Here is a 144,179-nt window from a genome sequence, read left to right as displayed (position 1 = left end):
AGAACTGTAGGTACCTACTACTTACGGAATAATTTATTTACATATGGTGCTACTTTACCGCACTAGTGCGCAATACTTGTAGAAACTTTAAAGGGTCATATGTACCTACCTACTGTAAAATATGGTCCAATAGATGCGCTAAGAGACAAGTAAGTGCGTTTTCACATTATCCGATCCGATATCGGATGTCGGACCGATATCCCATACATTACAGGCGCCATCTTGGATTTTTTCTATGGAAATCCTTCCGACATCCGATATCAGATCGGATAATGTGAAAACGGCGTAACTAGTGTCGATTTATTGCCAGCGCTCATTTGGGGTGGTTCACATACTTAATAGGTATTTTTTACTTTAAAGGAAAATAACCATGTACGGAACCCCTTTTCTGAATAAAGGGCGTTTTCCCGAACCTTGCTCATTACAAACAGCATGCCCATCTTAAGCCACAGATTTGTATAAAAACCAATGATCAAAAGAAATCCCGAAGCCTTTGTACCACAAAAAGGTTGTAATGTGACATCCATCGATGACGAATTATCAACTTAACTAACTTTGTACTACCGTTTAAGTATTATGTTTAAACTCAATTCCCAATACATTTAGAGCGACAGTTGATTGCCACAATTGTTAAGATAAATTGGTAAATATTTAAAAAGGGTAGACCCAAATCCAGAGGCGTTAAAAGGTGGTCCCTATTATATAAATATTTATTTGTACAACATTGCAGTGTTGACTTTTTGATAAAGACGTTTGGAGCTTGTTTCGATATTTTTCTGTGAAAATTAGCGAGATTTTAGGGTAGAACGACCCTTAAACTGGGGTAAATTGTCCCTAGTAACTGCTGACTTGGGTTTTAGCGAGATAATTTGAATGTGCATGTGAAGTCATTAAAATGTGGACTTATGGCCAATTTGTTGAGGCCTTATTTTTTACATATCCAAACATTTTAGTTACTTTAGTGTTACTTCCTAGCCTTATATAAATTACTAGAGGCAATGTTGCAATGCTGTGGAACTATGAATTTATACACCTAGTTATAAATTGTTGACTACAGGTAGTTTTTCTATGAAACACTTTTAAATTATTGTTTCTTAAATTATACTGGTTATTTTTCGCGTTGACGACGTTTGAATATGTTAGGTTTTAAGTAGAAATACCTATTACTCGACACTATAGTTACATCAATTTTATTAAAGTCAAACGTCGCGTCGGAAAGAAGGTAAAATCTTCGGAAAGAAGGTTCAAAACGCGAGAACTTAAAATATTATATCACATTAAGTCATGTTAAATAAAAGCGTGTAAAAATGTCCGTCCTCATGATCAATGTTATCGATTACCAAACTGATCCAATAACTAGTCAACGCGTCACGAGATGGCGTAGTGACGTGACAGTGGTGACAGGGACAGTGGTGACAGTGACAGGGTGACTCGGTGACAATGCGGCGCGGAGATCTAATCATTGCTATTGTGGCTGCAGATGTGACTATGGTGTGACCATGGTTTAAATACTTTGAAATTATTATAATTACTTTAAATTCTCCCGTTTCATACACACGAGTATGTATGTATGTGTCGCAGTAAGATAGATAAAGCCGTTATATAGTTATAACCCTAGGGATAAAATTATATGTCGTAACATAGTTAAACCAAAGCGATTTATTGCTATCTTACTAGGAATATAACTATAATACGTTACTAGTTTAGTCAAATAGTTATATGACTGGATTCAGTTTAGTGAAATGATTGTAGACAGGAGTGTGGCGGTGCGGCGGAGGTATAGTTATAACCCTAGGGATATAATTATATGCGTTAAACAAACAAACCACAGTGAAGAATTGTTTAGGGCAAGAATTTGGTAATTATTTCCAATTCAATGTGCTTGTTCTCTCTAAACACATAGACGGATGGACAGAGTCGCGACATAAATAAATAAATAAATAATAAATAAATATTATAGGACATTCTTACACAGATTGACTGAGGCCCACGGTAAGCTCAAGAAGGCTTGTGTTGTGGGTACTCAGAAAACGATATATATAATATATAAATACATACTTATATACATAGAAAACATCCATGACTCAGGAACAAATATCTGTGCTCATCACACAAATAAATGCCCTTACCGGGATTCGAACCCGGGACCGCGGCGTAGCAGGCAGGCTCACTGCCGACTGCGCCAGACCGGTCGTCAATAATTATATTCCTAGTAAGATGGTTATGAATCGCTTTTGATTAGCTATGTTACGGCATATAATTATATCCCTAGGGTTATAACTATACCTCTGCCGCAGCGCCGCACTCCTGCCTACAATCATTTTACTAGACTGAATCCAGTCATATAACTATTTGACTAAACTAGTAACGTATTATAGTTATATTCCTAGTAAGATAGCAATAAATCGCTTTCGTTTAACTATGTTACGACGTATAATTATATTCCTAGGGTTATAACTATATAACGGTTTTATCTATCTTACTGCGACATATGTACCTAATGTCACTTCCGAGTTCCGGGTTGAACGCAATTAGATACAATTATTTTATATTTTCCTCCGATCTGAGCAATCGTGAGCATGCTACACTATGTGACTATGTGTAGCAGATATGATGTATGTCCATCTCTTATATATAGGTACATTTATGGCCTTTGGAATGGCCAATCGGTTCCTGACGTTAAGTCAATTAAATAAGATCGAAGTAGTCAAGGAAAATAACCAAATTCTAACAACTCAAAAATGATGTATCCCTACCCTACCGACAAATTGACGTTGGTCTTCTTTGGAAAAATCGTTAGTGTATATGTAGTTACCTAGGTACAATGCCTTCTATATAACCATTATTATAATACTACTAAACAACTGTTATAACACTCCAGTCCAGACAGTTGTTACTTATATCCTTAAAAGTCTCACCAAATTTCGTAAAGCCTGGTCACCCTACACACGACAATATGCCCCGCCTAATTATCTGTGACGATTTGTAGATACGGCTCAATCCAGCCTAATACAGTTGACATAATGGATGGTCACATGATTTTGAGTTCATTACTTTTCATTTCGATGATAATGACATCATCCATCTATTCAAAAGTGATGGCAATATGAAGGTCTTTTGAAACATTTTTATGTCAGTGGCAAATAAGGGCATGGCTATTGGATATGATCTGCCGTGGTAAGCGTTTATAAAGATGTCACATACGTGTTGCCAGAAATTTTGGCTCAGTGAATAAGTTTAGAAGTTACAACAAAAATTTCTTAAGTATTTAGGTATGCAAGAATCGGAGCAAACAAGCGTTTTTTATGATCACATTCCGATGCGATGGGTGCAAAATGGTGTACCAACGAATTAGTGCGACGACAATTCTAAAAATAAAACTAGGACTGACGGACTGCAATCCCACTGCACCTTATATGAGAACTGCACTAAAGTGCAATTTCGACTTGTTATGTAGTCTAACTAACGATGTATCTAAAGCGATGAGCTATCGATGATAGAAATTCCCCCGGGATGTCCCTTCGGTCCCCCAGGATGTCCCTTCGGGACATCCCGGCGTCAAAAATGTTGTGGATATGATAGAGCAAAGCTCTAAACTCCCAAAAGTCATATATAAAAAAAAAGATGATAGAAACGAACAAATGATAGTCGCTCCCGACTGAAGTCCCGAGCGACTCCCCAAGCCATTTATACTTCATCGCTCGGCGACGAAACGAAGACGAACTACAACTCGCTCTCGCTATCATCTCGTCTCTTTTTAACCCCCGACGCAAAAACGACGGGGTGTTATAAGTTTGACGTGTCTGTCTCTCTGTGGCATCGTAGCTCCCGAACGGATGAACCGATTTAGATTTAGTTTTTTTTGTCTGAAAGCTGAGTTAGTCGGGAGTGCTCTTAGCCATGCTTCATGAAAATCGGTCTACTATAACTACTATGTCGCGGTCGGGGGTTTTTTCAAAATTTTAATTTTGTGGTTAGGTTATTTTTACACAGGAGCGACCATCTTTTGTTCGTTTATATTGCCGATAGCTCATCGCCTACTCGTTTTTGGTGGGACCTGTGCCTAATATGAGAAGTCTAGTCTCAAACAAACTTTTGAGTCCGAACGCAACCTTCAGTTTAAGAAAATATGATAGAGAACGATTTGCAATCTATGTATCCTCTTGCGTTTAAAAACGCAATTACACACTGTGATACTGCAATTGCACGCAATTCTGTGTAACTAAGTCCAGCTTCTGTTACATTTACATCATCATCCTCCTCGCGTTATGCCGGCATTCGCCACGGCTCATGGGAGCTGAACTTCGATTTTTGAGTTTCGCGTTAGACTCTGAGAAAAAGTTATTGAAGACTAGCTTGAGTATTTTATGATTTTCAAATCCATGATTAATTAATTAGGTATAATTAAAAAAACCATACCCGCTCTCCTAGCCAGTCCTATAAATGCAGAAGGCCAAACAATGAGTTTGTCGCTAGGAAAAAGAGCATTTTTAAAAATTATTAATGGCGTGGCTTGCTACTGGACAAAAAAACAATTATTTTCTATTGACCCTCCACTGAGCATCCATTTCAGTGGCAGACATTAGTTTGGAGACCTGTTATTACTCCTAATAGGGAATTGTCAAAACTACCACTCTCGCTTCCTGCCACCTTGGTATCTAATCTAATGTGTGATCGCCATTACAGCCCACACATGATGGGGTTTGCCGTTATTTTTTTTAAATTGACTACATCTGTTAGGACTAGGTCAGATGAACTGCATCATCATCAAAATCATCGAAACTGCAAGCTGACTGCTGGGCAATCGCAACATCAGCACGGCGGCTAGTCATCGCATAGAAATTACGGATTATAATAATTCTTTGTTATAAGAACATAATTCCTAATAAATAAATAAACGAATCTATTTTTGTTAATTTTTAGAGTCAGGCCACAAGATAGTTGGGAAACATTTTGATAGCCCCACTTCTGCAAGTGTTAAGTAACTGTCATGATTTCATCGAACTTTGCAGACGTTTAAAATAACCTTTGTACCGGCAAGACTTTAAAAATCGTTCTCAAACTTATCTTGGATTGATTCTTGTACCAATAACAATCGCTCGTGAACAAGCTTACACAGAACTGTAACTCGAAGAAAATCTCAATTTTATTACTCTTATATCATAATCTCGGAAACTACTAACCCGCCACCCCGAAGTGTCATGTAATGACACCCCAATCTGATGCAACTCACAATAATCATATCCATTCATATTTGGAGCCCTTTCACACTGTACGATATGAGAACAGAAGCAATATCCATGTGTGGGCGTAACGGTGTTCTGCATTTGCTCAAGGGAGCCTAGGGTTCGCTTTGACAACTAATCCCAATAGTTGACGTACCATCTGAGCTAAGCTTCCTAACCGGTAATCTAGGCCTTATAAATAAATAAATATTATAGTGGGTGTCGTAGAAGGCGACTGTGGGATATGGGGTAAATTGTGGCGTAGGCGAGAGGCTGGCAACCTGTCACTCACAATGTCACAGTTTTCGTTTTCTTTCAACCCCTTATTTGCCATGAGTGGCACTGTAACTTTAGCAGTTTCATGTGCTCTGCCTACCCCTATATGGGAAACAGGCGTGATTGTATGTATTGTAGCGTGTCGCTACGATTATTTTCGTATTTTTATTGTCGCTACATCTGTCGTCATTTTTAACCCCCGACGCAAAAACGAAGGGGTGTTATAAGTTTGACGTGTCTGTCTGTCTGTCTGTCTGTCCGTCCGTCCGTCTGTCTGTCTGTCTGTCTGTCTGTCTGTCTGTCTGTTTGTCTGTCTGTGTGTGTGTCTGTCTGTGCCATCGTAGCTCCCGAACGGATGAACCGATTTAGATTTCGTTTTTTTTGTCTGAAAGCTGAGTTAGTCGGGAGTGTTCTTAGCCATGTTTCATAAAGATCGGTCCACTATGTCACGGTCGGGGGTTTTTCAAAATTTTAATTTTGTGGTTATATGGAACTACTTCGGTATGTACGTAGCCGGTTCATATTGTAGTAGTAGTAGTAGTAAAACACTTTATTGTACCAGAAAATAATACAACACACAGGAAAAAGAGCTTATTATAAGTACAAAGGCGAACTTATCTATATCTTATCTTATTGTGTGGACTTTTGGCTGCTGTTGGTTCAGTTGACTACTGTTAGATGGCGCTTATATCAAAATAATGTTATTAACTGTTAATTTTGTACATCAATGCTGGCTGGTAGGAATTTAATATGACTGGCTGGTTAGTATTTACGATGATTTTGAATTTAAATTTTTTTGCAAGGATTCGAGATTCGGAGGAACTTTGTTTTTTGGGGCAGATCGATCGGGGCTCGGATAGCGTGAGCGTGTATTTCCAAAAACCATTTTTTTTCTTGAATTCAGAGCTTTTCTCAGTTGAGCTGAATTCTCAGTTGTATATTTTGACACAAATATCCGTGTAGTCAAGTCTTTAAGTTTCTCCCGTGCTGTGTTTTACTTGGCGTGCGTGAAGTGGGGCAACTGGGACCGTCCGACTACTTCGGCAAGGTCGCATTACTGCTCGACCACCCGCGCGCCGTCACCGCCGGCCTGCCACAAGTGCGTCAAGCTAGACCGGCGGCGCGCCGATACCGCACACCGCCGGCCCGTTCAAGTGCGTCAAGCTCTACCGCGCCAGGTTTGAACGCGTGTTGGTGCTGCATGCTGACATCCAGAAGCGTGGCCCACGTTCCAGCCCGTACTCCGCGTGAATCTGGTGGTAACGTTCCTGTTATATAAGCTGCTGCCATACGCCGGTTCCACATATATCCGTGCCAACCTTTTTATTTCGTTCCGTCCTATTCTAACCGTTCCTGTTCTACTAGCCGAACTGTATCTTTTTTTATTACTAATTTGTGTTTTATTTCTCATAAGTGGTCAAATTGTCCTTTTGTGTATTGTGTAAAATATCTATCTGTCATCCATTATATCCTTTAAATTTTAAATTTGCCAAAAAGGCGCTTTTTGTGGACGGCTCCTAAATTTAGTTGATTTTCACCCATTTCCATTTTTTCATCCACAACCATTAACGCTAAAAACTAAATTGAAAGCCATCTTTTTACTTTATTTCTCTACTCCACAGAGTTAAGCTGGTGGACAGATACATTTTAGCAGTGACAATTATTACTTAATTTTTTTACGAATTTGTGCAAAATTATACGTGTTTTATCAGTGAGCAATGTCCTTCATTTTTTCACTATAGTATGTTGTATAATAATAAAAAAAAAAAAAAAAAAAAAAAAAAAAAAAAATGACGCTGTCAACTACAAACATGTTTTGCTAATCTCTCTTAATTTTTTTTGGATATTTTGTATTTACATGTTGATTTTTGAGTTACTTTTTATGGAAACCAGAACCCAAGTCAGTTCTACATGTGACCAAACTTGTATTGGGTATATTTCATAAAAATTATCGACATGTACGACAAGACAAATATCACGGAATGATCACAAGAAGCAAAACACGCGGACAATCAGCGGTTCTACAAAGCGCACGCCCACCACCCTCGCCCGCCTCGTCCGTCTCCTCGCAACCGCCGTCGAGCGACGAGTTCGCCACCGCGGCCGACACCAGCGAGTCGAGCGACGAGAGCGGGCCGCCGCCGCCGCCGCCACGACCACCAGCGCGACGAGGGCGGCCACCGCTGCCGGCACGCTTGGGGCCTGCGGGACATCCTGCCCCGCCCACGGCTCCCGCTGCCGGTGGTGTAGTGCGCCGCATGAGATGGTCTCAGTTGATGAACGAGAATGTCATGCGAGCGTACTATGGGGCTACAGAGGGGGGAACTAGGCTGTCCGCGTATCGTTCAAGAATGCTGCTTCTGTTTCAGACGCTTGAACCCACCACCACCGTATCGGAGCAGCGACTGTCGGATCAGGTGCGTGTCATTCAGCGGTCAAAGCGGTTGGATGACGCCACACTTGATCGGCTTCGCCAGGAGGCTCTCGCTACTCGCGCGGACCCCGCCTCGGGGCGGGATTTGCCCGCCATGTCGCCGGACCCGGTGCCCGAACCCGACCTGGCACCGGAGGCGCCGCGGGTTGTTTCCGGTAACGACGGCGGGGACTTCGCGAGTCAGAGCGAGAGTGAGCCTGCCAATGAGCAACTGAGGAGGTCTTTGGAAGAGGCGATTACGCAGTATCGCTCCACAAACAACCCTAGGCCACGATTACCACGTCTGCCCATGAATAGACGCAATCTAGCGCTAATAGGAGCCTTAAATGCTTTACTAGATCCATATATGCGAACTAGTAAAGATCTAGATGATACACACTCGATCATGTACTGCGGGGCCATCGCGGCGTGCCGTGTTGCTCGAGTCAAGTTTCCGGACGCTGACCGTGCAACTAGGACCGCCGGAGGTGTCCCTGCATGGCAAGTACGGATCGAGCGTCGTATCAACTCGTTTAGGACTCTCATTGCAAAGCTGATCTGCTTCAGAGGGGGTAATAATCGCCCCCGAGTAATGCGCTTTGTGAACCAGGCGTTCGCGGGGACGGGCATCAGGCCCCGCGACTATTTGGCCAATGTCACAGAGCGCATCGACTTCCTGAAGCAGAAAGTCTATGCATGGGCAAGCCGTATTCGCCGCTACAGAAAGCGTGTGGACCGATTCCAGCAGAATCGTCTTTTTCAAAGCGACCAAAGGAAAGTATACCGAAGGTGGGAGGAAACCGACCCTCGTGTGTCCGACGTGCGGCTGCCGGATGCTACTGCCATGTCTGATTTCTGGCGTAGCATCTGGTCGGTGCCCGTTGAGCACACGGAGGGCGAGTGGATGGCCGTTGTCGAACGTGAGTGCGAGAACATCGAGCCTATGGGGGCTATCACCATCAGCCCCGACGACGTAAGTTGTGCTACCCGTACGGCCCAGAACTGGAAAAGTCCTGGACCGGACGGATTGCACAACTTCTGGCTAAAATGGTTTCGATGCTCGCACTCGCGTTTGGCAACGCAATTTCAACAAGCCCTCGATCTTGGTTCTCTCCCACCTTCCCTAACAACTGGTGTTACTTTCCTGCTCTATAAGTCCGGTAGTACCACGGAAGCAAAAAACTACAGACCCATTACGTGCTTGCCTACACTTTACAAGCTCCTTACATCCATTTTGAGAGCAAAAATTAACGCGCATATTGTCGCTAACAACATTCTGGCTCCCGCTCAAAATGGATGTAGGGTTGGGTCCCGTGGTACTAAAGAGCTCCTCCTCATAGACATGACCATCTGCCAACAAGTTCGGCGGAACAGGGGAGCCATCTCGGCCGCTTGGATTGACTATAAGAAGGCCTATGATTCGGTGCCTCATTCATGGCTGAGAAGGGTATTGGAGCTGTATAAACTTGATGCAGCTTTAATATCCTTCCTGGCTGCATGTGTGAGGCAGTGGACCACAGTCCTTCGTCAACCAGGAGGCAGGGATGACCCCCTGGCCCGCAGGACTTCATAAGGATTGAGCGAGGAATATTCCAGGGTGACAGTTTGAGTCCATTATGGTTCTGCCTAGCTCTGAATCCCCTCAGCACGCTGCTGAAGGATTCTGGGCTAGGTTGCCGGCTTCGGAGAGAGGGTGAAGTCATCTCTCACCTTCTGTACATGGACGATCTCAAACTATTTGCACCGAACGCCCAAGACCTGATGGTGCTATTGAAAACCACAGAAGTTTTCAGTACCGCCATCAGAATGGAGTTTGGTGTCGATGAGTGTGCGGTTATGCATGTACAGCGGGGGGAGGTTGTAAATTCAGAAAATTTACAACTTTCTGAAACGATGTCGTTCAGATCTATCTCTGAATCAGAAACCTATAAGTACCTTGGTATGTCACAGTCGTTGGGTATTGAGGATGTTGGCATTAGACGGTCGGTGAAGGAGCGCTTTTTCAGTCGGCTCACAAAAGTCCTTAACAGTCTTTTGTCAGGAGGCAACAAAGTGCGCGCCTTTAACGCCTGGGTAATGCCTCTACTCACATACTCCTTTGGCATACTACGGTGGACCCAGACTGAGCTGGACGCCCTGGATCGGAGGGTCCGTTCACTGCTTACCACACATCGTATGTTACACCCGCGCTCGTCTGTTATGAGATTGTACATCCCACGGAAGTGCGGAGGTCGAGGCTTCCTAAACGCCAAAGATCTCCACAACCGTGAGGTGTACAATCTCAGGAATTACTTCCTTAACAACGAGTGTGGGATGCATCGTGATGTGGTGGCAGTTGACGGAAACCTCACGCCGCTCTCCTTGGCGAAAGAGAACTGGCGCAAACCTGTGGTACTAAGTACTGCGGACCGCAGGGCGGTATGGGAGAGCAAGCAGCTACACGGGCGGTTCTACAAGGCCCTCACGGGACCCGATGTAGACCTGCTCGCATCGGTGAACTGGTTACGATTCGGGGACCTCTTCGGAGAAACCGAGGGTTTTGCCTGTGCAATTGCGGACGAAGTTATGATGACGAACAACTACCGGAAATATATCCTGAAGGACGGTACGGTCGACATTTGTCGGGCATGCCGCCGTCCCGGAGAGTCACTCAGGCATATCATTTCCGGTTGTTCTCATCTTGCTAACGGCGAGTACCTACACAGACATAATCTCGTAGCCAGGATTATTCACCAGCAACTTGCTCTTCAATACGGCCTTGTGGACCGCGAAGTACCGTACTACAAGTACTTGCCTGCGCCAGTTCTTGAAAATGGTCGTGCCACGCTCTATTGGGATCGATCTATTATCACTGACAGGACTATTGTAGCCAATAAGCCTGACATTGTGATAATAGATCGACCGCAACGCCGGGCCGTGCTCGTTGACATCACCATCCCCCATGATGAGAATCTCGTGAAAGCCGAGAAGGACAAGTCCAGTAAGTACCTAGACTTGGCTCACGAGATAACCGCCATGTGGGATGTTGATTCAACGATCATTGTTCCGATAGTCGTTTCAGCGAACGGTCTCATAGCGAAGAGTCTCGATCAACATCTTAAGAGACTCTCGCTAGGTGGCTGGATCAAGGGCCAGATGCAGAAGGCGGTGATCTTGGACACGGCGCGGATAGTCCGACGGTTCCTCTCTCTGCAGCCCTAACCACCGGCAGCTTGGGCCCTGCCCCGCTGCTGGCGGCACCCTAGGTTAGGTTTTTTATAATGTGTTTATATGTTTTTTATATTGTTTTGTATGTGTTTTTGTATTTTACTTTTATATTCATATTATAAAAAGCTTAACCTAAGAAGCAAAATAAATAAAGAATAAATAATAATAATTAATCCGGTTATCAAATGCACTATTTGTTATTTCTTTTTATCACGCGCCGCTTATGTTGTTTTATCGTTGTCGGGAATCTTGCTAGTATTTTAGATAACATATTTGCCAAGATGACATCCAATCGTACAAACAGCAAAAGAGACGACGGACGTAGTGTCTGTCAAGTTTTCGAGTTGTCAAGATAACGAGGGATTAAATTCTGCAGACAATTACCAGTAAAATAAAAGGAGTGGTACGAATAGGTTCTATATCTTTGTAATCATTATTTTGGACAGTGTAAAAGGTCTCTAAGGCCGGCCACACGCAATGAATGAAACCGACTAAGTATACCAACCTCGTATCTACATAAAATCATTTTTACAAATCTACCAGACACCTATTAAATTAAGGCTATTTTTACAACGAAATTGTATTTGATACGAGTTTTTGAAAGTTTCTTAGTAAAATTGAGATGTGTAAAGCATAATAAGAGTGGTCTTAGCCACTAATAGTAGGATTGCCTTTGGTTTCGTCTGCCGACGTATTTAGTTCCGAGCATCAAGTTAATAATGTTATTAGCGATTGAATTTCAAACCATACAAAAATTACGGTTCACATGGTTACTATAAGAAACTGGCTTGAGAATTTCCTCATACAAATTTCCTTTCCAAGAACCGGGACATTTTGGACTGGGGAACAATCTCAACTACTTATTCGAAGTAAGTATCCTTACTTATTTGTCAAGTCATGATACATGCCTCCTGTCATTAATTTCTTATTCTAAGTTTTCGATAATTCCAAGATATATCGATGCATTTCTGTACAGTAAAGATTGCCGATTGAAAGTCTATAATGTCAATTATGTATATTTATTTTAGACAAGTAACATGAAATGTAACATAAGTAACATATCTGCGCGGAAAGAAAAGTCATAAAAAACTAGTATCTGACTGTTCATTTTCCTCATAGACTAATAAGTTGCTTATTAATATTTTATAACTAACTACCCAACAACCCATTACTCAAATATCCTTCAACCTAGTTTCTCAAACTGTCATTAAAACCAGCTAAGTAGCTACCACAATCCATCATAGAAGTTTTTCAACGGCCACACACACAGGACTGGGGGCCAAATTGAGATGTGTTATAATGACGGGCCGGTGCTTTAATAGACCCGAAAGGGCCTTAATGTGTTATCTAACAATCCCAGGGATAATGCCGAATAGTGAGGTCCAGCAGTGTTCTTGTTGTGGCTGCTGCATTCGATCGAATGTAGTTAATACACTGTTGGTCTGATATTCATATGGTGTACGAAAGCAGCAAAGTTCAGATTCAGATATTATAGTTGTGAGTTGTGACGTATTTCTTTTTCTATTAAAGAGACGGCAAGGATTATTTATATAGGATTAATATACTTCATACTAAGAATCGTACCTCGATTCTTTAGCGCCACCTATTAAATACTATCATAACTACTAAGAAAAAACTATGAAAAATTAAAACACGCAAAATTTTTGGGGAAAATATAATTTTTGCCACTTCCAGGCTGCGAACAGCACCATCTAGTTTTAAGCCTAAAATGTCCAAATATATCAGGGCTATGTCAGTCCAGTATTAAATCGTTCTTGGTGACGCTTATGAAGTTCACCAACTCACCACCCCCTTTGTTCCCAGAGGTATCTAGCAGTCGATTGTGAGTTGTGAGATATCAGTTTCATTGTCACCACGCAGTGCCTCAGGATAACCAGTTTCAGGGTGGTCTTTGACGCAAGTGACGCAACCAAGGTACCTACTTGATACGCAGATTATTATTATAGTTGTGACGTGAAAGAGCTTTGAAAACAATGAAAAATTTTCTGAAAATTCTCGATTTTTAACCGTCGCCTCATATCTCAAGAAGGACGGTTATCAAGTCGTCTGTATGTTTTTTTTTTTTAATGTTTGTTCCTCGATATCTCCGTCGTTCCTGGACCGATTTTGAAAATTTTTTTTTTGATTGAATGTATATGCATACAGATTGGTCCCATTTTTCTCAGAACCCAGTTCTGATGATGGGATCCTGGAGAAATCGAGGGAACTCCTCAAATCTGAAAGGCATACATATGGTGATTTTTGTGTTTTTAAAGGAACAGCATGCATTTAGGTACGGAACAGTGACATTTGGTGCAGTGGAACTGCTGATGATGGCCAGAACGGAACTCTTCAAATCTGAACGGCACGCTTATAGTGACTTTGGTATTTTTATACGAACAGCATGCACTTTCGTCCAGAACAGTGACATTTGGTGCAGTGGAATTTCTGATGATGGTCAGAACCGAACTCCTCAAATCTGAACGGCACGCTTATAGTGACTTTGGTATTTTTATAAGAACATCATCATGCACTTTCGTCCAGAACAGTGACATTTGGTGCAGTGGAACTGCTGATGATGGTCAGAACCGAACTCCTCAAATCTGAACGGCACGCTTATAGTGACTTTGGTATTTTTATAAGAACAGCATGCACTTTCGTCCAGAACAGTGACATTTGGTGCAGTGGAACTGCTGATGATGGCCAGAACCAAACTCCTCAAACCTGAACGGCACACTCATAGTGACTTTGGTATTTTTCTAAGAAAAGCATGCATTTAAGTTCAGAACAGTGACATTTATTTAGTTATGTTTGTTAAGCATATGTTTTGAAGTCAAAGTTTGTCAAGCTTCGATTTCTTATAATATAATCGGATTCATGAGGAATTGAGGAAACTCCTCAAACCTTAACGTTATACGTATATTCATTTGTGTTGCCATCTAATAATTAAAGCATTAAAAGCAGTTTTAAAAAATACTTACACATTTCTACATAATCCAACATTCGCAAGTAGCTTTCACCAGAACCCGAAAGGCGACGGTTTTTTTTTTCTTAAAAATTATTAACCGTCGTCTCATATCTCAAGAAGGACGGTTATCAAGTCGTCTGTATGTTTTTATTTTTATTTTTTTTAATGTTTGTTCCTCGATATCTCCGTCGTTACTGGACCGATTTTGAAAAATTTTTTTTTTGATTGAATGTATATGTATACAGATTGGTCCCATTTTTCTCAGAACCCAGTTCTGATGATGGGATCCTGGAGAAATCGAGGGAACTCCTCGAATCTGAAAGGCATACATATGGTGATTTTTGTGTTTTTAAAGGAACAGCATGCATTTAGGTACGGAACAGTGACATTTGGTGCAGTGGAACTGCTGATGATGGCCAGAACGGAACTCTTCAAATCTGAACGGCACGCTTATAGTGACTTTGGTATTTTTATAAGAACAGCATGCACTTACGTCCAGAACAGTGACATTTGGTGCAGTGGAATTGCTGATGATGGTCAGAACCGAACTCCTCAAATCTGAACGGCACGCTTATAGTGACTTTGGTATTTTTATAAGAACATCATCATGCACTTTCGTCCAGAACAGTGACATTTGGTGCAGTGGAACTGCTGATGATGTCCAGAACCAAACTCCTCAAATCTGAACGGCACGCTTATAGTGACTTTGCCATTTTTATAAGAACAGCATGCGCTTACGTCTAGAACAGTGACATTTGGTACAGTGGAACTGCTGATGATGGTCAGAACCGAACTCCTCAAATCTGAACGGCACGCTTATAGTGACTTTGGTATTTTTATAAGAACAGCATGCACTTACGTCCAGAACAGTGACATTTGGTGCAGTGGAACTGCTGATGATAGTCAGAACCGTACTCCTCAAATCTGAACGGCACACTCATAAGTGACTTTGGTATTTTTGTAAGAAGAGCATGCATTTAAGTTCAGAACAGTGACATTTATTTATTTAGTTATGTTTGTTAAGCATATTGAGTTTTCAAGTCAAAGTTTGTCAAGCTTCGATTTCTTATAATATAATATATCGGATTCATGAGGTATTGAGGAAACTCCTCAAACCTTAATGTTATACGTATATTCATTTGTGTTGCCATCTAATAATTAAAGCATTAAAAGCAGTTTTAAAAAATACCTACACATTTCTACATAATCCAACATTCGCAAGTAACTTTCACCAGAACCCGAAAGGCGACGGTTTTTTTTTCTTAAAAATTATTTTATGAGTATTTATTGCAACTGCCATAACAGGAATGTGTTTAAGCCGTTAATCACATCGCTCACCACGCGGTGCTTCAAGCTGACCAGTTTGAGGGTTATCTTCGATGCAACCTACTTGATACAAGTATTTCTTTAGTTGTGACTTCTGACATTAAAAAGCTAAAAGTTGCTGAATGTCGTGACTCGTAATATGTTTAGTATGAGAGTATCTATTGCAACTGCTATAACAGGAATATGTTTACGTCGTTAATCACGACGCTCACCACGCAGTGCCCCAGGCCAACCAGTTTGAGGGTGATCTTCGATGCAACCTACTTGATGCGCAGATTATTACTATAGTTATGACGTGAAAGACCTAAATTTTTTTGAATATTCTCAATGTTTCAAGTGATGTATCTATTGCAACTGTCTTAAAGGGAATATGTTTATGTTGTCAACCACAATGCTCACCACGCAGTGCCTCGGGCCAACCAGTTTGAGGGTGATCTTCGATGCAACCAACTGATACCTACGCAGATTATTGTTGTGAATGTATGTGACTTCAAAAAGTTACATGAATGAACTATCGTAAAATAAAAGTGAGAATCACTAATACATTTTAAAAGAGAGAATTATGTGCAATGCAAATGTGCAATATGATATAGGTTACCTATAATAGGTAACAACTTTAATATGGAACTCAAAGTCACTTTACACTGCTTAGACTGAAATTTGTGTGAGCCTGCAAAAGCAAAGATTACACAACAAGAAACAATAGAAGATCCATCTCTAATCTCTCTATCTACCGTATTATTAGAAAGAGACTTCCGCTTGTATATGTATATACATATTACAGGTTTTAAAAACCCACAGAGCGCACCCCAAATGACTGACTTAATGCAGTAGGTCCCCTTCTGGTAGCTATTTGTCCTACGCGTAGAACAAATTACCAAAAAGGCCTTATTATAGTTGATTTTGTTCTCAACTTAGGCTCTTTTGTATTTGTGTTATTTTTCCTCACCACCACCTCTCCACCTCAAGCTAATAGAGAGGTGTGGGCTTCAATTCAAATAACAAAAAATGTTTGCCCTAAAATTATGGTTTAAGTTCAAGGTGCGCCGATACGATTTGGGTGTTTTTTGTTATGTTGAATTTATTTCCGGTTCTTCATTTAAAGTTAAAGTAACGTCATATTGGAGAACACCCATGAACTGTTTGAAAAAGTTATAACTGCAGGTAAGCATTATGATTTTTTGGTTATTCACCGTCGCAATTTATATATGCTGTATAATTAAATAGCAAAAATGTATCATCAAATATGTCAGATACTTAGTCAGAGACTTACATTTTTATGTGCAATCGGAAAATTTCTGATATAGGTTTTTTTTTAACTTTAGGAGTCTGTCTTTAGACGGGTATCAGACTTTTTTTGTATCAAATTTTCTTGAAACGATTATAATTGACTGTCATCTTACTGCGACAGTATTTACAATATGCATTATCACTCATTTTATCATGGAAATTGACAACAACGCAGCAACAGGAGATAATTAGACTGAAATGGATATCCCAGTAATCCGAATATCATTAACAAGTTCAGGTATTATTTATATTACTGAGTTTTCGCAAATTAAACAGTTGACCAAAGTCTATAAAACACATGAAAGTTGACCCGCCATATTGAATCATTTGTTTACATTTGATAGCAAGAATGATCAATAAAGTGCTTAATATACTTATAGGTACACAGGGACCTAATTGCTGAAGTGACGATGACGTCAGAAATTTTTCGAAATCGTGAAATTTCCACAAACTGCTTTTTCACATGTTAAAGGTGTCAGGAAACTAGCCAATTCAATTAACAATCGTAATAAAACAAATGACAGAGTTGATCCGCCATTTTGACTCTTTTGTTTACCGTCACACTTGACTTCCCGGGGGTAGGGGTGGAAAATCACTAATTTAGTGATACATATTGGAAGGACCTTAAGCCTTTTGCTTTAGGTCTCCAGTTGATGCAATGGAGTGCATTTATATGTTGCTTTTTAATTTGATTGTGTATTCCCAACTGGTACGAATTATATTGGTGTTTTTGGAGGCGATTAACTTTTTTTTTAATTTAGTGAAAATGTAGAACCTGTTGTTAAGTTTTTAAAAATTAAATGGCCTCAGTCCATTGGTGGGACTATTTTGCCAGTGTCAAGGTGATATAAGCTAATTGTTATTGATTTTGGTACGGTAAGTATGACAGAGTACGGTGAGTTGGCACTTGTAAATTGATAGCTAGATTTTACAAGAGCACATGGACTACCGGACGTTGACGACAAAAAAGGGGCTAAACGCGTTTCGAGATTAATTCTTCATCAGCTTTTCACTATAACATTAGTTTACTGCATAATAAGCTATCGATATTACACTTTAAACAACATTAATGAGCAAAAGAAAGATAAATTATAACACGACACGATACCGCTAAGATGGCGTTCGAACCGGAAGTCACCTGTTGTTATTGACGCACAATTAGGGCTAATGCATATTTTACAGGTAAGTAAGGTAGAAAGAACCCATGGTTACTTCATAGACAAAGTTTAGGTTTCCGTATATTTTCTTAATTCATTCTGTAAGTATGTTTTACTGATAACGACCTAGGTCCTAGAACATAAGTAAAATTTAAATGGTTATTTACATTTTTGTGTTTTTTTTAGTGCGTTTTCAGTCAGGATTTCAAACGCAAAAATCAAAGATGGCGGCTTAAATATATGGAATATCGGTCCTACAGCCGATATCGGATCGGATAATGTGAGAACGCTTTTACGAATCTTGCATAAATTGAACGTTCGAAATAAAGCTAGTTATTAAAACTAGTATCTAGCTCATAGGTAGGTTTTTCTCGCAAATTTTACATTGATGTCAATAATATCATATTAAACAAATCATCATTTTAAAATTTATTTGGAAATTGTACGTATTTGTAAACACAAGGTCATGTTCATGAGCATAACGTGAAAATAGGTAGGTAATTTATGTATTTTCCCACTTAAATATCATCTATTCAGATACGTATCAAATACTCAATTATATAACTCTGTGTCGCAGGTACCTAATCATAATAATTCTAGGTAATGAACTAATGACTTTTAAGTTCATGAAGTAACGTCATACGTCTGTTTATACACTTTACAGTACATATGGTGCTTTTTTCCGGCACTAGTTAGTCCGTAAATTAGTACATTTGGGACCATTGTGCTGTAATGTAAACCGTCGTATGATATACGTACTAAGAGTGAATTACGAATTTAAAACACACCCTTTGGTGTTTTTTTAATTTATCGCCACTCATTTCGAATGTTTTCATTGCTGCATTTTTTGTATGGTAATAAATATAAAAAATAGAAGGAAAATCCCTACTGGTATTCTAGTTTTTTCTTTAGGAAAGACTGAAATCGGTTTTTACTTATTTTTCTTAGACACAAGAAGAAGAACAGGCGAGACGACTAATTAGTCCGTCACTTAAATTATCAAAGAATTTTAGTCACGTATTTTTTCTTTTTTCTCGTAAACGCAAAATGACGACTGTATTACAGTGCGTTGAAGTTTCGCGTGACGTCACGCCTAGGTAGGTACAATTTTTACTTAGAAACTTGTTCAGTATTTTTGGACGATCTAACTGACGGACTAAACAGAATGCCATTTTTTTATGTAGTTGTCATCCCTAATAGTAACTCACATGTGCAGCGCTATTTTATAGTCAAACAACAACTGTTTATTTCAAAACGTGTAATAGATATTTAGACAGAACACATAATATACCCATAGACACACAGGCATTTAGCAACTTAATGCCCCGTGTCATCCCCAACCGGAACCGCCGCCATATTGCGCCATGATTGGCCAATCACGTCGATTTCCGGTCGGCCATGTTATTAACGGACATTACTATTTCAGGGCGATTTGATAATGTAATTTCATGTGTTCGTTATTTGGATATTATGTCGGTGATGCGTGTGTTATTAATGTTATTATTTATTATCTTTACCTTACGACAATTTAGATATAGGTACATTCATAAAATAAACCTCTATCATGCTTTCAAAAACCGCAAATTAGCTATAAGATAATTTTGTTCAGGCAAATGTATATGTCGCAGTAAGATAGATAAAGCCGTTATATAGTTATAACCCTAGGAATATAATTATACGTCGTAACATAGTTAAACGAAAGCGATTAATTGCTATCTTACTAGGAATGTAACTATAATACTAAACTAGTTTAGTCATATAGTTATATGACTGGATCCAGTTTAGTGAAATGATTGTAGGCAGGAGTGCGGCGGTGCGGCGGAGGTATAGTTATAACCCTAGGGATATAATTATATGCCGTAACATAGCTAAACGAAAGCGATTCCTTACCATCTTACTAGGAATATAATTATAATACGTTACTAGTTTAGTTATATAATTATATCACTGGATTAAACTTAGTCTAGGGATATAATTATAATACGTCTCTAGTTAAGTAATATAGTTATACACCGTGTTTCACTTAACACTAAAAACCTGAAATCAGTTTGTTCAGAATCGAGAGTAGAATCGATTGAGCTATATCTTGAAGGGGATAATATTTTTTGTTTAATTTGTATTATTAGTTATTTTTTACGTGCCCATTCTATTGTATTCGTAATGCGACATTGTGTATATCGCATTGCTAGAGGTTGCTTACCTTTTTCAGTATTTAGGGGTATTAATACTGGCTGGTTACTTGGAAGATACTTTTTCCGTTACGAGTTTGACGTTGTTTGTCAGTTTAATCTTAATGTTTATCATAAGTCATAACAAATTGAACTCGTACCTAATTACAACCTTGTCATTTTGAATGTTGGGTTTAAATTTGCTTACCGCGATTAAATTACCGGGATTTCCCGGGAAATCAAGAACCGGGAAATACCGGGAGCATGCCCTAACTGTTACGTTTTAACTAATATAGCTTGGATTCGTTTGTTTAGTAACCAAACCTTGTGTACTATGTTCGGATCGATACAAAATAAACTTTGTTCTAACGTCAGTGACGGTGTTGTTATTCCAAATCGTCCCGCTATACGTATTATAAAACACTGATTTAAACTTTCACGATTTTTACACATATTTAAAATTGCAAACGGGACTTAATACATAGTACCTAATACGCGATTAAGTCCCGTTTGCAATTTTAAATACCGTATTATAATTATATTCCTAGTAAGATGGTTCTGAATCGCTCCCTTATATCCCTAGGGTTATAACTATACCTCCGCCGCACCGCTGCACTCCTGCCTACAATCATTTCACTAAACTGAATCCAGTCATATAACTATATGACTAAACTAGTTTAGTATTATAGTTATATTCCTAGTAAGATAGCAATTAATCGCTTTCGTTTAACTATGTTACGACGTATAATTATATTCCTAGGGTTATAACTATATAACGGCTTTATCTATCTTACTGCGACATATACATATTTAAAAAAAAATATTACTGTGTATAAATGTATGTACCTAAGCGATATTGAGCTACTATATTCGAATAGGTATTGAACATTTCCGAAATGGGTTATGTCGCGCGGGAATAATAATAAACCAAGTTCTCTCACGTTGAAAATAGGCTCTGTGCCCATTATTGGGGCGGGATGAAGGTAGGTATCTATATAAGAAGGAACCTATATTTATTAATTTGTGGAATTGTACCCTACCTCATACATTCTATCTTTACGCGATAGTAACTATCCCAGTGAAATATTGTAGATTTTTATTAAAATAATGAATAGTACGTCGACACAAATAAGTAAGTACCTAGTCATTGTTCATAATATTATGTGTTGTCTAGATTTATTATCTAGACTAAAACAGGCTACTAAATACCCGGTAAAACACCTGTTATTTGATACCATAATCGCCGCAGCTATTCTCACGCATAGGAAGAGGAAACTAGAATACTTCCCAGCCCTAATTACCGCCCACCCTGTATTCCCTGTATTAACATTGCTTACCGAACTCTTAAGGGATCAGTTTATTTGAGAATCTTATACTTTTAAACGAGCAATTCTTGTATATTTATTTATTTATTTATTTATTTATTTATATATATATTTATTTACACTGACGATCTCGGAAACCGCTCTAACGATTTCGCAGAAATTTGTTATGTGGGGGTTTTTGGGGGTGAAAAATCGGTCTAACTTATCCTTAGGTCCCGGAAAACGCGAATTTTCGAGTTTTCATGCGTTTTTCTTCGCGCGCCATCTCGTGTGCAGTAGTTGTACTGTTAAGACAGAATTCTTTCGGTCGATGTAAGTACTATTTGTTGCAAACACTAGATGGCGACACAGGTCAAGGCTAAAACGAATAGAAAATACACTATTTGAGTTTTTGTGGCGAAATGCGCGCCATCTCGTGTGCAGTAGTTGTGTTGTTAAGGCTGAGAATTCTTTCGCTCGATGTAGGTACTATTCATTTTTGAACTAGATGGCGACACATGTCAAGGATACGAAACAGAACCGAGCGAAGCTCGGTTGCCCAGATATTATGATTTATAACCACAAAATTAAAATTTTGAAAAAACCCCCGACCCCGAAATAGTGGATCGATTTTCATAAAACATGGCTAAAAACACTTCCGACTAACTCAGCTTTCAAAAAAAAAAACGAAATTGAAATCGGTTCATCCGTTCGGGAGCTATGATGCCACAGACAGACAGACACGTCAAACTTATAACACCCCGTCGTTTTTGCGTCGGGGGTTAAAAACAGGAATACTTAAAAGTCCAAAGTTAGAACCACCGATTTCTGTAGTGCGAAAACATTGTTACCTACTGGCACAGAATATATAATAGTACAAGTACAGAAGGCTCACTCCTTTGACGTTCACAAAATGCCGCCATTCTAAATTCTTACCTACATTAACAAACGGACCGCACGCGAGCAGCCAACATTGAATTCTATTGCGCCGCCCGAAGGTCGTCACCAGTGAATGGGCCGCGAACTCGCGGCCGCTGGCATGTACTTGTAGCGCGGCGATAGAATTGCGGAGTGCGCCGCCCCTGCTACTGGCTTAAATGATAATGAAATCGGTGACGCTACGTGGCGATTGAAACGCAGTCTGGCTCTTTCTCGCCAATACAGAAGAGATACGGGGATCCCAAATAGGGAGACCTATTAGCTACCATCTAGCTACGAAAGCTAAGCGATTGTAACTTTTGGCTAGGTGCCCAGGCCCCGTAGCCGAATGGCATTTCTGCGACGCGAAACGAAATCGAAACGCCGCAGAAAGTTAGTCTGGCTCTGTCGTGCCAATACGCAAGAGCGATAGAGATACGAGGGTCAAGCCAAAAGAAATTAGATACTCAAAATTTACATACTTTATTCTTTATTACAGCTATCTATTTTTTCGAAGTATTCACCGTGAACACGTATACACTTTTCCGTCCGTCTAAACCACTTAGAAAATACCGATGACCACTCTTCTTTAGACACCTCAGAAATTTCATAATTACTTATACGCAGCCAGGGCGTCTTCTTTGTTCTCAAATCTCTTTCCTTTTAATTTTTGTTTAATTTTAGGAAAAAGGTAAAAATCACAGGGAGCTAGGTCAGGGGAATATGGGGGGTGGGGCAGAATAGTCACGTTTTTTGAGCTGAAGTAGTCAAGTGTTCTAGCGGAAGTGTGCGGGGCAGCGTTGTCGTGGTGCCAGAGCAGGTGCCGGGATCCTGACTTCGGCCGCTTGTCACACCAAGCTGACAGTACTCTTGGGGCACAAACTGTCACATACCATTCTGAATTAACTGTCTTTTGATCTTCTAGCACTATTGTAGCAATATGTCCCGTCTTGCAGAAAAATGAGGCAACCATTTGTTTTTGTGTACTTCGGGTTCGGCGACATTTTGTTGGCGTCGGTTCATCTACAAAACACCATACTGTGGACTGTCGCTTTGTTTCGGGATCGTAGTTATATAGCCATGTTTCGTCACCTGTAAGTATATCATATACGTTTTTTTTCTCGCCTGCGTCGAATTTATCTATCATAAATTTTCACCAATCCATGCGACGGGGTTTCTATAAATCGGTGAGCTTGTGCGGCACCCACCTTGAAAAAAACGCTTATGAAGAGACAGTTTACTATGAATTATAGTTTGCAATGCTGCTGATCCACGTTTGAGCTCTACATATGTAATTCGTCGGTTCGCACGAATATTTTTTTCCACAGCCTGTACATTTTCTTCAGTGACTGCGGTTGGCGGCCGTCCGGTCTTCGTCTCATCTTCAAAGCTCTCCCGTCCTCTTTTAAATTCAGCAAACCAATTAAAAACAGTTGCACGTGAACACGCAGACTCTCCAAAAGTCGAGACTAAAAGTTCAAAACACTCTTGAGGTTTTAAACCTTTTTTAAAGTCATAATATATCATAACACGAAAATCACGTCCAGTAAGCTACAATTGTTGCGGAAAATTCCCTCCAAAATTATTTAGAAAAAAATAATTAAAAAAAGAATCCTAAGAATTTCCAAGTGTTCCATTTTTAAATTTATAAGCAAATAACCTACCTTTACAATGGTGTATAACTGGCCAGTATCGATCAAATGACCATGGAGTATCTAACTTCTTTTGGCATGACCCTCGTAGATATTTGAGCATTTCTTTTTTTTTGCCACTTTTATGAAGTGTGATATTTTTGAAAAAAAATATGCAATTTCTACTCAAAATGACTAGCTTTTTCAATCCTAGTAGTTAAAGAAATTGTCCCATACGATTTTTTCTTATTTTGTTACCATTTTCCGTACATGTTGTATGGGGTAACAAAAGTGGAAAGTAATAAAAATGTATGGAAATTCTGGGACACTTTTTGTCTCCCAGTGAGATTGAAAGTACTCGTGATTCTGAGTACAATTGACCTAAAATTCCCTAAAACTATCAAAATTTTTTTATTGGCAAAAAAAAAAAAGAAATGCTCATTTACGAGCGTTTCGTTTCGTGAGCGTTTGTGCATTCGGCTACGCACACAGGCCACCTACTAATACTCGCCTCCCTATAAGAATATCCCAGTAATCTGTGAGGAATAATTGTGTGGTGTTGTAGATGTAATTATGATCTGTAGTTCCGCTTCCATCTGCGGATTACATTGTTGGAATTATTAGGAATTTCATAGGAATCTTAATGGCATCTTTACTGTACCCGTTTCGGTATTAGGTTTCGAGCTATTACGTGCGTGTTTTTTTTTTATATATAGGACATTCTTACACAGATTGACTGAGGCCCACGGTAAGCTCGAGATGGCTTGTGTTGTGGGTACTCAGACAACGATATATATATAATATATACATAGAAAACATCCATGACTCGGGAACAAATATTTGTGCTCATTACACAAATAAATGCCCTTACCGGGATTCGAACCCGGGACCGCGGCGTAGCAGGCAGGGTTACTACCGACTGCGCCAGACCGGTCGTCAAAACGTGCGTGTGTTTTATAATTAGGTAAATAGGTGTAGGTAATTATATTTTGTTTTTACAACTATTAAACTAAGTAGTCTGTGGTACAACTAAGGTTTGGGACTGCATGGTAGGTAGGTACCTAGCAGCAGCGGCTGGTCCATACAAGCCGATTCCCACCGGCTTGCATAAAATTGGTTACTAGTAAAGATACTTAATGTTAAGGTAGGTTTCTTTTTGCTTTGGTGTTGCTTAGCAAAAATTTTTACCAACCGCCACTGGTACCTAGGTACCTAATTCTGAAATTAATGTTATTTTATCAATATAAATAGTTAAACAACGATCTGTTTAAAAACAACTGTTAGTAAGTAAGTTAGGTACCTATCAGTCGCAGACGTGTCTGCTTGGTGAAATAACTTAACTAAATTTATCATCGATAGCTGGGGCAGGTTAGTTTTTGAGATAGGTATTTAGCAATGTGGCAGGCAGATAGACAGATATTAGACGGACAGAGTTTGACCCTGTCTATGGGCCCTATTTTTTTATGTTTTGAATAGTACCTAGGTATGTAGGTACCTAAGGTAGATAAGGTGAGCTGTCATAAATGTTATTTTGGTAAAATATAGAAAGAGCTAAACAATGCTTTTGGACAGTTATAAAACATGAAATAACATAGATTTCTGATGTCGTGCAAAATTACGATCTGATTGCAAAATGGATTTACCAGTTCTTTTAACTACTAAATAACTGATCAATTAGATCTTAAATGTCTTTCTAGCAGTGAATTCTAAATATACCTACTACCTAACTAGATTCTAGTAGGTATAAAAACCCTTAATACCCAGTAGGTAGGTAAACTAGTTAGTTAAGGTATTTGTATTTTCATTCTTTTTTTCTGTGTAGATATTATTAATTACTTAGGTATAGACTTCGTGATATCCTACCATTATACAATAAAGGTAGAATTATTCAAACCACCTACAGGCCGAGTTGGATGCCTAACTATCCATCCCTAGGTATTCATTAGGTACTATATTCACGCATATCAAAACCACCCTATAGACTTAAAACTATAACAAGCTAATATCACTTTTACCCTCTATTAAATACAGATTATATTCCATAAAAATTTCACACGGATTTATACCATTTTTATTTTGAACTAATCACACTTTTAATATCATGGATATAGAAAATTACAAACTGTAGGTGTTAATTAAACTACGATAGAAAATAATATGCTTCTAACAATACTCCTTTATGCACTAGTGCTTAAAGCAAACTAGAAAGCTCTATAATTGCCACTGTTGATATCGACCGAAGATTGTCGGCAAATTATTTTGATAAGGAGTCCATTTGGACTGTAATTTAAATTTACATATTTGATGTGTTTGAGTGCTTCATTTGATGTTAGGTAGGTAATGTAGGTACTAGGTACTTGGAGTTAGTACCTGTCAAATGAACGAAATTCAAGAATCTGACGACTTAGCCAAGATCACAAATATCACAAATTCACAATCTAATCGCTAATACAACGGGTACTTATCTAAGAAACTGGAATACCTACAGACTTAGGTACCTACCTAAGTAGGCAACTATATAATTTCTGTTGCTTTTCAATTACCTGTGGGCCGATTTTTGAATCTCGCTTACGGGATTTTGTCACTAAAATATCGGTTGAAAACGGTGACTTGCTTATTATTTTCAGTGACAATTTTCTGAATTCGAACGCGAGAGACTCAAAAATCGGCCCGCTGATCCTATTCTGAAACTTTGGATCAATCTACTTGTGAATAATTTATGCCGCACAGTGAGGTACCTACGTAGGTAAATAAGTACTTAGTGCATCTACGTTGCAAATAAGTCTACTGAGGTAGGCAGTTAATTTAATATTGTTGCAATGCAATAAATTATTTAATCGTTAATGTTTATGTCCTTACAGTCTAGGGAACCAATAAAACATTCCGAGTATTATCTGTTTATAGTTGTATTAACGCGACAATTAACCCATAAACAATAAATGAAGGAAAGTGGCAATTTCTCTAGTGACAAACGTCGGCCTTATCGACTTGAATAATGGAGCGAGCAGTTAGACTCGCGTCTTCATCCCGGTAATTAACGAACCCCCCCTCACCCCCACTTTATCCCCCCGCGCGCGCGCCCAACAGAATTAATCACACCATGAATCTCGCCCCCCAATCCTGGGTCGGATTAAAAAGTTTTATTGGAGCCCCGATTGTGACAGCCCGACGCGCCTCGCTCCCGACCCCCGACCAATCACAGCGCGCTCGCCACGAAATACCTTCACGGTATTGGTTGGCGCTTAACGAGCTCCGCCCATTCTCGCCGCCCGGCCCAGGGCTGTCTCAGGCCACGTCAGTTGACCGAGGCGCGTCGACCCGTCAGCCGTATCCCGCGTTACCGGTTGTGATCCGTTGTGCTACAGCGTGTGATGTTGTGAGAATGGAGGAGGAGTCGATGTCGGGACACAGTTGTTCGGAGGACGATATTAGTGTGGGTCGGCCGTCGCCGGCGCCTTCGCGGTCGCCGTCGCCGCACGACTATTTCAGGCCGCTGAAGCGTTTGAAGATGTCCGAGCCTGCTGAGGAGCGTCGCGGGGAGGGAGTGAAGAGTTTCAGTATTTTGGACATTTTGTCGCACAGCCCGCGGACGCCGGCGCGGATAGTGCGGCCGTGGGACGGGGCGGCGGCAGGGTTGGAGCGGTTGCAGCGGTTGCAGCGGCTGGCCGGGGCGGCGTTGCTGGACGGGGAGAGATGGCGACTGGCGGCGCTGGGGCTGCTGCGGCCGCGCGACGCGACGGAGTGCGACTCGGCGTCGGAGCGGTCGTCGTCGGCGTCGGACTGCTGCTCGGAGCCGCGGCGGCCGCACGCGCAGACCGCGCCGCACACGCCGCTCGACGCGCTCTTCCACATGACCAGCAAGACCTTTGAGGCCAACAACCCTGATAATGGAGGTAAGTGCTCTTCACTGATGTCATATATACGATCAATCAAACGTATCTACTTAGCGAGTCAAATTAACTCAGTAAAATCCACTGAGTTGTCCGTCTTTAATCGCATCTTCAATCTTGGCGTCAATTTTTGTAAGTTGAAGTCAACAAGACCATTAAAAATCTGACACTCTCGGCCGGCGTACAAATAGATGAACTTGTTTCTTCTATCTAAATCCTGTGGTGCTCTTTCACATCTTTTTTAAGGTGTTCATGCTAATAAGCCAAATACGAATTAAGCTTTCCCGAAAATCTCCAAAACTTAATACCTACCTCTAATAAGAATCGTTGGGTGTACGTTAGTGTCAGGATTTTTCCTTTTTCGTTTTATTCGCTTTGTTGCAATTGTTTAGGAAAAAGATTTTCCGACAGCTCAAATTTAAATTACTTGCTTACAGGATCATATATTTCTTAGTAGTTTTTTTGCTTGAAACTATATAGAACCAGTCTTACTTTGGCCTCCTATTTCTCTGTCATAATTGAACATTACAATACAAGTGCGAAAAAGAAGAAGTACGAATTTCCTTCACGTGTATCGTACGACGTTTTTCAGTACAGATGGCCCTCCGAAGTTTCGACCTGACAAGAAATTAACCACTTCTCGCACTAGTGCGTAAAAAAAGCACCATCTGTACAGAAAACGTACCTTGACGTAACCTTTTCTTCTATTATATTAGGTACCTACCTACTTAAACTATGGCGGACGACTTGAACACACAAACACACATAGCGTACAACTTACTTAAATACTAATCTTACTATGTTTTATGATACCCTGTTCCCGGCCACTTGAGATTATTTTTATTTTAGTAGGTACCTACAACTTACTATGATTGACGATGTAGCCGGATTCTAAATAGACAGGTTTAAAATAGGTACCTTGTTAAACAAAACGTAGGTACAGTAAAGTACAAAACATGTTCAATTACCTAGTACGTAAGATTAAAACAAAAATTTCCACTAAACAAAAAGTCCGATTATGTACGAGTACCTGTACTGTTACTAGAATACTGTAGGTACCTACTAGACTACTAGAATTTTCGTGTAGTCTAGGACACCGCTTCAAATTTTTGCGCCTTCATGTTATCAAGTTCGTCAATTACACATTGAATTAAAATGTAATAACTTTTTTTTCATTTAAATAAAGTAGTTTAAGTATCACAATTTTTAATTACTACGCTGAGATAAACCTGTTTTGTTTTTTAATAAGTGTAAAATATATATAATTTATGAATTTATAACAGGAAAATCCATGTTATAAATTTAAAAATAAAGTCTAACACAAATTAGTTTGCTTACCATGGAGCTGGACAGACAAGTAAAAATTACTCAAGATTATATTTTGAAGACTTTTAGATCAGAACCATGCCAAAAATTTTACTGAAAAAAAAACATACATACTATGAATCTAATATATAAATAACTCCCTAATTATGATCCTACAAGTACCAGGCAACCATACACGAGCAGTATAAGATTTGTAAATAAAAGTAGGTCCGAAATAGCCCCGAAACAAAACAAATAGCACGGGACCGGCGCTAACCATCAGTCTAAAGAAAAACCAACAAAAATGATGCAAAAACATTAGAAACAAATAATCGTGTAAAAAATTACATCACTATCACGAAAAAACATCTTACCAATACAAATAACTCCCTAATTATGTTTCTACAAGTACCAGGCAACCATACACGAGCAGTATAAGATGTCTAAATAAAAGCCGGTCAGAAATAGCCCCGGAACAAAACAACCAGCACGGGACCGGCGCTACTAATTGCTCTAATTTGGCCCATTCGCGATTAATTGACCCGATCCGATCTACGGCCCGAGACGGAGAGTTATGCTGATTTATATTCATTATTTATTAAATTATTTACATACTTCAGATGCTATTTTATAATATTTATTTCCACCGTCACCTAGGGCGATGCAAAAATCCTGTCAGAAATGTAAAAATAATTTTAATAATTCTTACTTAATGGGAAATTATTTCAATAAACACTTCAGAATGGTATCATATACTTAGGTTGTTCATTTACCTAATACGGGTTATATTTACTTATTACAGCACTTCTCTAAATTTTGTTTTAGTAAACATAAATTTAGAAAAAAAAAATTAAATCTAAATAGGTACCTGCCTACCCAATAATTTTAATTATATATATAATAGGAATATAAGTAAATTTGATATTTTTAGCATTAAAGGTATTTCTACAATGCCCTATTAGTCGCAATACAATATATTAAGATCCTTTCAAACCTAAATGGAATATGTATAAATTGGAAGCATATAAAAAGCTATCTCTACCCAAGTCGAAATGCAATTTTGCCTATTATTTATATTAGTATCTACATAAACCAATTCTGACTAATAAGTAAATACCTATTATTTATGTATAGTAATTCTGCCTATTGCTCATATTATTGAAAGTGAGAAATTCACAAGGTAATACCAGTCTGACAAATATGCAATAACGTAGCTAATAAATATCACTAGTAGAATGCATTTATTGCATGCAAGTAATGTATTGATTTCTAATCGATTCTCATTTCCTCTGCATCGATAACCACAGATTAGTAATGTGTGACTCGAGAGAGTCGTGAGTAATAGATACTCATATTGAATATGGATTTCGCAAAGTAGTGGTAAATGAATGGCTAATATTTATACCTAAGTAACTAAGCAGAAAGTACAGTCTCTACATTTGAGCGAATATAGATAATATTTTATTAATTAAAGGAGGAAATTTGAGATATGTACATATTTCAACCAAACACAACATTATTTTTACATTTTAGTAGCGACCGTCGGCGGCAATATATAGGTGATATAAAAAGTAGTAACACAGAAATAAAGTTTCCTCACCTAAAAAAATAAATTTTTGAAAACGGTATCTTTGTTTCGTGTAAGCATGTAGTACTTACCTATACGAAAATATATATTTTTTTTACAAACATTTCCTTCATTGCTCTCTTGCTGCTACCACTTTCTAACCCACGTTGAAAATTGCAATGAAGATATTATTGATTACCAAACATGAAAAAACTAACACGTTTAATGCTCCGTCCGGAATAGGTGATTACGTCCTGATTACAGGGCGGCAACGTAATTGAAAGATGGCGGTACCCCGAGCGGCAATTTCGGACATTTTTTAATGTCATCGATGTTTATGCGGACGAAATTGTAGTCAATGACTGTCATTATTTGTTGATGAGTGCAAAAACGTGTTTTAATTGTCATATTTGAGTGTGATACCATCAATATTCGATAGTTGATTCTTTGTACTTAATAGAAAATGTGGTTTTAATACTTATATGGAATTATAAAAATACCTGTTTCATAGAATAGTTCGTTAATTTTTAAGAACTGTCATTAACAACACAACTGATAGCTGTAACACCATTAATTTGAGCTTCCGAGTATCCCTCATTGCCGCCCAAATGAAGATAAATTTATACAAAACCAAAAATAATAAGCCCACTAATTCACCCCAAATGCATTTTAAATTAATGGTCATTTAAACTCGTAACGGGCGGCATTCATAAAAATTAACCACTTAATAAAATAACACCAAATCAATGAGCTCAAAGTTACGCACGTCATCCCGAAAAAATAACAATGTTGTACGGGTTGCAAAAAAGGCCTTTGTTGCTCGGACAAAAGAAGACATCACGGGCTGTTCTAAATTAGAGCAATATAAAAGGAAAGGCGTCTATGCCCCATATGCTAGATTAACACGTTAGTCATTTGTCATTGCGCGGTCTGATTGAGGAAGCAATTTCTCGTTCTCTTAACGGAAATAACTTTTTTTAACATCCCTGGACATTAGAGGTGTTTGATAGCATCATTAGCTCGAGAGCAGGATATTTTATATCCCGCTGTGAAACGTGTGAAAACAGGCATTAATTTGTTGTACCTTTTGTATTAGTAAATCAGGAGAAAACTAGTTTTTATGAGGTGACTAAATTTTACATCCGGATCCTTGACTATCTTCTCAAAAATGATTTAAGTTTATGACTAGCCGTAGGTATCCATTTTAATTAATAAATTAAATAAAGCTTCTATTTTTTGTTTTTCTAGTCATTCCCAGTTCACAAAAAAACACTTTCTTGACAAAAAAGAACCAAACTGTCGTCGTAAACGTAGACTCGAGGGACGTAAAGTAAATTTTAAACTTTTTTATCTGCAAAATAGTTTACTAACATACCAAAAGATAATAAATTGAGCGAAAGTACCAAAACAAATTCACCAAAATTGGACTAGCACTCAATAAAATAGATGATCAACTAGCTTGGCCATAAAAAAAGAAAAAAAAACGCAATCAAAGCTCACCTTCGGTGTCGGCGGATTTAATATCTCACAAATATGGCTTAAATTATCTAAAATTATCCCATTTCAAAATGCCACATCATATATTCAACTATGGAACATAAAATCCAAGTTTTAAGATTGAAAATGCATTATCATTTTTTAAATCTTCATCTCAAGTAATTCTAACAATGCAACCTGTGAGGTCCAAATGTTCCTATTCACGCACAAACAATCTCCAACGTAACAAGACCTGTTCATCCGTACAAACATTACCTAACCGTACATTATGTTTACACTGGTACGGCCCGCTGCAACTTGGCTGTGCATTGGAATAATCCTGCAAGGTGTCAGGCTGGTTATATTACCCCTATTATGAAAGGCAAAAAGCACCCGCCATTATGTTATACAGGGTGTATTATACAGGGTGCGATTCGCTGAGTAATTGATTGTAAATGCTGTCGATTTGGAGTTTTATGTTGCTGAATCGATATTAATGCAGTCGAAAAAACCGTTAATAATTGTAACTTTATTGAATCGGAAGTAAATTAATTTTATTGTGTTTTAGAATGAAATTATTGTGTGTAAAAATAGGTACGTTAGGAATAAACTAGGAAAACTGAATTGATAAGTTTTATATGCAGGTATAATGTAGGCTTGTTTGCCTTGGGTATTTCCTATATTTTTACATAGAAATGAATTTCTAAGTATTAATTTATTAATGTCTGTTGCCTACACAGTTCCTAATCGGATAATATTTTGTTTAATGAACAAAATCAAATAAAACCTTTTTTTATTAATAATACTATTGATTACATATTTTGTTTATTTTGTTATATAACCTAGAATAAATAAACAATAGGGGTTATGATATAAAAATTAGACATTTAAAACACCCTGTATACAACATACCACCAGTCTCATAAATGCGCAACCAATAGCCATTTTAATGTCTTATGACTTCAAAATAAACCGCACTTGTGGACATGTGTCCTATAGTTCTGAATGTATATTCCATATCATATTCATAATATTCATGTCAATGACATATTTGTGACTTTCCGTAGCAAGATGGACCTTATTGCTTGCGACAATTTTACCAGGATTCATGTGAATTTCCACATGTTAAACGCTTATTGCTGAGCATAATTATATGCTCATAGGCCTCCCTTCGTTTGCCACTTATCCCGGTCCTGGGCTAAGTCTAGTCTCCAGAGGTGCCTCGCAGTTTTTCGAATGTCGTCTACTGGTTGGGTAGATTATAATTAAATCAATGTTCGTAATTATACGACCGGTCTGGCCTAGCGCGTAGTGACCCTGCCTGCTGCGCCGTGGTCCCGGGTTCGAATCCCGGTAAGGGTATTTATTTGTGTGATGAACGCATATATTTGTTCCTGAGTCATGGATGTTTTCTATGTATTGCAACACAAGCCTTCTTGAGCTTACCGTGGGACTCAGTCAATCTGTGTAAAGATGTCCTATAATATAAAAAAAAAACATTCGAAATTTTATGTAAAATAAATAAAAATAAAATTTGTTTATTTCCAAGAAAATACAGTCAAGTATACAATTACACTGACCTCCACACTTAGGCAGTCTGTGGGCAGAATGCCTGTCCCGTGGATGAGGTGCCTTTTATTATCGATTCACCTTATAGTAAGGTCACAGTATAATAAAGAGTACTATCGTACAGTATGGCCACTCCCGTTCCCCGCTGAAAGTGCCGCCCACCCCATCTCGGTTACCTCACAGTTACCGCTTGTCAAAATCACGAACTGTCGACCTGTCATATTTCACTCATACAAGCATAGTACGCGTTCACCTACACGAGCTAAGACTGTGTGCTAGGAACGCGCCTCTTTCAATATATTTATTTGATCGCCAGTGTCCGAGGTGTGGTAAGGTGTCAAATCAGGATTAAGATTTAGGTCACATTGCGATGAATGACTTCACTGATAGCTAAATAAGTTCCGTATGGTGTCCTTAATACAAATACGTATATAATATGGCGACCACAAAAATTATGGAAGTACTTACATAGTAACTTATGACGTCATTAAAATATCTAACTCTTTGTTAAACTCAAATTCAAACGCTTCAAAACCCAATCAATATTTTTTATTAACTTTTGTTTTACAAGTATTATCTACACCTTTAGTCATTTAGTCATTTATTTATTGCAACCATAGTGTAGTACAGATCTTAACAACTAGGTACATTCAGAGTCATATGGGCCCTGGCAGGGCATTGCAATGTCATACATTATGTTATTGAATTTTACTAATTATACATGCATAGGTATATTTATTAACAGTTCTAGTATTATACATTCAGTCACATTAGATATTTATAATTTAGGTTATACATCAATTTAATTATAGAAACATTGAATTCACGTTGTCACTTACATCTAACCTATATTTTATGTCAAATTATTATCATTTAAAAAGTCGTTTATTTTGTAATAGGCCTTTTCTGTAAGCAGGTTTTTAAATTTACGTTTGAATAGATGGACTTTTGTCTCAGCTTTTATTCTTTCAGGAATTTTATTATAAATTTTTATAAATCTAACATATGGACTGTTACTGTGCATAGTTAAATTTGATTTTGGTAGGCCTAGTCTATTCTCATGTCGAGTTACCATTCTTCTATAGGGCGCATCTTTAATTTGGCGGAAAAAGTGCATGTTGTCCCTAACGAATATGCCAACCTCCAAAATATAAATGGATGGAAGAGTGAGTAATTTATGCTCTTTGAAATAGGGCTTGCATGTTTCTCCTTGCCACATATTCAAGAGAATGCGCAGGCACCTTTTCTGCAATATAAACAGGTCATCAGCATCTGTGCTTGCTCCCCACAAAATGACTCCGTAGCGGAGCCAGGCATAAGCGTGAGCGTAATATGCTGATAGGGCCGTTTCATAATTTGTATTACTCTTTAAAATTCCGAGCGCATAGGTAAATCTTGTTAATTTTGCCTTTGTGTTTATGATGTGCATTTTCCAATTCAGGTTCGTGTCTATTGTGATACCTAGTAGATTAAAGTGTTCTACTTCTTCTATTTGTCCGTTACTTGATGTTAGGTTAAGGTCTAAAGGATTTTTTGGTGTGGACGAAATTGAATAATTTTAGTTTTTTTGAAATTTATTTCTAAATTATGATCCACAAGCCAATTGTCTACTGTCGTGAGTGTGCTTTTTAATTTATCATTACAGTGGCCGCTATCATAACTGTTGAACATCAAAGACACGTCATCCGCAAACATTACGCAGGTTGTGTCTAATGATTTTGGCAGCTCATTTATGTATATCAGAAATAGTATGCATCCCAATACACTACCCTGTGGTATTGAACCTCTGGCGTAACATATTTCCGATTTAATGGTTTGCACTTCTTTTAAGACGTCATTATAATGGTCTATTTGCACATATTGTTTACGGTTTTCTAAATACGATTTAAACCATTTGTGGACATTTCCCCTTATTCCGGAATTATATAATTTATCTAATAGTATATCGTGGCGCACTCTGTCGTACGCTTTTGACATGTCAAGCAAGATACCGACGGCGTAACTCTTATTGTTTATGTGGTCGAATATTGCTTGAACATAGTTATATACAGCTAGAGTGGTCGTATGTTTTTTCCTGAAACCGTATTGATTTTTGTCAAAGATATTGTTTTTTTCTAGGTACTTGTAAAGGCGGGTGGACATTGCTTTCTCGAAAATTTTTGACATTGCCGGTAATAGAGCTATTGGTCTATACTGCGTGAGTTCTGTGTTTTTTCCTCCTTTCTTGAAAATCGGTCTTATCTTAGCTATTTTGAGTTTTTCCGGGAAACTGCCTTCGCTAAATGATCGTAAACTAGAACTTTCCTTTGCTAATCCGCGAATAGATAACGTGCAAGTCAATCAGTGCTAACCTGTTATAATTACTTGCGTATTTTTTTACATGCAATTAATTTTCCCACCCTCCCACCGCAAAAATAAAAATAAATACGCAAATAAATATAACAACCCACCACCAAAAATACAAAACTCCACAAGCTTAGTTTGGAGTTTTGTATTTTTGGTGGTGGGTTGTTATATTTATTTGCGTATTTATTTTTATTTTTGCGGTGGGAGGGTGGGAAAATTAATTGCATGTAAAAAAATACGCAAGTAATTATAACAGGTTAGCACTGATTGACTTGCACGTTATCTATTCGCGGATTAGCAAAGGAAAGTTCTAGTTTACGATTAACATGGATTTCCGCAAAGTAACGCCTGATTCCATCGATTATTTGCTAAATGATCGATTAATTAATTCGGTTAAGGGCGGTACTAACTCCTCTTTGCATGTTTTAATTAACGTGGACGGTATTTCGTCTATCCCATAGCTACGTTTATTTTTTAAGCTCTGTATAATATTTGATACCTCTCGTTCCGTTACGGGGCTAAGATACATAGAGTTTATAGGTGGATTTTTTGTCGGTCTACCGCAAGGTTTATCATGCAAACATGACGAATCTCCTACTGTGGCAAAGTATTTATTAAAAGAATTTGCTATTTCCTCTGGAGAATCTGTCAGCCGGTTTTCAATATTTAGGGTGAGGTTTTTAATATTTAAGTTATTTTCTCCTTTGTTCGTTGTTTCCTTGATAACGTTCCACATTGTTTTCATTTTATTCGATGATCTAGTCATTTGGCCTATGAAACGAAGTCTTTTTGATAGAAGTACACATTTTTTAAGCATTTTTGAATACGCTTTATGATGCTTTCGTAAGACTTCGTTCTGTGACTGATTTACTAATATTTTTAGTTGTCGTTTGTGTTTACACGATTTCTTTAGCCCGGGAGTCAGCCACGATTTTTCATTTTTATTTCCCACTCGCGCCCGTTTTATTGGAATGCACTTGTTTAATGTTTCTTGTAATTTGTTCTCAAAATCATTATAGTTTTCATTTAAAGTCTTACGCGGAGATATTATTTGTCCCCATGTTATATTTTGTAACGCGACCTTAAAACTATTAATGTCGTTGTCATTAAATATTCGCCTTAAACTATACCATTTCTTATTTGTTTTTTTGATTGGGTTAGGAATTTGTTGCCTGTATAATACACTTTTGTGGTCTGATATTCCGTGTTCTTGAATTGTTACAGAAGTGTCTTTTAGTGAATTTGTAAAAATTAAATCAATACATGTCGATGTTTTGCTTGTAATTCTAGTAGGTTCTTTTGTAATTAAAGTCAAATTGGCTGAGGCCATCAGATTCACAAGATTTTGAGATATTTTTGAATTAATCAGCATATTTATATTAAAGTCTCCTCCAATAACTATACATTTCTTTCGATCTCTTGGCTTAATTTTTTGTAAGATTTTACTAAGCGTTTCAAAGAATATATTTACATCTCGATCAGGCCTGTATATATTTATTAGAATGCGTCCCATTAATGCAAATACCGACTAAGTGACTTTTTGACGAAATCGAGTTTTTAGCACCTATAGAATAAGGTTTTCAAGGGCTACAATATGTTAAAACCCATGTATTGATACGACGCTGCATTCAAAAGATAGCTGTCGCATAAAGTTACTTAATGGTCAATTTGTTGCATTATAAACTGCCAGAATGTGATATGAATATTTAATATAAACTTTTATGCTTTATCCGCCAAGTAGAACCTTTTAATGGTGTATAGTGTTTTTTTGCATTTAAACATTTTGTTAAAGTAGCCATCTTATGTTCTACAAAAAAGTTTAATATGTACATATTTGATTTTTGCAAATAAAACTATCAACAAAATTCTTTATTTTAAGCCAGGCTAAACACACCAAATGTCTTTAAGATGTTTTTCCAGAAGATGTTTGTTTACAAACATCAGCAATGTCATTCTACCAAAAAGTTCTATAGGGACTATAATTGGTTTTGCATGTAATGTGACGAAGGAAAGGATAACGGTCTATTACTGCAAATACCGACTATGTGTAAATAGGCGATTTTGAGATAATGCGGTATTAAAGTTTGAAGGCAAGTTTTATATGAAAACATGAAGAAATGTACGTTATGTGTATGGCATTTTAGAACCTGTATTTTTTTGTTTACTACTTTGTCGTATATATATTCAGAATGTATTTAGTTGACAATCAAATACGATTTAATGAAACAGTCGAATACCTACTTAGTTGGTTTTTCCTGTAGAAATAAATGTTTGTATATTTCTCTTCTTTATACATATAACCCATTGTTTGTCTGTTAAATTAAGCTTCGTTTTTCGTATGATGTCTTGTGATTAGCGTGCGTTGAGAACCTCTTCCTTTTTTTGAAGTCGGTTAAAATTACAATAACACAAACGGTTTAAGCTACAGGAATCGAATTTAGTTTAAATTTATGTTTCATAACTTCGATGACCGTTACTAATTACAGTGTTACATTTAAATCAAATCTTTTTTTGCCACTTCACCGACTGGTAAAGGCTCTCTTAGTTCTTCAAAAACGGACGAGAGAGTTGCATTTTATCCACAAAATCTTGTGGATTGCATTAGTGCAAAGTTAATTTATACTAATTTTAATTTGGTAACCTAAGCTGGTTGGCAAATAACCTTAAATTAATCTTTGAATTACGATACATAATACAAATCGGTTCAGACGTCTGTGAGTAATCGCATAACATGTATCATTGTTTTAACAACTCGAAGTGGAATATTTTGGCCTACGAAACTAAATTCACTGCGCCAAAGTAACTGTATTGTAGACGTAATTAGATGATATTGATATTGTAGATGATATGAAATGGGCAACTGTTGATACTGTATTTTCTGTATATCATACCATCTTATGTACACAGTTAACATAGAATAAACTTTACTTTACTTACTAGCATACCTACGGTACGAGTAGACTTCAGATGTCACAACTGTGTACCACTTCACCAACTGCAGTATTAAGTGATTGAAACCACCCATGATACTCTTTAGGTATGAAATCTCTGTCACAAAGGCTGCATAAAGCCTTGAGGACACTTAGGTGGAGTCGAGCCGCGTCGAATCTAGCCCTGCATACATTTACAATGAACGATCAAACCGATTCGACGCGTCGCTAATGGACGTAGTTTCATAAGAAATGCAAAAGGCGAATTAATGAGATTCGACTCGGCGAGCTTAGTGGGTACCAGGCTTAAGTTCAGTTATAGTTTGTCTAGCATTGTCAGCCGTGTTACAGATGTGTTTGTATCTAATTCCACCAGCGATGAACATGTCGTTTAATAACTCTTTATCACTCTTGCGCAGTAAGTGTGCAATCGCACGCAGGCGTATCAGGAGGCGTATTTTTCCCAAGGGAGTGTTCAAATTTGTATTTTGGACTACCGTGAATACTTTTTATTCTTTTTATTGCTAGTGTGATGAAAAACACTGCGTGTAACTGGGGGCGTAAGAATATTGCAAACTTGATTGCTTTAAATCGCCCCAGAAACCTATGTAATTACCGTTACACATTACTTTTTCTAACTTATTACCTCATCTACGCCTACATTTTAGTGACTTTGGCGTAAATGATTACTACAAAACTTTAAATAAACTATTACTTCAGGTTATTGAGCGTACAAAAACTATTTACCTATATTAAATGTAACAGTGTAGATACTGAAATTTTGAACATAAATTATGGCGGACTTCGGATTGCTGAGACAGTGAACTAGTATGTAGTAAGTACCTATGCATATTATGCTATTACCCAAAAACGCATTAACCGATTTGTAAAATTCTTTTTGTGATTTCAAGCGAATGGTATTGCGTTACTTTTTGTTAAATTTTACTGAAATCGGTTAAAGTATTTTGTGAAAAATCTCCTAAAACCGGTTGAAGAGGATTTTAAAAAAAAATTTTTTTTTTGAGAATAACCCTTCAAAACCTCAAATAAAGTATTATTAATGGTTAGTAATGTTAAAAAACTTTTTATTACAAATGTACCACTTTAATTAACAATGATAAGTGAAGTTTTGTAACATAAAATTAGAGCAGCTATATTTCCTGCAGCTAAAACCGCCTATGTTTGTGAGAATATTTAATATATTTTGAAATAAGTTCAAAACTTTTGTATATTTTTTATTTTTTTACAAATCATAAGTAAAGTGTATGAAAAGCAAAGCTTAATCAAAGGGAAACACTGCTTTATATGTATAAATAAGATAAATATACACATTTTTATTTCTACAGGAAAAACCAACTAAGTTTGCTACTATTTTTTTTTAATCGTTGTTTTATCGGCAATCAAATACAGCCTGGATATTTTTTACGATTAAGTATTAAACAAGACAATACGGGCTGTAGAATGCTGTATACAAATAGTATTTTTTTTCATGTTATCATATGAAATCGTACCTTCAAATATTAAAATCGCAATATCTCAAAATCACTTTTTTGCACATAGTCGGTATTTGCAGTAAGGGGACGATTATGATATTAAGTACAGGTATTTCCAAAGCACAACATTCAATAACACATTCTTTAGACAGTTCACAAATATCAGTTCTTTCTATATACTTTAAATCTTCCTGAAGAAGGATCGCCACTCCACCTCCTTGGCACTCGCGTCTGTAGTAACCTGCAGCAAACTTGTATCCTTTTATTGAGATTAGATCCTGCTGGTATTCTGTTATCCAAGTTTCCGATAAGCATAATGCTTGGATGTTTTTATCAGACAGGAAGGATTCCATTACGTGAGTTTTATTTTTCAAGCTTTGGACATTTTGGAAGAGAATTTTAACATAGTTTTTAGGTACGAAAACAATCTTCTGCCTTTTCCTGAGATATTCGATTTGTTATTCCAGTTAGTTCTGTGCACATTTTTGCCTCCGTTATTTTGCTAGGTGTGACAGTCTTTTCAAGGTCCCTTGTACTGTAATTTCTTCTTTCTGGTGATATAATGATTTCTTCTCCGTTTACAAATAGACGATTGTTTTTTATATAGGCCCGTTTTCCTTCCTTTCTGGCGTTATAAAGGCACTCTCTCTGTGTTTTCCTCTGTTGTAGTGACTGGCTATCTAGGTGTTTGGATACAGCATAACCGGTGTTCTTGAAGCAGTATGCGTTGTCCAGTATGTATTTTTTCATTCTTTTACTGATGAATTCGATTGTTATAGGGCGGCGGTATCCTTTTTTTCCGAGTCTCCTAGCAGCTTCAATAAAGCCATTGATGTCGATATTGAGTATGTCATGGAACATGTGGCTAATGCGAGCATATAAATCCGCTTCAGTTTCACTTTGCCACTCGTCCAAGCCATATAGTACAATGCTTTTTTCATATTCTTCGCTGTTTTGTCGCTTGGTGGCAATCATCTGATTCTGTATTTCGAGTAATTCTGATTTCAGCTTCTGATTTTCTTGCTCTAGGTACTGTATGCTCTTTTTTGTATCATGAAGGTCATTTATTAACATTTCCTGACGTCCAGAGATTTCGGTTAACTTTTGATTGAATTCCTGATTCATCTTTACAATAGCTGTGTTGATCCCTGATTGAATTAGGCGTTCTACATGAGTTAATAAGTGCTGATTATTTTCTTGCAATTTTTTATCTAAGAGTTGGCCTATTTTCTCTATAGTCACAACATTTTGGCTTCTTTCTGGATGGCCGATCTGTGCTAGAGTCACACGATTTTGGCTTCTTTCTGGGGGGTTTTGTTGCGAATTGTCATATAATATTTTGTTTGTGTTTCCTGCTGTAGTCTGTTCATGATGGGATTCTTCGACCGACATATCTAACAACGAGGTTTCTAGGTACGAGCGGGCTGGGGTATCATCATTTTTCCGCCTAGATGTAACATTTGTGCAACGTGGACAGTGCCAATTTTTTTTTATTAAATAGTTACTAGCCATAAAAGTCGCTGTTGTTATATTAAGACATCTATAATGGTATTTATCTGTGCACATAACACATTTTAAGGCATCTACAGGGTCGTTTATTGGCTCATCGCATCCTAGGCAATTCATCCTTATTACTTATCAATTTTCTATGTCGCAAAAGAAGTAAATCAATGAAAGTATTCGCTCTGCGGCTTGTAATATTTTTGTTTGTTGATCTGGTTTCCGAACGTACCTTATGTCCAATACGGATCACTATCACAGTTCCAATTCGGACCGTTATTTGACAGTTGGCGTTTGCTGTCAGAACTGTCAGGTGTTAATGTCAATCAGTTGTACATGGTGCGCAATGTGACGTGTTTATAACCGGATTTTTTTATGTTTGTGGTGATTTTGAATAAGAAACGGTCAAAATGCTCTCTTACCGAGTCCGTAATTCTTCAATTTTTGACTTTCCGTGCTTCCAAACTAAGTTTCTTCGATGGTTGTTTACACTTATAATCTATTATTTACATCACATCACACACAGTACGTATTTACTATTTTTCCAATGTTTAAAGTTGCGTGAGCTCAGAGTTCGTTTGTTTACTTGGCCAGGGTTGCCAGTATTCGTTTACCTTAATGCCGTCGCAAGGTGTGTGTCCCGCTCCCTCGTAGGGGGTGTGAGGGGGAGGGGGAATGTTAATTTAATTATATTATTCGGATCCTGTCCTATCTTGTCCATCTGTGAAGGTTGCGGGTTATGATTATGACGTGCGCCACTGATTAAGGTGCACCTTTCAAGTTATAAAGATTAAAGGTGGTTGGAAATTAAATTGACTCGCAACATTCTTTTTCTTGAATTTCTGAAAGAAAAATATCAGTTGGAGCCATTTCCTGGTTACTCCGGTAAGACAAAAGTCGTTTTATGATAGATATACCTATGTGTCTTCGCATCTCTGAAAATATTTGAGGTGCTTTGACTACCAGCCTCTCTAGCACAACTTGGCTTGTCGCGCGCGAGTCCATACTAGAAGTCGCGCTTGATGTATGGACTCGCGCGCGACAAGGCAGGTTGTGCTAAATGTGTGTGGTATATCCATACTAATATTATAAATGGGTAAGCGTGTGTGTCTGTTTGTTTGTCCGTCTTTCACGGCCAAACGGAGCGACGAATTGACGTGATTTTTTAAGTGGAAATAGTTGAAGGGACGGAGAGTGACATAGGCTACTTTTTGTCTGTTTCTAACGCGTGCGAAGCTAGTAGGTACACTATAATTGAACATGTATGTACGTAAACACTTTATTGTAGGTACATAAGACAATTTAGGACATAGAAATATACAGTAAGTATTTAGTAGTTAGTGAACATTTTGAGGTTCTACATACTACATAGAAAAAGCGCACTATTTATTAGATTTTACTTGTGGCAGTGGGTCTTTAAGTGTTATATTTCAAGTAAAAATTCATGTCTCAAATCTGTGTGATCATGCCTCTAAAAAAACCTTTCATATCAAACGACTAGGTAACAACTTCAAAATCGGCGCACCTTGTTTTAGTCCGTCGTCGGCAGCGGGTCATTATTTAATAACCTCGAATTTGGACACCCCGCCGAATTATAGGGCAGTTTTTGTAAATAAACCGCGGGCCCTTTGAAGCCTTTATGTCGGCCCAAATTGATGTTCCGACACCCGGGCGAATGTAGAGTTAGGACCGTGTAGAGTCGACGGGTAGATGGTTTAGGTACAGACGTATTTTTGAGTCTCACTGTCACTAAAATACCGGTTGAAAACGGTGAATTGCCTATTATTTTCAGTGACAATTTTCTGAATTCGAACGCCGCGCGCCGTGCGACTCAAAAATCGGCCCCCTGCTCGGAAAGAGTAGAGTGGATCGATCGTGGAATACAAGTACAGACGTTAGAATACTTAGAATGAACAGACTCTAGCTGTGCCAAAAAATAAAAAGACTTTTTAGAAAATATGAGGAAATTTTGAAAATTAGTTTACTTTCTTTTTGGACAGCAAATATTTTCGTACCCGTACGTTAGAGAAGTTTCCGAAATAATTCAATGTTTTGAAATTGTTTGTAAAATTTTTGAGGCACTCAAACTGACCTCATGATTTTTGTTTAATTATTTTCTAATCCTAATTTAGGGCACTTTTGTACAATAACTTTGATGCATTGCTAGAAAAAAAACAGAAAATAAATAAATAGATAAAAAAATTTTGGCTTCTTAAACATTGTTTTAGAAGATAGTGAATAGGCCAAAAATATCACTTCAAATCAATTAAAATAAAGAAAATTATCCCAACAATAGCTAAAACTGCACCTTTCTCTAATCATAGATATCGAGACGATAAGTTAATCGATCCCTAATTCGAGTCGATTGATTTTTTCACCATCGATTAACTCGCTTTGTGAGTTTTAGGTCAGGTGCCTATTTAATTGGTAGATTATCGATAAGTTTTTGTCTTATATGTTTGGCGTGGGTGGGACTTAACATGGCGGCCTGGCGGGCTAATATCCGGGTTTTAATGTAGAAATAATATTTTCTTTGATGTTTGCCGTGACCTCTATATGGGTTGGCGGAATATTTTTACCTTTTTGGGGATAATTGGGATAGATACCTACAAAACTTGAGTTTTGTTACCTGTTGTAGGTAATACATAAGAATACTAAGAATAGTCACATCGTACTTTGTAGTTGTAATTTGCAGGTGGTTCTGCTGCTATAAATATAACCTTGTATCCTAGTTATCATTTTCTTTTAAATATATACTTAATTATTGTTCGAGCAAATCAAAAACATACTCACTTCCTTAATACAAATATACATAATTATGTAATAGGGATCACAGAATTCACAGACCCCCCTGTTTAGGCTCTAATGGGCCCCTATACCACGACACATCGTTGGCAACTAAATGTGTTGTTCAATTGGCCGCCATTATCTAATCCGGCGTTATTGGACGAAGCATTGTGCTGTCTTGCGCAGACGCATGGGGTCGTTCTGTATTCTACGCTACAAATTTAAATAAATAGAAAAAAAAATCGGCATTAAAATCCATTGTACAGATCTACAGATGCGAGATGCCCGAATTATTCTTTACATTTGTTTATGATACAAAAAAATAAAAATAAAAAAATATGTATATTTTTAAATTAAAGGAAAAATTGAAAAATTCACACCTTCGGCAGGACAGGACTCAAACCTGCGACCTCTGGTTTTGCCGCAGCCAGCCTCGCTCCCAACTGCGAGCCCTGCCGGAGGTGTGTTTTTTTTTATTTTTCCTTTAATTTAAAAATATGTAATAACGCTCGCAAATGTTTCTGTAAGATAAAAAAACAAAAAATATGTAGTCCAAAAAGTGTTATCGGTAGTTAAATGTCAGTTTGAAAGTCCAGTCTTCTTTTTTTATAATTTGTTATAAATTAAACATAGTTTTCGATCGATGTGATAAGAGTTAAATAACGAAAAGGCATGTTTTAAAAAACAGGTATATGAGTCAGTGTTATAGTTAAACTTTTAGTGTCATTTCTAGTTTCAGAGAGCCCATAGAGGTAGGTAAGTTGCAAAAGACAATAAAGCAAATTCACATGCACGCGATGCTCAAGTAATTTAGTGCATGTCGCTCGAATATGCAAGAGCGATAGAGATAAACAAATTCGATATTCATTCTCGCGGCAATTTTAGTAGAATTGCGAAGAGCCCTGTCAACCGGACATGTTAACGAGACAGAATTGCCATTGTCTCGTTCTCTCACGCGATGCTAACCTGACATTTCTACCTACCTAACCTCAACTTCAGGTCAATTGCAGCTAAATCTAGATTTTAATAGAGAATCCACCCATCCATCCATCCATACTTAGGCACCTATTTCTGTCGAAGTATCTACTTATTTTTGCTGTATTGTAATTAAAAACTTCCAAAAGTAGATTATATATTGAATTGAAACTTGTACATACAAGCTAAGTTAAATGGATGTGATCCTGATCATTTTAGCTGATGATACCTATAGCTTTCTTGACAAGAAATGATATATAAATAAAAAAATAAATATTGGGGACACCTTACCCAGATCAACTTAGCCCCAAACTAAGCAACGCTTGTACTACGGGTGCTAAGCGACGATATACATACTTAAATAGATAAATACATACTTATATACATAGAAAACATCCATGACTCAGGAACAAATATCTGTGCTCATCAGCTCATCACACAAATAAATGCCCTTTTCCGGGATTCGAACCCAGGACCGCGGCGTAGCAGGCAGGGTCACTACCGACTGAGCCAGACCGGTCGTCAAATATATAATATAATAAAAATACAATGGTACGTACTCTCGGTATTGTATTCTTTATATTGTACTTGACATATAAAAAAAACAATAAGAGTAATAATACAATAATATTGTACTGGGTGTGTATTATTATTGTCTTTTGTTTTGTCACTATTCAATATTTATAAAGTATAAGATAATATTTTTGATTGCAGTTATTTTTTATTTGTAGTGTGATTTTAATTAGGCACATTATTGTATTGTATTTAAATAAAATACAATACGAAGTGAAGGTAAATTGTGTAAAACACGAAAGGCTAATTTCATACAATTTTATACATATTGTTCAATTTAATTATGCAATTTCAAAAACGATATAATTACAGCATATGGAGCATCCTTTATTATAAAATAGGTCAATATATTTCAAGAACATTTTAATAAAATAATTTCCCGTTTTTTAAAAATCATAAGGGATCGCACCTCAGGCGGGAAGGAACAAAATAACTATAAAATACTTTTCAAAAGGCAATCGTGTCTTCACTTTCCAAAAATTAAAATTTCAATTCAACATGAAACCGCACTTAAAAAAAATACGGATACAAAGTAAGTCGTGAATCGTGATATGAAATGTATTGAAAAGATGATTCAGTTCAATAATTAACACATTCTTTAGGTATTTCGACCTTTTCTTTGAAATGCGGGTTGAGTGAAAACAACTGCAATTTATTTTTATAATCAAACCGATCGTTTATTGTACGTGCGAATACAGCTGTCAGTGTCAAATGCAAAAGACTGAACATATGTGATTGTCTTTAGTAAAACGTCCCACTTTGTCGGTTACTATTAAAGCGAGATTTTCTTGTATCTTTATATTTATGAACAAACTGACAAAGCGATTTTATAGCAATCGACTAAGTGGGACGTTTTCCCGTGCACACTCACATATTTTATTAAATTTTAGAAAAGATAAATATACCTTAATAACACAAATATATGTATTACAACGACATTAATTACATTAAAAACTAACAACAAGTACCTAATCATCATCAAAGGTTACATGAGACTACGATGTGTACCTTACTTTTACATGTTAGGAAGATTTTACTTTCACTTTAGTTAGAAAGAAAGAAAGAAAGAAAATACATTTAGTTAGGAAAGGTCATTCTTCTAGTTTTTGCCCAGCTCTAGTAAACTTTTTTGCCACATTTGTTGCAATCTTTATTGATCGTTATCGCTAACATAAAATAAACATGATATTGATTCTTTTAACTATGTATTATTTTCTATATTTTATGTGTGAACAAAAATTGATAGAGTATGTGAACGGAAACTACTACAATAGCCATAATTATATCTGCTAATAAACACTTTCTAGAAAACTATTACAATCTCAATCTTTACTACCTATTAATCTTAGACTAAATAAATATAAAATAATACAAGAATTTCTCAAGTACTTGATTGTAATGGTATTTAACTCTTTAATTTCTAACACACGACACGATAAGCCGATAAGGAACTAGAACAATGAAAACACATTAATTGAATTATGTTTACAAATCGGTGCGCGCGCGCAATCTGACGCGGCGCTCTGATTGGTCCATTCGTCACTACAATGGCGACCGACTTGTTAAGGCGGAGTGACACTAGCGCCACTTCCGATATTTTCTGATATCAAAATTTAATAATGTATTAGTTATGTTTCTACAAAAGATATCACCTTTAGACATATTATCACTGTGTAAACATTTTCATTGTTTTTTTTTTAGTATGAATTGGTAGACGTTTGACCACGATCACACCTGATGGTAAGTGATGATGCGGTCTACGGTGGAGCACGCTTACCTATGAGATACCTACTTATATTTACTCTTGCTTTAAAGAGACCTGGATTGTACTCATGCGGAAACACAGACTCAGGCAGGGCATTCCGCTCCTTGGCGGTTCGCAAAATAAATGTTGAAGCGTGTGTTGTTTTCGGAATCGTGCATAATTAGGTATATGAAAGTGATATTCTTGATAGACAATTTGAGAATAAACTACAAAACGATAAATTGTATACTTAAAATGATTTCTAAAATAATAAAGGTAAGATTCTTAGAGACTTATGTGTCTATCATCATTAGGTACAAAAAAAACATCTAATTTTAAAAATATAAGTAAGTACATATATCGGAAGAGGCGCTAGTGTTGCATATATCACCCTTCGCCTTAACAAATAGGTAAACATACAAAATAAACTTGAAAACATCGTATCAAAGCGGTGTTGTATTAGGGTGAATCAACTTTTCTTTGCCAGGAAAATTTCGCATACTTCGACTACATGTGGTCAGAAAATTTAATTGGGATTTAGTCTAATTAATGTATAATTATTATATTAAAGACAAATATAATAGCTACGCAATACAACATGTACCTAATTATAGGATTTCCTATTTTATAACTTTGTTTCGAGCAGTGACCCAGTGGACATAGCTGTCCCTCACTTTTGTATGAAAAAAGTGTCTCTTCCACTGGGTCACATATTGTTTTAATTAAAAATGAATCGTTTTTAAATTTTTCCGTAATTGGTATACGTGAAATAAGGATCTTTATTCACGATGGTAAGGTTAAAAATCACAAAAGTAGACCTAATAATAAGTAAGGGTAATTCTTGCAAAAAGCAGGAAAAAGTTGATTCACCCATTAACAACCTTATTCAACGTATAATACAGTTTACGTTGTGATAAGAAAGAAAAATAGAGAAATAAGGCTCCTTAAGAGTTAGAAGCTAAGCATGCGACATTAAAAAAAAACACAAATGTCAAGTCGTCTGCGAATGTTAACGATTTTAAGCGCTATAACAGCGGGTTAAGGTCATGATTTGAATGAGTATGGTTGGTGAGTTGTAACATTATAGCATCGAGTATAGGAATAATGAGGTGCGGAGCGTTGACAAATGCTGGTATAATTAAAAGTGTTAGCTTTTGTCACGCCAACGTGAGCGAGTACGTTAAATAGTTTGCTAACCGCAAGTACTGAAACTGAAGAGAAATAAACTTTTCACCACACCAACTGGTAAAGGCTCACTTTGCTATTCGAAAACAGATAGCAAAATTGCATTTTATAATTTTATCCCCAAGAGTGCAAAGTAATTTCATACAAACTTTAACTTGTTGTCTTTAATCTGGCTAGTAGAATTTACCTATAAATTATGATTTTGAATCTTAAATATTGAAGAAATTGATAGATTTGATTTAGTTTTATGTTTATAGTCAGTATTTCGTTCGTGTTGGTGTGGTGAAAAATTTAGTGTTTCACTCGGCGGATAAGTTTGTCTAACCTTTGTGCCTTGAAACCCTCGCAACGCTCTAATCGTTGCTGTCGGCGAAACTTGAACTTGTAAATTCGGAATGCGGTCGCAAATAAACTTGTAAAGCTGACAAAAATATAAACATTTATCAAAAGATTCGTACGCTTGTGGTAAACCTCGGTAGCTTGTTATAAGTCGGGCAAAATTAGCAAAATTTAAGAGGTAACGAAACTGTAGGTTGTATCTTTTAAATCTATTATTATTTGTAAGAAGACAGGGCGATAATACAATGTTGCCATATTATTTAAAATTGCAAACGGTACTTTCGCAATTTTAAGTAGATATGTATAAAAATCGTTAAAGTTTAAATCAATGTTGCCATTTTTAATTTGCACTATTTTTTGACATACCTACTTATAAAGTATAAACTACCAAAGCTATTAACTATAACTACTAATTTACTAAAAAAAATAGCATCTTTTTGTCACTTAACAATTCAGCGACATTTTGACACAATAAGATTACAATAATCACCAGCTGCTGTCCACACTCCGTGTTGCATTAAACATTAAGCTGAAGACAGTGTTTTATGAAACGCAATAAATTAAACAATTAGGGAGATTACTTTCGCGTGCCTTGCGAAACTTTCATTACTCCGCGGTTCCGTACAATTGTTACTACATCTAAAGGCACGTAGAACTCTGTTTACTATTTGCGACGGTAGTGTGGAAATGTCATTAAATAAAGTATCAAATTTATGAGAAAATATGACAGTTATTCGCTTCGTTTTCAAATCAGTGCAAAGTTACCGTAGACTCTCAAGTGCTTTGGAATACAAAGATTTTGAAAAAGCTATTCATAAAAATTCGGCAGAATATTCACGTTTGACGCGCCTCGCCTTACTGAAACGAGACAATGCGATTGGTTGATAAGTACGCATCGCTCGCGCGATTGGTCGTAGACTGCACGCTTTGCTCGCCTTCGTGCGAAATGGCGTCAATGACACCACTATTGGGGCCATTTTAGTGCCCGTATGTATGTCACATGCATATAACATACACAAAGTAATATAAATGCCAATGCTTTAAGTATTTACCTACATAATTATGTCAAGATGTCTGGCGATCTGCGAAATTGTATCCCTACTGAGTCAGCCCATGAGTCAGATCCGAGATGTTAATCAAATGCCTCTTTAGTATCATTTTGGGTTGTTGACTCGATTGTCAGCCATCTTGGTAATTTAGTCTTGCGTCGGGTCAACTGACGCGTTATTGTTATTGAATGATTTATAAAGTTGTAGTTTAGGTAATTAATAAAGGTTTTACTGGTTTATGAAGCTACCAACATACATTTTCATTTATATATTCAACAGACATTACAGTAGGCTAAAATATATAGGAGGCATTTATTTGTCCAACAGACATTACAGTAGGCTAAGACAAATAAATGCCTCCCCGTAGTTTTCTTCACTTGACCCTGTCATTGGAATTTTTCTCCCATTTACTCCGTTTAGCATATAACGCTTCAAATTCGTCCCACCATCTCATCATCTGCAAAGGTCCATCGGTCCCACTCACCAATAAGTTTGACCCACATTAATTTTGTAGTAGCGTAATAATAGAATAAATTAATAGATATTTCCTAGGACGGAACAAGAATTTGTAGTAAAACCGCTTTGCTAGTTTAAAATGATTCCAAACAACTCAGACAGCGTCGGCGTTGGTTTGAAAACCAAGCGGTTGCGTTACGTTTGCGACATAAACCGCATTCAATCTTGACGAGGAACTTCTCCGCTATTAATCGTGGGACTTTTCTGAAAATGCTACTATATTTATTTATCTACCCAAGTGACAGCCCGAAAAAGGAGTGGGTCAGCGTTTTTCAGCGAATATCTTTGCATATTTAGGTACCCTATTATCACAGTCTATCTATTGTTACGGATGAATAAATGAATATGAATGTATAGGCACAGTATAATAAAGAGTACTATCGTACAGTATGGCCACTCCCGCTCCCCGCTGAAAGTGCCGCCCACCCCCTCTCGGTTACCTCACAGTTACCGCCTGTCAAAAACACGAACAGTCGACCTGTCATATTTCACTCATACAAGCATTTATACTCACACGAGCTAAGACTGTGTGCTAGGAATGCACCTCTATCAATATATTTGATCGCCAGTGTCCGAGGTGTGATATAGGTTAGAAAAAAAGACAGGTTTATTTATGTCTCAATATCCATGACACCTCAAAAACTACCAAAAATTTGACTATCATCTCCAAAGATTCATATTTCCCGCGTCATAATTTAAGTAGACTAAGACGAGCCTTATTCCATAGCATTGAAGGGTCACAAATCGTGCAGATATATTTTTGATTTTTGTGCGCAGAACCGGTTGCCCTGCCCGCCGGTGGCCGAGGGCATTAATTGTGCTGCTCAAATTAAGCTCTGTCCGTTACCTCTGAGGTGGCCCGGTGCCGTTTTATACTAAAATACTACTATTACTACTTTTTTTTAAATTTAGTGCTAGGTGAGGGTCAATCGGTCCTCGCTAGGAGTAGGGGCGGCCGATTGCCATTAGATGGGTACGAAGTGTGCGTGTTGTATTTAAGGTTTGGTTTTGTTTTCTTTAGTGCGTAGTGGCAAGGTAGGGCTACGCCAATTCTTGGGGTTACCTAAACAAACCACATGCTCATGAGCCATGAAAAAAGCCGGGATAACGAAAGGAAGACGAGATGACGAGAAAAATATTATATTGACACTGCCTAAGACTAAATACATAAATAAAAGAATGATCAGAAATATCTTAATTATTGTGAAATAATAGGATGAATAGGATGATAGTTATTTTATTCCATTAATTGCCACTGTACTACTCATAAACATTTACAATAATATAATGACATAATATCTAGTTCACAAAAACACGGTGTTCTATTAATTTACCTACATACAATTGCAGTAACTCGTAGGTAATGAACTCTATCTCCATTAACAAGTGTCAAAACATTACATTCAAAACAATCTTCCCACAATAAAATAAATAGACGACCACACACCAACGCCACAAAAAATCACGGACTTTTATGTGTGATATTAATCGACTGGGCAAATTAAAACTATCGATTCACACTTCACTTTGAACAGTAGCTATTATTTCCTATTCGTTACTATAACTTACCGAGCACAAGCCATTTTAAACCAGTATAAATACCCTTTCACGTATTTAGTTAGTACCCATGTAGGGGCAAAGATATATTGGGAGTCGCAGAAACAAAAAGTCAACGATCCAATCGATTAAAGTTTCGGCACGCAACATCGATAGATAATCGAATAATCGAATTCGCGAAGCGTGCTTCTGCTGCCCATGCCGCTGGTAGATCTAGGACATGTTTTATTACTTTTATAGTGCTATATGGCCTCGTTTTCAAATTGATTTAGTAAAGTGTGCAATAAATATAAAAAATCCACTTTACTATTGATCAGCTCGAGATCAAAGAGTAGTGGTATTGTAACATTAATGTTTACTGCAATGGTTTTGATAATTCTTGTAAACAAAATCCTGTATGATTCCCTTATTTGATAGTATTGATAGTATTGATAGTTAAAAACGGCGCTACTCACTTGGGTCACTCTAAGTTTAATTTTAACGCTGAAACTCTATACAGTAAATTTTTATCTACGTATCTGTATTTTTATCTAAAAAAAAGTATCTGTTATGTTATGTTAGTAAAAGAACAGATGCAGAAAAAGATCTTTGCTATGTTATTTACAGTACACCTTCTTATCAGGAACTTCCCTACCTGCTACAACAAAACAATCAACGACGCATCGCAAACGTTACACAGTACACAAAAACGCATTTCCATACAATTTCCATCGAGCGACGTATCATTAAGCTTATCTACTTCCTAACTTAATGACGGGAAACAAAACACTGTCGCGGCATGGCAGCGTAGCTCCTCCTCAATAAAAACTGAGGAATGTCCCGCCCCGCCCCTGGTCACCCTGCGATTGAGCCATTCCACTGCGCTCGCGGTGTTAGATCTTATCGTTCAGATGTTCTTATTGCTCTTGTATTTTGATACCGGACCCTCTTATTATGAATTAGAGGCGCTGGCCGGCACTTAACGGGGAATGCGCTCAAATGTGGTGTTTTATGTAAATTTGTGGAGTCACTAGTTTTTTTTTTCAATTGGAACTGGAAAAATGTTAAAATTTCTGTTACTGTGGCTTGGAATGAGTGGAATACACAGTCTCATTGTTTTTCGACGTTGCAAAAAGCAGTTTTTTTTTACACTAGATCCTATTTGATCCATCCGATTTCTGAAATCGAGTGGAATAAACTACTGCTACAACTTCATAGATTTTTCAAGACTTTCAAGTATTAATCATTCGATATCGGCCTGACATAAGCTTCGCACCCACATTGTCAATATTTCAAGACAACCGCAATATCTACAACTCTTCATTCATTCTACGGATCATATCAAAAGCTCCGAAAGGGAAATCTTACCATTTTAAAACCGTATTCCACTTTCAATAAAAGAAACCTTCTTGGGTTCATAATAAGAGAGAATGTAAGTGTATGTTTAAGTTGGGTTTAGATGAGAGAAGCCGGCTCGAATCGGTAGGAAATCGGGCTTAAGGTGCTATTCCGAACGCAAATAAGTTTCACAACTCGGCCATCCAGTATAACTGCATGTCCTCAATGCTCAGTATTTGTTACGAAAAAAAGTTACAGTTATATTGGTTGATAGAATATGCAACTTAGGAATATGAGAACACTGGGCTTAGTGTCAACACTTCATGGTCAGTAAATGAGGATGGAGAGCGGGCCCTTTGTTGAAGGACTTACACGCCTGTTCGGGGGATATCGACACTTTCTAGCGATTAGCGATTGTATCTTCAAAGGGAAGGCGTTGATTCGGGAACGTTGATGTTCTATGCTATTTAAAAAACCCTTTAACCCTTTGTTACGTCATGTATGCTAGGAACACCACTTAAATGTACTACTATTAACTCTTGAGTCTCATTGTATAATTACAATTATAGTTTTCTTACCTAGATTTATTTCAAAAGTACGAATAATAAAAAGATGCAATAAATCATACCTTAACTTATGTATATTATATATACGTTATGCACCTACATTTATATTACTTTAGGAACATAAACATTGTATAGCACCTAATAAGATTCCAGTAAGAAAAATATTGAAGGTTTAACGTTTATAAAAATAGGGCATTTATTTTATGTTTTTATCCATAAAGTGAGTCTCTCTGATCAAGTATTAAACTTTACCTGAAACTCGGAAAAAAGCACAGTCTATAAAGGAAAAACCCCTTCATGTAGGTAAATGACCGTATTTTACAGTCAAAGCCCACTTGTTAACCAATGTCGCTCCGACCACCTCAGTATCAATAAAACCATCACAAAACTTATCAATCCCGACAATGAGTACTAATTGTCTAACACACTGAAATTAATCAAATGCGCAACCGCAGAACAACAAAGCATCTTAAAGTCGAAGACTTAAGGTGCTGTTCAGTTGACGAGCGACCAAGGTAACATACATTTAGGGAAGTACGACAAAGTGTCTTAAGAGTGAGTGCTTAAGGTGTTGTTTAGTTGTCGAGCGGTGGAGGTAATATAAACGTAGCGGCATTCTTTGTGCGGTGAAGCCCAATTAGCGCCGCCTTTGCCGATGCCGCCGCTTTGAGGTGCCGCCTCGTGCGTCTCTCTCGCACCTAATCGAGTTAGCTTTAATCTGGATTAAAATATTAATCGTGCTAGGCTTAACGGAGTCAATTGGGCGAATTATGTTGGTGTCAAAATTAAGGAAATACGGGAGATTAGGCAGATTGAGCTGGTTTACGTTTAAAGTGCTTGTATAATCGTTAGCGTTTAGATAGAGCGAATTTATAATTAAATGTATAGAGCTAGCTGCTTAGATAAGTTAGATAGATGAATGTATATTGTATACTCTAGTAAACATATGTATACAAAATATATTTACGGCGATTCGTCATAATTCGACATAAATAAATTTTTATTCTAAATTCTTATTCATAATTTTAATTATACATTGAAGTGATTGAAGTATTGACGTTAAAAATAACTCCTGCACTAAATCCTATTAAAATAATAATAAATATTATTAGACAGTTTCCCTGTATCTTCTATAATTTCCAATTTCTCCATACTGGACAGTACACTTAAAAAGAGCAGTGTGTATATGTGTCAATATACGTATATTAATACTCTAGTAAACATATACAAAATATTTTACAGCGATTCTATTTCTTAAACAATAAATGAGATAGAGTTGACCAAACTAAGTTGGCACTCATTTTCATATCCTTACAGTTATTTAAATTTGAAGTTTCGACGTTTAAAATATTGCTTGCAATTTCTGGACTATCAAATGTTCCTGCCATCCTGAAATTTATAAATTTTATTTCTTATTTAATGTGTTCGTAGTGTTAATATATTTGCAAATACTGTAAGAACCAAGAAATTGTAAAGTAATGTTTTTACTATTACTTTAATTATGTTAATACGCGTAATTATGTATGTTTGAGCTTAATTTTGAACGTTTGCGGTTTCAGAAGTTATAACGCATTTAACGGTGTTTCTTAATTAAGAACTGTAAGCTGTTGCATCGAGTTGCCGTGCAATAGCACATAATATATAATAACATATAGTAATATAATAACATATTACATACGGTGGCGAAGAAAAAGCAATTTTACCCCTCTACGATTGATACGTTCCATTGAACAATAACTTAGGTACTTATTAATATTTAGCAGTGGCGTGGTGTGAAAATTTTCGTTGATAAAGCCGGAGGGGTTTTCGAGATCTGTTTTGTATGAACTTCTACAGATACTGGAGAATTTTAGGGAACCCATAGGGAATCAAGTTGTATCGACGCCCCGCCTGATATTTAGGTATATGCAAAATACTAAGTTGATAACTAAGTAACCCAAGCAGGCAATTATGGTCGCGCGATCAATGCAGTTAAATAGATACGTATAGTGTATAAATAAATATGTTAAGCCATTTCCGTCGCAACAAAAAAAAGAGGTTAATAAAAAAAATTGGCGCGAATGTTGATCGTTCCATGAACAAGTCGCATTTTGCGCCTTTTTCTCGTAACCAACTTTTTTAATAGACTGTACTACCAATGAATAAGTCTGGTGGTAAAATTCAAATTAAAAACATATTTTAGACTCCGAACGCGCTGGTTCACGCTCCCGAACGAATCGGTAACGGCATTAGCGTCGCCCGCGCAGCGCGTTTTATTTTAATTATGCCTACGTTAATTATACCTGCGAAATAATCGCTTTTGTACCATGTTTAGTTAGTTTAGTTTTAATGGGGGTAAATATATGGTTAGTTACTAGCGAACTCTTACCTTAGGAAATGTAACTTAAAAAAACTGATAAGTGAAATCCGGATGACAATCCGTCCCGTATAGTTTTGAGTTTATCGCGGACATTTCATCATATAGACAGACGCGGCGAGGTACCTACTTTGTTTTGTAGTTAATAATTATGTTTAATGGAAAGATAAATCGCATTTTATAATAAACTTGTTTTTAAATATTTTGAGAGTTAAATTGCGACGCAAATATTTTTGCTTGCTTTTACAACTCTGTTTTAACTTTTAAGTATAGCCACAACAAAAGGACCTACTTACAGCCCAATCATGATGATCTTTGGTCCGTCAATGAAGTACATATATAGTAAGTACAACACACATATAGTAAGTACAACATACAGTAGGTAACATTGCATTAATTTCAAAAATAATAAAAATAAAGCTTATTTTAAGTCGAAAGTTATACATTTTAAACAAATGTTTTTGAGTCTTTTTATTAAATATTTTCTGAAATACAACCTGTGTCTGTGAGATCATACGCAGTGAAAGTGTTAAAAGACATCAACGCGTCATTTAGTACACATTGAAGACCAAATAACTAAATTCACACACAAGCAAAACAACTAATAAATAGTATACTTAGCGCTAAAAAAAGAATCGTATCTATTAGGAAAACTTTTGCAATTATAAAAATAACTAATCAAACATGTTTGACAAAAAAAAAACGATCAATTCTATTAGTTCCATTTCCATTATACTACTGAAAAGCTCCCCAATTGTGAGATCCCATTTGAATACGAAATCATAATTTCATATTAAACCACGATTAGCAAATCATCACCCTGATCAAAACTATCAAATCAATCCTTTCCTAGCACTTTTTAATTTTAACCCCCGCCGCTCATAACCGTACGTGACCGCGGCATCTTTGACCGTTTTTGTCCGTTTACACGTTTTTATTTAATTTATTTTTATTATTGGTTACAAGGCGGCTACCGCGCAAAGGGCCAGTTATAATTTAGTTTTATTTTTATTGTTTATGCAAAATAAAGGCGGAGAGATTTATCGGGCGCGGGGTGGCCGGTCGCTGGTAATTTAATTTGTACTGCTACTGATTTATTGTAGGGAATCTTTTCGCTTTGACGCATTGCCATTTCTATTTTTAGTCTATATCGATAGAAGCCTAGGAGTTTTTTAAAGCAATTTGACATACCTACCTACTTGAAATGAAATGTCTGATACTGAGTAGGTATGTACCTATTCAACAGCGGCAGATAAACTGTTAGCGGTTTTCGCTCGCTGTTCCGATGTAAAAAATAGTATATAAGTGTTTTAGATAAATAAAAAAAACATCGCTGTAAAAAATGAATGTATTAATTATTTAAAAAATAAGTAGAAACATAATATATAAAAATAAAATAAAATTGTAATAATTTGAATGAGTAAGGTGTAAATTATCCTGTAACTTTAAGACTAGGTACAATACCAAACACATCATTTACTTCAGTAAATTTTAAAATATATCACGTGTAGGTACATGTAGATAAAATCTTGTTATTTACTTTTCAAATAATCTTACGAAGGTACATTCTTGGTGCAAGTAATTGAATCATCTTGATCAAAAGAAGAAGCTGCATCAAAAATAAGTCTTTATCTCTGAACAATTCACATTATTGTAATTAATATTATCCCCTGCTAATTCCAGACAATCATTGTATCCATGTCGGTGCGATTGAAATATAATTACTCATATCCAACGTCTACATTTAAATGTGGATTAAGGGGAAAGGAGAAAATCGCTTCTCCATAGAAACGTAATCCACATTTCCTCTGAATATTGATATTATGGAAACATTTAAGTGCAGTATAATGTATATATCGAGGGTTTACTGGTGAAACCCGATAAGTTGAGCAAACTGGTTTTTGAAATTCGAACTATGTGCAATTTCCACAATGTTGTTATTTCAAGGACAAATTATCTCGATTTATCGGGTTTCACCAGTAAACCCTCGATATGTACTATAGCTATGCCTTAACGTAAGAATTTATTTAGATTTGTTAACTACCTTTGATAAAAACAATACACTCTTTTTCTTTGGGCAGTCGTGTAAAAAATAGAAGTCCTTCATCGCTTTAAAATTACCCTCATTACACTTCTTGCGTTTTCCCGGGAGCTTGGGTTCGCTTTGACAACTAAAGTGAGAGTAACCCTTTAAACCTTAATTATTCAAGTAAGTATCTAAAAAAAAGTAGGAACATGAGTATGGTCAACGTCAACATGCATTTATTTGTATCAAAATATTTTCCATAGTGTCCAGAGAGGAAAATTATGACTTAGTTTATATGGACAAGCGGCCGTCCCTTTTCCTCTAAAGACTAAATAACAAAGCCGCCTGCTTTTTTTGTGTGAATGGAAAGATGAGGTTTCATTGAGCGCGCGCGCATTCATTGATAGGCGCCATGTTGCTTTTCAGGCATGACAATTTTCTGTTTTTAGGCTATTTACCAAGAGTTTTCAAAATAAAAGATTTATAATAGTGTAAACTTCACTTTTTGTTTTTCAGCGCTCTGCTCAAAATCAACAACTACAATATTAGGCTTATATCGAATTGTGACATCTTCTAATAAAATTTACATAGTTATCGAAATTCTCGTTTACTGAACGTCGGTGCAAAAGGATTTAAATATTTTATTGTCGGTACTGCGTTGAAGTGGATAACTGAATTTTAAGAAAATATATCCCAAAAAATCGGGATAGCTGGCTAACCTATCAAAATTTTACAATTAATTTCCTTATATCTTAGAAAAAAATATAAAAAGAGAGTAATATCATGCATCTCATAAGATACATTGTTAAGTAAAGTGTTACATTGTATATCCATGAAAATGAAAGTATCTACATAAAACTGTCTCATACTTACACAACGTGATATTTATTTGTTTCCCACGGAAGACATTAGTACAGACAGACACTCGTATTGCGATATCTAAACCTCATTTCCTATACTACATCACTTCATGATGATTGTCGTTATTCGTTTGACTATAACTTCCTTTAAGAAAATAACTTAAAAAGCTTACTTCAAGTCATAAAAAAACATGCTCTTGTAATTACAGAACAATAAACATTACCAAATACCTAATAAAATCAACAAAACAGCTTGAGAAGAACGCGAAGTGCTACAAGGTAGACCGATTGTTTCCCATTTATTTATTATGGATAAACACATCCCAAGACAGGGTATGGGGATGAAGATATGTAAGTAGCAGTAGCCATGTGACGGTTTTAAAACAAAATCACATAGTACTGGGGACAGTGAAAAAAAAACTAAATATGAGCTCAACTAAGTACCTGACGGAAAACCTTAGTCCTGATGTCTTTGTATGGGTATGAAGTATGAATGAATGCTTAACTAATGGGAAATACCCAAAGCTAGTAATTACTGTACTATCGTTACCGCGTTTGTCCATTCATACAACTTTTTGGAACTGTCGTTCTTCATAGTGATCATTTAACCGCACCCATTGATCGTCAAAAATACAGTAATTGTATAAGATGATGCATTCTAAACCTTATTCCATGGACAAAGAGACAAATTATAGTCAGTTACTCGTGATTCTAAGTCAAAGCATCCACACATAGACGATCCAAACATAAGCCCTGTTTCATCGATTTAAGGTCGACTTCCAGTCAATGTTAAGCACCCATGATACTTAGTCAAGGCAGCAATGTAAGGCAACCCAAACATAGCCCCTGTTTCACCAAGATAAAGCTGATCTATGGTCATTCGTAAGTGTGAAGATCGTGGTTCCGGCAAGCCTTTGTTGTCGCCGCGGCTATTAAAGCTCGATTAAGCCCAATCCCACTTTCGATTTTACAATTCAGTCGCCATCAAATATACGGTGAAATAAAAAGGACCGTTCAAACTTTGCATAGTGGGGCCATTTTTCTTCAAAGTTGTCCACCCCACTTTTTTGTAACATGGGTATTTTTTACGCGATTCATATTTAGAATCGCGAGGTCTGTCGATCCTTATAGGAAAAAAAAAATGTCCCAAGATTTCCATACCTTTTTCAAACCTTCCATTCCACCATACAAAATGTATGAAAAAATGGAAACCCTGGGACACTTTTTCTCCTATTAGGATTGAAAGAGCTCGCGATTCTGAGTGGAAACTAAATAAAAAATTTCAAATCCAAAAAAAAGTGGGGTGGACAACATTGTAAAAAAATGGCCCAGTGACTTCTGAGGTCATAATAAACAACTTTTATTATCTCCTCGAGTGTCAGACTGATTTTTGAGTTATTGAAATTTTGATTTTATTCTAAATAATCAAATTTCAAATTTGGTTGTCGTACCTAATCGGCCGGGAGTCGGCCGACACTCCAAAGGTTATGGGACCTATGCTGAAATCGCAAAAAATTGGTTGTTTCATACATGAATGTCATGATGCCTCTAATTTCTATGGAACAGGCAATTTTGATGTCCCATAACAGAAGTTGTTCATTATGACCTCAAAAGTCACTATGCAAAGTTTGAACGGTCCTTTTGTCTTTCACCCTGTATATAAGAGCAGCAAAAGCTTTTATTTAAAACGAGATAACACAAGAAAATTAAATCAAACATATATACGATTAGGTTGCTATAAATATTTGCAATTATTTTATTGCCCCGTTGCCAATTTCAAAATGAACGAAATGGTACAGAACCAGCTAAGGTAGCAATTTCACATTTAGCAGGTATCAAATTTAATGGCATTGGCGGATTTATACGAAGATGGTATTTGTGGCGATGTGGCGTTAAATACCTAAAGAATCCATATTTTATGTGCAATAAAGACCATAATACCAAAATTTCAGAGGGAAAGGATCTTCTAGAAGTTGAAGGAATGGACCATTCTGAGTTGGAAAGTCACATTTTTGATCCTCAAACGGACTGACTTGTAAGAGATTTACCTATTAAAGAACTTAGCCTGACCATTATGTTTTGACGATTTAGAATAGTTTATTAATATTGTATATACCTACTTATATCAAATTTGAAACAAATTGGTGCCCATCAGAAATGGCTAGTTATTATTGTAGATATACAATGTCTGTCGTTTTCTGTGACGGTAACACTATGGAAAGAATAACGTAGCTCTCCGGCTATGTTTATTGTGGTACCTCATAAATATACCTAGCAATTTTTGATGTGCACTGATTTGTTTCAGAATCATCATTATTATTAATTTTCAAAATTACCTGTAGCTTTTCTAGGATGACATTTTCGGAGAAAAACTGCCAGGAAGTTGACAACGTCTTTATCAAAACATAATATTGATCAACACTAAAATCTGCAATTTCGTCCAGAAAGTTATTAATGTTACATTCTCCATAATAACTATAATTAAATTATTATACTGGAAACGCGAATGCTTCACTTTCTACCTATTGAGATGTTAAGCTAACTGCCAATTATTATAAAAAACTAGTGAAACACGTTATTATCAAAACATCGATTGGATGTACCAAGTACCTTTCCATTGCCGAGTTCCTTCAATAACGTTGTAAGTTATGCCCAAGGAAAAGGGAAATGTACGCCGAGCAATAAAATTTACTACGAAATCGATTGCTTTTATTTTTCAATACAATTCGTGGTAGTTCTTTAGAACGTGTTGCGCATGGCCATAGGCAAACCAGAAGCTTCGATCTTTTTGCTCATATATTGCTCACGTATTTCAAGCTTAAGTTATACTAGAAAGAGCTTAAAAAAGTATTTTTTTGGTGAATTAGGTGTGGGTAAGGCCGGTACTAAATTATCGTTTTTAAACTAGCCTCAATCGTGTCGTAATGCGTTTTAAATATGCGCAAGCGGTCTTTGATGTGGCCGCGTTGTTTTATGATGTCATATCACGGATCTTATTAGAGGCTATACGGGTTTCAATTGGGTATTGGATGGCTAAATAGGAAGACATTTTGACGTACTAAGTATGTACTTTAAATTGCTTAGAATTTTACACGGACAAAAATAAAAATTAATTAGGACCACTTGCACCAACGAAAATGGAGGGTTAACCCACCATTTTATATGGAATTTGACAGTTGACAGCAAGTTAACCCTGAGTTAAGTGATTGGTGCATGGCTGCGTGGGCTCTTAATGATCTCGTTTTTAAACTATTAATTACTTATTCTGTTTCTGCTCTACTAGTCTACTGTATTAAAACAGCTTTTTTTATTGGCTAAAAATAAAAGTAAAATTACCTATAACGTATTTTTTTTGTTTATTAGATTTAGGAGAAACTAAACATTTTAATTTCACAGTATTAAAATATAATTCTCGTCACTAAATTAAAAATTGTAAACCGTTTTAAAGGACGCGTGACGGCGTGATAGATACAGTAGGTATAGTCATTTGTTATGAACCATAAGTACCTATGACGAGGTACTTAAAATTGATAACTGAGCTAAACAACACAAACATTATCACGACCTTTAGAACAAAGCCACCAATCAACATAAAATTAACCTCATACACATCGCCATACCAACATGCAAATAACCACATTGTTTACGATCACTAGAGATCTATAGATCCATAGATCCTCATTTGTCGATCAGCCGCGGGCTGACAACTTGGAATGGGTAATGGCGGTTATTATTACGTACTAGCTTTTACCCGCGGCTTCGCTCGCGTTGAATTTCAAAATTGCGGAATGGTCCGTACAAACTTTAGGGAGGACTTTAGGGAAGTGGGGGGTTAGAAACACTAAAAGTAGCCTATGTCATTCTACATCTTTTCAACTATTTCCACTTTAAAAACGCAATTCGTCTCTACGTTTTGCCGTGAAAGACGGACAAACAAACAGACACACACGCTTTCCCATTTATGATTTAGTATGGATTTTGAACACGCAAGCCATTCGAATCGAACACGGATATTAGACAGATAATATGTACTTTTTGAGTAAAAATCCACATCGTGTTTATTTGAAACTTCGTTTCCACATTTTACAATGAACCAATTCTATCGTAAAGAAACATTTTAGTGTTAAGTGTGGGGTGAATAGGGATGCCGGGGTGAATAGAGACGAGGCTTAAACTGTGATTTACCGGACATTTAGTCACTCTACTTACACAAAGTGTATCATAACAATTGAATGGTATATTTTCTCATCATCCCTATTCACCCCATTTGACGAGCTTACTTAACCTCCTCCATTATTTCCCCGAAACGCCCAAGTGACAGGCTAACACTGCACTGCAAGTACTGCAACATGCAGTAATAGGCCGAATTACAGTAACAGCCTGTTGTTACTGGCGATAACCGAGATCGGTTAGAACGCTAAATGACTGGGTGATCAGTTAAAGGGGCTAAGTTTGAAAGGTTCTCAACGTTTTGCAACAAGTATTAAAATATTCTAAATGGTTTAAGAGATTGATATGTAATAGATTTTATTATATTAGTTTAAACTGAATATTTAAAGATACATTATGTTGGTGATAATATATGTGTAATTTTCCAGCAAAACTTCCCCCTTGTCGCTTGCCGCAGTTTTGATCGGTTACTCGAGATGAAATCTCGACTTTATGTTAACCAACACATTGGGACGTTTCACTAAACTTCTACACATTATGACCAATCAAATGTATCTTTATTACTCAGTTTAAACTTTAACTGTAATAAAATTCGTGTTAACAAAGATTCGTCTATTATTTGGTAATTTACTCAGCCTCCGGTCTAGCTGCAATGACATCGTTGACGCTAGACGTTCGATCGAAACGCATTCTGTCATGCCAATACGAAAGAAGAGATAGTTATAGGCAAGTTATAGGTAATCCTCGATAAGTTTGCAACGATTTTTACAGCCTCGCCAGTTATTTTAAACGTCAAACTTTGATGAAATTATGACTTTTACTTAACCCTTTCAGAGGCAGAGCTAATAAACTTATCGTGGGACAATTCTAGCTACGACAACGATAAATAAGCGGATATGCATTTGGCTACGTAGCCTGTAATAGAACATTACTCTCAAATTACAGTAAAGAGCCTGTTGTTACTGACAATAAGCGAGATCGGTTTGAACGCTAAATGACTAGTTCTAATAGTTAGGGCTCTGTTTGAACTGTGCTCTAGATTTAAATGGTTGTGTTTATGTGATATTACTTTGTAATCTGACGACCTTCTTCGACTTTTCATACGTGAGTAACCTGGTTAATATAAATAGGTATTTACTTAATAAGTCAACGTCATTTCATACAGTGCGAGATTTTTTTACCTAACCATTTTCCGAATTACAGAGAAAGCGAGGTTTTGTTTAATTGTAATTGTAATGCAGTTTTGCCAAATATTTCAATTTGTTCACATTGAACTCTCACCAGTCTCACTCTCACCCTTTAAAGCTCACCAATTTTTAATGATTTTATATATTGCACCGGTCATTAACTACATAGGACAGACAAATCCCATACAAAAAAGCGTACCCCTGAAATGTATGGGCCTTTTAGGCTTAAAACTAGATGGCTCTGTTTCGCAGCCTGGAAGTGGCCAAAATTTTTGCGTTTTTTCTCTAAATATTTTTGCGTGTTTTTTTTTTATAAGAAAAAATGACATGCTTCTTTATTTTAATATCATTTTGAAAAAAACAAATTTTGTAGGCATCATCAGTGTAGTTATGATAGTATTTAATAGGTGGCGCTAAACATTCGAGGTACGATTTTTAGTATGGAGATTGTGCCTATATCCTATATATAAATAATCCTTGCTACAATGTAATTTTATTTGACAGTACCAACGTTTGATATTTACATGTGATATAAAAATCTGTTTTAGTCCGTTTGCACAATTTCCGATCCAATATCGGATGTCGGAAGGATTTCAATGGAAAAAATCCAAGATGGGGCCTGTAATGCATGGCATATCGGTCCGACATCCGATATCGGATCGGATAATGTGAAAACGCACTTATTGTGTAATAAATACCTATTTATTTTCGTTGTTTATTATAATATAATATTAACTCTACGCACTTTAAGATAACTATAACTAGTCTCACCAGCTTTAATGGAAATAACAAGCATGGTCTACACCATACGTGCGTGAGGGTAATTACATCTTTACATCGTTAGTAACGAGAATGTGTAATAGGCCTTAGGCGCCGGCTAGATCTGTAGAGGGCTAATTTAATCACCATTTAGTTTTTTTTGCAAGAAATTGCTGCTGGGGAATGAGTGTGGACGTGTCGGTTGGTGTGTCCACACTAAGGCAAATTTAAAAACAAAACATAACATCGTACCAAGCTGGATTTGAATGATACGTATCTACACAGTTTCATAAAACCATATTTTAAATCTTTAGTGTGATAGAATAGAACGATAATATGTTTTTTTTAATAATAAATATTGTTTTTTGTTACAGGTAAGATATTACCGGAAAAATGCAGATAAAATTTGCGGTACAGTGTAATTAGTTATAAGTAATATACCTATACATAGTATAAGGTGTGGTGTGTGGTCGCCACCTACCACAGGTAAATAATAATAATAATACATGACATACCTATATATCGTCACTACTTTAAAAAAATCTCGTATCTCACGCTGTTCCTCAAAGTTATTCGACTAAAGTCAATCACTGGCCAGTTTAAAAAAAAAAAAAAAAGTTAAAACGCAGTAAGTCTATATGCATTCCATACATACTTACTACAATTTTCTTTTCATTGACAGACGAAGATACAAGTTTTTTTTAAAAGTAGTGACGATATGTACTGAAACTGCATGCCGAATCTTTGATACGATATTTTTAAATTGAATTTGTAATATGTAAAACCTATTAAGTTTCATCATCCTCCTTGCGTTATACCGGCATTTGCAGAGGCTCATAGGTGCCTGGGGTCCGCTGTGACAACTAATCCCAAGAATTGGCATAGGCACTAGTTTTACGAAACCTAAAAATGTATTTCCACATATTTTTAACTATGTTGAATATCGAAATATGTATTCCTATTTACATTTTAAGCCCTATTGATTCCCACTCTGTATAAACTAAACTATAAATTCACCATAAACGATTGTTACAAAATGGTTTCTCTGATATCCGCCATAAATGACTTTATAATGATCATACATCACCATTACGCTATGTTAGGTTACTGCCAAATAACATAATTCGTGTTCACATAGAAACTAGGTTAGTTTGCTTATGGTATGACATGACCTTAATAAAGCTCAAATTCAAATATACCTGATTTGTCCTATAAAAGTAACTATATATCAGCGACGATTTAATCCGGGACTGACAAATACCATACAAAAAAGCGTACCCCTGAAATGTATATGGGCATTTTAGTCTTAAAACTAGATGGCGCTGTTTCGCAGCCTGGAAGTGGCCAAAATCATATTTTCCCCAAATATTTTTGCGTGTATTTATGTTTTATAAGAACAAATGACATATTTCTTCATTTTAATATCATGATATCACGTTTACACATATACGTAATAGGTACATTTTGAAAAAAAAAAAACATATAGTCACTACTTTGAAAAAATCTCGTATCTCACACTGCTACTCAAAGTTAAAACGCAGTAAGTCTATATGCATTGCATACATACTTACATATTACATTTTTATTTTCATTGACAGAAGAAGATACAAGTTTTTTTAACCGACTTCAAAAAAGGAGGAGGTTCTCAATTCGACTGAATGTTTTTTTTTTATTTTTTTTTATTTTTTTTTTGTATGTATGTTATTCGATATCTCCGAGAATCGTGGACCGATTTTCAAAATTTTTTTTTTGATCGAACCGGTATAACCCCGAGATGGTCCCATTGGCACCAAGTCAGGGTCTGATGATGGGATCCTGGAGAAATCGAGGGAACTCTTCAAATGTTATAGGCACATGTAATGTTTTTAGTCTATTTTTCAAAGGTACACCAGTATTTACGTCTGATGGTAATAATTTTATGTGGCTGAGCTGATGATGGAAGGTCAACTCCTCAATGGTTAGGAGTTAAAGAATAATTCTTTCACTACTGTACATGTATTCGGACTGATACATATAATATCACTAGGAACCACTAAAAATCAACAAATAAATAAACTTTTTAACAAAAAATAAAACCGCCTTCAAAAATAAGCGCGTTACAAAACACGGAGAAACTAAAAAGCCAAAAATAATAAACCTTTCAATTCAGATTTCTTATCGTATTGCAATAAGCTAAACATCCAAATTATAAACAAATCAATTATTTTTGGAGTCGGTACCAGCCTGTGTATGGTTGGGTGGGGCAAACAGGCAATAGCAAGGCGACGAACAGGTCTGGTACCGACTACAAAAATAATTGATTTGTTTATAATTTGGATGTTTAGCTTATTGCAATACGATAAGAAATCTGAATTGAAAGGTTTATTATTTTTGGCTTTTTAGTTTCTCCGTGTTTTGTAACGCGCTTATTTTTGAAGGCGGTTTTATTTTTTGTTATTCAAAATAGTGACGAATTATGTATGAGTGTTGAATGATTCACGGTAAGTTTCTAGACTTATATTGACCGGGATATAGACCGTGATTACCTTTTTTTTTATCAAAAAGGTAATCAGTAATCTAATCACGGGCAATATTTTGTATGTATGTACCTAGTAAGTTACTTCTGACCGCAACTTTGTCTGCATACAACTAGGAGGTACTTTTTCGATTTTTTTGTATTTGAAAATTGTAACCCCCGCTTAAACCCACAGGTGATTTCTAGGATTAAATCTATTAGGTCCTTTCTCACGACTCAAACTAAGTACTCTTGTTTTCCAAAACAAAAGAGACATTAATCTATTACCTTATGCTAACGTATAATTACTAGATAGATACATATTATAATTTGCCATTTTATAAAATGACTTAGTTATTGTAACGCCGTGGCTTGCGTGGGCGACGGTCGCGCGATGGTCGCGCGACGGCGATGCGACGCATACGAAATCAAACCTTATCGATACGGAAGTATGACACGCGACGGCGACGGTCGCGCGACCGTCGCCCACGCAAGACACGTAATACGATGTGACATGTCGCATAGCGATGAGAGCCGCGGGGCAACACTAGTCTTTTCTTTATACAGAGTAGTGAAGAGTGATGAGTATACATGTATTTTTTAAATAACTCTGCAGAGAATTTGATAGCACATAGCTTGGAAATATTATCAAAAATGTCACAAACGTCAAATATCTATGACACTCTATCTTATATCTTATCTTATACTTTTAAACGAGCAATTCTTGTATATTTATTTATATATACCGACGATCTCGGAAACCGCTCTAACGATTTCGCAGAAATTTGTTATGTGGTGGTTTTCGGAGGTGAAAAATCGATCTAACTTATCCTTAAGTCTCGGAAAACGCGAATTCTTGAGTTTTCATGGGTTTTTTTTTTCGCGTTAGTAATCACAAAATATGGTCGTTAATTTCGCCGACTGATTTTGGCTAAGCGTAGCTCAGTCGTCAGAGGTCGGTTTAACGTTCGTAGGCAGATCGCGGGTGTCAGGGTTTCGAATCCCGGCCAAAAAAAAATATTTTTTTTCTAAGATGTGATATAATAAAATAGAACCGAGCGAAGTTCGGTCGCCCAGATATTGACTTTTAAAATGACATTACCAAAGCTCCGTGCATGCTATCAAACTCGCTGCCGAGAGTGTCCCTACGCAACGTTTGTAAATAGGTATTCAAAATTTAAATTCTAGATGGATAATAATAAACACAGTAAATGTGGTATTAATAACCATATAAGGCTTGCACTGATTACTAAAATTAAATACGCATTTTGTGGCACCTATAACATTTTTTTAAAAGACGCCTATAGTTAATTAGTCGAACAAAATTATGCGAAATATCAAGTCCACATAATTGGCCGATTACAAAGCTGTTGACCGATAAAAAAAGAAAAAATGCCTCTTTATCCACTTTACTCTGTACGGTATAATTGTATGGGTAATTTGCTTGTCGCATGTTTTTTGGTAATAATTCCTTGAATATTACCGTTTTATTATTAATTTATGGTTCAGGGGGCGCCGGAGGCTAGTTTTGCTCATATTGAGTAATTAATAAAGATTAATTTGACATTGAGACAATTAATTTTAGAAGAACAAATATTCATTACAAAAATAATGTTATATCCAAAAATAGATTTTTAATTTACAAAGTATGTAGATAGTGAAAAACTGTTGAAATGTTTATTTAAATCCCTCATATCTAACTGGGACGGACGAGTGGAAATCGAAGGGCCCAACAGTGGGACAGTATAGGCTTGTAATATTAATAACGTACTTTATACGAACTCTTCACTCCCTGCAGGCCTATTATGCTTACAATTTTATCACTTATCATTCTTACCAACGTGGATATAGTTATTTGTTTTACAAGGGGGCAAAGTAGTTGTTTAAACGCACGTGCCAATATTGATACCTGAGCAAGCGAAAGATTCCAATATTGAACCGCGAGCGTAGCGAGTGGTTCAAAAAGTGGAATCTTGAGCGTTGCGAAGGTATCAATCAAGGCACGAAGGTTAAACAAACTTTGCCACCGAGTGAAACACAAAATTTTTCACCACACCAACACGAACAAAATACTGGCTATAAAACATCAAAGTAAATCAAATCCATCAATTTATTCAATATTTATGATTCAAAATTATCGTTTATAGGTAAAATCTAGCATCCAGATTAAGACATCCGAGTTAAAATATGTATGAAATTACTTTGCTCCCTTGTGGATAAAATGCAATTTTGCTATCTGTTTTCGAATAGCAAAGAAGGCCTTTACCAGTTGGTGTGGTGAAAAAACATTTGTCACTCTCACACTGACATACTTAAACATAACAGATGCTTTATCTACGTATATAAGTAATAATATTGCAAGCATCATGGGCCTGCAGCCTGAACATTTTAAGCTTTGCTCTTTTCTTACTTCATTTACACAAAACAATGTACTTATTACAGACCCTTTAAGACCTTTTCGCCCCAACCGCCTCTAATAACACTAATTACATCGTTCAGCGACAATTAATTAGGTTTTACGAGGCCAGAGCGTATTTCACGTGGAATTACATGTGTTTATAATGAGGTAATATAAATGCAGGCGAGCTCTGCCTCTGCCTTGTACGTTGTATGGAAGTACATAGTTGTAATTATGAAATACCGGCGGGAATGCTTACAAAGGGACAGTGGATTTTGTTGCACTCTTCCTAGGCAACACAATTATAAGATCTTTAAAAGGACTATCAGAGCCAAAATTTAGGCAAACAACTTGGCACGAGTCGTTTACCATTTCACGAAATAACACGAGCAGCGCCTCTAGCCAAATGTACATTGACGCTCCGAAAGATATGAAATGAAACAGAGAGACAACTAAATACAAGAACAACAACGGGCTAAACATCAACCAAAACCCGGCCAAGAGCGTGTCGGGCCACGCTCAGTGTAGGGTTCCGTAGTTTTCCGTATTTTTCTCAAAAACTACTAAACCTATCAAGTTCAAAACAATTTTCCTAGAAAGTCTGTAGAAAGTTCTACTTTTGTGATTTTTTTTCATATTTTTTAAACATATGGTTCAAAAGTTAGAGGGGGGGGGGACGCACTTTTTTTTCCTTTAGGAGCGATTATTTCCAAAAATATTAATATTATCAAAAAACTATCTTAGTAAACTCTTATTCATTTTTAAATACCTATCCAGCAATATATCACACGTTGGGGTTGGAATAAAAAAAAATCAGTCCCCACTTTATATGTAGGGGGGGTGCCCTAATAAAACATTTTTTTCCATTTTTTATTTTTGCACTTTGTTGGCGTGATTGATATACATATTGGTACCAAATTTCAGCTTTCTAGTGCTAACGGTTACAGAGATTATCCGCGGACGGACGGACGGACGGACAGACAGACATGGCGAAACTATAAGGGTTCCTAGTTGACTACGGAACCATAAAAAACACACAGATGATGCCTAGGTACTATTTTTTCAAAATGTATATTGACGTGATACCATGATTATGTCATTTGTTCTTATAAAAAATAAAAACAAGCAAAAATACATATTTGGGGAAAATATGATTTTGGCTACTTCCAGGCTGCGAACAGCGCCATCTAGTTTTAAGCTTAAAAGGTCCACACATTTCAGGGCTACGCTTTTCTGTATGAGCTTTGTAAGTCCCGTAGGTATTAAATCGTTCTTGATGATTATATTGGGTTGGTAAGAAAGTAATGAGCGATCGATTGAATTCCACATAAAATTTTTGAGAGAGTTCTAGAATCTTCTATGGTCCAAAGTATATAAAGGGCGAGTCACACAGTTTCTCGTCAGTCATTCATTAGCTGTCGCCGAGCTAATATAAGGAAGAAAATGGACGAATTAAAAGTGCATGTAAGGCATTGCTTACTATATGAATTTCAGTCTGGCCATTCAGCCGCCGAAGCAGTGCGTAATATATGTCAGCGTGTTGCTCCTGAAGTTGTGTCTGAGGCCACGGCGAAACGATGGTTCCAGCGGTTTCGTAGTGGCGACATTTCATTATCAGATCAACCTAAGTCTGGTCGACCGGTGAAGATTGATGTAGCCAAATTAAAAACCTTAATTGAAGGAGATCCGAGGCTAACGAGTCGTACTCTTGCTACCGAGTTAGGCTGCTCTCATGTCACCATAGAAACACATTTACACGAGTTGGGAAAAACTACAAATACAGTGTTTGGATACCGCACGAACTTGATAGAGATCAACTAAACCGCCGTGCCGATATCTGCATACAACTTCTGTCTTTTCGCCGCACATTCAACTGGTTGGACCATCTTATCACTGGATATGAAAAATGGGTCTTATATATAAATCACACACGCAAACGTCAGTGGCTAGCTCCAAACGAAAAAGGAATAGAGGCAGCAAAAATAGAGCCACACCCGAAAAAAGTTATGCTGTCCGTTTGGTGGGATATTCATGGTATTATTCACTGGGAACTCCTACCAAGTGGAATGACTGTTACCGCATCAGTATACTGTAATCAGCTTGAAAATTTAAACCAAAAAATCTGTCATAATCGTCCACAGCATGCTAAAGTTTTTTTCTTACACGACAATGCTCGCCCACACATTGCAAAAGTGACTCGGCTAAAGCTATTGGAGCTAGGTTGGAAAGTGATACCTCATCCACCGTACTCTCCAGACTTGGCACCTACGGATTACGCATTGTTCAGATCGCTAAGCAATGCCTTGAATGAAAAAAAGTTCGATGATCAAGCCCATCTACGACAGTACATAGCTGAGTTTTTTGAATCTAAACCTAAGAACTTCTTCGCCGATGCTATTCATTCTTTACCAGAACGATGGAGACAAGTAGTAGATAACGAAGGCCGTTATATTTTTGATAAATGATTAAAATAATAAATTAAATAAAAATTACAATATTGGTTATGATTCGCTCATTACTTTCTTACCAACCCAATAATTATATAACTTGATATCTTGTACAATAAACATATCTGCATTAAACACACAATGTAGCAAAAACATAAGAAATAATAACTCGATCCATTTCTTCTCATTACTCGTAATTGACGTAAGGGTGAGGAAAGCGTGGGTTACGTACGCGTACGTAATGTTATACTTTCGTGCAAGGATTAACGAAACCAATTAGGTAATAAGATGAAGGTAAGTTCAAGTTTTCTGAATTTTATTTGCAAAGTATAAGCGGAAGCGTGTGAAAGAAATAATTGATTGCCTTTTTTTTTTTTTTTTTTTTTAATTTATTTAAGGTCGCTTTTTAACAACAAGGTCATTAGCGACCACAAGAGAATTACATTTTTTTATATACATCAATTAATTTTATAAATCTAAGTACATTCAGATTCTTATCATTCAAACAGTCCTTTAAGGTTGTAGGCAATTTACATTTTTCTCTTTCTTCCTTATATGCTAAACACTCGATTAAAATATGCTTAATAGTTAACTCCAAACCGCATTTATCACATTTACTCTTTTCATTCTTAGTAATAAGGTAGCAATGGGTTAAGTTTGTGTGTCCTATTCTTAGTCTAGTGATAGCTATCTGATCTCTTCTACACGTAAAGGGTATTGGTGGAGTTTCAAAAATAGAATCTCTAATATTTGACAAATCATTGAAATTACCATTTTTCCAAGAATTATTCCAAAATATTTTGACAATTGATTTGATTTGTTTTTTAAATTCCGGGTAGCTGGATTTAATGGAGAAATCTATCTGAAGATTTTCAGTAGCTTTTTTAGCCTCTGTATCCGCTTTTTCGTTACCGATAATCCCTTGATGTCCTGGAATCCAGACTAATTCAAAATTAAAATGTTTTTCTAATAGATTAATAATTTTTTGTTTAATATGCATGACAAGCGGATGGGAGTTCTTGGGGTTCCGCAAGCCCATCAAGCATGATTTAGAATCAGTGTAAATCACATGTTTCTTTTCGTTAGAATCCCTTTCAATTAACTCTAATGCTTTAAAGATTGCTATAGCTTCACATGTAAAAACTGAGCTGGAATCATCAAGTCTATAATTGTAGTGTTTGTTACCAGATACAACTGCACATCCAGATTTGCCATTGCATACCGAGCCATCTGTGTAATACGTTTTACAATCTTCAAAACTATCATTGAGTTCATTAAATAGGCTTTTATATATGTAATTTGTCGTTTCACTCCTTTTATTTTCCGCTAAATCTAGGTTAATCGGTATTTGTAATTGTTCCCAAGGCGGAACAGTCAGTAATATTACTGGGTATAGTGCTGGAATAGTAAGATGGAATTCTTTCAAATATCTTGCTACTCTAATTTTGAAAGGTTGATGTAAACCTGGGTTAAATTTAAATTCATCATCAGTAACGGATTGTTTGACGTAATGCTCATATGTAGGACAATCAGGCCGCGATAAAATTTTCGTTGCATAAAACAAGGAGAGTGCTTTCCTCCTATATGAAAGTGGCATTTCGCCAGCCTCTGCCAATATGCTTTTAACAGGACTTGTACGAAAGGCACCAATACTAAGTCTCAGGGCCGTGTTGTGTTGTTTTACAAGAGGACGAAATAGTTGCTCTTAAACTAATATTGACATTTGAGCCAATGAAAGACGTTAATCCAAAATTAAATCATGAGAGTAAAGAGTGGCTGGAAAAGTGCAAGATTTTTTTTTTAAATTATAAATGGGCTTACTCTTGGCCACAGCCAAAGGCAAAGACGTGGCCTACAAGGGCATTTTCGCGAAAAAAGACCTTTTTTTTCAAAATAGGTTACAAAATGTAGGGATAAAGGTCTATCATCCCACAGAAAATTTGAATTAAAATTATTTGTTGTGAATCGCTCATCACTTCTGACTTAGAGCTCACAAGACTACCCGCATCGCATCCTCACAAAGATTGTATGATCATTATGCAAATCTAAGTGCACTAATTGTTTAACCCACTGCTCCTATTGTTATTTTAATCATAAACGTAGAAGGATTTCGTAATGATCATTATTTCACCCACTGTTATAATTGTAGAGTTATTTAAATTATGTTGGAATTCGACCGATGAAATAGATGAGAGTTTTTATCACTAAGCGTAAAAATTGGATGTTAAATTAAGATTATATCGTCATTTCTATCTCTTCCAGCCATCCCAATTACTAATATCACTGCCATCGATTTAAACTTCCTTCAGGGTAGTTTGGATGGTATATGCCACGAAAACATAGAGTCGAATCAGGCTTATAGCATAGCACTTGCAATATATGGCAAAGTGGGGAATAGTCGGTGGGATAAGCAAATATGACAATATTAGGCTACTTGACCCTTTTTCAATGTATGTCTTATATTATTAATTACTGTCTAATTAAACGAAAAAAAATAGTACCATATTTTATTACGACTTAAAAGCCCGCAAAAATTTAAAGTTTACTTTTACGTGATCAGGCAAAAACAACATCAGCCATATTAATCTATAGAATATCTATGACATGACGTCAGTATATTTAGAAAAAATATTTCACATTGTCACACCCGTCAAGAACTATGAATTTTAATACAATAGAGGTTGCTTCTATGGAGATCAGATTATTACCTCTAATTTCCATAGTTGATCTGAATTATGTGACGTCACTCCATTGGCCAACACCGTTTTCGGAGTCCATAATTAAAAAAAAACATACACACATCTTTAATTAAAAATATGCAGTCATCACGCACTTTTAATGCCCGCAAGCTATAAATATTGATTTCTTAAGTCAAATACTACAGAAAACAATAACTTGATGTGCTAAATTCGATACGAGTGTAGTAGCCTATTGTTGTCTGGAAGAGATCGCTCTTAAGCGATAAGATCGCCTGTTGTTACCTCTGTTTAATTTGTTTTGTTTCTTGTGTATTACTTGTAAACTATGTGAGGTGTGCAATAAAGAGTATTGTATTGTATTGTAATGATGCTACCTCACTTTGTTCTGTTAAAATCAATGCAAATCATGACGCAATTCAAATCTAATCTTATGCGTCAATTGGCGCATTTAAGCAAGACCCCCAAGACCCCATATTACAATAGCATTCGAAATTTAAAAATATCACCTTCTATTTTTAAAGGATCCCTTATGCTTCATCTTCAATCAGGGCCAATTTATGTTAGAATTTTATATAAAAACGTCGTCCTTTAATACACTAGAACTATAAGAACCCTTTAAACGTAGAACGCCACAAATACTCTCCCTCAACCCACTCGCTCGAATTACCAATTTGCCGGTAACGAGCGCTACCGTTCAAAAATAGAACGGCTGAACCGTTACGAAGTTTTCATTCACATAAGACCGTTCGAAATTCGTACCTAATTCCGTATGCGAATACCTTTCCGATCATTAGCGTATCGAACCTTGCGTTCCATTCTATTCCTGGCTGTTCTAAATTTGTAAAGCTTCGAACGTCATAATTTGCGTTTTTTTCACAGATGTCATATATACCATAGATCAAGCAAACGTATCTACTTAGCGTGTCAAATGAACTCAGTGAAATCCACTGAGTTGTCCGTCTTTACTCGCAGCTTGCAGCTTTCGGGCGTCAATTTTTAGGGTTCCGTAGTCAACTAGGAACCCTTATAGTTTCGCCATGTCTGTCTGTCCGTCCGTCCGTCCGTCCGTCCGCGGATAATCTCAGTAACCGTAAGCATTAGAAAGCTGAAATATGGTACCAATATGTACATCAATCACGCCAACAAAGTGCAAAAATAAAAAATGGAAAAAAATGTTTTATTAGGGTACCCCCCCTACATGTAAAGTGGGGGCTGATATTTTTTTTTCATTCCAACCCCAACGTGTGATATATTGTTGGATAGGTATTAAAAAATGAATAAGGGTTTACTAAGATCGTTTTTTGATAATATTCATATTTTCGGAAATAATCGCCCCTGAAGGAAAAAAAAGTGCGTCCCCCCCCTCTAACTTTTGAACCATATGTTTAAAAAATATGAAAAAAATCACAAAAGTAGAACTTTATAAAGACTTTCTAGGAAAATTGTTTTGAACTTGATAGGTTCAGTAGTTTTTGAGAAAAATACGGAAAGCTACGGAACCCTACACTGAGCGTGGCCCGATACGCTCTTGGCCGGTTTTTGTAAGTTGAAGTCAACCAAAACATAAAAAATGCCTCGTTACGTGATATTCAATTGCAACAACACAAAAATTATGAACAATCAAGAGCCTGAGACATATTTAAAATTACAGGCAAGAATCAACTTCAGTACAAAATGTGACACGCTCGGCCCCTATACAAATATATGAATTTGTTTCTTCTATCTAAATTAAGTTCTGTGGTTTTTTTTCTCTTTGGTATTAGATTGTCACATTTTCTCAATTAATTAAAGTACTTAGGTGTATCTCTCTAAAGAATTAATCATCACAAATTAAATTTGTTAACTGTAAAAACAAAAATATTATTTATTTTTATTTAAACTGATGGCATAAGTTTTCTTTTCTAATTTATGGTCGCCTTTGCTGTAGGTATTTTTTAGCCGTCAATTCTCGTTAGAAACCCTAGTGGTCACAGACAAAAAAACCTTGCACATGATCACAACATGCAGTTTAAAAAAAAGTTTTCACAGTTTGCGCAATCTGTGTGGTCGACGTCTTTTTCTTTTGTATCATTGTTTTTGTTTAAAGTAAACATAGTTAATTTCGTTTGAATAAATGTTTCCGGTTGTGAACCAATTTTATCATGTGTCTGCTTACAAATGTTTGTATTTGTTTAATTTATTGCTTACATATCATGGGTATACTTACGCAAATTTAAAGTTTGACTTGAATAATAGGTTCATGCATATTTGTAGAATCATTTATTAGAAATAAAATCCGTACATTCCACTATCTACTACATACCTTCCAAAAAAGAAAACAACCCGTATGAAGTTATTAGCTTAATTACGAATTAGGTATGGTAAGTATTACCTATATAAAATTATCTGTATCTACATGTGTTTATATTCAAACTTCTTAATTGTCTATTTATTTTTATAGCTTAAAATAGACTAGCTTAAATGAAAAATTAAATGCATTATAATTAACTCTAGTACTAAACTGAAAGACCTAAACGACTGCTAATTTACACTTGATAAGTGCGGGCGGGTGCGCACTGCACGTGGAATAATCAAAATGGCGGACAACACCTGTCCACGAGGCCTACGTCACATTAGTGTATTTAGCGCGCACTATCAACAACAACAGCGCCTTGTGCCTCCCACTGTACAGCCACCTTTTTTTATACGTCTCCTCAAACATTATTAGGTCGGACACACACCACCCGACCAAAAAAGTCAGATAACCGAGCTACCGGTCAAAGCTGCCGCCGCGCGGAAAAAACTGGGCGTGGCGCGTCACGCACAAAACAAACTTAAACAGACAGAGATGACAACATACACGGCCCACGCGCCAGACGAGACGGATACAGCTCATTCCAAACTCGAAAATAATTGAGTGAGCTCAAAACAAACAGATACGGTGACAAAAAAGGACGGCTGCATACAATCTTCATTAGCGCGAGCGAAAGGGCGCCGGTGTTCTTAATTTAAAAATTGAAACGATGATGAGTCGACGTTAATTCGCTCGTTTGTTTTACCCGCCAAATGAGCGATCGGGAGAAATCTAATTTCCAATTCATTCACGGAGATGATTTTAAAAATTAGAAACAAAAAAGTTATGATAAGGCGGAATTGGTCTAATGAATAACGAAGGTTATTAGTGAATCATAATTTTGCTGCAAATGCTTTATTACATTTCTAATTAGTTCGTTAAAAATATCGATCTATCAAAGAGTTATAAAAGCAAGATTGCGAATTATATGGTGGCTTACGATTTATAATAATGGATTGACGTAAAAGAGTAATTACACATTACCGATGGTCATAAAATAGCGAGAATAGAAAGTCTGTTACTTATCAGGCTTTAAATGTTTAAGATCGACTTAGAAACCGTGCAAGGTACTTGAGCGTTTTTTTACAAACTTTGGGCGCGTTTTTTGCGACGGCGCCATTTTTTTTTGTTTTGACAGCCAGCAACACTGTGCAGACTCAATATTATGACATTCCGGTAAGTGGGCGGCAGTGGTAAGATAAGGACGAGTGTTCCTAAATTGATGGGAGGTTAATTGTTGTAGGCACTAGTTTTGTAGGTTAATGAATTATTGCGATACGGGTAATGGATTTAAATAATTTAAACGTAAAGTCATATCGTAATAGTATAAGAGGTTTTTGTAGTTTTACTAAATGCCTTTAATGTTTTAATTGATAGTCATATTTTTATAAAGAAAAATATTTTTTGAACGCTGAAGTGAAGTATTAAAATTTAATTAATTTTGTAGCTAACACTAAAATCGTCAACTAAAAAATGCTAAGCAGCACAAATTAATGTCCGAAAAGCACGCCTAAGCCAACTAATAAACATTTCTAATATTGCGGCATACACGAAATGCCATTTGTCCTCGTTCTGACTTTTTCTGAAATATTGTTGTTAATGAGCTTCTAGTTCGTAATTCCAGTGATTTGTCGCGCGGTTCCGTGCCGCGACGCGATTCAAACGCGATCGCTCGATAGCGACCACGCGACAAGCCTATCACTAAATACATTCGCTGTACTACTAACTATTCAACGACGTTTTGGAACGTCACATGTGCAAACGTGCGGGGGAAATAAATTAGGCCTTAACAGACCGAAAGTTAAAATGACAATCGTTGACGCTACGTGGCGCTCAAAACGCAGTCTGGCTCTGTCGCGCCTCGCGCCACTACAGAAGAGCGATAGGGAGAGCTAGCTACGATACGCGTGCGATTATAACGTTGGCTAGTTAACCTGCTTAGAGTTGCTTTTCGCTTGTCAGGTGAAATGTTTCAGGGCTGCTACTGGGTACTTTTTGTGGTACTTTGGAACACTATTACAACGATAATTATAGGCCGGGCCGGCAATGACTTTGCGTAAGGCTGAAGTGAATTTTATTTGACTTTCCATGTTAGCTTGACTGGGAAATTGATGACTTTGGTTTAAATGCATGTACTGAGCTGTAATGGTGTGTTCTTTATTATAAAAATGCTAGAAAATGGCGAGATACTTATATTTTACAATGATTTTACTGCTGCTCATCAGGCGGCTCTTTTGCTGCCTATAAAAAAGCTTTATTCTTACGGAGTGCTTAATATCAGATATTTCTACAGGTTCATCAACTTACCTACTACAACAATCTACTTTATGTAACTTTCCAATAGAATGCTAAATATTTAAGAAGTTGGCCATTGAATTAGTTTTATTTGTTAAACTCCGTGTTATAAAAGTAATCGAACAATTAAATTACACCTTCCAACATTTGCCCCCACATTCTGTTCATGAATAAAACTTCATTTCACGCGTCGTGAATAAAATACTTAAAATAACAAACTCTCGCGCATAGTAAAAATATCTACATTAGAATTCTCTTTCGATTATGTACCATATTGCTTTACTTTAAGACATATTATTACAGACTCTATATCTGTAGTGTTGTACATTTAGGATGAGGGTTTAAATTCACGGCGGCGGCTGTAAAAATAAAATATAAATAATTTACCTTTCATCGCGTTTACCGCATCCATCAAGACACATTTTAAAGTACTGTTTTCATTTCGATACCTACAGATAAATAAGTAAAAATCGTCTTAATGAAAAGGGCTGAATAAATGATTTGTATATGTAAGTAGGTAGCTATATTTCATATATTACCTTAATTAAAGAAATGCCGTTATTCCGAAATACTTTTTAACCTAAATTCCCGTAGCCCCTAGACAAGAAATCTCCATCCAGATATTCCAGATCGAAGAAGTAGGTACCTATGTATCTCTGGTATCTGTTTGATAATAAAAAAACTTATAAGGGTAGCTACTATTAGTAGGTACTCTTTAGCCATTACCGCCAACGATAAGCGAGTCGCTATTTCTATATTATCGCCAACTTTTTTTTTTTGTTATGATTGGGCTTACTCTTGACCACAGACTAGCCAAAGGCAAAGACGCGGCCTACGATGGAGTGAGCTCGCCCAGATGCCTGTTCACCCTTGATTTCACTGTACCTTTTATTGCCGACGCTACCGCTCATGCTACCCCTACCTGACTATGACTACCCCACCGTTCTCGCTAAAGGGATTGGCCACGCTTTCGGCCGATTGCGCTTTTCCAGAAATTTAATTTGACAGTCGAACAAGCCGCTATAATAGGAAGCTGTCACGGTGTTTATGTAATAAATTAAGATAAACATTAGAAAATGTAATTAACTATTTCGGTGGGCTTTAATCGTTCAGTTGGTAATGTTGGTATATCGTAAAAAACATAGGGTTAGACTATTTGTTTATTTTATTGGCAATGGGGATTTAACAAACTTAAACACATCTTTTTCAATATATCTGCAGATAAGTAGTGCAGATGTAATGAAAATAATAATTATATTAATATTGCTAAAATTAAGTTTCGTAACATTCAGTAATGCAGAAAAATGTATTATAAATATTATAATTAACGACTAACAACGTGTCGTTTAATTGTCTGTTTTAAACAGGTGCAGCACGAAGTCCGTTATCCGATCCGATATCGGATGACGGAAGGATTTCAATAGACAAAATCCAAGATGGCGCCTGCAATGTATGGGATATCGGTCCTACATCCGATATCGGATCGGATATGGGAAACCGCACAAATACTCAAAATAAAACAATAAATATTATCATAAACTTATCACATCCTTGCTAATAAAACTTCAAAAATCCCTGACAAAACCCATCAACACGTCCCAGTAGTTCCATTACAAGCGTAGTGGCTCGGAAAATTGCAGAATAACACGTCATGCCAACATAAGAGGCAAAACTATTATCACTGGTGACAACACAACGGCAGTAACCTATTGTGCTCGCGCGCTGGCGGGTGAAATGGACTTCAGTAAGTGTATATAATCTGTGGAATGGGGAGGTTTAAACTTTTTTTTATTGAATCTGTGGTAGTTTTATTTGAGCGTTGGCGCGTGTTTAGGGAGACGTTTTTAGGTGTTTGAGCTGTGAGAAGTTTGTTTTACGATGTTTGAATTAGTGTAGGATTTAATTTCGCTTTAAAACTAACATCAGCATCTAATTTTAAAGGAGTTAGTAGGTACAGGAAGCAGGTTTACTGGTAATTAGGGACATAATTATTATGCTAGTCAGCTTACTTAATACTTAGTTTTCCAATTTAAGAGCGTGGATTATTATTTTAGAACCAAATGTTGCTATAAATAAATAAATATTGGGGACACCTTACACAGATCAGCTATGTTTGTATATTCAACTTTTAAATTGTATTTGTAAGCGTATTATATAATTTTTGTTCTTTATTTTATTTACTTATTTTGGTAAGTAGTGCTACCCATGTGTACGAATCACTTTCGCATATATTAGCATTGTTAGGACATAAGAAGCATAGACGACCAAATATGTTTGCCCAAGTGTTTGCCACCGTCTCATGCCGCTAGTCAAGCAGCGGGCCTACCAACTGGCACATTCTAATACCATAGACAAATAAGACAGTTTATAATGTTGCAATTCTTTTTGTTAATAAGAGCTGTTCAAAAATGCGAAATTAAAAATGTTTGGGATGGAAATATCTGTCAGAATTAAGACCCGAATTTTTTTTAGTAACTTTCATATTAAAATTTCTTCATAAACATTGGCTATAAAGTACGAAAATTTTTCACCTCAGCAACTGGTATAAGCGTACTTTGCTGCGTGAAATCAGTGAGCGAAATAGCGATTTGCTTTGGAGTTGACTACCTGTAGCAAAAACACTAAGAAACATTTACTTTTAGCCTTTTTGCTCATATTTAAAGTCACACACAGGCCGAATGCGATTAATTAACATTATTTTTACCTTTTTTCCCAACGTTTCGGCCAGGTTGCACTGGCCGTGGTCGCGGAAAACTGACGTCCCAGCAAAGTGTCACCGGAGATGTAAACAACACAAAACTACCCGATATTAATTTATATAAATGTTCGGGGTAGACAAATAAATATAATCTATCTTATTTCCCACCGCACGACACACAGCACTCACAACATCCGCGCACTGGTCTGAAGATAGATCTTTTGGTTTGAACATTTGAATCACTGGTCCCCATGTTGGCGATAATCTATACCCGTCTTCCCTGTGTGTGACTTTAAATATGTGTACAAAGCGCGAGACCTTAAAGTTTTATAGCCTTTTTTGCTGTTAATGAATCTATAAAAGCCCCTAATCGAAGCCTATCATCGCTGTATTAAATAATAGACATCACTGACTTCCACAAAAGAGGCAAAATTAGCCTGCAATTTCTTCAACAATCCATCTCATAATTCCTAAGAATTACCTCGTTTGAAAAGCAATCGTGAAAGAAAAGTGGGCAGGGTGAAACATGTGGTCAACTAGCGTGTGACACGCTTGAGGAGACATGGATAGACCAGCGGATGAACTATAACTATACAGTGTGTAACCATTCTAAATTTAACCAGACATAGAATTTAATAAGTAGTGTTGTCTAATTAAGAGGTGATTTTATTTTTTGACCCATAATTATTTTTTGAGAATTTTCTCAACACGTTAGCTCGCTCTGAGGCTTTCTTATCCTTTCTTAGCGAATCGTCAATTAGAGACGTTTAAATATTTCGCAATGTATCGTTTTATTGTCGAAAGGATGAACCCATCAAGACCTAAACTCGCTTTTAGTAACCCACCGTAGGCAGACAGTAGAAAAATAATCTAGTGCCATAAACTAGATGTACCTATTCAAGTGAGTACAATAGGTGCAAATAGGTTAACTGACCGAGGTGTATAGATTTTTCTGTTCTAGAATCCATGATACAATAGGTATTGTAATAGTTAAGAAAGACGCGAAACTAATTTAGAACATATCCACGTTTCTCTAGGGATTTATTTAAACCATCTTTAGATATGTACTACATATTGCCTTCCCAAGCGCAATAGCGCATTAACGTTAATGAAAGATCTATTCACAGCGAAAATCAATAATTCCATAATTTTATGATAGATGGCGTGTAGTAGGTGTGAAATGAGAAAGCATCAAGCTCATTATCGTCTGCAAATGAGAAAATGAGCTATCTAACGGCTATATTAATTGCTAATTACTCATTAGTCTTTGCGCTGAAGAATTATGTTTTTATACTTTGTAACTAATTGTGAATAGAGAAGTACATTAATATATGTGAACTGCTTATTTTCTCATAATAACATTTTTAACGTTTTTAAGTAGTTGTTTAATTAAAATAGCCACGGTATCGTAGATAGTAGTTAAACAGGAAGTTGGTGAGTGCTTTGATAGTTTAATGGCATTTACACAATGACACCCGCCGTCAATACGAAAGTACCGTCACAAATTTTAATTTAAAGGTACTAGGTACCATTAAAATACCTATTTCTCTTGCTATTTGGAACCTTCTTCATTTAAGAATTCAAAACACGCATCCGCAAATTGTACTTATTATGTACATTGTTCAATTTTCAACCTCGGAAGGATTGAAATTGAACAAATGGCATAATAGAACTTTGCGCACACACACAGTCACACAATCATAAAAACCCAAATGACCGGATGCCCCTCTGTCGCAGTGTGACAAATCGGATCCAATCGTCGTGAGAGCACCTGCGATGTCATCGCGCGTCATAATCGGCGTATACAGGCGGCACGAGTTATGATTTATATCATTTAAAGTTTAAAAAGTTGCCTATGGGTTTACTTTACGTAAAAAAAATTACCACGGACCTGTATCAAAAATGACGGTTTATTCGAAAGAACATTGAAAACTCAGTATCATATCTTAAAAACACTGTTCGAATATGCAATGATGTTAAATCTGGATAACTACGTAACGAAGATCAAATCAAAAAGCCTGTGGCCCATATAGTGGAATGGGAGCCTCCTTTTTTAACCGTCGCCTCATATCTCAAGAAGGACGGTTATCAAGTCGTCTGTATGTTTTTTTTTTTTTTTTTTAATGTTTGTTCCTCGATATCTCCGTCGTTACTGGACCGATTTTGAATTTTTTTTTTAATTGAATGTATATGCATACAGATTGGTCCCATTTTTCTCAGAACCCAGTTCTGATGATGGGATCCTGGAGAAATCGAGGGAACTCCTCGAATCTGAAAGGCATACATTAGTGATTTTTGTGTTTTTAAAGGAACAGCATGCATTTAGGTACGGAACAGTGACATTTGGTGCAGTGGAACTGCTGATGATGGCCAGAATAGAACTCTTCAAATCTGAACGGCACGCTTATAGTGACTTTGGTATTTTTATAAGAACAGCATGCACTTTCATCCAGAACAGTGACATTTGGTGCAGCGGAATTGCTGATGATGGTCAGAACCGAACTCCTCAAATCTGAACGGCACGCTTATAGTGACTTTGCTATTTTTATAAGAACAGCATGCGCTTACGTCTAGAACAGTGACATTTGGTACAGTGGAACTGCTGATGGTCAGAACCGAACTCCTCAAATCTGAACGGCACGCTTATAGTGACTTTGGTATTTTTATAAGAACAGCATGCACTTGCGTCCAGAACAGTGACATTTGGTGCAGTGGAACTGCTGATGATAGTCAGAACCGTACTCCTCAAATCTGAACGGCACACTCATAAGTGACTTTGGTATTTTTGCAAGAAAAGCATGCATTTAAGTTCAGAACAGTGACATTTATTTATTTAGTTATGTTTGTTAAGCATATTGAGTTTTCAAGTCAAAGTTTGTCAAGCTTCGATTTCTTATAATATAATATCGGATTCATGAGGAATTGAGGAAACTCCTCAAACCTTAACGTTATACGTATATTCATTTATGTTGCCATCTAATAATTAAAGCCTTAAAAGCAGTTTTAAAAAATACCTACACATTTCTACATAATCCAACATTCGCAAGTAACTTTCACCAGAACCCGAAAGGCGACGGTTTTTTTTTCTTAAAAATTATACTAGCCTAAGAGCTAAGCCTTTCCACATTAACATAATATATTATGTCTAAAACTAGCTTAGGGATTTACACACTTGTAAAAATCAAATGGTCCGTACACCCCTACAGTGCAGTGTGACCAATCGCATCAGCTCGTCGTGCACCTGCGATGTCATCGGGCGTCATAATCGGCGTATACCTACAGGCGGCACTCGCCGTGATTAATTTATGTAAAAAAATATTTTTATCGCTGACTGATGATATCGCTGAGCTACTTATCATCATATGCCTTGCAAATGATACAAAAACTTGTAACATACAATATTAGACGCGTCTTTTTAATTTGGGGTAGTTCCGAGATAGTTGGCTAAGGGCGAAATCTTCAAATAAATTCGTAAAAAAAAGTCTTCCTACATGTCAAATGGTCACACTTTGACTTCTGGCAAGGTCACACGACTTTACGGGTTGTTCGTAAGAAAGTAATTGATATAAAAAGGTAAAAACGCGCTCGACAAGCATGTCTGCCGTCGTCGTATCTTTTGGTTTCCTTCCGTTTTTTAAACAAGAATGTGTAACAAAGTAACAACCTGTATCTGGCCAGCACGGGACATCTTTTTTCCACACATCGGCAGTTGTCATTGTCACGAGCACCGTGACGGAACAGGTACGATTCCGATCCGATATAAATAACTCCATCTAAATTCTTGACGATTCATTTTTTTTTCGAATTTAATACGCGTCTCGTTAAACTGCGTTTTAGTCCGTTTGGGTTTTTTTCTGGTTAGTTATTGGATACTTATAGGTTGGTACTTTTTACGGTATAAACTATTATTGTTTTCCGATTAGGTAGAATTTCAACTTACATGTTTTTTTGTATTTTGATTATTTTTTTATATTATAGAGTGACACGTTGTTTTTATGTTTTTACTAACCAAATTTAGCTGTCTGTGCCCACAATTAATAATCTCTCCCTAAATTGCAAGTAATTTGTTAAACACACGTTAAAAGTAATAATTACGCACTACGCAGTAGTTGTAGCAACTAATGACACAGCGCTATTCGGCCCCTTAATTAGATTTATACCATTAATTACTCCGGTCTTAACAAATGTAAATATTACATGTAATTCCTGTAATTATTCTGCTTTTAGTGTCACTGAGAAATACTTGGTTACAACATCGAAAACTCATACAATTAACATTATTGTGAGTAGTTATTTTTATTATGTAACATTTAGGTTAATTTAGGTTGAAACGAATGGATTGTATGTACTAATTAATAGTCATACAAAATATTATTATTGTGTAACATAGGTATAGTAAAATGGTTCTTAGAAATGTTTTCGCGGTTACTTGCGACTCCATGCTTTTATGTGTTTTACAGGGCGATTTGTAAGTGGAAATGTATGAAAACTGAACCTACATATCGATACCTTTGGGTTCAATTGGCGTAAAGGACAAAATGCAGGTTTTCAGGAGAAGCAAAAAACAACTTTTTTTTTAGAAAAATGTTTATATCTTTTTTGTTTTTTGACCTATATTTGTGACGTATATAGAAAAATATGTAGATTTTTAGTATCCTTCACCTAGTGTAGCAACCGTAGTGATAAACTAAACGGTTTAGAAGTTAGATGGTTGTAAAGGACACGTCAAAATGCTATGGACGTCCTTTACACCCACGATTTTTTTGAACAATTAAGAGTTGATAGGGTCGTAAATGACGGTCTTAGATGATTTTTATACAAATTCGGGGCGTAAATGTAACCGGAATGGTACAAATGGCAACTGTTTTTAGCTTAGTTTACAATTGAGAAACTTGAAAAATGTATCAAAACGTATTTAAGAGGATACGATACCGAAGCACGAATTCAAATTTGAGATTTTTAGGTCTTTATCGCCGTCGCGCTGACGGGGGCGGCACCCACAGAGAGGCCCTGTGTGCGTGCGCGCGGCGCACGCACACAGACGCATAAGCGGCGCAAGTGCGCGCGCAAGTACCAACTCGCGCACCAATGCAAGTTTTATATTTGATATATTTCTCTAGTTTCGGAGTTCTGATGCGTATTGTTTTGGACTCCGGGAAGTATACTAAGTGGATTTGACAAAAATGCAAATTTGTAATGTTTTAAGTATTGTAAATACAATTCCTTATCTTATACATAATGTCGTTAAGGTGTAGGTATTCGGGTAATGCCGTTAATCGGATAATTCCAAAATTCAAATGATAATCACCCGTGATTCCATAGTAATAAATTACGTTCAGAATTACCAGAGTACAACTTATCTTAAAAGAAATAAAGTTATTCGGTATGTAAAAAGCCACAACCTTTTCGATGTCAAAGAGATTTGGATTATGTACGTATGGGATTATGTACGTACAATCAATCAATCTGAATCCTAGGTCCTAGGCCACTGTAGACCCCTTTCACAGTAAAAATCAAACTGACTTTTATAGCAAATAAAGCACGGTGTCAATACGACAGGGTTCTGAGTGGCCTAGGATTCTACATAATTGGTTGACAGTACCTACCAAAAGTTTATGTGAATCTTATTCATTATTTTTACCTAGGGCAATTTGGTATCTATTATACTTTACCAGACACCAGACTATGTTCCAAGAGCGTAGGTAATTAGAACTTTTTAGCAGAATTCTAACAAAAAATCTGCCAAAAAAATCTTATTGCATATGAATCATAAGGACCTTTTTCAGATGGAAAGCCTTTATACATATGCACTTATATTTCTAATTGTCTAGGGTTGTATGTATACATATTACCTATCTAGCAGTAGAAATACAAGGCTTAGCTCAGAACAAACCCAACCATAAAAATGCTTAACTAATTTGCCAGCTAAATTTAAACCTAGGTATCGGTACTTAAACGTATAGATACTTTTGATATTTTTATTATTTAAAACTTATTTATACTTACATATCAGCATTTCTGTTACCATAGAATTAAAACGTATATAACACTCATTTCATCTACCAACTAAGGGCATCTGTAATCTACATACAAATAAGGCCCGGTTAAGTCTCGAAATGTTATGTACATTTTATAATTAGATAAGTGTAAATGGGCCAAAAAATTGGGTCCATGTGCAATTGTGCATTAAGTAGGTGCACTTTTCCCAAATTGCTGCATGTATGAAATAAGGCCCATCAGTAACTTAACAAAAAATAAGGTATTTCTTACATACCGAATTAAGCGTAATTGTGTCGCTTAACTTCAAACCTGATAAATCCATTCTGCTACAAGGTTAATATATATTTTTTATATATTCAATCTTAAAGCAGAATGGATTTAAGTACCCAGGTTTGAAACTAAGCGACACAATTGATAGTATGTATCTAGGAGATATTTTCTTTACAAAATCGTATTACTTATTCAAGAGCGCTATGATAAACGCACGTCGAAATAAAGTAAAATTGACAATATTTACCGATGAAATTGTGCTCTGTGTGTAATGGTAAACATTAATAATATGAAAAGTAATTGTTTCAGTCATGAGCATCTTCACTCGTCAATTTCGTCTTACTCTTTAGTTGTGAAACATGGGTGACAAAGTACGGTCGCCGGAAGGAAAAGAATAAAAATATATGGATACCTATATATATTCTAATATTTATCCCGTAGGACAGCAGGTTACTTCAAAGTACTTTAATTAACTACCTAATTTTAATGTTGTCTTCGGTTCCCGTCGTCGTTCGTCGTTTGTCGAATCCCGGTAAGGGTATTTATTTCTGTGATGAGCACAGATATTTGTTCCTGAGTCATGGATTTTTTCTATGTATATTTTCTTTCAACCCCTTATTTGCCAAGAGTGGCACTGAAGCTTTAGTAGTTTCATGTGTTCTGCCTACCCCTTTATGGGATACAGGCGTGATTGTATGTATGTATGTTATCTATTTAAGTATGTATTATTTATTTATTTATTAGTAAAAACATGTTTACATGACATTACAGTAAAACCAATGCGTCACGAAACTTAGATAACAAAAAAGAAAAAAAAAGTAATAAGAACAAAAAAAAAAAATAAAGTTTAAAACTAAACAATTTATTTGGGCGATGACGTAACAGCGTGGCTCCATTGCGTCGTTTGCCCCGGTGTAGGATTCGGCAAGTTGCCCCGGAATCGCCGAAAAACCACACCTTTCGGCTAGAAGTCTGCGCTCGCATTGGTGTCCTGCGCTATATCGTCGCCTAGCACCCATAGTACAAGCTTTGCTTAGTTTGGGGCTAAGTTGATCTGTGTAAGGTGTCCCCAATATTTATTTAATTATTTAATTACTTACCATAATCATAATGTAATAAAATGTGCATTTTTTCGTGGTTACCAACATGCATACCAACCATAAAAATGCTTAACTAATTTGCCAGCTAAATTTAAACCTAGGCTATTTAAACGTATAGATACTTTATATACTTTTATTATTTAGATCTTATTTATACTTTTCGGCAAAGCATTTTTGTTACCGCAGAATTAAAATGTTGGTAATACTCATTTCATCTACCTACTAAGGGCATATGTAATGTCAATGCAAACAAGGCCCGGCTATTAAGTTTCGAAATGTTATGTACGTTTTATAACTTGATAAGTGTAAATGGTTCAAAAATTTCGTGCAGTAAGTAAAAAAGTAAGTATTATTAAACAGAAAAACTATGGGTCTTATTTGATGCAGGTATGAAATAAGGCCCATGCCACCCATGTGTCCACATGTTCACAACCTTCGATACCCAAGAAGTAGCGCTGTGGAAATAGAGATGGATCGGATATAATCTTCAAAGATGAGCTATCAACAGCGCCACTATTTGAGTGGTGGCCTCAGAGTGGAAGGCGACCCCGCAAAGCCTAGTACTGTACTGTACTGTATTATGATACACAATACACATAAACAGAATACATTATAATATTTATTGCCCCGTAGGACAGCAGGCTACCCCACACTACTTTAATTAAGTACCTAATTTTGTCCCTTTAAACTTAATATGAAATAAAGTCAGCCTATCTTGACCACATTGACCTTGACGCACTGCTTGTTAAGACTTGAACCCCTATAATTTAGAGTACCATATCCTAAATGCATAGTCCTGAATAAATGTGTTTTAGACGACAGACCGTAGTGTAAATACTTATCACACAAATTGATGATTGAATTCATGAACACAATGTTTACACAAAGTTATAAAACTTAAGAAGCGAGCGATGGGCCTTATTTAGAGAAGTAACTATTTAGGGCATTTTTTGATTCTATGTCTGCGAAGAAAATATACAAAACGGCATGATTGATAAAACTTAGAAGAAATATAAGCACTGGGCCTTATTAAGGGCAGGTACTGGTACCAACCTGAACAAACTATGTATTACTAAATAAGGCCCATCGTTTTTTTAAATATTTTAAAACATGACTTAAATTATTAATATTATGTCTGTTTTTATTGTGTGTAAATAAGTACATATAATATGACTAATATAACTACTTACCTAATTGGTGTTCGGCAGAATAGTAATAAATAAACAATGATGACCGAATACCAAATTTTCGGCAAAATGGCTGAAAAGACCGAATACCAAATAGTTGCCTAATATTCGTGGAATCTATCGTAAAATACAGCATAACTTCATAATTGTTACTAGTAAACCAATGACGAGAAAAGTTATGCATGTATAAAATAAACCTATACCTGTATGCAATTGTTACATACCTATACTTATAAAAATATGGACTTAGTATTTCCACAGAATATATAATACAGATTCAAACTTTCACGATTTTTACATATATTTAAAATTGCAAACGGGACTTAATCGCGTATTTACTATGTTTTAAACACTAACCTCCGACGTTTCAAGGACGGCATTGTCCCCGTGGTCTCGGAGCAGACTGGTCTTTTTTGGACCACCAATTTTAAATATGAACATATTATAGTACGTATTTCTAACTAAAAAGTTCGTCAAACACGGTATGTCGATATTTCGACGTAGTATATCGATAACTTTTCACATCACTAGATTATCGACATTAGATGTCGAGTATTTCCCATCACTTTATTTCAGTGTCCGTATATAAAAACTTAGCCCCGCCCCTAAACTTGGTGCGATAGGGACAACTGCAGCTCAGGCGCGAAATCCCGCGTAAAAACTGCAAAAATCGAGGTTCCGCTCTCGACTGTTTCCTCCTCCAAAACTTAACCAATCGTTACGAAATTTGGAAATCAGAAAGACAAGGAAATTATCTGTGTCGGACCGTTTCGTTTTTTTGGATAATTGATCTCAGTTTTGAATACCACGCCTTTCTTTCTGGCAAATTCAATTAAGCCGTTTTGGCCAACTTTGAGAGGCTCTAATTCCTTTTAAAACAAAAATATCAAAAAAAGCAAAACGGTCCGACACAGATATTGATAATAAAAGTCTGTGTTGAAAAAACCATTGATCTAGCTTCAAAAACCAGAGAGGAAACAGGCGAGAGCGTTTGTATGGAGAAATGAGGGGTATCGTAGCGTCTTAATATGGCATAGAATAGCCACATTAGTGTTACAGTGTATATTTATCTAAATATTTAGCAGAGACAAAGAACAAGACTATTTTATATCCAGTTTTGCAATAAAGAAACAACATTTGCTTAAAAACTATCTACATACATACATACATATAATCACGCCTGTATCCCATAAAGGGGTAGGCAGAGCACATGAAACTACTAAAGCTTAAGGGCCACTCTTGGCAAATAAGGGGTTAAAAGAAAACGAAACTGTGGCATTGCAGTGACAGGTTGCCAGCCTCTCGCCAACACCACAATTTAACCCATATCCCATAGTCGCCTTCTACGACACCCACGGGAAGAAAGGGGGTGATGAAATTCTTAACCCGTCACCACACAGGCATCAAAAACAGGCAAAAACTATCTAATATTTTGGAAAGTTATTATTTTAGTACTCGCCGCTCGGCTGTCTCAATAAGTTACGCATTCAGTATTTAATTCTAGCAGGGAAACGCTTTCGTAGTTTAAGTAAATATAAAAACACTAATGGTAATCACGTAAACTTTAATCAGCAACTGTGAATAGTAGACTATATTAATACGACAGTAATTTTAAGTCTAAAGTAGAAAGAAGTTTTAAGAATAACTAAGAGTTAAGTACTTATTTATAAACGCAAGTTAGTACGCGTATACAAACTGTAGTCAAGACTACCTACTATGTTGATTCATATTTTTGATAATTTTAAAACAGAAGATTGTTATTTAGTCTTAAACCTGTTAAATAAGAATAATCTTAATTATGAGTTCAATCCTAGAAATATTATAGTCAATGCTTTAAGTACCTGGGTACATAGCCAAGTCACCAAACGCTAACGCTCATTCGCTAGCGAAACGCACCTGTTATTGTCGCACTAAATGTTAGTATAGTCTACTGTTAAAGTTGTCTACTGTAAAACTGCCGGCGTAGCTGAATGGCAATCGTCGACGCCAGACGCCGACAAAAATGCAGTCTGGTGCAATACGCAAGAGCGATAAAGATATATAGCTATGTACGAAATAGATATTATCGTGAGCGTTTGTGCATTTGGGTACGTACCCTGATTACCATAATGTTTTTTTTAATTACCTACATCTCGCCGCAGTATAATAATACTACGAAAGCGTTTCCCTGCTAGGATTAAAGACTGAATGCGTAACCTACTGACTATTCAGACAGCGGCGAATACTAAAAAATAACTTTGAATTTGTTGCCAAAGTATTAGATAGTTTTTAAGCAAATATTGTTTCTTTATTACAAAACTGGATATAAAATATTAGTCTTGTTCTTTTTTGTTGCTAAGATAGCTTAGATAAATAATACACTGCATTAAACTGATGTAGAGCTATTCTATGCCATATTAAGTACGTTTTGATACATTTTTCCAGTTTTTAATTGTAAACTTAGAACAACATTTGTACCATTTCGGTTACAATTACGCCCCGACTTTGTATAAAAATCATCTAAGACCGTCATTTACGACCCTATCAAATCATGGGTGTAAAGGACGTTATAACATTTTGACGTGTCCTTTACAACCATCTATCTTCTAAATCGTTTAGTTTATCACTACGGTTGCTACACTAGGTTAAAGATACTCGTAATCTGCATATTTTTCTTATACACGTCACAAATATAGGTCAAAAAAACAAAAAAAGTGGGTTTATCTTTCTCTTGGAAACCTGCATTATATGTCCTTTACGACAATTGAACCCAAAGATATCGATTACAGTTGCGGATAAAATATTTTTAGTGCTGGCCGTAAAGGACGAAGAACAGAAAAACTTGTCCTTTACGCCCAACTTTATCACGCTACTATAGAAAGTGATCCTTAGAAAGTAAGGGCTTAAAGGGCAACAATATATATCAAGGTGACTTACGACTATATTTTTATTTGTAGATTTCCTTTACGACACAAATAATAATTTAAAATTAATGACTTGATATTTACGCCCCTTCAGAAAAGCTATTTTTGCAAGTCCATAGTAGAAAATCTTGGTCGTAAAGGCAACTTTTTAAGAGATATCGAAATTTTAACTACACAGATCGATAGCGCTTGAAATTATGAACAAAACTGTATATATAACTCATTTTCGCCAAAATGTCCTTTACGCCAATTGAACCCAGAGGTATCGATATATTTTACTTTTAAGGAGTCCGGTTTGTATTAGCAACAGAGGCACATAAATATAAGTAATTCCGAAAGTCGCATAAAAATCACCATTATTTCCAACATAGACTTATGTTGACCGGGATATAGACCGTGATTACCTTTTTGATTTTTGTCTTTTTGTTTTCCGTGATAATGATGCATGCAACTGCGTCGAAATATCGGGAGCTCGACAAAAATCAAAAAGGTAATCACGGTCTATATCCCGGTCAATATAAGTCTAATGAAAATAGCCGTGACGTGAATCATTCAAAACTCTTATTTCCATCATATCAAGATTCCCCTTTCGAAATTACCTGAGCATTTCTGTCATTCGTAATTACCCTAATGCACCGTACCTTTTTCAGGTTAACATACAAATAATACACAAACAATAATTTTATATAACTCAAAAACTGATAATCACTTTTAGGACCCAATATTACAGTTCCAACTCTAGTCTTTTTACTGTTCAGTTGTCCCCCATAAAAACATTTCCCCAACTCCAACCTAACTTTACACGTCATAGCATACAACTTTACAGGGCCATACTCCCAGAAGGCCTAGCCGAAGTGACAATCCTTGACGCTATTTGGCGATCGAAATGCTCTCTATTGGACCACTATAGCAAAAGCGCAAACGCTTACGATAATTTTGCTGTCATAGTAGTTTCGATCGCTTTAATAATAAATCTACCGTGAGACACTGACATATTAAACATGCAAAATCGGGTAACTCACGTAAAATTGTCGAAATGCTCCTCATTACGGAGCGAAACATGTCGAGCGATTTTCGACAATTTTACGATTTTACATGTTTAATATAGTTTCTATCGCCTTTCCGTGTTGTCGCGACCAAGCCAGACTGCGTTTTGATCGGCGGCGTCTAGCGTCAAGATTATCATTTCAGTCAGAGCGATAGAGAGAGCTAGCTACTAAGCGTAGGACGCGTAAACGGTTGTGACGTTGGGGTGACCTAGGGTAGGGGGCGTTTTCCATTTCACGCCCGACTCGGCGCTGATGACACTGCATTCCCGGCCAAATGGCGCGTCAAACGAAGTCCCGCCCTCAGTCATAACAGCCAACCTATGCTAACAAATTGATTCGATTTAACACCCTGAAATTCTTGGTGAAGACTGGTGGAAAGAGTGGCACTTTTATAAAGATGGAATCCTTTTTATTGATACACCTTAGTAAAAGATACCTACAACTTTACTGTATTCTTGGACAAATGACGACCTTTACCGACAAATTGATTCGATTTGACACCCTGCTCTAAGGATTGGACGAAATTGAGATCTGGCAGGCTAGCATGGTAGCGTGATAAACGATAAAACAATTAGGCCGTACTTTCCGCTCACAAATAGTTCGATAGGGACGGCCTGATGTTTTATCACTTCTCGCGCGACCATGCTTGCCTCCGCGAGTCCATACATCAAGCGACTTCAAGTATGGACTCGCGCGCGACAAGGCAAGTTGTGCTAAAGGGGCTGGTGACATTAAAGTTTTTGGAAGGTATGTCTGCTAGTAGATATCGCGACATCAACTTACATAGGTTCTTATAAGACTCGTTGATGGTTCCTGAAAACTTTAGGAAAAACTATAGTTGTATAGATTTTCCTACACTATTAGACAAATTTTAATAGAGGGATTTACATGCCTTTGTAGGCAAACTACAAAAAAATTGATAAACTCGAAAATTTGCTTAAAATTTGACCATTTCAAATAATTAATTATTGAATCAAGCGAATTAAGAGCCACTGTTTTCACTGTCACATATCGAAATAGATTAAAATCTTACCGAGTCACTCATTTCTTACCTTTCAACGCTTGAACGATCATTAACAAACATGTAAACAAGTACGGTAACCTCCGTCGTCGATGCTTTCAATGTAACAAGTAAATAAATTAGATAGTGGAAGGAAACTCACATCAACTTGATGGGGGCACGGCCGTGAAAGATCGCTCGATAGTTGTCAGTCCCCTATGTATATTTAAATTGGATTTCATGTCTATGGACAAACTTAACCATGACGGAAATACGTTAAGGTTACAGGGTTAACATCCGGAATATCCGGATAGTTGCCTCAAGGGCTAAAAGTGATGTACCAATTTTTTTTGTGACTGTTACTGCCTATATTTTATAGAAAATAAGTTTTAATTTATATTTTATGAAATGTAATAAAATTATAGTTATCTACCGGATTAGAAGGTCGTAGTTAATTTCTCGCTACTTATTTTATTACATGATTAACAGACGCTTTGAGCGATGACTGTAGTAGGTAGATAATAAAGATCTTAACGTGATTTATCGTCTGTCTTAAACTTAGCTGTAGCAGAAGTAGATAATAATTACATTCCAATAAATATTTACGAGCTTTTCTTAACAGAGGAGCCTCTCCTTTAATACTAACGATTGTTAATTGTTCATCTTTTTATGTACAGTAATAACATTATTATTGGTCTTGGGTGGAAAAAGACGTATTACTTTACCTACTGCTTTAATTCAACATATATGTATGTCATTCGGCATTAAAGTTCTAATGAGTATTTTGCACGCTTAGATAATTAGTCATAGGTAGTCACGCAAGTAATTTAGAAGATTATAATGCAATATTCTCATGTATTACACACAGTACACAGTGATAATGTTTTGAATGGCTCATAGTTATTAAACTATTTTTCTTAATAATACGAGTAGTTATATATTTGACAATTTTACAATACATAATACTGAATACATATATATATATTTTTTTTTTATTTAATATTTTCAATTATTTACACATTTTTGTTCTTTTTATAGAACTTGTGATATTGAAACCTGTTTTTATTTAGAAAAGACCTGAACCCGTTTTTATTTTTGCTGTTTGGTTATAAATCTTTAAATACAGTATATTAACGCCACATACAGCTCCCACTAATAAGTAATTAAGTATCCAACAACATATTTATACTAATAAATTTGTTACACGGTGGGCCAATATTTTTTGCAAATAGCAACACTGAATTTTTTTTTTAACTATCAGAGCTAGAGGCGGGAAATTGGCGGGAAACTATGTGTCACTAAGTGCAGTTTTTTTTTAAATGGAGCGTTTCTCGGGAAAACAGCGTGCTTTTTGTGTTAAGCAGTTTTATAAAAACGACGGTTTCTATGTGACTGGTCAAATATGTATGTAATTGGTCCGTATTTCTTTGAAAATAATGAAGGAAAAAACGTAACTGTCAATTCAGTGGAATATGTGAAGATGTTGCAAGAATGTTTGGCACCACAGTTGAAAGAATTTCAAGGATACAATAGCAGGACATGGATGCAACAAGATGGAGCAACGTGCCATACGTCAAACATGAGTTTACCCATAGTCAAAGAAATGTTTCCGAACAAATTGATTTCTCGCAGAGGTGACATCCCATGGCCGCCGAGGAGCCCCGACCTCACACCTTGCGATTTTTTCCTGTGGGGATATCTTAAGAGTCGAGTTTACGTTAACAAACCAACGACTATACCTCAATTAAAGCAAAACATTCAGGATGAGATATCCGCGATACCCCGCAGCATGTGCCAGCGAGTTTTTCAAAGTTTGCGTAGCCGATTGCAAGAGTGCCAACGACGAGACGGAGGTCATCTAGATGACGTAATTTTTAAAAAATAAATTGCATTTCATTGTTATTATGTTGAATAAATTAGATTTTAAATAACACATATAGTTTCATTTCTATCGATGTTTCAAATATGCAAGAATTTCTGGCCCACCCTGTATAATATACAAAGTTGCATTGCAGTAATCGCATGAATAAAACATAACATCAATTGCAGTTCTTAATGAGTGCGATTGTTAGCATCGACCTTGTATACTGCATACGGACATCATACGTGTAATTATGATCATGACATGTTTATTGACAGTACTTTGAACAAGTGCACCTAAGTAGGTAGGTAATATCACGGTATAGTTGGACTATTTAGTTAAAACTTTAATACTTATTTCGTTGTGTTGCTACTGGTTTTTATTATATATTTAAAAAAAATGGGTACAAGAGTAATGAGATTTGAGATGAAACTAAAAACAAGTATTCAAGAAACAATATTCCTAATGGGACTTCTTGCTAATTTAGGTAAGGTGATAGTTGAGAAAACTACTTTAAAACATAAAATAACCATGGCTGGGCATTAACTCGTTAATCCGTTAATCGTTAATTAACGAAGTTAACATTTCGATTAACGGATTAACTTTTAAGTTAACTTGAAAAAATATTAACGGACTCGTTAACTTCCGTTAAATTTCTCCGAGTCCGTTAATCGTTAATCTAGTAGGGCACAGGCGCCATCTGCGCTGCGAAAAACACCTTCTGAACGCTACTATAAAAGCCCGAAGTACGGCAAATCCTATGATTTACCGGTAAATCCTAGGTTTTACCGATGTCGATTGCTAAAAGTTCGAAATATTACCTAAAAAAGTTGGATTATCACGTGGATTTGCTTTTACTAACTTTGATTCGGTGAATCCTAAGCTTTGCCATGGCGACTGTTGTAGTGATAGGGCAGCAAATTCGAGCCCTATTTACGACCACATTCGCTTCCCTAGCCTCTACCGCCCAAAGTGCCACAACAGTCCCGTCACCGCCAGCATCTCTCCTGACACAGCTCTTGGCAGTAGCTCAGGCGATCACTGCCTTCCACGTGCAGCCTAGAGTTCAATAGGCTAGCTGTACTTCGGCCTTTTACAGAAATATAAAACGTTATAGTGGATACTGATGCAACTAAATATTTAAAGAAAAGTTAATTTTTTTTACGTGTTAACGGATTAACGATTAACTTTAACTTACGTTAAATTTTTCGAAATGTATCGCTTTAACGATTAACGAAGTTAACTTTTTTAGTAACGGATTAGCGATTAACGAAGTTAACTATTTGATTAACGGTGCCCACTGTGCCCAGCTATGAAAATAACACAAAACTTATTAGGACAGTAGACTGTATAAACAATATGTACATACAACATTACTCTCCCTTCTTCCCAGTCGGGTAAGTAAGCGCCTGTTTTCCCACCCAGCGAACAAACTTCATTACTTAACCTCAATCTGCCTCGTAATTGTAACAAATCGGAGTGGCGCCCTCTCCAACGCGTTATCCCTTTAAATCGCGCCCTCTATCGCCCCCACTGGCGTAACTCAAGTCCCTTTTTTCAGTAAAACGTAGTTTATATGCGAAGGAATAAAGTTTATTTCAAATTGTTTAAAGAAATCGTGTTAACCCGCCTGTAATCACATCTAATCTGCTCTGACATTTTGTCGCATTTCTCACTTGATTCTGTATCTAAAATTCGCTGTTTCTACAAAATGTTCTCTAAGATAACTGAATAAACCTTAGCTTTAGACTGTATTGAAGTCAGTTACGACTTTTAAAGGGAAGATACCGATTTGTTTGCTAAAGGGACGGGTACGTGACTGGCGTACCCGTTTTGTTTTTCTGTAAAATGTTTGGTTAGTAAGATACATTGAATTTAAAGGCAAATTTTCTAGGCCGCTAGATGCAAACAGATTTAATTGGAGATTTTTTAAGACGTACGAGTTTTTTTTTCGCAAGGATTACCACTTAAAAGAACGTGCTATCACTCAGTATAACTTTTATTTAAAATTATTAAAAAAAAATGGAATGTAACGTTCAAAGTTATAAAAAAAAGGATATTTATTGGTGCAAGTGCACATTTGCACAACCGTCTCTCTCTACGATAAAATAATAATGTACTGATTATTTTTTCAATAAAAGTCGTTACTGGTGCAGTTCGAAAGACTCTAATATGTACGTATAATCCTAAATACGAATTTCAGCACCACACATCCAACGAGACAGACTAAACGAATTACGAAAGCTTAATTAATCAAACTTTACACAAATATTGTTCCCCAAATAGTTCCGAACTCGACACCCGACCCCCGTCCGATGAATCGGTTGCTAAAGAAGTATCGATTAACAATTTATCAGCGTTGGCGATGACACGAATCGATTCCGGGACAATCGATGGCGACATACGAAGGGATTGATGGCTTTTAGCCTACTTTTATAACTTTTTTTTTCACGTAGGCTATAGCCTATAGGGTAGAACCAGGATAAGCGGCATGAAATAACCTCTATATGCCACACAGTATTTAAAAAAAAACTAATAGGTATTGAAATTTCAAATTTATTCTAATCCTGGATCTTACAAAAACGTGAGCATTTCCTAATATTCGTTAACGAAAAATTTACTACAAAATGTAAAGACAAAAGTATTTTGATGACTGTTTTGTAATTGTAACATAATACACTTTTGTACCTACAGGTAGGTAGCGTTTGATGTTTAAATACCTACACCGTGTTTTTTTTTGTTTTCCGTTAAATTCGACGCTTTTTGTTATATTTTTTTTGTTTCCATACATAATAAATGGATTAATTAGTTTGAGAGGACATTCATAACATTAAAGTCATTGTCAAGTGTTGACGACACATGTCAAAAAAAAAACATTAGGAAATGGTAAGGGGTGCCTCACACGTGTTCAGTATTTTTTTTTTTAATAATTCGATAACCGTAAGAGTTAAGAGGCTAGTTTCTTAGAGAAATTGATTGTATTTGAACTAAAGAATCTTCCCTTAAAGTTAACGGAATTCAATAAAAACAGGGTGTATAACAAACTGAACTACCCCATGCCTTCAAGATTCAAGGAATAATGTTTTATTACTGTGAATACGAGATTAACTAACATTACTGTTAATTACATGAGTACGTGAATAGATGGGTAATAAAAACATGAAAGGGGCTCTAAACACATTGAATAAAAAGCCAAAGCACCAAGTAATGATACACGAGCATATGTCTCAATTAGGAAGAATTGAATAAAGTGTCACTGCCAACTTAGGGGGCTATTCCAAAACGCCCCTTGGATTTGTATGGATGGAATACATTTAATTTAGAAATGAACTGTAGCGTTACTAATGTACCACTGAATGAGAATACTTCGTTACATGTGAGTGTAGCTACTTATTACTTTACAATGTAGCTACTAATAGTCCGTATCGATCGAATACCACAGAAGAATCTATAAATTTAACAAAGACGCAAGCAGTCAGCATCATAAGTATCTGACATCCTAAATTCTTGAATAAGATTTCTAAATATAGATAAATCTGTGCAGTTCGCGGTCAGAAATGTCCAAGTTTTTCTATGTATAGACAGTAAACATATACATTTTGTAATATTCAGACAAAATTTAATATTGAACAAATATAGGTTAAATATGTACCTACCTAGTAATACTGTTTCAAATGAAATGAACGATCAATCAAATCTACAAAACCAGCAAAAAAAATCAAGACCACACAAAAATACCACCATCGAAGAATCTAAATCATGGCCGCATCTTATAAAACTGTCACATTGCAATTTGTCTCGTACTTATTGCACTGACGAAGACATCGAGCATCAGACGACGGACAAACCACAAGGATCTGTCAACTTTTGGTGAGACCATAGACAAGCTACTTTAAAATCTTAATATAGAGAATACAAGGTCTAGTATACTTTGGTAATGTCTCAGAAGAAACTACACAAATTGACAAGGAATTAAGAGTTCTAAACGAATACAATAAAGTCTTCATTTTAGTTGAAATTGATAGAGATGTCTTTGAATGCTATACATCTGTCGCTGAGGAGTTTAAGTGTAATTTGTAGTTTTGTCATGTGTGGCACGCAAATGATTTTTTACTAGCATTGGGTGCCGAACAATTTGTGACAGTTTCGAATATATTTCGTCGTAAAGCTATTAGGAGTTCATCAAAACACTGCGTCTATTAGTACGAACATTTATGTTTAAGAGACAATTATGAGTGTAGGGTACAGAAAAGACTATATTTAGTGATTGTCCTGCTAATCACTTTCTTCACAGTTTATTTCAATTAAAAAAGAAGACAATACAATCACATCAAAACCCGCGTCAATTTGAACGTCGGCACAGATTTATAGATATAAATATAAATATGTAGATTATATTACTTATATATACCGCCGACATCGACATGTACTTATTATAGGTATGTATGCTAACAAATTTAACCCACAAAGTATTTTCACTTGTTAATACCCAAAAAAACATTAACAACAATTAATTAGTGTCTAAAAATATTTTTTTCTCCAAAACACAACAAAAACAATCCCAATCAGTAAAGCCCTCGACCGACTGCGGTAAACAATCGCGACAATTTGCACGTCGGCACAGATTTAGATTTATTCGCCGCTGGATTTATTGCGCCGGATCTGCAGGGGAAATAAAACGAGGAAATCATGTAAATAAAGCGGGAGGGTGGGGTTATTTTTTTTGTGTTTAGAAGTTTTGTTTTAACTTTAATGTTGTTTAAGACGCAACGGGAGCGAAAATGCTAAAATGGAAAGGCGTCCTCCTTTCAATGTGGGAATCAGTTAATTATACTAGTGTTATTAACTAGATTTATCGAAAAAAAAAATGTATATTAAGAACAACTCAGTTAAAAGATATTGCGAAAAAATCTTTAAAATCGAGGTTCCGCTCTCGACTGTTTCCTCCTTCAAAACTTATTTAAAGGGAACGAAATTTGAGAATCTGAATATCAATGAAATAATCTGTGTCGGACCGTTTAGATTTTTTGACTAATTGTTACAGATCTTGAGTATCACACCTTTTTTTGAACCATATTGAAAAAGGCCGTTGTTAGAAATTTTTGATTGGCTCTAGCGTCTTTTAAAATTAAAATAGCAAAGAATCATAACGGTCCGACACAGATAAAAATAATAATAATCTGTGTTGAAAAAACCATTCCTCTATCTTCAAAAACCAGAGAGGAAATAGTCGAGAGCTTTTGTATGGATAATTGACCTGTATCGTATCGTCTTAATGGTTACCGAATCCGTATAGAAAAATTATGTGACAGAAAAATATGTATTTTCCTATGATACTAAATGTTCGTCTTCCTCAGGAATTTTTCATGGTCGTCTAAAAGAAAAGAAGAACTCGACTGTATTAATTAAGCCATATCTATTTTCCTTTCTGAACAAGTTTTATCATTTTATGATAGCCCGGCGGCGATATTTATTATATCTTTAAAGTTTTTCGTTACTAAAAAAACCAGTAGTCATAATATTAGTCCAGATTTTAATACCTTAATAGCGTTGGCATAATCAACAAATATATAGATTGGCAGGTTCTGTAAACTTCGGGTATATGATTTTACAAGTGACAAGTGAAATGTTGTATGTGAAAATTATCCTTACTTTTCACTTTGACAATGTATTATGAAATTAAGTAAGGAATGTGTCAAAGCACTCTAAATCATTTCAACATGCGTTGACGTTGCGTATTGAGATTCTTAATTGGAATTTACTACTGGTACCTGCGTACCATAAATCTACTACCGGTACATACAGGTACCATAAATCAACTATTAGTCTATCCAATGCACTGCAATACTAGTCATATCAATTTGCAATCGGATTCAATTTCAAAACCCATTGGGAATGTTTGGATTGAGAGAACCTCGGTTGCATTAATAGTAAGTTTGCATAAATAGAGTATTAGTTATTTGCGAACGGGGTTTCTTGCTTGTTTTTTTTGTAGTGTTTTTTTTAATAACAACTCACTGAGCGCTATTAGTACCTAACTTGAAACTAATAGTGCTTATTTAGGTTTTTTTTTTTAATGACATAGGCAGCAAACGAGCAGACGAGCCGCCTGATGGTAAGCAGTCATCGCCGCCCATGGACATAAGCAACATCATGGGAGCCACTTATGCGTTGCCGACCTTTGAGAACCCTAAATACCTGCTTCTTGAAGAACCCCATGTCATAGCGCAAGGGAAACACCTCAGAAGGAAGCTCATTCCACAACTTGCACGTTCTGGGCAAAAACGAACTTAGGTGGATGTTCATTGAAAAAAAAATACATTATGTTTTTTAAAACTGTGCAAGTACCTAAATTTCCTCTCTGGGCATGTATCCGGAGTTTACCCTATTTTAACAAAAAAAATTTTTTTAACTGTAGAACATTTAGGGTCAAATAGTAGGTATGTAGGTATACATTATATTGAGACGAAATATAATTTCAAATACACTACAATTGCTCTCACCATCATTGTTATTCACCCCCTTACAGTAACAGTCACAAATCAATCAAACCAACAAAAAAATATAACCCCAAGCTGCACTGTATTAAAAGCACATCTCTCACGACCATTTCTCACAAATGTCTTCTAAATAAAATAATGTCCCTTACGACCTTTGAACAACACGGTAAATACCTAAAGTAACGAATAAAATTGAAGAATTGACGCTTCGTAAGCGTATCATAGCTAGCTCTCTCGCTCTTCTATTGTGGCGCGAGCGCGACAGAGCAAGACTGCGTTTCAAACTCCACCTATCGTCAACTATTGTCAACTTCGGCTATACAGGGTACGTGGCCAAATGCACAAACGCTCACGATTATATCTGTTTCGTAGCTATCTACCTCTATCGCTCTTGCGTATTGGCGCGACAGAGCCAGACCGCATTTATAATGTTTCGATCGCCAACGATTGTCACTAAGGCTATAATAGTATTTTATACAATCGTGATATAATACAAAGCTTTTCAGTCGAGTAGGTACCATGTTTAGGCCACGAAGCTTGCTGAGTGGCCTAATAGTACGGTACGAGAGTGAGAAGCTTAATTATATCACTATTGTATACAATACTTTTTCTACGAGTCATCATCTTCATCATCAATGGACGGAAATATCATCATTCATGCAAGTTAAAATTAATGTTAATAGAGTCGTTCACCGTTGTATCAACATCGAATTACCTAGCAACCTATTGTTTGTAATAACCGTCTCTGATTGGCCGATAACGCGACAGATAAAAAAAATGTGTTTCAGATGCAGGAGAATTTGCCAGATAGCTCAAATTAGTATAGAAATTGTATGAAGTTCTATTTTTGAAATTATTACAGTTAACTAAAGTCAACTATAATCAGCTTATTATAATTGAATCGGAACTGCCATAGAGTATCCAACACTGAAAAGTTAGCACTTATAGTTTAGTCTGTGGTGGCCTAATTGACAGATTACAGTCGACAAGTAGAAAAAAGACTATAAATACCCCGCGCACTAAATAAGCCAACAAGCGACATATGTCTTGATTCCGTCTAATAACAATTTGGGCAATTATGTGACAAAAGGAAGTGTGGGGCATTCGTCTTCCCCTGGGGGCTTTGGGGCCACATTATTGCCCCTCGGTGATTTATACGTCATCGCTTTAAGCCAATTTTCGGTCTATTTGTTGGATGAATGTACTTCCTTTGACGGGAGATGGGAAGTTTAGTGAAAATGATCGCGCTAGCTGTGTCTACTTTAGATAAGTGTCAATTTTGGGTGTATTGACGTTCGCAGTGTAGTTTGACCATTTTAACGATTTCAAGATAAATCAAATTAAATGTGTTCAAATTACAGTTCAGTTCTCTTGGTTTAAGGCCGTTTTCACATTATCCGATCCGATATCGAATGTCGGAAGGATTTCAATAGAAAAAATCCAAGATGGCGCCTGTAATGTATGTGAATTAAGTACATGTAACTACTTGTTATTATCACATGGGTATTCTAATTTTAAAAAAAATATTGTGTTTTCTGACAACTAGATTTTTGACGTTATCATTTATTTTCAATTTATAAAAAAACTAAGGCATACTTTCTCTTGTTTACTCTAACATCAATATTCAATTATTAAGCTCTTAATGCGTTTAATTTAATTTGATGAAAACTTAATTTAAAACTGCGTAAAATTACAAAAGGTGCGGAAGTAATCAACCCGCAGAACAAACACCGTCAGGGGTCGATCGGGGGATTTTACATATGATAGATCTACGAAAGAATTAAAACCTTATTATTTTTTCTGTGATAGGAATAATATAGGGGTAGTCCTGTAGTGCACGCCAGGAGTTCTCTGCATGTATATCCGGATTGACCTGTATTATTATAGCCTTTTTATAAAGAAAAAAAAACCTTTTTAGTTTGCCCTTTATCTTTTTACACATTTGTTTCAACCAATAATTTAAAACGAAAGATATCACTTCCGCTTTAGTATAAAAAAAAACTTTGTTATACATATTTAGTCTTTTTAAATAAGACTAAGAGAGTTTTCACATTATCCGGTCGGATATCTGGTGAAAAAAAAACAAACATTTAATCACTAATTTACCCGTGTGGTGACGGGTTTAGAATTTCACCACCTTCTTCCCGTGGGTCGAAAGTCGACTGTGGGATGTGGGTTAAATTGTGGCGTTAGGCGAGAGGCTGGCAACCTGTCACTGCAATGTCACAAGTTCCTTTCTTCAACCCCTTAATTTATTTGACTTGACGACCGGTCTGGCCTAGCGCGTAGTGACCCTGCCTGCTAAGCCGCAGTCTCGGGTTCGAATTCCGGTAAGGGCATTTATTTGTGTGATGAGCACAGATATTTATTCCTGGGTCATGGATGTTTTCTATGTATATAAGTTTTTGTATATTATATATATCGTTGTCTGAGTTCCCAGAACAAGCCTTCTTGAGCTTACCACGGGCGGGAATCAGTCATTCTGTGCAAGAATGTCCAAAAAAAAAAGCACTGAAACTTGAGTACATATGTAGTTTCATGTGCTCTGCCTACCCCTTTATGGGAAACAGGCGTGATATGTGTAATAACTACCTAATTTGTTGCATATTTAAAACTTTGTCTTATTGACACCGTGCTTTATTTTCTATAGAAGTATCTTTGACGTTTACTGTGCTAAGGTTCTACAGTCTCAGTGCGTTTTCACATTATCCGATCCGATATTGGATGTAGGAAGGATTTCAATGGAATAAATCAAAGATGGCGGCATAAATATGTATGTGGGATATCAGTCCGACATCCGATATCGGATCGGATAATGTGAAAACGCACTCACATAGATAGAGATTTACATATTATTACAAAGTGACATTACTAAATAGGTGCTTCGAGTATAATTAACAGAGTTAAGTAGCAAAGAGTCGTGACTACTCCAAGGCTTATTTGTCTAATGGCTGACATGATCCTAACCAGGGCTTTACAGCGCATGCGTGATCTGGGCATAAAGTACAACTGTTAATTATTGACAATAAATGTGTCATTACAGTAAATTTTTTTTTTTAATACCACGTCGGTGGCAAACAGGTATACGGCCCGCCTGATGGAAAGCGGTCACCGCAACCTATGGACGCCCGCAACTCAAGAGGTGTCACGTGCGCGTTGCCGACCTATTAGAAACTTGTACACTCCTTTTTTGAAGGACCCCATACTGTAGTTCATCGGGAATACCTCGACAGGGAGCTCAAAATGGAGCAGATTTTTGTAAAAAGTCTTTACGTCCATATGAGACTTAGATCTTTATGAAATACTATAGCTTTTGCCCGCGGCTTCGCTCGCGTTAGAAAGAGACAATAAAAAATAAGTTCAAAAACTAAAACCCGACTACTATAAGTAAAATGTGCTCTAAAAAGTATGAAACAAGATAGAATTACTTTATGAAATTATCATGCATGATATTCACAGATGTGTATTCTTTTCAATACGTTAATTCAATGTTATAATAAGTTTGTAAATTTTAAATATACTTGCAGAGATGCCGAAGATAACCGTGGTCGTATGCCACAATTATAAAGGTAAGTACATAAGTGGCATACGACCACGGTTATCTTCGGCATCTCTGCAAGTATATTTAAAATTTACAAACTTATTATAACATTGAATTAACGTATTGAAAAGAATACACATCTGTGAATATCATGCATGATAATTTCATAAAGTAATTCTATCTTGTTTCATACTTTTTAGAGCACATTTTACTTATAGTAGTCGGGTTTTAGTTTTTGAACTTATTTTTTATTTGACTTACTTTGGGGTTACATTTTATTTATTAAATATAAGGGCGCTGAAGGCGGCCGGCTTAAGACCGCGTGCGTCGGGCGAAGCCCGGCAGGCCGACACTTTAAGTTTGAGGGCGCCGAAGGCGCCCGGTTTAGGACCGCGTGCGTCGGACTTCGCCCGACACTGTAAGTTAGAGGGCGCCGAAGGCGCCTGGCTTAGGACCGCGTGCGTCGGGCCTCGCCCGACACTTTTAGTTAGAGGGCGCCGAAGGCGCCCGGCTTGGGAGCGAGTGCGTCGGGCTTCGCCCGACACTTTAAGTTTGAGGGCGCCTTCGGTGCCCGGCTTGAGAGCGAGTGCGTCGGGCTTCGCCCGACTCTTTAGGATGGAGGGCGCCTTTGGCGCCCAGCTCAGGACCGCGTGCGTCGGGCTTTGCCCGCCACTTTAAGTTATAGGGTGTCGAAGGCGCCCGGCTTAGGACCGCGTGCGTCGGGCTTCGCCCGACACTTTAAGTTAGAGGGCGCCGAAGGCACCCGGCTTGGCAGCGAGTGCATCGGGCTTCGCCCGACACTTTAAGTTAGAGGGCGCCGAAGGCGCCCGGCTTAGACCGCGTGCGTCGGGCTTCGCCCGACACTTTAAGTTAGAAGGCGCCGAAGGCGCCCGGCTTGGAAGCGAGTGCGTAGGGCTTCACCCGACACTTTAAGTTAGAGGGCGCCTTCGGCGCCCGGCTTAGGACCGCGTGCGTCGGGCTTTCCCTGACACTTTAAGTTTGAGGGCGCCTTCGGCGCCCGGCTTAGACCGCGTGCGTCGGGCTTCGCCCGACACTTTAAGTTAGAGGGCGCCGAAGGCACCCGGCTTGGCAGCGAGTGCGTCGGGCTTCGCCCGACACTTTAAGTTAGAGGGCGCCGAAGGCGCCCGGCTTGGGAGCGAGTGCGTCGGGCTTCGCCCGACACTTTAAGTTTGAGGGCGCCTTCGGCGCCCGGCTTAGGACCGCGTGCGTCGGGCTTTCCCTGACACTTTAAGTTAGAGGGCGCCGAAGGCGCCCGGCTTGGAAGCGAGTGCGTAGGGCTTCACCCGACACTTTAAGTTAGAGGGCGCCTTCGGCGCCCGGCTTAGGACCGCGTGCGTCGGGCTTCGCCCGACACTTTAAGTTAGAGGGCGCCGAAGGCACCCGGCTTGGCAGCGAGTGCGTCGGGCTTCGCCCGACACTTTAAGTTAGAGGGCGCCGAAGGCGCCCGGCTTGGAAGCGAGTGCGTCGGGCTTCGCCCGACTCTTTAGGATGGAGGGCGCCTTTAGCGCCCAGCTCAGTACCGCGTGCGTCGGGCTTTGCCCGCCACTTTAAGTTATAGGGTGTCGAAGGCGCCCGGCTTAGGAGCGCGTGCGACACTTTAAGTTAGAGGGCGCCGAAGGCGCCCGGCTTGGAAGCGAGTGCGTAGGGCTTCACCCGACACTTTAAGTTAGAGGGCGCCTTCGGCGCCCGGCTTAGGACCGCGTGCGTCGGGCTTCGCCCGACACTTTAAGTTAGAGGGCGCCGAAGGCACCCGGCTTGGCAGCGAGTGCGTCGGGCTTCGCCCGACACTTTAAGTTAGAGGGCGCCGAAGGCGCCCGGCTTGGAAGCGAGTGCGTCGGGCTTCGCCCGACTCTTTAGGATGGAGGGCGCCTTTAGCGCCCAGCTCAGTACCGCGTGCGTCGGGCTTTGCCCGCCACTTTAAGTTTGAGGGCGCCTTTGGCGCCCGGCTTAGACCGCGTGCGTCGGGCTTCGCCCGACACTTTAAGTTAGAGGGCGCCGAAGGCGCCCGGCTTGGAAGCGAGTGCGTAGGGCTTCACCCGACACTTTATGTTAGAGGGCGCCTTCGGCGCCCGGCTTAGGACCGCGTGCGTCGGGCTTTCCCTGACACTTTAAGTTTGAGGGCGCCTTCGGCGCCCGGCTTAGGACCGCGTGCGTCGGGCTTCGCCCGACACTTTAAGTTAGAGGGCGCCGAAGGCGCCCGGCTTGGGAGCGAGTGCGTCGGGCTTCGCCCGACACTTTAAGTTTCAGGGCGCCTTCGGCGCCCAGCTTAGAACCGCGTGCGTCGGGCTTTCCCTGACACTTTAAGTTTGAGGGCGCCTTCGGCGCCCGACTTAGGACCGCGTGCGTCGGGCTTCGCCCGACACTTTAAGTTAGAGGGCGCCGAAGGCGCCCGGCTTGGGAGCGAGTGCGTCGGGCTTCGCCCGACACTTTAAGTTAGAGGGCGCCCAAGGCGCCCGGCTTGGAAGCGAGTGCGTAGGGCTTCATCCGACACTTTAAGTTAGAGGCGCCTTCGGCGCCCGGCTTAGGACCGCGTGCGTCGGGCTTTCCCTGACACTTTAAGTTTGAGGGCGCCTTCGGCGCCCGGCTTAGGACCGCGTGCGTCGGGCTTCGCCCGACACTTTAAGTTAGAGGGCGCCGAAGGCGCCCGGCTTGGGAGTGAGTGCGTCGGGCTTCGCCCGACACTTTAAGTTAGAGGGCGCCTTCGGCGCCCGGCTTGGGCACGAGTGCGTCGGGCTTCGCCCGACACTTTAAGTTAGAGGGCGCCGAAGGCGCCCGGCTTAGGTGCGCGTGCGCCGGGCTTCGCCCGACACTTTAAGTTAGAGGGCGCCGAAGGCGCCCGGCTTGGAAGCGAGTGCGTAGGGCTTCACCCGACACTTTAAGTTAGAGGGCGCCTTCGGCGCCCGGCTTAGGACCGCGTGCGTCGGGCTTTCCCTGACACTTTAAGTTTGAGGGCGCCTTCGGCGCCCGGCTTAGGACCGCGTGCGTCGGGCTTCGCCCGACACTTTAAGTTAGAGGGCGCCGAAGGCGCCCGGCTTGGGAGCGAGTGCGTCGGGCTTCGCCCGACACTTTAAGTTTCAGGGCGCCTTCGGCGCCCAGTTTAGAACCGCGTGCGTCGGGCTTTCCCTGACACTTTAAGTTTGAGGGCGCCTTCGGCGCCCGACTTAGGACCGCGTGCGTCGGGCTTCGCCCGACACTTTAAGTTAGAGGGCGCCGAAGGCGCCCGGCTTGGGAGCGAGTGCGTCGGGCTTCGCCCGACACTTTAAGTTAGAGGGCGCCCAAGGCGCCCGGCTTGGAAGCGAGTGCGTAGGGCTTCATCCGACACTTTAAGTTAGAGGGCGCCTTCGGCGCCCGGCTTAGGACCGCGTGCGTCGGGCTTTCCCTGACACTTTAAGTTTGAGGGCGCCTTCGGCGCCCGGCTTAGGACCGCGTGCGTCGGGCTTCGCCCGACACTTTAAGTTAGAGGGCGCCGAAGGCGCCCGGCTTGGGAGTGAGTGCGTCGGGCTTCGCCCGACACTTTAAGTTAGAGGCGCCTTCGGCGCCCGGCTTGGGCACGAGTGCGTCGGGCTTCGCCCGACACTTTAAGTTAGAGGGCGCCGAAGGCGCCCGGCTTAGGTGCGCGTGCGCCGGGCTTCGCCTGACACTTTAAGTTAGAGCTTAGGACTGCGTGACACATTAAATATGAGCCTATGAGGGCGCCGAAGGCCTCTTTAAGTTGGTTTAGGACGTAACTCTGTAAGGACTCGTTAAGTAGATTTAGGACCGCGTCTACGGTATGTACAACCTCATAAAGCATACCGTATACTGATAGAGACAGTTATAGCTGGCAATCAGTATCGTGGTACCGTATTTTCTCTCTTTGTGAAAATTATAATAACTTTAGATGATTAACTAGCTTTCAATAATATATGGTCGTAGTAGAAAGTCATTCTGGCACGATGACGTAACATACCATTCGTCTAGGGTTTCCTGCAGTCTATGATACACGTCAGAATGTCAAAACAGCGTCAAACTTCATCTAGTTCTTATCATGACAATTTGCTGTACGAAATTGAGCTTTAGGTCGAAAAAATATTGCAAATCTTTAATAAAATTAATATACAAAGCAGGCAAATTTGTTTATTTGGCAAAAGCCTTCTTGTGTAAACGCAGTCGGCGTTGCGGATTTGCAAATAGTCAATTTTTCCGAGAAATCAATGAATTATCAGGTGTAATCAAGTAAAGCTGGGAATAAAAGCTAATAATATATACATATTTGAAATGTGCTAATCAAGACCTTTCAAATGATATACAACATGTCATCCTAACTTCATTTTATTTTTTTGCTTCGTTACTTTATGACCTCTAGAGGGCGCCATGTTTCCTTTTCGGTGACGTCATATAGCCTATAACCAGCGGACGATTAAGACAATTCGAATGACGTATCGTTTGTCAAATTCTAATGAGTACTTTAGAAGTTATGAGGGAACAGATGAACATACATACATACATACATACATACCCACATACATACCGGTCAAAATCATAACCCTCCTTTTGCGTTGCCGTAGTCGGGTAAAAAGTAGCCTATGTCATTGTAAGGAGTTAGTTCATAAGTAAGTAATAATGCAACCTTGCTATTTGTACTACTATAAATTAGGTGTTTATTAAATAAAACCTTAGTCATTATTCCGCATTCACTGTGTTTAATTGTACGCCCAACTTCCCGCACCACATGGCGATCCTGCCACGTGAGGTGTCGGGTTCGCGCGCCGCCGCGTGTGCAGAACTGCATTAAAGGACGTGATCCGACACACTCGTATATCGCAATTTTATTTAAAGCTACAATTATGTGCAATTCAAGAGTAGAGAAAGAAAATGTCTTTATTAGCCAAAACGCCGCAGGAAGATCCGCCAACGACGCTCCATTCCACGAGATGAAATATCACTTGTCATCGATCAGTATTGTCATGATAGTGATTTGCTCATTTTTGGGCATCGGAATACTCTACAGCTGCTATAAACTGTACAAGAAGTGCCATGACAGATGGTCAAGAGATTTGATTGTTCAATACAATCTTCGTCGATCTTTTAATCGCGATCTGCGTGAGGCTCACTGTCATCAGTGCGGACCAGCTCGAGGTGTCTCCTACACAGCGGATAGAGCAAACGAGTGACCCGGTACATCCAGCATCAGGACGACGAGTGCCCCAGGTCACCCCAGCGACCACAGCGTGTGTACGGTAAAGTGCGCGTATTCGGAAAAGTGCAGTGAAATTTAGTGCGTGCATAAAATCGGAACTAAGGTAAAAGTGCGTAATGTTACGTTTATTATACATAGAACTCCATTTTCTTAAATTTTAGGGTTTAAATAAGTACCTATTGTAAGATAACTGCATATGCTATTCTGACATGTCAAGTCAGTTACAAGAAATATTTAACGAATTGAAAAGCATAAAAGATTATCTAGTTAAACTTAGTTATGATAGACGGACATCCGAAGTCCTTAACTTAAAGCTAGAGGAAGCATTTTTAGTTTATTCTGAATATTTAAAGCTTTGTGAAGTAATAAAGAAGGAAATAAATGACAAATTAATAACGGGACAAAGGTTATTAGATATTGAAACTTTTTGCGAGCATATTAGAAATTTGTATAAACAAATAGAGGATTTTTGTCAGAAAACCTATACAAGTTCAAAAGCTATATCTAAAGAAAAATTAAAAATGGACGAGTTTAGTTTGAAAATAGCGCTATCATTAATACCATCAATGACAGATGATGAAGTTGCCATAAATCAATTAATAGACTCCATTGAGTACTACGATTCTACTTTAAAAAGTGACGGGAAGCTACAGCTTATAAATTTTGTCTTAAAAAATAGGCTTACGCAGGTAGCAAAATTGAAATTAAGCTCGTCCTACACTACTGTTCAAGCTTTAGTGGCCGACATGAAAAAGCTATTGTTGCCTAAGAAATCAGCCACTGCTATTCAAAATAAATTACAGACGCTGAGACAAGGAGATCTTTCGATTGACGACTTTGGTCAAAAATTGTCGAAAATGTTTGTCGATCTCACGATCGCGCAATCAGACGGAGACTCAAAATCATTTAATATATTAAAAGGATTAAATGAAAAACAGGCAATAAAACGATTTGCCGACGGATTGCGCAATCGTCGAGTGAGTACTATTATTGCGGCACGTGACTACGCGTCTTTAAAGGATGCTATACAGGGTGCGAAGGATGAGGAGACGCACTCAAATAATACGACAGGTGAAGTATACGCCTTCAATAATCAACGTAAAAATACTTATTTCAGTAGAGGCTACAGTCGAGGGCGAGGCTCTTCTTACAGAGGACAATTGCACTACCCTACTACTGGTGCGAGGACGCAGTACAGTCCCTCAGGTGCTTGGACTCAACACCACCCAGCCCAAACATCAGGAGGATACAACAGAGGCAGAGGAGCTGGCAGAGGAGGCTACCAGTTCCAAGGCGGTCATCGAGGCCGAAACATACAGGGGAACCGAGGTAAGTCAAACACTTTTCGTGGAAACAATGGATATCGCAACGAACGCATTTTTGTGAACGAAACTCATAAAAATATTGAGCCGAATCAGTTTTTTCGTGAATAAGGAATTTATATTTGCATGTGAAAATACTTGCACAATTTATTTTAAAGTGAAAAATAAAATTCCCATATGGTTATGTGACACTGGCGCATCATTATGTGCTTTGAAATTAGCGACGGCTTTGAAATTAGATATACCGATTTATAAAGACGACTTAATTATTAATGGAATCGGTGGAACAAAACAAGCAATCGGATATGCTTACATTGAATTGTGTGAACGTGACTACATATTTCAACATAAGTTTTATATTTTTCAAGATTTACCTATCAAATGGGACGGAATTATAGGCTATGATTTTCTTAAAAAATATCAGTCTAACTTAGATCTACAGAGAATGGAATTGAGATTAGTAGTACCAAGTAATAATGATATAGTACGCATACCTTTGCAAGATGTTCAAACACATTTTATTCTCCCCCCCAGGACTGAATCATTACATTTTCTTACGACTGACTTACAGGAAGATTGCGTAATATGTTCATCAGAACTACAGGACGGTATATTTTTGGCAAGTTCAATTGTTAGGCCTTTTAATGGAAAATTACCTGTAAAAATTCTAAACACAACAGAAAAGGAGATTAAATTAGATGAAATACGACTAGTTATACATAAAGCGAGTGATTATGATATTTGCTGTTTTGACAATTGTGACTCAAAAAATGTTGATCGCGTAAAGGAATTGTTTTCTCATTTAAATTTACAAAATCTTAATAAAGAAGAGCAAATCTCCATAGAAAACTTATGTGCAAAATTTTCCGATATTTTTTATTTGCCCGGGGATAAGTTAACAACAACAGATATTTACAATCACTCAATAACATTGAAAGACAATATTAGCCCTATATATACAAAGCCCTACAGGTTGCCTCATGCCCAGAAGTCAATTATAAATACCCAGTTAGACAATATGCTCAAGGAAGGTATAATAGAGAAGTGCTCAAGTGAGTGGTCTAGCCCACTTCTATTAGTACCTAAAAAGAAAGACAAAAATGGTGAGAAAAAATGGCGTATCGTTATTGATTACCGTAAACTAAATAATTGCATTCAAGATGATAAATTTCCACTTCCTAATATTACTGAAATTATTGACTCTTTATCTGGTTGCGTATATTTCACACATTTAGATTTAGCAAACGGATATTATCAGTGTAACTTAGACGAAAATAGCCGAAACTATACAGCTTTCAATTCAGGTCAGTACCGCATGACTCGCATGCCCCAAGGGTTAAAAACATCCCCCAATTCTTTTTCTAGAATGATGAATATAGCTATGTCGGGCTTAACCTATGACAAATGCTTAATTTATTTAGACGATTTGATAGTTTTTGGGAAAAATTTAGATAACCATAATTTAAATTTAATGGATGTCTTTAAAAGACTACGAAAAGTCAACCTTAAGCTAAATCCGAGTAAGTGCAATTTCTTGAAGAAAGAAATATTATACTTAGGACACGTAGTGTCATCTGACGGTATATTACCTGATCCAGAAAAGATAAGTGCAATTAAAAATTATCCAACGCCAACGAACTCTGACCAAGTGAAAAGATTTGTAGCATTCGCTAATTATTATCGTAAGTTTATCCGTAATTTTGCACAAATAGCTTTGCCATTAAATCATTTATCTCGCAAAAATGTAGAATTTAATTGGGATGTTAACTGTCAAAAATCTTTTGAAAACTTAAAACAAGCTATAACAACCGCGCCCGTATTACAATACCCAGATTTTTCAGAGAAAAATACGTTTATTCTCCAAACTGATGCGTCAGGGTACGCACTTGGTTCTACTTTAAGTAATTTTGACAATAGGCCAGTAGCATTTGCCAGTAGAACCTTAAATAAAGCCGAAAAACGCTACCCTACTGTGGAAAAGGAATTGCTAGGAATATTGTGGAGCATTAAGCATTTCAGACCTTATTTATATGGGCGTAAGTTCATAATTAGGACGGATCATAAACCATTGGTTTACTTGTTTAGCATGCGCGATCCTTCTAGCCGTTTACTCAAGTTCAGGCTCGCGCTTGAGGAGTACAATTTCAAAGTTGAATATGTCAAGGGGTCGGATAACGCGCCGGCCGATGCATTATCGCGTATTTGTTTAGATAGCGAAGAATTAAAAGAAATGAATAAAGATATGTATGTCATGACGAGGTCCCAGACTAGGAAAATTTCTGCTACTTCTAGGCAGCCTATTGATTCTACAGATAATCGGCCTGATCAACCGAAAATCGTGGAAACACATAGTAAACCTAAGGAGTCAGTAGAAATACAATTTTTATCAAGGCAAGAATTACTTAAAAGACGGAGGCAAATACAAGCGCCTAGTGAAAATAAAATATTTCTCTATGATTCTATCAAGAAAATATTATATATTAAATTACTAGATTCTTCATCGCAACTCTCGCCAGGCGAATTTGTGAAAGAGCTAGATAATTTTTGTACTAAAATAAACGTCGACGTATTATATATCAAGAAAACTAAAAATAATAATGTTTTCATAGATAAGTTATTGCATGAATTTAAAAAGTCAGATTGCAGTTCAACTTTAAAAATATGCATCTTAAAAGATTTAATTAGAGTAGACGACAAAGATCAAAGGAAGGTAATATTAAACGACTTCCATCTCTTACCCACTAGTGGCCACGCGGGCATGAGACGGATGTATAACAACGTTAAAAAATATTACTTTTGGCCTAATATGGAGGAAGACATACGGAATTTTGTAAGGAGTTGTGACAAATGTCAAAAATACAAGTATTCTATTCCAACAAAGGAGCCCATGGTTATTACAACTACGGCTACCTATGCGTTTGAAAAAATATATTTAGATCTGATTGGCCCACTAGAAGTTGATGATAATAATTATTCGTATATACTAACTGCACAGTGTGAACTATCTAAATATATCGAAGCATATCCATTGGTTTCAAAGAAAAGTGAGGAAGTCGCTCGAGTGTTTGTTAACAATTTTATTCTTAGATATGGTATTCCGAAACGAATTGCAACCGACAAAGGCACAGAGTTCCTGTCAGCTACTTTCAAAGAGGTAAGTAAACTTTTAAATATAACCCAACTAAACTCTACAGCCTACCACCATCAGAGCATTGGAGCGCTGGAAAACACACACAAGCACCTGGCTGCTTTCTTACGCATACAATCGGAGCAGCATCCACAAACGTGGAGCACTTGGCTGCCTTATTGGAGTTTTTCTTTTAATACCACTGTCCACACTGAAACTCAATATACCCCATTTGAACTTGTATACGGGAGAAAATGTTCACTTCCTAGTAATTTAACAGGCGATATTGTAGAACCTTTATATAATCATGAAAGTTACCCCAAAGAATTAAAATATAGACTTCAAGTATCTCAAAAGGAGGCTAGAAATAACTTGATAAAATCTAAAATTAAAAGGAAAGAAAAATATGACAGTAACAAGAAACCTGTAATGTATGAGCCCGATGATTTAATTTTAGTAAAAAATGAAGTAGGTAATAAGTTAGAAAGTATATACATGGGCCCATATAAAGTATTGAGAGATCTTTCACCTAATGTAGAAATAGAAATTAATGGAAAACCATTGTTAGTTCATAAAAATAGAACTAAGTTTTATTTTACTCCAATATAAAAAAAAAAAAAAAGAAGTATTGTAAATCTTCTTCTTTTTTTTTTACTTTTCCGTGGGAGATGTAAGGAGTTAGTTCATAAGTAAGTAATAATGCAACCTTGCTATTTGTACTACTATAAATTAGGTGTTTATTAAATAAAACCTTAGTCATTATTCCGCATTCACTGTGTTTAATTGTACGCCCAACTTCCCGCACCACATCATCTCTCCATCCCTCCAACTATCTCCACTTAAAAAGTCACGTCAGTTTGTCGCTCCGTTTTGCCGTGAAAGACGGACAAACAAACAGACACACACACTTTCCCATTTATAATATTAGTATGGATAATAGTTACATAAGTACTTATGTAACTACTTTGCAAATTCACAGACATTTTCAGTACACACGGTGGTATTGCGGGAAGTGGTTCATTATGTGCCTTCAAAGGGCCATATGTACTGAAAAACGTGGTACAATACTAGTGCGAAGAGGAAATTCGTAACTCGTGTCGATTTTAATTTATCGCCACTCGTTTCTAACTTCCTATTTTCCGCACTTGTATCGTAATGTACTATTTTAATTCTCGCGTTTTGTCGAACACCCTCGTCGTCGTTATCGTAACGTCGGAAAAAGTTAATATTACATTATTTTATTGCGCTCAATGCCTTAGTGATTTTAAAAGTTCACTAATGAAGTATAGCTATGTAGTTTTTAATACATGGTGTGTGTAATGCTACTTCTGTTTTTTGCACTTCCTAAGGCTAAGGTTTAAGGCCTGCAAAGTGCGTAGTGATCACCAAAAAAGCTCCATAAAACTTAATCTCGCTCAAACCTCTTTAACAAAACCAGAGACAATAAATAAAGCATAAAACGAAGCCCAGTAAGTGGAGCTATCTCGAGCACCCCTCTAATGGTTTGTTTTGGTTCAATATACGGCCATGTACGATCAAAAAGACTTAAGTGACACGCCAGACTACTGATGTGCCGACGAAAAGTTTCCAAAATTATGAAATTGTCACATAGGAAAACTTCGGAAACTTTCCATACTTTGTATGGAAAAATGTATGGATGGAAACTTTCCATTTCATAAATTTAAATTCCCTGTATTTTTCGTGAAAGTTTCATGATTTTTTCAAGAAATCTAAGATTTATTTGGAAAGTTACCGCAATTTGCACATCACTACGCCAGACTTAAAGAGGATCGAATATATAAACTGGGCCTCAGTCAATCTGTGTAAGAATATTCTATAATATTTATATTTATTTAATATTTATAAACTGGCTTTTGTAATTCGAGAATTGCGGAATGCTCCATACAAACTTCCACTCTCCCTTCCGCCCCTATTTCAGTGAAGTGGGGGGTTAGAAAAAACAAAAAGTAGTATTTATTAATAGCGCCATCTAGCCGAGATTCAACCATAGTGAAGCGCCATCTAGATGACCCTACATTTTTGGTGGTTTCGAGGTAGGTACATTTTTTTTCTTAGACTTTATCTGTTTATACCACTAGTGGGAAAAGTACGGCCCGCGAAAGGATTGTATCCGGCCCGCTACCGGTCCTCCAAAATAGTGGATGATATGGTCAACTCTGTAGTAGAAAAATACATTTTTGGTGTAAATCCGCCTCTAAAAATTTATTTATGCCCCCAATAAAAAAAGTTTGCCCACCAATGGTCTATACGTAGTTATGTCTTTGCCAAACTTGTCACATACGACGTTTTGCGTGAGAAGCGTACCAGTGTTTTAGTATGGTTTTGTCGCTTACGCGGTTCTGAAACAGCGAAATAAAAAGTTATCAGTGCCGCGGAGATCAAAGGAAGCTCTTGTGTTTGTTTTTATTTAGAAGTGCTAATTTTCTTTGGGTAATTTTTAGTAGATTGTTTCGTGTTTGGTTTTAAACTGTTTTGACGTTACAGCTTAGAGTTGTTGATAAGGGTAATCTTTCAAAAATTAAGGGAAAGTTAAGTCTATGGGATATTATAATCCGTCTTAAATCTTCAGAAATTTATGTAATGTAACCTTTTACAAATGGTAGGTAAAGGTGCATTAGGGTAATTCCGAATCACAGAAATGCTCGGGTATAGTTTTGAAAGGGGAATCATGATTATAATGGAAATGATGGTGGTTTTTATACGACTTTCGAAATTAGACGACTTTCGGAATTACCCTAACGAACCTTATAAATTATTTAGACTGTCTACGAATTATGTTACATACCATATCTTCAGGCCGTTTTCACATTATCCGATCCGATATCGGGTGTCGGAAGGACTTCAATATAAAAAATACAAGATGGCGCCTGTAATGTATGGGATAGGTCCGATATCCTATATCGGATCGGATAATGTGAAAACGCACTTACTGTGACAAATCGAAAAATATCAGCGATATATTTATATAGTTAGCCCTATTCTCAACCAGATACACCAACATTTATCGCGCGAAAGTTCAGTCATACAACCGTAGGTACGTGTTACATTTTCCACGTACCTACCCATACATTACGTAGAACTACCTACATATAAAAACTCATTCAGTTTTCCACCTTACCGCAAAAACACAAGGTCTAAATACGAATATTTCACAAAATGTAGTTATGATATTACAGTACTGTACCCATTTTGCGTTGGGATATGTATCAGTAGCGAAACAAAGTAGGCATAAATATAAATGCGGATAAAGTGCCACAAATATGTATCCACAACCTTAAGGTATGAGCAATAAAGTCGTGTATACCATGTGTATACATATTTCTGGCACTTTATTCGCATCTATGTTTAATACGACTGTAACTCTAGCGAAACTAAGTACGATTTTTATCATAATGGATACATAAGCTTCAAATTACAGTGCGCGTTATCTGCTTGTGAATTCAACAAATTATTGTGCGATTGTACGTGTACCGAAAAGTACGTAAATATACGGTACGGAATACCTAGGAACAGCGATCCCTTTGTTAGTTTGAAAGTGCAATAAAATCTACTTGCAGGGGGTAATTTTAGTAATTTGCTGGTTGTACTCGTACCACGGTATCGTATTCTGGGTATATACCGCCAGTACCCTATCACACTCAAAACTAGTATGTATGTGTAGGTATTTGTACCACTGTTGGTTTTGAGAAGTGCAATTATAAGAGGGGTAGAAGAAACACGGTAGAAATACAGTATAATGTTGAATAAGTATTTATATACATATTATAAAAACCACGCGCATATCAACCTGTTTAATTGATATGAAACAACTCACATTCGTAAGTGGTTTTTTATTAATGTTTTTTTTTTTTTTTTTTTTTTTTTTTTTTTTATTTACAAATGTTTACATGACATTACAGTTAAAACTAATGCGTCACGAAACTAGAATATAACAATATTTACATTAACACATTTATCCTACTATTCACATTTATTTAATTACACTAATGTCCAGTTGAAGACGGCCTAGCATCCATCATCTCGCAGAATCTCAGGCATTCATTTCTCACTGCCGTCCATCGCCAAGCAATCAGGTCGCACTCTGGTGCTGATGCCAATAGCGCATTCAGTTGTGAGAGGGCGCGGAGCAGAGGGGAGTTCATGCGCGACCCGGTGCGTGCCGCCGGCACCGCCAACAGATCGCGGCGCCGCGGCCGGAGGGGTATCCGAGGGACGTCCGGCACCCGCAGTCGCACTAGCCGACTCACAAGCTCGGGGCAGTCCGACTCACCGCGCAGGGTCTTACATGCCATGGTTATCAGGCTCAGGTTGCGTCGGACCAATGTCATGGTCGACTTTTCCCAGCCCGGCAAAAGGGGGAAAGTATGGGAAAGCCCCAGACAATAAATTTACACAAAATGTGTCTTAAAACTTTGGCGGATCGTCCGCCACGAAAAAGAAGCAAAAAAAGGTACTTAATAAAGTGCACTACGATTTCCTCAAGATTTCAGGTCTCTAATTGGGTGGAAAGAAAACGGTTAGATTGTGACACACTATTTTATTGTCTAACGGACACAAAGCAAGTTATAGCCAGTAAATCATTATTCTAAGCTTAAGCTAGCACCTTAATATGTATTGCCAGACGGTAGAGCTGGGCCGTGCAATAGTTCAATTCTAAATGATTTACAAGCGTTCCTAAGTTCTGTTAGTCCCTAGTTATCAGTGCCAACATAGATAATAGGAATTCTTCTTAACTAAACTAAGTAATCTTGCCTTCCAGGAAGAAAGAAAATGACACCAACCTTCAAGCCAGAAGTTACCGCTAATACAATGTGTAAGCCCTCCTTCTGCGAGCTGAAGCTGGTCGCCCCAGGCGCTGTGACACAATGAAGCACCACCGCAACCGACGCATCAGCAGGTTGAGAGCATCTTCTTCGCCTGGATAGGCTCGACCCCGGAAGCAAGCTATCGCACCATTCGACGCTTGTGGTAAAATTGGAGTTGCCGGACAAACCGGCCCCCTTTATAAAGAAGACATTACTTGAATGTCTGTATAACCAGTATAACCTGGAGTAGGCCTAAACACAGATTTAGTTGTAATTGTAATTGTAAATATAGTTTTAACCACGACGATCCTAATAATTATAACTTTATTCTTTAACAAAGAACAGTTTCAATTTTGAATTTAGAACGCCGGCTTCGCCCAAAGACTAAAGATGCGTTCGATAACCATCGGTCGTTATACTGTCATGGGTTGTGCACTAACTGCCGTCAATCCACGCGTGCAACCTTTTTACAGGCACCAATTTATCTCAGACCTATTCCAAGCGATAATACGCTTTATAACGAAGGAGTAAAAGTCTTTGAGAAATTAAAAAAAAAATGGTAGTTGCTGGCCGTTTTTGTACATGGCAGCTTTTTCCGACAACCACAGATTAAGAAAAGTAATGTTCGGATTTAGAACGGTATGCGTAGTTTAAGCGCCCTTGATTTACGATACGTTACGTTATTTACGCGACTTTGAATTTGCCGAAGAATTTTAGCGCCTGCTTTTGAAGCTTAATCAGTTCATAAGTGAAATTTGGTCTTTACGCATCTGTTCCTTCTTTTTGCAGATGAACGGCACCATTTGTAGCTAACATTGTAACTTAAATTAACTTTTTAAAGTCGAAAAGTGGAATCATTTTGTTAAAAGGAATCGTTTTTGTACATGAAAAATTTCCAAAGTGTAACTATACCTACAATGTTTTGTATTGTTAGTTTTCTTATTACGTCTTTTGTGTACGAGATATATCGATGTCTACTTAAGAAAACTCGAACATCGTTTAGGTAGACTTTCTTGACCTTTTTGTCGCGTGAAATCGTTAATTTTTTTCATTATAGGCGTCAACTGCCAATTTGACAATCGATTGAGCAGCCAAGCTCGATTATTCGAATCGAATCACACTTCGCCACCGATTGGCCGAACGATTCGGATCATTGCACTCGTCGGAACAAGTGTCAAATTTTCTACGCACATTTCTAAAATAAAATAAAGACTTCTGTGAAGATTTTGAGATGGTATTTGTTTTGTTTTGATAAAGTACCAATTATTTTAAACATATTAGTGAATAGATCAATCAAACGCAGGTAATAGAATTTATGGACTAACTATTTTCTTGAATTGATGAATGAATTGAATTTATACACTAAAACAAATCTAACATCAGGCACCCAAATACAAAACCAAGTCATTTATTAACCAGCACAATCAAAATCTGAGCCCAAAAACATTCATAGAAACTCTAACCACATTCTCACGAGTCTGGTTCACACGATGACGACCACAGACAAAATATTCTATAATCTACGGCCACACCATAGACTTGTGACTTTTCCGAACGCCGCTCTAGCGTAAACGATATTCGGGTTCCACCAATCACGTCTCACTCCTGGTTTTACGCCCCGTTGGCCGCCGCCACATTAGATTTGTTTCATAAAAATCGATTTTTAAATTACAACTCCATTGAGGTTTGCGCTCATTGTAGTTTTTAACTTTTTACCGAGTTATATCGGTAAGCGCTGGAGCCCCGCTGGGAAGTTATTTTCTGGCTCGGCTCCAAATTGCTGGCCAGTTAGATTAGAAACGCCGTTTGCGATTTAAAGTTAACGGTGCTTCATGAAGAAATTGATGAGGAAAACAGTTGCAGTAGGTATACTTAAGTTTTCAGGGGCATAGACCCCTTGTCGTTGATAATATCCCAGAATATCCCGAACAAAAAGAAAACATGTATCAAGTTAGTAGTTCGATTGAGGATTTCAGTCAACCTGGTATCTACTTGTTGTATTGTAAACTTTGGATACTTGGGCTCCTTTCATTTACTTTATGATTATTGTAATTTGGTCACAAAGGTTTGTCTCTACCCTTTCAGGAAAGCATATTAAGTGTTCATATGTTTAACAGTCATTTTCCATCCATCGACGTCATATTGAAATTTACGGCCAAACCATACGACGATGACAATAACAATGTGAATAAATAAATTATCATTATTTACAGATCAATTCCAAGTCAAATTATCCGTCATTCTGATTCTAATTTAAATCGTTACTGTTTATAAATCGCTTGAATCAATTAACGGCTAATATTCAGTTGGACGAGTGACAAGCTCGCGACGGAAAGGTCTCTGGGCCCACGCCAGGAATATTCGTATTGCTGAACAAGCATATTACTAATGTGCCAATTTAAATGTGACCTCTGAGCCCACAATAATTTTATGCCACATTAATGCCTCAGGATAAAATAATAATACAATGTTCACGCGATAGGAATAGGATACAATGGTCGCGGTTTTTCTCGAATATCTTCAAAGCTTACTTACATTTAATTTTTTTTAGAATAGTAAAACAAAACACTAAGTAAGTATAGAAAACGACACATCCCATGAGTCCCATGACTCATCTGAAGATTCTGAAGTATGATGGGAGAGCCGATCGTTTTAAGAAGTTATATCAGTCAATTCAGGAGCTTTCGTGGAAAATTACGAGTAGAGTATGATTTACTTTGAAATTTCGATATAATCTAGGTAGATTCAATTACTAGACCAAAGGCCTGCACAAACGAGATGTATTGTGAGTGTTTATTCTTTATACTGGATAGCTAGAAGCGATAGAAATAGTAGTCAGAACTGAACCGCGTATCTATAAAACGTCACAAATATGTTTGAATTTCTGATACCATGTTTCATTTCAGAACATACCCGTACTGTGTGTTCACCCAAATTGAAAATGTCTCAAGCACACTTGATACTGTGAAGTACATATGACGTTTTTCATTGGTACACGCAACAATGTCTTATTAAGACTAATTAGTATGGCATAAATTAAGCAGGCATGTCTTGCACGCATATTTAGGTGATTAATACTGAATATTAATCGTTGAGCATTACCGTTTTACTAAATAACGGTTTATTTTATAACCAGATCCTTAGCTTGATCAGATACTCCATTATAATGTTATTTGTTACATTAAAATCTTGAGAAATCAATTAAAAACTGCCATCAATCTTGATTAAAAGAATAAATACCTACATTGAAAAAATCTGATTTAATAGAAATTCTACAATCAATGAATTTGGACGAATCGTCCATAACTATGCTAATTTGATGACTTTATTGATGTATTTTTCATTCAGCGCTCAGCTTCTTTGGACACATTATGCGCTCCGCTATGGTCGCAATCCTCAGCAATGAGGGACCGAGGAAGAAGAAGGTCTTCGTACGACAGCCAATCGCGTTTCGTCAGCTAAGCAGCGTTAGGGCTGCTTTACACGACACGAATTCTCGGATGTGAGTTTCATACAGTGCGGCATTTGATCGTCCGACTGAATTAGGGAAGTAACCTCAACAGTCCACGATGTAAATAAAATCGCACGTGAGTTCGTGCGTCATGCAAATGCGCCTTTAGCGATTAACCACTTGTTTGAGGTCTTTAACAAATTTGTATTTCTACAATACTCCACAGGAAGACGAGTATTCGTCAAGTTGATCGTCATCTTATTCGTGAACGACCACCATCCGGTGGTACAGATCCGTATCTATAATAATGCCTATTTTTAACTCCCATTCTAAACCACCGGATCCCAATTAAGAGCCGCAAGAGAAACAAAGTCACGCGTCATTATGCGTGTTTGCGTGTCTGTCTGTCTGTCAATCGTCCGTGAAGCTAAACCAGCCGTGCGCCGGGGACATGTTTTGATAATGCCGACTGTTTTTATTACGCCTTCTGATGTATTTAGGAATAAAAAACGTAGATGAAACATCATACACGTGTAAGTTGGGTATAATTAAACAAGCATAAAACAATACGTGTTTTATTTACCTACTGAAGATTTAGCGACGACCGGTCTGGCTTTGGCTTTAAATGCGGTAAAATTAGTGTTAAGTAGTTATGTAGTAATTAAGGAGGAGGTGTTGGTATATACGTAGGGATACTTAAGTATAGATATAGAGGGTAGATTAGAACCAGTCTTGCAATAAACGATTACACTGAGCGCACGTCTATTATTTACCAGTATGTAAAGTACTATTGCTAGAAGGAAGTTCCGAAGTTGCCAAATTTATCTAAGGAAAGTTCTCAGACATTTTTAGCAAACAATGAAGACATTTCACACATCAGCAATTTTTATTCTGAAATACTTTTAACGATAAGTAAAAAAAAACACAAGCAAAGTAGAGTGTTCGGAAAGTATTAAAGAGTCATGGAATGTATTGGACCCCATACATTTCACGACTCCTCACTTTTCGAACAGACTCTATTAGCGATGACCTTTTCAAAATACATCAAGTTAACTAAGTATACATTGAAGTACGTCATCGCCCGAGGTACGCATTAAGCCCACCTCACACCTTGCGACTAAATTAGAATAACATAATTACATAGTCAGGTGTAACGTCGACCGTGTCTAACGCGACGATTTTGGCAATAACGTTTCTGGCACTAACGACGTTTTTTGGCACTTTAAGCCGTAATTGAGGTGCTTGATTAGGTTCTGATTATGTTTGATTGCTGGTTTGCGAATATTCTAAATAAATGGTGTAATTTTTATCGTATGTCTTTTTATGCTTTACGTAATTTGAAGAACATAATTTTTGTGGGCGGAATGTCAGAAGGATTAAGTTTTTGTTTGTACCGTTTAGAAATTGACAGTACCTACGACCACGCAAACAATAATAATTATACCTTTAATTGATTGGTTATTTAGTTACTTTTAGATTTTTTAAATCATGTGTAATTCAGAATCCGCGAAATACTAGTATGCTTTCGATATCAGTAGACTTTGATGACCGATAAAACCTTTTTTAATCCAAAAACTGTTACAAATCGTTTACCTGTCACGACGCTTCCCTCCATTCTTACCAAATCCCTTATTTTCACGGATTCGTACTTAATTATTTCTTCAATAACATCACGTGGGGGCCCGATTGTGAGGGGCATACGTTTGACCCTTACCTTTACCAAGTCAAAATCAGAAAGGAAAGAATTCCGCGATTCAGTCAAAGCTTCCCATTGCATCACTTTCCATTGCTGCGTTTATTTCTGATACTTAATCTTACTGACGATGTTTGAAGAGTAATGGATACAGAAATTGAATAGTATTTCGAGTGCGTTTGACGTGAAGTTGATGGATCGATACGCACGTATTGGCGAAGGAATGGTTTTGTTGTATGTTACGTCTAGTTAGAAAGGTTGGTGTTAAGTGAATTAGTCGAGTTTTTTTCTTATTGTAGACTTGAAGAACGCAATAGGCTTTTCTAACAAGTCAATTTAGATTCTTTGAGATGTAACGATTGGCTGTTATAAAAATTCAAAGAGAAATATTGGACATGACTGTGTTAATGTTTCTTGTTATAAAACTAAAAGACTTACCGTTGCTGTTATTGGACAGAAATCATCAATTTCTAACCAAATGGCTGACAAAATAATAGGAATTTTGTTTTTTCTGTATTTATGAACATGTTACCTAACTGAGAAATGTCTTTAAATTATAATATTTTTATAGAAACCTTTAACTATTTGAGATTATCACACAAAATTAAATAAGTATTGCAAGTGCTACCTACGTTACTTACTTACTGCGCTGGCTCAGCGACCCGAAGTAGATCTTGGCCTCCGACACTAGACTCCGCCATTCGCTCCTATCCTGTGCAATCTGATGCCACTCTGTTACTTTAAGGTCACACAGGTCTTTCTGGAAATCTGGACCTCATCGATCCATCGGTACCTATGAAAGTCATGTTTATGTCACATGTATTTGCTTAGAGTAAGTTGCTATTTCAGCATTAAAGTCCATGTCCAAAAGTCCAAAGCTAGAAGATTGCTCATGGACCTCATGGTCCCATAATTCGCCTAACCGTAACATCCAGGGAACAAATGCCGATCGCCCGCTCGATCACCGACGTGACGCCTCCACAAAGGACCGGGACAGCTCCTTAACGAGTACAAATTGAATCCTGTAGTTTTTCCATAACACACCTCGTTATACCACCAAAAGGGATTTTATAAGAAACCGAATTAGTCTACGGCTTATTTAAAACAATTAAATTAATACAAACTAAACTTTATTGTCCGAATATTAAAGATTAGTTCTAAATAACGGTTATCGTTATAATGCGAGGTTGTGATAGTTATCAACTTTTTTAAAAACGTTCCGAAGCCAGAGATTGATTCGGTATTGAATGCAAAAAGCGTAGCGAAATCGCGTGCGTGTGTTCTCGTCTATGCTTTTGACTTTTTTTATTTATAAGCCTGTTATGTTGGGAACGATTAAAAAAAGTAATTAATGGCTTTTATAAAGGAACTAAGTAGTTTTTAATATTTCTATCAGATTTAAGATGGATTAAATACTTACCCATCATCATCAACATAAAAATGACATCATTTGCATTTAAGGGGTTAAATACAGAACTTCCAAAATAAAGAATCTTATTTTACGTTAATGATATACCTACTAAATGACCCTACACCTCAAGACATTCATTATCAACAATAAAATATAAAATCCCATCAAAATAATTATCAATTGATATGAATCACACCCTTAGAATTTGTATGGCAACTCGTTTGTGTTGGCAACACTGGTAATTACGTGAACTAGGCATAATAAGCGGGTATCCGCTACCAGAAACATTAAAAAAAAAACAAAAATACTTTGACTTGATTGCCTTGATGCATACAAATGACTCTGATGTTTGATGGCAGTCATTCTTTATTGTTTTGTACGAATTTATTCAACAATTTGATGTTTATGCATAATATTACATTTAGGGTTTGCAAAAACCGGTTAACTTAAAAAACCGGTTAATAACCGAGACTTTTCCTTCAAAACCGGTTAACCGGTTATTAACCGGTTTTGAGGATTTTTAGTAAATGGCCGTACTACGCAATAATTACCATTACCTTTAAGAATTCTGATGTTGATGATATCGTAGCAGGTATTACTTGCACGATGAAGATCATTTTTATCCAGTTTTTGGAAATTGTGTAAAATGAGGAAATTGCAAAAAAAGGCTTGTGGTTTGAATGTGACGTCAGTTTTGCGTTTTCTAGGCATGTGGCGAAGGTCTACAGCTCCCAGAGCCCCTAGTAATACAAGCAATTGATGTAAGAAAAGCAAGATCTCCATTTTACCTTTCTTTAAAAAAATATAGTTTGAAATATACGGTAGACTCCGGTTACAACGATGCTCAAGGGACAGCTGATATTACGTCGTACTAACCGGATGTCGTACAAAACGACTTTCATTTCTTTTAATTAAAAATAATATCTACATCTTTATTACTAAAACATTTCAATCAATAGGTTTATTTACGGGATATTATTATCATAGTATTAATACCTTATTTTATAGTGACTAGTTAATTAGAAAAAGTCATTTTTAGTATGCGTGCTTGCTCATCATTTGTAAGTAAAGCTAGTTTATACGCAATCTAAAAATACAAATTGGGTTCTATTTAGCTTATAAGATTAGACCCGAGGCGAATAAATTGTTAAAATATTAAAAGCAATACTCCAAAAAGTTACATGGCCACAATGTAATCTTGCTACATGTTGTAGGCAAGACAGGGGGCCGTGCTCGGGTGGAAGTAGCTTTGTTTTCTCAATTTACTAGTAAAACTAAAAACGTTGTCGCTCGTCGTTGCAACCGGACTTGACGGACGGATTCTGTGTAAAATGTGTCGGAAAAAGCGGCTGGTCGTTAAAATCGGAGTCGTAATAAACGGATGTACTTTCATACTATCACATACGAAAACCAAATAAATACCTGTGCTTATGTCGTTGTAAGAGGTTGGACGTTAGGTCTATGCGGAGTCGTCGTAATAAACTAACCGGACTCTACTGTATTGTATAAAATGTATAATCGGACTAATTTTTAAAATAAAATCATTACAGATAATAATGTTGTCAATGAAAAGTAATTAATAAATCTTTATTAATACAAAACATTAAATAGTTACGTATTTTTGAACCTTTTTATGGCTAATTTTCCAAATTTTGAGAAATAAATACAGTTTCGGTTATTAACCGGTTAGAGACTATAAAAACCGGTTTTTAACAGAGGCCAAAAAGCCTCGGTTAACCGGTTTTTCGGTTAACCGGTTAACCGGTTTGCACACCCTAATTACATTGTGTAATAATTATTTTGTTTGTAAACGAATCATGTGTTTTTTCTTTACACTTTTATTTAAGAATACAAATAACAACGACACAGAAATCGAGTCAACGAGATAAATTATTAGGTATACTTTGACAACACCCGTTAATCCGTAGAAAAGCGCCAATTACAAATTTTGCAAAAATAACTGACTCTGCTTGTGTTACCTTCTTCTAGTAACGGGAATGGCTTCCCAAACCATAGTTTACCGTCATTAAAAAAGCTTAACACGAAATTAAGCTTGTTCAAAAATAGTTAGCCCACTAAAAACACTCACAATTCACATATAAAATTCATTAAAGCGATGGCCGACTGTTTTGGCTTGTTCGGTTGGCAGTACGTGCAATATGGCCGCGCTTCCGGCTGCCATGCTGCACTGCCATTGGTAATTGCGATCGGTAATTTAAAAATTGGAACACATTGTACCCGATTATGTTCAGCCAGCGCCATTCACATTTCAAGAACAGAACGTAACGATTCAGTTAAGAATGCCTACCTATACGTTACCTACTTCAAAATTAACATATTATTGTTGGACGTTATTGAAGTAAAAATATCGCTTTTTAACCCCCGACGCAAAAACGACGGGGTGTTAGAAGTTTGACGTGTTTGTCTGTCTGTCTGTCTGTCTGTCTGTGTGTGTGTGTGTGCCTGTCTGTGGCATCGTAGCTCCCGAACGGATGAACTGATTTAGATTTAGTTTTTTTTCTGTCTGAAAGCTGAGTTAGTCGGGAGTGTTCTTAGCCATGTTTCATGAAAATCGGTCTACTATGTCGCAGTCAGGGGTTTTTTCAAAATTTAAATTTTGTGGTTATATATACAATACAATATACTTGTATCCAACATTAAAAAACTTATGATTGTATTAGGTACAGTCACCGGCAATAACATCGTACAAAAAGAAGGATACATTTAAAAATAACTGACATGTGGTCTTATGTTTCTAGAAATAATTCTTTATTTACATGCACATATTTACATAATTATATAAGAAACTAAGACTGAACTTAAAAGCTAGCTAATGTCTAAAATAGGCCCTTGAGGCATTGTACCAAGGATACTGGCGATATTTCCTCGCTGTATCGCAATGCTGATACGTTGTGCGAGGAAGTCGCCAGCTCTTCGGTCACCAGTTACCTCAACCAGACGCTTCGCGATTTCTGTGAAGAATAAGAATAAGAATTTCTAGAAATATGATTGAGACTGATATTTTTGCGGCCATCTTTTTGTGAGATGTTATTGCAGGTGACTCTACCTACCTACATATAAATTATGTGTGATTAGCCTGGTTAAATATAAGAAAATACTGTTGCTTATTGAAAATGGCGCATCTTATGTGGTCCCATAATTGCCACATTTTAAATTTTAAACGCGCGTTCCAAAACAACGTATAGGCATTCAAATTAACGGCCTCGAATGGGTTATTTTATTAATTTCTGCGGTGAACCGCGCGATAAGACGCCTGTGTCGTGAAACTCCGTGGAGGTCGAGAAAAAAGTAAAACTTACCATAAACTAAACGTTAAATACCATTTTTACTTTATTAGGTGCTTTTGAATGGTTTGAAATATTAAGAGCTTTATGGTTTTATGATAATTGATGTAACCACTTAGGTTGTCTTTAGCAATACGTAACATATATTATATAAAACTAAATTATATAAACAGGTTTGAAATAAACTATATTGCAGATTTACATAAATCGCAAAACAAGATAAAGGTCTTGCCACATACACCTTCATCTATAATACTTGTGTTATATTGAAAGTTTTAACTGTCGGACTATAGTTGTGTACTAAAACGTTTAGGTATTCCATAGATAACACTAGTTTAGTTACACTAGTAAACCGGAAACTGATAACATTGTTACCCTATTCTTCATTTCCGTTGTGGTAGCAATAAAAGAAAAATTGTAATTTTCTACTTTGTTTATATCTGATCAGGGTGGCTAGCCGAATGGCACAATCGCTCACGAAACGAAGCGCTAGTAGATATCTATCTCTATCGCGCTTGCGTATTGGCGCGACAGAGCCAGCGGCGTATCGCTTTCGTTTGGCGTCGGAGAAATGCCATTCGGCTACGGGACCTGATCCTACCAATTTGGTTATATGTAATGCATAATAATTTCTCGAATATGACGAAAATACAATTTCACAGATCGTTCTTTTGAATTTTCCGGTGTGAAGATTAGAATTAGTATTTTTAGATATATGTGTACCTAATCTTTGTATCGCCAAACGTTAAGCAACATATTTAACGAAAACATCATTCTGAATATAATTGCTGAGTATTCTGGGAAAACATACAATAGCGAAGAATTCCAATATGGGAAAGTGTCTGAATGAATATCTCATACTTTTACATAAGTATTTTAAATTAATGAAAAAAATCGAGTAGTATCCAACGGCTTACAGAATCCGAGAATCTTAATTTTTACAGAGCAAGGTGGTCTCTGTCTGCTTCAGTAGATTAAATCTGGAAAAGATTTAGATATTTCATGATTAAACGAACTTACCTACCTATAAGTGAAGTTCTATCATAAATATACAAAGCGCCTCCTCCGAATTAGATAAGCCATATGTAAGCTTAAGCTTTATATAGCTTCACATAACATACCTAGTCATTAGACTCTTCAAAATCAGGTAGGATTCTAGACATGTTTTCACCTAATGCGTCATGCCGCTTACAATGTTCAGGTCAACTGGCAAGTGGCCCGTATACTCGTTAAACGCGCCTTTTATTGTGTCTTTTACGACGGAAGAGTTACATTTTAGCGCTGCGGGCTCTTTACGACTGTCATAGACACGAAGACTGTTTTAATACCTGATAATTCTCTTATCTGTGTTTTACTGTATTATCTGTGATATATGACAGTATTGTGGCTAATTTGAGTGCCTACTGATGTTTGTGTGTTAAGGCTTGATTAGTTTTATTAAGTGTCGTAAAAATAATAAACTGCTCTGGTAAAAAAAATCGTTAAATAATCAAATTCCTGATCTAGATGTGTACTCGATTGAACGGTTTCATTAACTGTTATTTTTCTTTGTTTCAGATGGTCAGTCAAATCACCTGAACCTGTTCAACTCGCGGCCACAGCCGAAGAAGAAACGAAAATCCCGAACTGCCTTCACGAACCACCAGATCTTCGAGCTGGAGAAACGGTTCCTCTACCAAAAGTACCTCTCGCCTGCAGACAGGGACGAGATAGCCAGCTCGCTCGGTCTCTCCAACGCACAAGTCATCACATGGTTCCAAAACAGACGAGCAAAGCTGAAGAGAGATATGGAGGAATTAAAGAAAGACGTGGAAAGTGCTAAAGTACTATCAGCGCATAAGAGTTTCCTAGAAAATGTCACAGATTTAGGCATTCTGAAGAAGAAAGCTATGAGCATAGGGGCGAGCGAGGAGGCAGCTACTAACCTGGTAGTGAACGCGTCTAAATGAAACGAGGCATCGCGCGCGATCGCACAGGAAGCGTTGTACGATCGGCGCGCGCTCGATTTTTAAAAATCGAATTTTCGAGTCGAACGAACTCTATGGTGAATTACTTTTAAATCTGACTTTTTAATAGTGACGTTTGATGTATCTCCACTAATGGTTAGTATGGCGTAAAGTACTTCACTCTCTCTAGTGTTAGCTGTACATAGAAACTGATAGGTGTAGTTGTAACTGTACAAAAACTTATGAAGAAGCTTCGTTGGAAATTTAAATGTGATAGTTGATTTTATTATTTAAGTACTTAATAATTTTATAGAGATATTCCTAAATTATTTATTGCTGAGTTTATATCGACTGGTGCATGGATAGCAATCTCGAAATTTTATGCTGAATTAATTTATTTCATGTATTTTTGTATTTATTAAACCAGTACGTGCAATATGGATTATGTTTCAAAACTTCTGTGCGCCAGTGATGTAATAACTCTGAATCTAAAATAACTGTAAATAAATAGGTAAATGTGTAGTCTAAGATTGAATTCTAAGTACCTTCGTGTAAGATCTTTCCAGCAAATTGTGTCTAGATAAATTAGTAGACTAATTACTAATTCGTAATGTTGACTTTGTCACTCATTAAAGAAAGGATTCCTGGACGGGGAATTCTGTACATTGACCCGCCTATTTCTATCTTTATCACACGTGCATAAGTTATATTGCTATTATGCTGCTTACACTGTGTCATTGACTGATTTCATCATGAGGGAACAGCAATAATATACCACGCGAGCGATAGAGATAGGGACAGATAGGTCAATGCACGGAATTCTTTTTGGTAACTCTCTTTACCATTATTGTGACATTATTACCAGACGGTATTATAAATAAATACAATATGTTATGTATTTTTCATAAAAATAATTAATTAAAATGATTTACGGTGAAAGTAAATCTGCACGTGGACTAGAATGTTGTATGTAATATATAAATAATTATTGAATTTTATTACCGTTAAAATAAAATAGATTGAGTGAGTCCACGAAAAATAAGTAGGATCTAAACGAAAAGCCTACATGTTAACTCATAACTAATTTGAATTTAATACAAAGAAATATATACCTAAGTAAATAATTAAAATTTGATACATTTTATTCATATTTTAAGTACCCAGCAAGAAAGAAAGAAAATGTCCTGTTATGTAAAATTGGAAATATTGATCGTGGACTCGCTTATTTCGTCTTAGCGCCATAAAATACTCTTTCAAGAAAAAAAAAACATTCAGTCGAATTGAGAACCTCCTCCTTTTTTGAAGTCGGTTAAAAACGACATTTATTCAAATTATATATAATAATAATATATATTTGGCTAACTGTGCAATTTTATTATCGAAAATATTGTATAAGATTTTAAGAAAAAAATGTCAACATTCAATTTAATTGGTATAAGTTCAATAAATTATAATTTTCTTTGTGCCAACTATAATTGTCATCTCATCAGTTTTACTTTAAATGTTACTTTATTGCGTTTTTATTGCATTTTAGAAACTTTTATCTGCTGTTAATATAAAATAGAATGAAGACAAGGACAAACTGAACCCTTAAATTGAGTGTCGGACTCGCGTGACGTTAAAAACTTAGAAAATAAATTTTAGACTTCACATAGTTCAAGCGTATTGTAGATATACATATTACTGCGTACATGGACTCAGTTTGACCAAGCCGTCTTTTACAAACCAAAATAGCTTGAAAGAGTATGGCTGTATATAGACCTCTCGTTCCTACCGCAGCAATGCGATTTTATACTTATGTAGTGGCCTTGCGCCTTCGGTACTGTGCATATAAGCTGGTGTAAATAAACAATTATGTGTTACATATATCTTTGATTGAAAACCACCTGCGACCCCTGATAAAAAAAGTTTAATAAAAGTCTATTTGTCAGTAGAAAAAAAAAACAAAGCCACGAAGTTAACGAAGTATATTGTAGGTATTGATCGTCGAAGCAAATCTTGCGTCTTTTTCTTTTTTAAATGATTGACCATTAATTTGAGCATTAAGCGCTTCTAGCAAGCAGAATAATATTATTAATGGCTACTAATCACTAAAGCATTTAACTAATTTGAGTCAAGCAATCAAATCCATATGGCAAATGACTACTGAAATGCAGACTGGGTAGGGTAGTTACTGTTAGTGGTTTCAAACTAATGGGAGAACAGACAAAACAAATTTATTATATGACATTGCAACATTTGCAACACCGTCAAAAGATTCCAACCGCCGAAAACCCCGTAAAATATCGTTCGGTACGGTTCGGCACACTGGCCACAAAACAAAGAATAATTAAAAGCATACAAGCCTTGTCTATGGTCACTCAACTTTTAAATAGCGGTATTCTATTCTATAAAATCCATTCGCCACACATACGCAGTTTATCGATAACTTTCGCAAGCTCATCTAACTATTACCTTCAAACTAAATTATATTTTAACTTAACAGAATAAAGTCTATTTTCAACATAATGGAGGGAGTTATGAGTTTGCGAGATTTATTCGAATTTTGAATTTGCTTTATTTGGATTTGGAACGAAGCGTTTGAGGAGTCGCGTGCCGCCGACGGTGTAAGGCAGTATTTAGACAATACGTAAGTATCTTTATTTTGGGTAAGTATATACAAATAAATATCTACTTGTTTGTACAAACAATGGGGTACAAAAACAATCAACAAGAATAAAAATACATGCATTCAACATACAATAAGGCAAAGGAAACTGGGCTTAAATCAGAAACAATGATGGAAATAAAAAAGCAGGACACTATGAACATAAGGATTAAGACATGTCCTATAGCTTGATTGATGGTGAAAATCAAGTACAAGTAGCCACCTTGTCAGTGGAAAAAGTCACACATTTTCCACAGAAATGTTTGAATATTCAGTATTTTCAGTATATCTACATAGGCATAGCGTCCATAGAGCCAGATTTCAAACCATATAACTTTTTCTAAAGCTGTAAATGCTGTAATATTTAACTGTAATGACAAATCCTGGGTTCGAATCCTGGTTACCATTGTATGCTTAGCCTAACACCGATGTCCAATTATTACACGACGTTCGAAACTCAAAATTGTTAAAACTGTACGAGAATTGGTCACGGACCGAGTTTGTTATACAATAATTGGTCGCCCACCACCAAATAGTACCATTATAATTAGACCTCTATATTTTAGGAGACTGGTATAAATTAAGTATCAAGTTATATTGGGTATCTTTTAGGTTACTTTTTAAATATTCATGTTAGTTGTAAAATCGTTAACTATGGCCAGTATCATTGCATGAAAGCGCTATAAAGCGTAAAAATAAATAATTGCGTGTAAACACGTTGTTTTTGGTTGTTCTATTGACAAATCGGCAATCGTTAGAGTGACCAAAGCCTATACCATGGGTTTTGAAAGTTTTAGAATACGTTACTCTTTATCGTAAACATACATAAAACTGACCCCTGATTTCCAAAAGGCAACAGATTCATATCCTCATGAATCTGATGAATCTGCTAAAAAAATTACTACCACTCTCAGCAGAAACCAAATTCTTAGTGACAGTAGGTTGCTACTTGCTACTGTTGCTAGCCCATCGTTCACATCACAATTGAACCCATATACCACAGTCGACTTCTACAACACCAACGGGGGTGATGAAATTCTTGACCCGTCACCACCGTATAGCGGAAAACGTGCTGATCACTTTGTCCACAATGTAATATCATTTTTGGAGACGTTTAAGTAATCGATTAAAAACGTCCGTAACGCATGGTATAGGTGCTCAGTTCGAGACAAATTGGACACCAAAGGCGGCAAGTGTTGCCACACAAGATGTCAGTGCTCTTTCCAATTGCGGCAACATCGTGAAGTTTTATGGATTTAATGGGGTTCCATATTTGTCACGATATTTTTTTAATCAACGATTCGGACCCGGAGTTTCGGTAATGATGAAATTATTCGATATACCTCTACTAGGTATAAGTAAGTTTCCTCCTTGAGTTGAAAGTCAAAAGGTCGGATGGAAGGTAACTTTCGTAAAATTTGGTGCACTCTCGAATTATTTACTAAAATTCATACACAAATCTATGTCTGTGGATAAAAATCATAATGTAGTAGAATGTGTATCCTAGGTATCTACTTGGCAGAATGGAAAATATTTATGGTTACACGAAGCAAGCAAAATCCGGTTAGAAGGACCAAATGTGCACTCGCTTTTGACGTAAAGTATAAATCTAGTACGTACACTAAATTAAATGATGCAGTTTAACTAAATTGAATACTGTTTCATAGTTCATAGTTTAATGATAAACAAGTATACACTCAGTGGTTACGATTTCCATGGTTATTGCAAATTAATAAAAATTAAGTATTTAGAAATCACGCGACTACGCAAGCACGTAGCGTTGAGTCAATTGAGAGACCTACCTGTTGTCCTTATAAAGTTTTCTATCAAACTATACTTACTCAACATAACTAATTTACTATAATAATGGTCCCTGATTGGCCGAAAATAACAGGTTGCCTACAACAATAGACCATCGCAGTACGTGAAATGTCATCTCGTCATCGAAATCATTGAAAATGGTGTCATCGCCAACCAATGATGAAAACGATCGTTATTCTCAAATAACAGTCTGACACTCTGCAATCAGCCCACGCACGACATTCACATAATTACCAGTTATTATTCATAATTTAATACCTCAGTAACACTATGAATAAAAGGCGAAAACTTAGTAACGCTTAATAAAACCCATACAAATGCGAAATATGAAGAAAGCCACTAATAACATGCCCACAAGCTGATAATTTATGTTAACTTTTGTGTCGTAATTAATACTGGCTGAATAGCCATGTTTTTATCGATTCGAAATTAAAAAAGTTGTCTTTGTAAATAAAAGTATAATTTGCGGCCAGTACGTGCTAGGTAATGACGTTTTATGAATTAAAGCCATTGTAGACATCCCCCGAGCGTCCTCGGAATTCAAATAACTCCTTCGATAACTGAAATAACGGTAAGTAGATCAATTTAAAATGGCCGGTAACAGTTGTTGATATCGAATGCAATTGAAAATTCGATGTAATTACTTCGATCATACAATCATAGGAGGTAATAATATATTACGCATTTGTTTTTTAAAGCATTACTTATTGAAAGAAACTTTATTGTAAAGGTGTCCGTAGCAATTATCAAAAGAAGCTTCGTATATACGCAGTTTATTCCAATTTTAAATTCCATTGTGTGAGTTCGGGTAGTAATTTAGAAATAATCGTTATTTTAACGTTGCGTCGTGTGAATTTATAATTAAAACGTCATTATAATTAATTTGGAGCGGCACGCGCCGCCTTGGGCGTTGACAGTTGTTTCTTTTTTCTGTAAATCGTGGCTCCCACACAAACAGCCAGCCATGATGTGTCCGATTCCAGCGCCTAGGAGCATTTTCCTGTGAAAAAAAGTAAAGATGTGATTTTTTTTAAACGATGGCAAATAAGCCTGCTGTCAGCTTCAGTTCAGTTCAGCTCTAATATATTCTGCTATTGTGTATATCCTGTATTTTATTATTTTTCCCCTCACTAGCTCGGAAACACGTGTTTTGTCCTTTAATACCAGCGGGTAAAAACGCATTTTATCCACTAGTGGGTAAAGTAATTTGACCTTGAATAAAGTCAAATTAACTGCTTTAAAATTGATAAGAGTAGGTGAATATAGTAATTTACCACCTGTGGAACTACTGGAAGCAGTGATAAACGCATTTTTTTGCGTCGTAGTTTCCTCGCTATAGCGAGAGGAAAAGTTTTGTGTTACACTCGGGTGCAAATGTATTTTACTTCTCGTATGTTAAAAAACTCGCAAGTTCAGGATTCTATTCTCGAACCACTCGCTTCGCTCGTGGTTCAACTATAGGACCCTTTCACTTGCTCGTTTTTCAATTCCACACTCGGCGTTAAAATACAACTTTGCCCCCTTGTATAACAAATAACTATAAATCGACATAGGTTTTCTAAAGGATATAAATATTATAGAGGACTTTAAGTGTTAGTGTTTTTCAATTCAATTAAGTATGAGTCTTTGGTTCTCGAACATAATTTTATTTTTATTAAGAGGCCATTCTGCAACCAGGCTATTAAATTAGGTATGGTTCCTTGCGTTATTAAATTAATAACCTGACCACATGCCATCTAAAATAATTCGCATTGTTATTTTTAAATGTGAGGAAAACAAAATATTAATAAAATGACTGACTGCAGATGTGTAGGTACATATCATAGAAAACTCACGTTACAAAACTTAAAGTTACAAAAAACCTTAATATCTATTCATATATTATGAAAAAGAGCAATTTTGGCATACTTACATTCAAATGTGACAAGCAGCTTTCAAATCTTTCAACGCTTACCTACCACACAAAAACATATTATGAATAGCTTAATGTAATAAAATCATAAAGTATTCTAGTCAGCAAATTGATGTGTCATATTGCAAACTAATGATAGCCGATCTCAAATTCATTGCCTCACTCCCCTTTTTTTAATGCAAAGAATTGGCCCAAAAACGCAGCCTCCTCTGTGACGAATTAACAAGAGAACACCCGGGATGATCTATGGTTTCGCACTCTATTGTCTATGAAAACGTGCAGACTTTGCGACTCTATGGCCCGACAAAGTTGCACGTAACAGTGGCGAAGAATGGTACTAAATTATTGTCCTTACTAAAATCGTAATAATATATTAACAGTGGCGCCTCTATTCAAGCGAAAAATACTGGCCAGTTACACGTTAAGCGAATTCAAATATCGAATGCTTCAAAAGCAAACCGAGTGTCCATAGCCAATTTGATCTCCGTAAATCGAACATCGAGTGAACAGCAGTACTAGTTTGGCAAAAAATAACTACAATTCAAAAATCATTTAAATTTGTGTCTTGTTGGTTTTACATTATGGTCGAGAATGTAATTAAATTTCGAGTGTAGTTAAGACAGGTTGAGTTCGGCAAGAGTCAGAATAGATACAAAGAAAAAAATATTGTCAATGGTCTGGGTACCCATTGAAAGTAGAGTGAAATCGCAACAATAGGACATAATGAAGTGGTTTTCGTTTTTTTCGGTTTTCGCGGCGTGTGGGTATATTAAAGTAAGTACAATTACGTTGTAAATGGACGTTTATTGGGCGATTAGTGTTGGGAACTGGCTTACGAAATTGGTGTAATCGTGCGCAGATGTGTGGAGGCTTGACGTTCTCTTTTGTTGATCTGTCAACTATTCGGGCAATTAGATACGTCAAGATGTCATTCACAGTTAATAATGTTACATTTTTATTTTCTTCCCTAATAGGTATTATAAGCAAATGCCGGGATAACGCAAGGAGGATGATGAGGTATTATAAGCTGGTAAAGTAGATGAACTAAGGGAGACCAGACCATACATAGGATAGAATGAAAATATGTAGGTAGTGTAGGTATAGTTCAGGTATATGATGGCGCTTGGACGTAAGTATTTAAGGACCTTGGTACCATGTTGAGTACATGCTTAAGTCAATTTGGGTGCGTCAAAATGCGCAAATACCGGTAGCGTAACTTCAGCACCAAACGGTTTGTGAAAAGCTCTACTTACCTATTGTCTCCTAAATCAAGTGATCAAGAGTCCAAATAGGTAAGTAGGTAAATTATTTGCTGCAGGGCATGACCTGACTAAAAGGTTAAACATAAATATCATAAATGTATGTCACTCATGAATATTCATAATTAATTTTTCGACAAGGATAATTACAAAGTTTCGATGACGAAGATAAAACTAAAATGAAAGAAAAAATATAATTGGCGTCGTTTTCTGTTCCTAACAAACCGAATCAAATCAGATAGGTATTTATCTGGAGATGTAAAAACAACGACAAATTACATCAAATTGGCCATTGTTTAAAATCGCAAGTTAAAAAATACTGTTATTTTGTTGAGGTTTAGCTTTAGGACATTAATGACCATAACCACCATTAATGACCAATAACATTGTCGAATGGACTTCTGGAATCGTAAAATGAAAATTTTTGTATGAAGGGTTTGCGAGGTATGATATACTTTAGAAAACGAAAACCGTAAAAGTGATTCGCTTCGACTATTTAGTCATCATGATCACAAATATTCTTCATTTTGAAAAATTACCAAAAACTGGATGGACCTTCATTTACTTAGGTCAGTGAAACAATGTTCAATGAGATGGAAAATAAATATTGAATCATAGAATCTGGTCACAAAATTTCTAGAGAATCTTTTAAGAATTTGCGACCTGTAAAAGACACTTGGGTACGCTAACGCTACGGTCATCAACAAATTTTGACTAAATTAATACACATTACTTCTACCTACCTACCTATCGTATCCCATACGATAGGTAGGTAGAAATACTAAATGACGATTATTTCAAGTCTTTAGGCATGTGTGCAGTGGGTAAGCGGTTCTCCGAAATAAACATGACGCGCTGTCGTAATTGTCGTGCTAAATGCTTTGCCAAATTAATCACAATCGTGGAAGATTTTAGGTTGTCTCGGGTTGATCCGGTGGTTATTCCTCGAATTTGAGACTTGGTGATGAAAAGATAATTATATCATGTATAAGCACTTTTGTACCAGAAATGGGTGCTGTGGCTATAATATGCTCTAAGTATCTATCTGAATTGAGGACTATTTTCTGACGGAAAGCCATAAGGACTAATGGACATGAAGGCCTTCAAATCTTATTAGACCTATAATCTATATTGACCGGGATATAGACCGTGATTAGCACCTTTTTGATTTTTGTTGAGCGCCCGATATTTCGACGCAGTTGCATGCACATAATACGGAATGCGGATGCGTCGAAATATCGGGAGCTCGACAAAAATCAAAAAGGTAATCACGGTCTATATCCCGGTCAATATAAGTCTAATGAAAATAACCGTGAATCATTAAAAACTCTTCAATTGTCAGTTCTAATGTATAAAGTAAATACCTATCCTATATCTACATATAAGTAATTACACTTTATTTGTAGGCCTATTTGTGAGTCTACTCAGCAGAGCACGTGTGCTGAGTCACGAAGTCCGACCCCGCTGAAATGCATCCAAGTTGTCCCTCAATGTTTCTCGATCTGCCTCGATTACACTACAGATTATAGATATATTAGATGAAAATAAACAACCCAAATT

General features: G+C 37.0%; 1 protein-coding gene across 1 annotated transcript; it reads left to right on the top strand.

The window, feature by feature from the left end:
- Window positions 1-27,196: 27,196 nt before the first annotated feature.
- LOC125238320 (transcription factor LBX1-like) lies at window positions 27,197-136,842 on the top strand. Its single transcript, XM_048145619.1, has 2 exons — window positions 27,197-27,776; window positions 134,592-136,842. Exons 1-2 carry the CDS (start codon window positions 27,266-27,268, stop codon window positions 134,981-134,983), a joined length of 903 nt encoding a protein of 300 aa, XP_048001576.1. The 5' UTR covers window positions 27,197-27,265; the 3' UTR covers window positions 134,984-136,842.
- Window positions 136,843-144,179: the final 7,337 nt, after the last annotated feature.

The sequence above is a fragment of the Leguminivora glycinivorella genome, chromosome 23 (genome assembly GCF_023078275.1).
Source record: "Leguminivora glycinivorella isolate SPB_JAAS2020 chromosome 23, LegGlyc_1.1, whole genome shotgun sequence".
NCBI lineage: Eukaryota > Metazoa > Arthropoda > Insecta > Lepidoptera > Tortricidae > Leguminivora > Leguminivora glycinivorella.
The sequence above is the reverse complement of the archived record's forward strand: the minus strand, read 5'-3'. Positions and strand labels throughout refer to the sequence as shown.

Excerpts from the sequence above, each read along its gene's own strand:
- LOC125238320 (XM_048145619.1), top strand. The coding sequence starts at position 27,266 with ATGGAGGAGGAGTCGATGTCGGGACACAGTTGTTCGGAGGACGATATT. Across the intron at positions 27,777-134,591 it reads CAACAACCCTGATAATGGAG|ATGGTCAGTCAAATCACCTG; the intron begins GTAAGTGCTCTT and ends TCTTTGTTTCAG.